At 47.1% G+C, this 142,661-nt stretch overlaps 6 protein-coding genes across 10 annotated transcripts in view; 4 read left to right on the forward strand and 2 right to left on the reverse strand.

Annotated features, from left to right (window-relative positions):
* The first annotated feature begins 426 nt into the window (after positions 1-426).
* ints14 (integrator complex subunit 14) lies at positions 427-18,053 on the forward strand. Of its 3 annotated transcripts, none has more exons than XM_068018286.1 (12): positions 427-510; positions 1,319-1,593; positions 3,161-3,268; positions 4,493-4,648; positions 5,125-5,243; positions 6,282-6,424; positions 7,908-8,000; positions 12,565-12,709; positions 13,962-14,095; positions 14,182-14,300; positions 14,814-14,879; positions 16,659-18,053. In XM_068018286.1, the coding sequence occupies exons 2-12, from the start codon at positions 1,372-1,374 to the stop codon at positions 16,665-16,667; spliced, it is 1,314 nt and encodes a 437-aa protein (XP_067874387.1). In that variant the 5' UTR covers positions 427-510; positions 1,319-1,371; the 3' UTR covers positions 16,668-18,053. The 3 variants fall into 3 exon arrangements, with proteins under 3 accessions (XP_067874387.1, XP_067874385.1, XP_067874386.1); XM_068018284.1 differs by having other exon boundaries at positions 16,155-18,031; XM_068018285.1 differs by lacking the exon at positions 427-510 and adding an exon at positions 714-1,102 and having other exon boundaries at positions 16,155-18,032.
* A 3,681-nt stretch (positions 18,054-21,734) lies between these two features.
* On the reverse strand, positions 21,735-58,155 carry hacd3 (3-hydroxyacyl-CoA dehydratase 3). Its single transcript, XM_068018288.1, has 11 exons — positions 57,898-58,155; positions 42,297-42,339; positions 39,953-40,026; positions 38,189-38,353; positions 28,508-28,562; positions 26,694-26,804; positions 25,045-25,172; positions 24,593-24,705; positions 23,218-23,324; positions 22,877-23,008; positions 21,735-21,952 (listed from the first exon to the last, which is right to left on the reverse strand). Exons 1-11 carry the CDS (start codon positions 57,994-57,996, stop codon positions 21,876-21,878), a joined length of 1,104 nt encoding a protein of 367 aa, XP_067874389.1. The 5' UTR covers positions 57,997-58,155; the 3' UTR covers positions 21,735-21,875.
* A 3,062-nt stretch (positions 58,156-61,217) lies between these two features.
* LOC137352591 (BTB/POZ domain-containing protein 1-like) lies at positions 61,218-76,583 on the forward strand. The gene is made up of 8 exons (XM_068018287.1): positions 61,218-61,768; positions 64,751-64,907; positions 65,374-65,479; positions 66,275-66,472; positions 67,482-67,674; positions 69,370-69,457; positions 72,371-72,517; positions 73,496-76,583. The coding sequence occupies exons 1-8, from the start codon at positions 61,233-61,235 to the stop codon at positions 73,655-73,657; spliced, it is 1,587 nt and encodes a 528-aa protein (XP_067874388.1). The 5' UTR covers positions 61,218-61,232; the 3' UTR covers positions 73,658-76,583.
* Positions 76,584-96,784: 20,201 nt separating this feature from the next.
* c38h15orf40 (chromosome 38 C15orf40 homolog) lies at positions 96,785-103,554 on the forward strand. Its single transcript, XM_068018289.1, has 4 exons — positions 96,785-97,069; positions 100,502-100,631; positions 101,248-101,375; positions 102,563-103,554. The coding sequence occupies exons 1-4, from the start codon at positions 96,989-96,991 to the stop codon at positions 102,656-102,658; spliced, it is 435 nt and encodes a 144-aa protein (XP_067874390.1). The 5' UTR covers positions 96,785-96,988; the 3' UTR covers positions 102,659-103,554.
* Positions 103,555-105,820: 2,266 nt separating this feature from the next.
* Positions 105,821-142,661, forward strand: part of homer2 (homer scaffold protein 2) — a 105,060-nt gene continuing 68,219 nt past the window's right edge. The window contains exon 1 of one of the 2 annotated variants that reach the window (XM_068018294.1): positions 105,821-105,902. In XM_068018294.1, coding sequence (XP_067874395.1) covers positions 105,883-105,902 — 20 coding nt within the window. In that variant the 5' untranslated portion in view covers positions 105,821-105,882. The remainder of the gene's footprint in view (positions 105,903-142,661) is intronic. The other variant, XM_068018292.1, reaches the window with a different exon arrangement.
* LOC137352595 (RNA guanine-N7 methyltransferase activating subunit-like) lies at positions 124,842-129,985 on the reverse strand. 2 transcript variants are annotated; one of them, XM_068018290.1, is made up of 3 exons: positions 129,907-129,985; positions 128,235-128,390; positions 124,842-127,436 (listed from the first exon to the last, which is right to left on the reverse strand). In XM_068018290.1, the coding sequence occupies exons 2-3, from the start codon at positions 128,387-128,389 to the stop codon at positions 127,259-127,261; spliced, it is 333 nt and encodes a 110-aa protein (XP_067874391.1). In that variant the 5' UTR covers position 128,390; positions 129,907-129,985; the 3' UTR covers positions 124,842-127,258. The 2 variants fall into 2 exon arrangements, with proteins under 2 accessions (XP_067874391.1, XP_067874392.1); XM_068018291.1 differs by lacking the exon at positions 129,907-129,985 and adding an exon at positions 129,171-129,192.

The following is a 142,661-nucleotide window of genomic DNA, read 5'->3' on the forward strand; positions in this document are numbered from 1 at the left end:
TATTTGACTAGGGCAGGCAGCATAATTCGCTCCCCATTTTAAAATCACACATTCAGTCCACATTTTTATATTTCCGTTATAATTTCTACCTCCACATTTGTAATGGAAACTGTCTATATAAACCTGACCTGTACCAGGGAAGCGAGAATGTGATGAGTTTACAGACTGTTTCCATTATAAATGTGGATCTAGGTCATTATAATTTTGAAATGTGCGCAGACCTATAAGAAATTATGTGACAGGTTTTATATATATTATACATATTAGTGACCTATTGTATATTATATACAATTATATATATAATCATCCAGTTAGATACATATGGATGTGATCCACCATTTTAAAGAGCTGGAGTTGGGGAATCTATGTGTCTGCTGACGGATGTTGTGGGGAGTGCGGGCAGCCCGGAGCCTGAGGCGGCGGACTCGGAGTGCGGGCAGCCCGGAGCGGGAGGCGGCGGCGGACTCGGAGGACTCAGGCCGGAAGTGGAGCTCGGCTCTTCGGGCTCGGGTAGGTGTTGTGGCGGCGTTATTTTCCATTGCTGATTCCCCGGCCTTAGTGATGGAGAATGGGGAGAAACTTCTAGCACAATAAATAATAAAAGTTAATTCTTGAACTCCTTCCCTGCATTTACCCCAGACTTCTGGTTTAGAAAGTGTGAGCTGAGCCGGGAGGAGGAGCTCCCTCCACATCCTGGACAATATCCCCATAAACAACATCAGCACAACAAATGAAGCAGGGATTTATCCCATTGCTTCCCAAAGAGCTGCAGCACCGGGACTTTTCTCACCGCATCTCCAGCTCTGTTGTAAACTCAAAAGAATAAATATTTGCAGGGCCATGGAGATTGGGACTAAGTGGACAACCAGCACAGGCACAATGGGCCGAATAGCCTCTTTCTCTATCATTCTGTGATTCTAATGGGTAGATTGCTGTGATTAGTCAACAACTCTATTATTTTATCGTGCGACTAGGAAGATTGTCAAAGCAAATTCGATGGATTTTGGTTCTTAACTCAGCAGGGAGTTTGGGGAATGTGGATATGAAGTAGGAACTGGTTTAACGGTTGTATTGTTTTATGGAACAGGACTTTTATGAAGGAGTAAGTTGGATGAACTAAATGTCTCATTTCCTACATTCTAGTCTGTGTAGGTCTAGGAACACAAATTATTGGTCCCTTAGCTGTGAGACACAGAAGTTGCGGCAAGTCATCCAGATGGTGTCGGTCAGCTGCTGGGTTTGAATAGATTGAGCAGATCAGATGTGGATGCTTCACACAGCAACATATTTCACAATAATGTTTTTTATTTAATTACAGCAAATCTGTTTACACTTGTTCAAGTGGAGAGGTGAGAGGTTGTGTCACCAGCCATGCCGACTGTGGTCCTGTTAGATGTTTCTCTCTCCATGACGCGCCCTGTCTCTCTGGAAGGCACAGAGGAATACCAGCGCAAGCACTTGGCTGCCCATGGGCTCAGCATGCTGTTTGAACATATGGCAACCAATTACAAACTGGAGTTCACGTGTCTCGTGGCTTTCTCCTCACTCTGGGAGCTCATGGTTCCCTTCACCAGGGACTACAACACTCTGCAGGTGGGGGCTGCTCTTTCTCATTCAGCTATTCTTTGACACAGAAGTTTGAGAAGGAAGATCAGCAAACTACAGACAGCCATGATAATGTATTTTAACAAAAATGCAATCATATAAACTTTAATCTGTTATTTCTAGAAGAATCACACTATGGTTGGAGTGATGATTTGTAATATCAGGTAATGTAACATCCTATGAGTGGGTAAAAGAACTGCCTGGTGTAATGCTAAACTGTACAGACTATATGGTATGTGCCAAGTTAGTTATCTCAGTCAGGCCAGCCCTGGGCTTTTAAAGTTAATCTAAGCAAGATTTTAAGCCAGGATTCCTGCACCAGATCACTGTCCAGTAGCCAGAGCGGGAAAGTGCTTGTGACTGAACCTCAAACGCAGATAGGATTGTGTCAAGCCTCTTAATGGAATGGCCATTGGACACTTGCTGCCAAGGCTCACACGTGAAGAACAGTCACTTGCTTGAGGCAGCAGCAGGAATCATAACAGTCAGCGCTTTCAGGAGAGACAGCTGGAGGTTAGGTGTGTATTTATGACATTATTCATCTTTATATTTATAATAGAAATGATTGTGTTCCCCACTACTTTATTATAAAGTGAACAGAAATAGAAGGGATTTGATATTCTAATGAGTAATGCAGGATTCCTGCTGTGGCCCTTTAAAATTCTGATCTTTGTTTTTAAATCCCTCCTTACCTCTGCCTATTTCTGTAATCTCCTCCAGCCCCACAACCCTCTGAGATATCTGCGCTTCTGCACTTTTGGCCTCTCGTGCACCCCTGATTTTAATTGCTGCACCATTAGCAGCTGTGCTTCAACTGCCGAAGCCCCGAGCTTTGGAATTGCCTCCCTAAACACCTCCTGCCTTTCTAACTCTCTCTCCACTTTAGGAAGGATGTGAAGGCTTTAGATAGGATGCAGAAAAGATTTACAAGAATGGTTCTGGAGCTAATAGACTTCAGTTACGTGGATAGATTAGAGAAGCTGAGGTTGTTCACCTTAGAGAAGAGGAAGTTGAGAAGAGATTTGATAGAAGTGATCAAAATCATGAGGGATCTAGACAGAGTAGATTGGAAGAAACTGTTCCCATTGGTGGAGGATCGAGAACCAGAGGACCCCAATTGAAGGTGATTGGCAAAAGAGCTAACAGTGACAGGAGGAAAAGCTTTTATACACAGCGAGTGGTTAGGATCTGGAATGTGTTGCCTGAAAGTGTGATGGAGGCAGATTCAATTGTGGCTTTCAGAAGGAAATTGGATAATTATCTGAGAGAAAAACGTTTGCAGGGTTATAGGGAAAGGGCGAGAGTGGGACTAAATTGCTCTTGTAGAGAACTGGCACAGACTTGACAGGCCGAATGGCCTCCTGTGCTGTGATCATCCCTAATATTTCCTTTTGTGGCTGTCAAATTTTGTTTTATAACCCTCTTGTAAAGTGTCTTGGATGTTTCACTATGTTAAAAGCTCTATATAAATACAAGTTGCTGCTGTTCTTTGAGGTATGAAACCTTCTGTGTGATTCTCACAGCCCCGCACTTGACCACATTGAATCTTTTCCAGGAGGCACTGAGCACAGTAGATGACTATGACAAGACTTGCCTCGAGTCTGCACTTACAGGGATCAGCAACATTGTGCAGGATGAGTGGGGTATCTGCATCCCCTGTCAGGTAACTGGATTTAAATAAACATGTATCTGCTGGCTTGGAGTTTAGATTTGACTATCCATCTCCTGGGTCTATGTCCCTGCAGTGTTGTTTTGGCTCTTGCTGTTCTGTTTGGGAATAATTCTTGATATTGGGTGTCTTTATCAATAGATTTAGGGATTGGTTAGGGTCCCTCACCCCCGGGTTATGGAGGGATGCGGAGAATGTGTAGCATTCGTACTGAAGTTTAGGGAAGTCCATATTTGGAACTTGTACATTTGTGGACAGCGGTGTCTTTGCCAAAAGTTTAATTTGTTCATTGGATCCCATTACATTTGACTGCTTCTGTATAGTATGGAACCTTTTAATATAATGACTGCTCACCCGGTTGTTTTCCCTTCAGGCTTTGTCATCATGAATTTATTGCCTTTGTGCTGTCTGGAATGTTGGTCATTACACATTAACCATGATCTTATGGCCTGAGAGAGGGTGAGTGTGATTGATGACCACTGACACTATCTTTAAACCATGACTCAGTTACTGGCACTCTCACCTCTGAGCCAGAAAGTTGTGGGTTCAAGTCCCACTCTGGGGACTTGAGCACAAAGTCCAAGCTGACACTCCCAGTGAGTGTTTCAGATGAGACATTAAACTGGGGACCCATCTGCCCTGTCACATGGATGTTAAATATCCCACGGCACTATTTTGAAGAAGAGCAGGGGAGTTCTCCCTGCTGTCCGGGCCAGTATTTATCCCACAACTCACAAACAAATTATCTGGTCATTATCACATTGCTGTTTGTGGGATCTTGCTGTGTGAAAATTGGCTGCTGCATTTACTACATTGCAACAGTGATTACACTTCAAAAAGTACTTCATTGTCTGTAAAGTGCTTTTGGACATCCTGGGGTTGTGAAAGGTGCTATATAAATGCAAGTTCCTTCCTTCAGGCCTGGCATAAAAGTGCAGCTTAGACTCCATCTGTTCTAGCTCCCCGTGGCAGAAATGGACTCTCAATTGGCTCTGGATTGGTACCATTTAAAACTGAGAGCCTGGGGATTTGGGTGGAAGCTGGATGAGCAGCAATTCAGCTGTAAAAATATGGAATATCTTCAAAGTGAACGAATGTTGTAATAAAAATGATTTCCCTCCTTGTAAAAAATGAAAACTCAACTCATTTGTAATTTATTGACACCAGCCTCTATCCTGTTGACATTGGCGTCTGATTGTAAGCTTTTCTTTTTCTCAGGTGATCCTTGTAACGGATGGGAGCCTGGGAATAGGCCGCGGATCACTCCGACACTCCCTCTCTGTCCTCAGTCAGCGCTCCGAGGACAGCAAGTTCCCACTTCCCTTCCCATTTCCTTCAAAGTTGTACGTTATGTGCATCGCTAACTTGGAAGAGGTACGACACATCTGCAAGACAATTAGACATTTACTTTCAGTAGCAGAGCCCCAGCTCTCTCCACGGGGCAGCTTGTCCCTGCGTTCTTGTGCGCTTACACTCTGTGTGTGTGTGTGTGTGTGTGTGTGTGTGTGTGTGTGTGTTTAGATACATATTTATTGTAAAATTAACTTGATACTGTCCTGAGCAAATTTCAGTTAGAATTGTAATTGTTGCCATGCGGAGATTTTTTCTCCAGTGTGAGCTTGATGGAAACATTTATCTGAAACGTGAAGCGGGTGTGTGAAACTACAATAAGAGGACAGGAGTCAGTGAATTGGAGATGGAGAGTGTGAGATATGAGGAATAGTATGTGCATTACTGCAACAAGAATGAAGGAGTATGTATATGTAAGAGGTTAATTTTGTGTGAACCAGTTGGGGTCCATGTTTTCCAAACTGGTCAACTGCTGACCAACGCTAACTTCTCTCTTCCAGCTACAGACCACAGACACACTAGACATTCTGGAACGTCTGATAGATTTAAACAATGGTGAGGGACAGATCTTCACTATTGATGGTCCTCTGTGCCTGAAAAATGTGCAGTCCATGTTTGGGTACGTGATTGCTGTGAATGTGATGCAGATCTGTTTGCGGTGAAGTGGGGTGACTGTATCGTCACTTTAAGGGGGTTATATTCTGATAGTGACTTCCATGAGCCAAGTCTGTGAGGGTGTCGTATGTTCCAGCTCCAGAATATGAGCTAATTACAGCAGGTATCATGCTCCGAATACACAGCAGGATGGTAGAGCTTGGCATTCTCTTTGACCCTCTCCCCACCAACCCCCCCCCCCGCCCCTTGCACCCCGGATTTCCTGGCAGTGCAGCAAGAAATAACACTTTCTATAATCTAGAAATTAATCATTTTGAATATTTGCATTCATTCTGTGTAATTAATTGGTTGGAACTATCCAACTGTGGACTCTCACAGGAAATCGACATTAAAAACAGTCTTTTCCAGAATTGATATCTTTCTCAGAAAACCAGTTGGTGAAAGATAGAACTGGAGCCAATCTTTATACACTTTTCTATTTTTATTTACAGAGTTGCACATTACAAGCATACACCTCCTAACCCAACAACCACAGTTTCAGTCTGTGTCCATTTAAAGGGGGCTCAAGTGAATCCCCGGTTAGTGTCCACCACCGGCATACAGTTAAATACAGTTAACATGGTGTATGTCAAAAATCAGGTTTCCAAACACACAAAAAGTTTATTGAAATGTTTGTGATGGTATTCACCGTGTACGAGAGCATGGAATCGGGATTGTAGTTTGGTGTACAGAGGCCTAGCGATATGAGTTTGTCTGCAGTTCCCTGCACAGGGAGTTCCTCTTGTCTAATAGACAGAGAGAGGAATCCAGACACTGTCACTCCGTACAATTATTATACAGGTGGGGATAGTACAAAGCATTAAATATCCAGGAATTGAGGCGGGGTGAGGGAGGGTTGGTGGTGCGGGAAGCTAGCAGACAATATTAAATATCCATGAGTAGACATTAGAGACCATTAAATATCCAGGGAGATTTTGGGAGAGTAGAATGTCTCCAGTGTGCAGCTTGGATCACACTGTTGTGTCTTTCTCTCGTGTTGCAGCAAACTGATTGATCAAGCCTACTCGCCTTTCCATGCTGTGCTGAAATGTGGGCACCTGGTGTCTGACATGCAGATGTTCCCGAGACCAGAACCTGTCATCATTGATGAAGAACTGGAGCCTGTTCCAAAAACTATCAACACAGGTGAGTGTGCTCAGGTAAATCTACCAGTTGACGGGCAGTCTCATTCCTTAGTTTAGCTTTTGATTCTTTGTGTGAATCTTTGTGTTTATCAATGTAAATAATCTTGGTGGGAGAGAATCAAACACTGCTACTTTTTGTATTGGTGTTAGTGCCAGGATTTTGAAGCTCAGACATGGTATAAGCAGAGCACAGCTCCCTTTACCCTGTCCCAGTAGTGCTTAGTCTCAGCTCTGGAAGAACATGTCTGATGTGGTAGCTATCTGGTGTTTGTGTGACACAGTTAGGTTAGTGCCAGTGAGGTTGTAACTATGGGCCATTTAATACTGTGGATTTATGCTGACCATTACTCAGTTGTATCTCATCTAGATTGGTAGAGCAGTGCAATGGTTATGTTACTGGGTAAGAGGACATGAGCTCAAATCTCACCAGGGTAATTTGAGAATTTAAATTCATTTTTTTTAAATCTGGAAATATAATTAAAAGTCCTTGAGGGAAGGAAATTGCTGTCCTCACCTAGTATGGACTGTACTTGAGACCAACTTTCAAAAGGAAATGGTTAAATACTTGAAGGGAGGAAATTTGCAGGGCTATGGAGAAAGAGCAGCAGAGTGGGACCAATTAGATAACTTTCAAAGAGGAATGATGGGCTGAATGGCCTCCTGTGAGTCTGTTGTTCTTAGGGAATGTGGAACACGAGGGTGTTTACATCTATCTAGTGTTACATCATTAGATCCCCACTCTCCTTGCATTCATTTGTTTTGGGAAGGCATTTCCCAGAGTTCTTCCTGAAAATGGCCATTGGTTATTTTTGTCTCCCTGGATTACTGGCAGTGGGGGAGGGGATACATGAGATTACATCACCCAATAGAATTACATAGGATTCTATAGCAAAGAAACAGGCCATTCGGCCCAACTAGTCTATAACGGTGTTTATGCCACACAGGAGCCTCCTTCCACCCTACTTCATCTCACCCCATCAATACAGCCTTCTATTCCTTTCTTCCCCATGTATTTATCTAGCTTCCCCTTAAATGCATCTATGCTATTCACCACAATTGCTCCCTGTGGTAGTGAATTCCATGTTCTTGCCATTTTCTGGGTGAAGATGTTTCTCCTGAATTCGCTATTGTATTTATAACAGGCAGATTGTCAAACTGCAGAACCCCAGAGTGGAGAAACTTTCTCACATTATTTGCTCCTTGTTGTAAACAGAAAATCCATCCCTACATTTGTCCTACACTCCAAACAGGGGAGTCTTGCTTGCATGTGGTGGTAGCTAGGGCATGTGGTCTGTGTATATCCCATGGTATACGGAGAGCTGTGTGTTTTCTGACCAGCCCAGATATAAGCTTCTATTGATTAAACATGTCTGAGCTTGGGATCAGTGACCTCTACGCACCAGGTTATATTCCAGGTTTGGGAGGAAGGGGGAGAGTCTGATATGGTTTTATCTTTTTGATTTGATTTTGTTTTACTTTCACAGAGCTGGACATAGTGGGATTTATAAAGATTGCTGATATAGCCAGCCCACCAGTCCTGTCGCGACACTTGGTTTTACCCATCGCCCTGAATAAAGGTGGGTCCTTGATCTTTTTGTGTATTGCTTAGTGTCTTGCAAGTGTCAGTCACACAGTACCAACCTGTCATTGAGCTTTGGGTGCTGTGAATGGGGGCTGTAAGGTTATCGTTGTGATATGGTGTGATGTTTCTGTTTCCACTAGTCTACCCTAAGTCCATTCTAAGTGTCAGTTGTGGCTTAGTGGGAGACCTCTCGTCTGAGTCAGATGGTTGTGAGTTCAAGTTTGACTCTAGAGACTTGAGCACAAAATCTAGGCTGACACCCCAGTGCAGTACTGAGGGAGTGCTGCACTGTTGCTGATGCCGTCTTTCAGATGGACGTAAAAGGTCCCATGGCACTGTTTGAGAAAGAGCGGGGAGGGGGGGGGGGGTTCTCCCCGGTGTCCTGGCCAATATTTATCTCTCAGTCACTAAAACAGATTCTCTGGTCATTATCACATTGATGTTTGTGGGATCTTGCTGTGGGCAAGTTGGCTGTAACAGTTCCTACATTACAACAGTAACTGCACTTCAAACAAAATGTAATTGGCTGTGAAACGTTTTGGGACGGCTCGACATGAAAGGTGCAATAAAATGCAAGTTTTTTTCTCTCCTGTGTGTTGATCATGACTTGTGTGAAGTGAACTTAGTCATTTATACGAAGGAGGCCATTCAGCCCATCAAGTCCATGCTGGCTCTCCATGGAGCAATGCAGTCAGTCCCACTCACCCACTGGAACAATCACACACACACGTGGCTACCACTGAAAGAGAGAGTACATTTTAGCACCAGTCTGTTGACACCTTGCAACAGTAGATTGAGAAATAGATTGTCCATCATAATTTCAAAAAGATTAATTCATTAGTATTATTGCGCAATATCAATTTTATTATGACTAAGGCATTTTAAAAAAAAAAAGCCCATTGGGTAATAGACCTGCGGAATACACGACCTTGGAACAAACTGAGGCAGATAAATGTGCTCATGACAGAATTCAGTTCTTAGCGAGAGAAGAAGGATATGTTGAGAAGCTGGTTGAGATGGAAATTTATCAATTAAAAAAAGGTTTAGGCTTGTTGGGCCCATGTACCTTCCAGCTCCGAGAAAAGCTCACGGCCATGTTCTGCCTCTCCATGACAATGATGTCCCATGTCTTTGGAAGGAGAATTAGTTTAGCTGAACTGTTCGTACTCTTAGCTGTAATTCAGCAGGTTATGGGTTCAAGTTCCACTGTAGGATTTGAGTACATAATCTAGGCTAAAATTTCAGTGCAGTACTCCAGGAATGCTACGTTGCTGGAGGTCTCATGCTTTAGATGAAATCTTAAACTATGATCCCATGCAGGGATAGGCACCGACATGTTGCACCATGGACATTTGACAAAATTATTGACTCCGCCACAGACATGGGGGCAGTTAAGCTGTGTATAAAGTGTATAGCCAATCTAATGCCATCAAAACACAATCCGATTTAAAACACATTTCTCACTATAAATAAAGTAGCTACACATACAAACATCAATGGAGAGCCGCACAACTGTATTAGCTAGCAAAATAGTATGCAATGCCAATGCGAATTACTTTTATTGACGGAATAGAGCTAGCTACATCATATCACGGGTGGTAGATGGACATTATCGAATGACCTCTGTGGATTTACACTGTGTCAGGAGTGAAAATTCATCCAGTAAACCATAAAACTCAAGGAGAGGATTGTTATTGTGGCTATTGAGGTGGGGCACTAGAAAAAATCAGCAATAGGCAGACGGACCATTTCTCACACTGCTGTTGTCACAAAACAATTTAACTTGTGATGGTCTCTGTTTGCAACTTTTTCACCTGCTTGTCATACGTAGCTGAAGACGGGGCAGCCAACAGAAGGGCAGTGATCTCCAAATCAGGAGAATTTTACAGGATGAAGCAGATAGTTCAGAAGAGTCATGTACAACAGAAAAGCAGAGTGGGATAGGAAGGGACAAAGAGATTAATGGGAGAGAGCCAAGACTCTCCTCTTTGTCCCCCCCCCCCCTCTCCCGCCCCCCTCCTTCCCCTCCGTCCATCTCTCTCTCGACCCTCCCCACTTTCTCTCTCTCTCTCTCTCTCTCTTCCCCCCCCCCCACTTTCTCCCTCTCTCTTTCCCCCCACGGACAGGTTCAGTCTTTTCGGCAAGCTTTAAAAAAAAAATTGAAACCCGCCAGAAAATTCCGAACTTGCCCGAATTGGAAGCGTTGTTCCTGCTCTAAGCACCTGTCAGTGAAAATAACAGCTGTGAGTTTTTTTTTTTTAAAACAAATCTTCTGAAAGAAGAAGCCAGTGGAAAATTTCTCATCCCTGAAATTACCAGTCACGGACCTCAAAATGTTTTATCACAGACATGTTGCCGTCCCCTGGTCCCAAGTCTTGCTTGCTTCTGGTGTTTCAGTTGGACATTAAACATCCCATGGCACAATTTCAAGAACCGTAATTTTTAATTCCTCTCTGGCCACAGGGGAGATGCTAGAGGACTGGAGAACAGCTAATGTGGCCCCACTATTTAAGAAAGGTTGTAGAGATAAGCCAGGGAACTACAGACCAGTGAGTCTCACATCAGTGGTAGGGAAACTATTGGAGAAAATTCTGAAGAAGAGAATCTGTCACCACTTGGAGAGGCAAAATTTGATTAGGAATAGTCAGCATGGCTTTGTCAGAGGGAGGTCATGTCTAACAAATTTGATTGAATTTTTTGAGCATGTGACCAGGTGTGTAGATGAGGGTAGTGCAGTTGATGTAGTTTACATGGATTTCAGTAAAGCCTTTGACAAGGTCCCACATGCGAGACTTATCAAGAAAGCAAATGCACATGGGATACAAGGTAACTTGATAAGGTGGATTCAAAATTGGCTTAGCTGTAGGAGACAGAGAGTGATGACAGACGGCTGTTGTAGTGACTGGAAGCCAGTGTCCAGTGGCGTACCACAGGGATCTGTGCTGGGTCCCCTATTGTTTGTCATTTATATAAACGACATAGATGACTATGTGGGGGGTAGGATCAGTAAGTTCAGAGATGACACAAAGATTGGCCGAGTGGTTAACAGTGAGGTGGAGTGTCTTGGGTTACAGGAAGATATAGACGGGATGGTCAAATGGGCAGAAAAGTGGCAGATGGAATTTAACCCTGAAAAGTGTGAGGTGATACACTTTGGAAGGAGTAATGTGACACGGAAGTATTCAATGAATGGCCTGACACTGGGAAGTTCCGAGGAACAAAGGGACCTTGGCGTGTTTGTCCATAGATCTCTGAAGGCAGAAGGGCAGGTTTATAGGATGGTGAAAAAGGCATAGGGGACCCTTGCCTTTATCAATCGAGGCATAGATTACAAAAGCAGGGAGGTCATGTTGGAGTTGTACAGAACTTTGGTAAGGCCACAGCTGGAGTACTGTGTGCAATTCTGGTCGCCACATTATAGGAAGGATGTGATTGCATTGGAGGGGGTGCAGAGGCAATTCACCAGGATGTTGCCTGGGATGGAACATTTAAGCCATGAAGAGAGGTTGGATAGGGTTGGGTTGTTTTCGCTGGAGCAGAGAAGACTGAGGGGTGACCTGATCGAGGTGTACAAGATTATGAGGGGCATGGACAGGGTGGATAGGGAGCAGCTGTTCCCCTTAGTTGAAGGGTCAGTTATGAGGAGTCACAAGTTTAAGGTGAGGGGCGGGAGGTTTAAGGATTTGAGGAAGAACTTTTTTACCCAGAGGGTGGTGACGGTCTGGAATGCCCTGCCTGGGAGGGTGGTAGAGGCGGGTTGCCTCACATCCTTTAAAAAGTACCTGGATGAGCACTTGGCACGTCATAACATTCAAGGCTATGGGCCAAGTGCTGGCAAATGGGATTAGGTAGACAGGTCAGGTGTTTTAATGCATCGGTGCACTCGATGGGCCGAAGGGCCTCTTCTGCACTGTATTATTCTGTGATTCTGTGACTTCAAAAACATCCAGAAGATAAAGAAAGATGCAGCTTTTTAAAAATTTATTTTATGTTGGCATCGCTGGCTAGACCAGCATTTATTGCCCATCGCTAATTGCCCTCGAGAAGATGATGATGAGGTGCCTTCTTGAACCAGGGTTTCTGTCCTTGGGTAAAATGCAGCCTTTCCTTGTGCTAATTGGAGGCTTTGGGTAGAAGTGGATCTACTCACGAGGGAGACACTGGAGAGCAGTACCCCACTTATCACAAGGCAGGTAATGTGGAGGGATCGCTTTGGCTAATTCATCTAGAAACAATTGTCCCCTCGTCAAACCAACCAACTCTTTCTAGAATTCCTGGGTTCTTGCCTCCATCGCTCTATGCAAACTTCACCTCACGCCGATCACTGAGTGAAGTTGAGCTTTCTGATATGAATTTGCCTTCTGTCAGTTTGTAAAGGTGGGAATGTAACAGGAGAGAGGTGTGTGTAGAAGTTGGTGTCCTGCGAAGTTGAAGTCTCCCTGGGGGAGGGTGAAGGTGGTGCTGTTACAATGGAGTCATTTTTTAGTATGGTGCTGCTATTGGAGAGCAGAGGGCTGAATGTACCGACACTAAGTGTTTCTTTTCCTTTGCTTTGGTAGAAGGTGATGACATGGGGAGTGGATTACCTGAAGAAACTGAAGATGAGACCTCTGCTTCTCAGATTGCTGGAAAATTGCCGTCATTTTGTGTCTTACTGCATGGCAGTCTCAAAGTAGAAGGGATGGTGGCTATAGTGCTGCTCGGGTGAGGAGCTGTACGCTAACATGCCCTGAAATTAGCCAAGCATCTTTTGTGTAACATCTAGTCTCTGTGTCTAATTCATACTGAGAGGGATCCACACTGGCTAAAACCCTAAGGACATTAATAACAAATGATTATTACTGACAAACCATAATGTATTTCCCTAACTGTTCATACCTTCCAGGGCTATGTTTTGGATTGAGGTTCTGGTCAGAGCCCTTGAGCTCTGCTGCTGCCTTGGTGCAGCAAAGCTCTGAAGCACCCAGATCTCAGCAGTGCCCTAGTGATTCACTCATGGCACAGGTCTAATGACCTCCCCCCTCCCCCCCCACAATGCCACAGAAGGATGTCACATAATTTCTCCCCTTTCCTGGATGCCCTGGCTGGACAACATCAGCCAGAAGCAGCGTGTACTAGAAGATGCTTAGTTAATCTCTGCCATTCCCTCTCCCCACACTTGCTCGATACACAGGGAGCTTGGCCTCTTTACAGTTTGCTTCAAGCAGTCAGTCCTTCATTCAGCAGCAGCCCGAGAATTCAGGGCGGCGCAGTGGTTAGCACCGCAGCCTCACAGCTCCAGGGACCTGGGTTCGATTCCGGGTACTGCCTGTGTGGAGTTTGCAAGTTCTCCCTGTGTCTGCGTGGGTTTTCTCCGGGTGCTCCGGTTTCCTCCCACAAGCCAAAATACTTGCAGGTTGATAGGTAAATTGGCCATTATAAATTGTCACTAGTATAGGTAGGTGGTAGGGAAATTTAGGGACAGGTGGGGATGTTTGGTAGGAATATGGGATTAGTGTAGGATTAGTATAAATGGGTGGTTGATGTTTGGCACAGACTCGGTGGGCCGAAGGGCCTGTTTCAGTGCTGTATCTCTAATTGTTTGTAGGCCACGTATCTGAGCAGCTTGCGAGGTCTGAGTGCAGAAGAAAACCGCTAGTAACAGCTGAATACTTAGGATACTAATGCTGGACCTATAAACATGGCCCCATTCAAGAAATTATACGGGGCTCAGGGTCACCTCACTACAAAGAGAGGGTAACACAGAGCATAAAATCTACCACTTTCTCTGGGAAGTAAATAGTGAGCAATTGACTGTAAATGGGAGGCTTTTCACTCTCCAAACCTTTTTTTTTTGCCTCAATCCCGCCACTCCTTCCCCATCCCTACAATCAGTTGTTGGATTCTGGGAAATGTGATTCATTAATCTGGTTTGACAATGTTGTACACTTACTTTTTGCTTCTTCGATTTGATCAGACCAGACTGGTATGGGATGCTGTACTCTCAGGCTGACAGCAAAAAGAAATCCAATCTGATGATGTCCTTGTTTGAGCCTGGTCCAGAGCCTCTTCCTTGGCTTGGAAAGATGTCGCAGTTGGGGCCCATTTTGGGTGAGCATGGTTCTATTTCCCTGTGTCCCGAACTAACATCTCCATGTTTGTTTCTAAATGTAAAATCCTATTTTGGTGAATTTCAGATGCTGAGGAAAATCCCTATGGCGAAGATGACAGCAAAAGCCCCTTCCCCCTACAACCTAGGACAAAGCGCAGTTATGCACAGAACGTGACTGTGTGGATTAAGCCCAGTGGACTGCAGGTATGGTTGGTACTGGGTCATTGTGATATTAGCCTATCTCTACTCGAGCTCCTTGCTCACTGCACTGATTGATAATTGGACATTTCAAAGAATGTACAGTTCACTTTAAGCATTTCATCCAATCCAGTCAACACCAGAACTTGCCCCTTCACTTTGACACCATTTGATTAATTTAATAGCACAATGCATCAAGTCTATGTTAGTTCCCTCTCCACATGTCTGAAGTATGCTGCTTAATACATGCATCAAAATATATACCAGTTAAAGAGCAATTGTTGCCTTGCCCTATGCAGCTCTCCATTCAATTGTGGCTGCGTGCTGAGCTTGTGGTTCTGTAGTTCACAGCATATCTGAAGGAGCAGCTGATGTTTATTGTATAGCCATCCTAGATAAACTTTAAACAATTAAGCAGCTTACTATTTCCATAAACTGAATGAGTTAACATATTCAGAGGGGAATGTAGCTATTAGATGGTCTCTTGCTTGCCCCTAATATTTTCTCTTTTGCCTTTAGACTGATGTTCAGAAGATCTTAAGAAATGCTCGGAAACTTCCAGAAAAAACACAGACATTCTACAAGGTAAATAGGTTGATTCTCAGTGAATTTGCATTATCAAATGAATAAAAAAACTATGCAGGCAATCAAATCTAAAATTAAAGAGTAACAATCTGAAACTGAAGGGTAGGATAGTGCCTGCCAGGGACTATATTCATTGTGCAATCCCTGTTAAGCCACGTCTACCAGGTGGGGAAAAGTTGATAGTTAATTTTCTCCCTGCTGATCTGGGATTTACCATTTTGGCATCTGATCCTTGATAATGTGCAGCATTAACGGAGAAGCTGTCTGAGTGCAAATATGATATAAAGGCAGTCTGCATCCTGGGAGGTGTCCCTGACTTTATATTTCAGTAATGGATGGAATAAGCAATTCAAAGCTTGGGGAAAATCTTGATTAAAATTCCAACAAAACCCTTTGAATCTTTGAGCAGTTGTAGAGACACTCCTTTGCTTGTCCTGAACTGAAAGTACTGTACTTCCTGTTAAAGAATTCATAGCTCTTACTATGTTGGGAATAGAAGCCATTGGAAATACACAGGAGGTTCATCAGCTTCTGACACAGAAATTGCACCTAAAACATTGACCTACTTCTCCTTTCATGTGCAGCCTAGCTGAATATTGCCAAGATTATCTTTCTATCTCTCTCCCTGTGCCATCCAGCAATTCTAATATTGCAAATAACTATCAGAATTTTTCCATCCCAAAAACATCCAGATTTTTTTTCTTTTAGAAGTTGAGCTCAGGTTTTCTTGTAAATATGTATGCCAGGGAATTGATTTCAAAGTCTTTGTCCTCATTTTCAGATCCCCTCACAGTCTCGCCTCAGTCTGACAGTGAATCCCCCTCCAGCCTCTGCCCTTGGTACATGCCATCCAGTCAGCAATTTGTGATGAAAACCAGGCACCCAGAAAAATACAACTTGGGACTGGGTGAAGTGACAAGCTTAGTTCAGTGCCCTTCCACTTCTGAGACCAGGATCCAAATCCAGCTTAATCTTAATTGGAATTAGCATCTCGTTCTAATGGCTGAAAGGGTCTTTGTGAAATGAGATTAGGAAAGTTTTAATAAAATTTCTATTAGCTGATGGGGAATGACCCCAAAAACGCCAATATATGGCACGAATTGTTAGGCTCTCAGTGAAGCTGCAACCTGGTACAGAAAGGTTTAGTCACATTGAGGCTGATAGGAGCTGGTTTCTGACTATCTATTCCTTGGCATTGGTACCTTCAACTTAACGAGCACATCTTTCACATTTTAAAAGCAAACTGTCCTTCAGCCTGTGTGTTTCCTTTTACAGGAACTGAATCGGTTGAGAAAGGCAGCCCTTGCATTTGGATTTTTGGACTTACTGAAAGGTGTGGCGGATATGCTGGACCGTGAATGCACTCTCCTCCCAGACACAGCCCATCCCGATGCTGCATTTCAGCTCTCCCACGCAGCCCAGCAGCTCAAGTTGGCCAGCACTGGGAACTCAGAGTATGCAGCTTACGAGCACAACATTACCCCTCTGCAGACAGATTTCTCTAGCAGCAGCACTGACAGAATATGATCGGAATGGAGACTGTATTTGGTTCACTTTTGAGGACCTTACTTTTAAAAAGCAATGTTCTACTGGAAGTGCTGTGCACAAGGATACAGCGAGGGACATGAGGCTGTGAAAAATTGTTATAAAAATCTACCTGGGATTTTGTAGCATGAAAAGAAAATCTTTCTACAAAATCTATTTTTAATAAGCTGTCTTTTTTGTTACTGTTAATGAAAATTAAAACCTCCATAATTTCTTTGCCTTTTCATCACACAGCCTAGGTAAAAGGATATCTGGTCCTGGACTTGTACTTTCTCGAATACCGCTACATGTACAATACCAACCAGCCAGAATGAAACAATTCGCTCACACTGTCTCATGTGCCTGGGTGTTGTACCTGATTGTAGGGGAGCCAATATTTGGGTCCAGGTGTAATGTTGTGGATGGGACTAACACTGTTTACCACTGCAAGTACTCAATCCACAATTCTTAGCTTAGACAGAATAAAGAGAAAGATGTGACAGTGATGCCTCAAACCCTAATGTGATTCGCTCAGCATTTGGTTTGCATGTTAACTTATTTGGGCACAGCTGTGTCACAATGTAACAACTATCTTTAGCTATGTGTGGACTGTTAAGAATCTTACAACATTCAGAGGCACAAGTGAGAGGATGTTTAGAAATGTGTAATGTGAGTGACAGAAAGAATAAAAGCCTCAAGTTTTTTAAAATAGCATTTACAAGAATCCAGGATTAAAATTCTGAATTAGTGTTGAACATTTCTGTGGTGGAGACTAGAGACAAAACAGGTATGATCCACAACTGTGTACTTAAAGTACTAACGTAGACTGTAAAGCAGGAAGCTAACTATTTACATCATACCCTAAGCTGCAACAGCAAAGATCAAGCAGTTTATCAACTTCATTGAAAGCACACAAGAAAGGTACATACTTGAAACTCAGGCCACTGATATTCCAGAGATGTTGGTTTCTTTAATTTCTATTGGTGTTGCTGACAATCCTGGTACCTCACACACCAGGGCTTAGTAATTGAAGTTATTTTTAATTTTTTTTATATTTAGAGATACAGCACTCAAACAGGCCCTTCGGCCCACCGCGTCTATGCCGACCATCAACCACCCATTTATACTAATCCTACACTAATTCCATATTCCTACCACCTACCTATACTAGGGGCAATTTATAATGGCCAATTTACCGATCAACCTGCAAGTCTTTGGCATGTGGGAGGAAACCCACGCAGACATAGGGAGAACTTGCAAACTCCACACAGGCAGTACCCAGAATTGAACCCGGGTCGCTGGAGCTGTGAGGCTGCGGTGCTAACCACTGTGCCGCCCAGTGGACTAATTTAGACTGCTTGTTTTTATACCAGCAAGGACCTGTTGGGGTAAAGGGTCTATTTTCTTGCTATAAATACTATGCAATACAGAAATCCAGAGTGTAAATCTAATCATTCAATAACATATACCTTCAGATCAGTTCTTCCTTTAACCCATTCACCTACCAAATGCAGTTTCCTCCAACCATCATGTTATAGTACATAAAACCAAAAGCAGGCACTATACACTTATTAAAGAGTAGCAAGCTGGAGGGAATGTAAAAAAGTTACTCAATTCAGGGTATCTAGCACTCCTTAATATGCAATGAAATTATAATTTTTAATGTATAAAACTGATTTATCAGTGCAGTTCAAATTATGTTATACAGTGGCAGTTCAGTTCATGTAATTCAATTAACGGAATCAAAGCACACATTTAAGTTTATATTATACACCATTAAAAGGCTGTTAACAAAATTGAGGCTCATGCAATGGGAGTGTCAGCTTAGATAAAAAATTGGCTTAAGGACAGAAAACAGCAAGCTGTGGTAAATGGCTGTTTTTCAGACTGGAGGATGGTAGACAGTGGTGTTTCCCAAGGGTCAGTGCTAGGACCACTGCTTTTTTTGATAGATGTAAATGACCTGAAGAGTGGAATACAGAGTAAAATTTCAAAATTTACTAATATCAATGACTGCAATAGGACATAGACAGGCTAGCAGAATGGGGTGAGATGAAGTAGGGTGGGAGAAGGCTCGTGTGCAGCATAAGCACCAGCATGGATCTGTTGGGTCAAAGGGTCTGTTTCTTTGCTGTAAATACTACGCAATACAGAAATCCATTGAGTGTAAATCTAATCATTCAATAACATATACCTTCAGATCTTTCTTGAACCCATTCATCACCTATCTTATGCAGTTTCCTCCAACCATCATGTTACAGTAAGTAAAACCAAAAGCAAACACCATCCACTTATTAAAGAGTAACTAGCTGAAGGGAATGTAAAGGAGTTAGTCAATCCAGGGTTTAAGACAAGTGGCAGATCGAATTTAATACAGAGAAGTGTGAGGTGATGCATTTTGGCAGAAGGGATAGGAAGAGACAATATATACTTAATGGCACAGTTCTAAAGTGTGTGCAGGGACAGAGGGACCTGGGGGTTCATGTGCATTTATCTTTGAAGATGGCAGGACATATTGACAGAGTAGTTGGCAAAGCATATGGGATCTTGGGCTTCATAAATAGAGGAATTGAGTACTGAAGCGGGGAAGTTATGCTGAACCTTTATCAAGCTCTACTTTGGCCAACTACAGTATTGTGTCTAGTTCTGGTCACCACACTTTAGGAGGGATGTGCAGTTCCTTGACAGGGTGCAGAGGAGAAATACCAAAATAAAAGCAAAATACTGCAGATGCTCGAACTCTGAAAAAAAAACAAGAAATGCTGGAAATACTCAGCAGGTCTGGCAGCATCTGTGGAGAGAGAAGCAGAGTTAACGTTTCAGGTCAGTGACCCTTCTTCAGAAGGGGTTCTGAAGAAGGGTCACTGACCTGAAACGTTAACTGCTTCTCCACAGATGCTGCCAGACCTGCTGAGTATTTCCAGCATTTCTTGTTTTTTTGAGGAGAAATGCCAAATGGTTCCAGGGATGAGGGAATTTAGCTGCAAGGTTAGGTTGGAGACACTGGGGTTGTTCTCCTTGCAGCAAAGGAGATTGAGGGAAGTTTTGATAGAGGTTTACAAGATTATGACAGATTTAAAGTAGCAAAGAAAAGCTGTTCCCATTAACTGATGGTGCGAGGATTGGGTAACACAGATTGAAGGTTTTGGGCAAGAGATGCAGGCAGAATGTGAGGAAGAACTTTTTTATGCAGCAAGTGGTAATGACCTGGAACTCGCCGTCTACAAGCGTGGTGGAAGCGATGACAATTCATGATTTCAAAAGGAAATTGAATGGAGAATTGAGGGGAATAAATTTGCAGGGCTACAGGGATAGAGTGGCGGAATGGGACTAACTGCATTGCTCTACAGACAGCCCGCATGGACTCGGGCTGAAAAGCCTCCTTCTGTGCTGCAATGACCCTATGACACCAACCAGACAGGTACCAGAGGCTGATTTCAAGGCTTTGCACTCATGTCAGAATTCAGATAACACGCCATTATCTGAACTCCTGTATCAAACAGCACCATGAAATCATCTCTGTAGTATCCATTATTCTATGTATATTTTATACATCAGTGTGTTATTTTCTAATAATCCACTGAAAATGTAATTCCAGTGATGTATCACAATGTCATCACATATTAACTCAATGCAGGCAACAAGCCAAATTCTGCAGTGACACCTGCCACTAAAAGCATTCCCTTCCCCAGACAGCACAACATAGTAATGTCAGGTCAAAGTGCATCTTGTCAGCACCACACGTAGAAATAATTAATGCACGAAGACAGAAATCTCACCTCGTGGACCAAGTGACAAAACTCTTGAAATTGATGAACAAGGCCACCGATTTTCCATTATCTTGGAGAAAGGGTTGGAATTGCTGTTTGTGATCCTTGAGGCACTGGCTAAAACCCTGGAATCCCATGTGATTACAGTACAGTTTGACTTATTCATTTGTCACAAACTACATCAGCAGTTTGTGATAATATTTGAGACTGTTTGAGCTAGTCTTGTCATTACTTCATTAGCCTATACAATCTTACATCAGAGAGCAACTCCCCCTGCCAAGGAACTCTTTTCATCAAGTTTCATCACATTTCAATTCACCTTAAGTGACACAGGATTCACAATATGTAAAAGTAGAACAATTAGAACTGTAAGTGGGGACACCAGAATACATGGGAGAAGATGTAGCAGCCAAGTCTCATTTAAACCTCATTATATGAGGGAAACTAAGGTATAATCATTGATTTTCACTAATGTTCACAGTTTATTCAAATCACAGTGAGTCCTTTCCAATGCTAACAGCAGTTCTCCATCTCTATCTGTCCCTCAGGAAGGCCTGCTCACCCCAACATACTTTAACCTCTTCACCAAAAGGGAATATTCTGGTCTAAGAAATTTGGTACTGCGTCTAAATGCATTGAAATTGTCTACATTAAAAAACACAAACTAACAAAAATGAAAATTCACCAGCTTGCATATGTGATCAGATATCTTAGTGTGAATGGCTGGCAATGATCCAACCTTGGGGGCTTAACTGAGACAGGACCCAGCCCAGCGTCACTCTTGTAGTTTTCGTGGCCATCTGCCTCTCACAATGGATTAATGCTTCATAATTTACCTTAAGATACCCCAACCTCACTACATTTAATTAGTAGTTTGTGACATTAATATTCATAAACATGACTGCAGCGTAACTTTGCACCAAGGAACGCACCTTAGATCTGTATTGCAATTCTCTATTGGAGGAGCGGTCTAATGGAAGTAATGGAATGGGCCACCCACCCCCACGGATCACCACCCATCCCCACCCCCAACAGACCTTGTGCTGGTTACAAGGAAGCAGCAGAGACCTGAAATATGGCTCCTGCTCTCACACAGAATAATAGTGGGGGAGAGGCGAAAAGAACAGAGATTAAAGTAGCCAATTTAAAATTAATTTTCCAAATTCCAGAAAGACTGTGAAACGGGAAAATCATTAATCTGTCTAACAATGCCCATTAATCATTCTGAAATGCCATTCATTGCTCAGTCACCTTGGATAAATCAAAGTTATATGGCAATATAAAACCTGTTTTAATTAATAAAATTATTCTGCTGTAATTGGAAAAATACACTTTTACCAAGGGTGCAAAATAACTTATCAATATTCCTCCCACAATAGTTTGCATTTCTTCAAATATGTACATTTATGAGGGAAAAAGTTAAATAGGCAAAGTGAATATTTCCATGAGTGCTAAAGAACGTGTTTGGTTATTGAAAAATCCTCCTCACAATGGCAGCAAGGCTGACTAGTGAGGCGCAAATGGTTATACTCGCGAAGATGGTATTACTGTACAAAAGAACGACAGGTCACTGAAGATTTATTGACACTTTTGCCATGGCTTTTCTCGCCTCCTGAAAAGTACAGTGTTTATATAAAGGCATCGAGTTTACATTTAATCAAAATATTTGAAGTGATTCTTCACCAACTCAGACACATCCTTTCTAGCGCAGCTTGCGTTTCTTTGGGCGGAGATGCTTGTTACTTTGTTTGTAGAGATGTCGGAAATTAATGAACAAACCTGGAAAAAAAGTCACATCATAACAGACTCAGGTACCTGATAAAACAAGGAGCTACAAGCTGAGCTCTTCCAATATTGTACATAAAACCACACAATCCTATGAAATTCCTTTCACTGCTAAGTTAACAGAGACACTGACCTGTTTGAAGTAAATGAGTTAACTGTCATTAAAATAGTGGTCAAAAGAATTTCACAGATTAGTATTTGAAGAGCCCAACTTTAAGGCAAAAGCGAGTTAACACTAACTCAAATGACCCAGAAGTAAGTGCAGCTTTCAGTGGCCACACACAGCAGGACAGTTCCAGGTTTGATCCATGGGCTGTGTTAGTGAATCTCAGCCAGGATAGTGATAAAAGGCATTATAGTTTGTGCAAGAGCATTATTTTCCAGTAGTTGCTGATAACACTGCAGTGATTACATTACCATAAGAGTGAATGGCACAGAGTAAATGTGGCTTGTGCTGTCTCTAATTTGTGCTTACAACAAAAGGCAAACACAATAATCCCCACACTATTACAAAAAATACCCATGGGAGTAATTTCAAGGTGTAATCTATTTTGGGATTACACTAAACCTTTCAATAACATTGCTGCCTTACAATCACTGTCAGCTATTTATTACTCCCTATAACACACGTGTATTTTGTTTCTACATGTTACTCTAAAAGCTTCCTCCCTTGAGCCCTGTGCTGCGAGTGTGGGTGCAGAGAGAACAGAGCTCCAGTGCAAGAAGACACTGCACCTAAACCCCATTACGCTGAAGTATCGGTCATGACTGGACCTCATTTAAGATTAGGCCCTGTACCTAACTAAAACACTTATCTTTTATGTCAGTGTATCAGCTATGTTGATAAAACAGAATATATTGAACAAAAATCAGAGCAATTAGACCCAAGTGCTCCAGAGACCAGAGGCTGGAACTTACCCAAGAACATAGCAATAAGGTAACCTCGCAGGAAGTAGGAGAAGCTGAATGAGATGTTGAGTGGGTTGGGCAGTAGGATACTAAATCTTCCTGTTTCATGGAAGTATGGAATAGACTGAACCACACACACCGCTGTGGAGAGGAGCGAGAGAACTGTAGTTAACACATGTGGAACTTTGTAGAGCGCAAACTGCTAGATATATAGAGAAATTCTGCAAGACAGAGCAACTTCACATTCCTCTCAAAAAAGCATGTTGTGCCTGCAAACTGTTATTCTGACAGCTCAACCGATGTCATAATTCGGCAATAGTGTAAAAGTATATACAAAGTTCACAACTAACCTTCTGCAATGACTCCAAGTGGATAAAGAGGAATCCAAATGGTATATCGAATCCACGTCAGTATTCTCCACTCTGTGCCTATACAGGACAGCATGTAGTATGGGTACCTATTTCAGAAACAGAACAATGCTTTATGTACGTTCTCTTAATGTAACAGCTACTATGAATACAGCGTAAAACACAATCCATGCATGTATAGAAGTATACCATTTCACAGCTAAATACTGTTCCCTCATTGAAACGTATCCTATTCTTAAATGCAGTAAGTGCTCCACCATTACCCAGAGATCTATGTGAATTACTGGTTCCCTGGCAATAGCCCAACAGAATGAGCTCAGTTATCCTCACTGTGCACTACACATGCAAAGTAAAAGATGATGGTGCTGCAGAATACCAGGCTGAGAGTTCTGTATAGATAAGAGTTGGCAGGAAAACCATTAGTACAGTGAATTAGCCTAGGCTGTGTGGTTGTGCTTGTGATTGCTAAAATGCAAATTAAACAAAGTGAGAGCCACCATCAGCACCTTGCAAAAAAGGGTCAAAATGGATTGAAATTTCTGCAAAATTACTTTGGTTTGTATTCAATGACCCTCTGTCGTAATACTCAGTGTAAGACTCATTCACTAACCAAGAAATTACATAGTTTAACTATCCTGGAGGTGGATAGGATGTACAGTGTGGTAAGTATCACTTTGACTCATAACAGTAATTGCATTTCAAAAAGTAATGGATTGGATGTGAACTATCTTGGGACGTGTTACATACAGTTTATCCACTGTTAAGAGTGTAGGATTTCACCTACAGTTGCTCACTCAAGTCACCAATCTTAACTAATATGGGGGAGGGACAGAAGAGAGAGGGAGGAAGGAGTGATACTGAATTATTGCAATGCACTTCAGCAGAGGGAGGTTAGTCTTACACACGTTTTAATAGCTGGTTAAAATACTGGGATGTTTTACCAGAAGTGGCCATTGAGGCTCTGACTATGAGACAATTGATAAAGCAAATGGCACATAAAAGGATCCAAGGGAGTGGGATTAGAGTACAAAGCTCCAGTGGAATAGCTGACAAGAGGTAAAATACGCTGAATGGCTTCTGTGCTGTAATGTCACTGGTTCTGTAACAGTCACTGCATTCCAAAAATAATTCAATGCATGGGATGTTATGACATTTTAATAAGGTGCTAAATGAAGCGCTTTGTTTCTTTGGGTCTTACTGATCCTATTGAATTAGTGGCCTGATGTTCTAACGTTTCTCAGAGTCACCTAGCATAGAGTTTTGTTTGTGTTAAGATGTCACTGGGAATGATCCCCAGGATCAGGTTCCTTAGACTGTTATCACACTGAAAACTGAGCACAAGAAAGGAGATACAAACCGGAACATTTCGATGATGCTCCACAGGTAAAAGACTGCAAAAACTGCTGCTTTATTCTGCATTTCCACCTGACTTCCAATCACCACAAACAGGACCATATTCCTCCCAATTACCTGTTAAAACAATTAAATCCACATCATAAAAGTAGCAGAGGAATGGAAGCTGATCTATTAAAAAAAAGTGACTCATGCCTTGAAGGGAGAAACAGCTTTGAAAATGGTAATTCTGTTGTAAATAAAACAGAATATATGCTTAAATCACAGATTCTGAAGCTTTCTTCATCTGAGGAGGAAAATACACACACAGACGAACTCAGGAAGGAGGAAAGGCTAGGACTGTACCTTTTCCCACAAAAATATTCTCCAGAAAAAAAGGAGTGTGATTTGATGTGTCTTTACCTTCCTTCCCCTCTACTCACTCATAGCTGTCCTGACCCGAGGGCCCTACTGTACCTGGATCACTGTAGGCACCAATCCGGTTTTCACCAAACCCAGCAATGGGTTTATAACCTCCAAAATTGCAAATATCTGGCAAAAATTCATCACATCACCAACTGCATGGAAAGTATCAAATAAAGAATCTGCAGATACAATAGAAATGAAATAAAATAATTAGCAATGCAAACAGTAAAGCCAGTACTGCTCACTGCCAATTAAACGCATGCCCAATCCAAATAAAAACAGATTGAGCCAAACCCATTCTGTATAATCACTGCACAAAATCCCCAGATGGATTTGATATGGTGAGATGGGATAGCACTGGAATGTGCAGTGATGTACTCCATCCTTGTGTAAGCAAAATGCAAAAATTTCCAAGTTGGTAGAAAGAGTCTAAATTTTATATATTTTCAGTGTTGTGAAGTCTCTTCATTTCAGCTGTTCCCCTATATAAGGAACATATTGTACCATCAACATCTGGGAATCATCAGTCAGAAGATGAACTTGACCAACTTTGTCTACACTGTGGCTAGAGGTGCAGGTCATGTGCTGGGTACTCTGCGACAAGCAGCTCACCTCTTGACCCCTCAATGTCTCTCCACCATCTACAAGACTCCAGTCAGGACTGTGATGCATTACGCACCACTCGCCTGGAAGAACGCAGTCGCGTCAAACTTCAGGAGCCGATCTATCAATGTTTTCAAATTATCTTGTTTTTAAACATTCAGCATGTTGATCAAGTTTCACAGGGGCACATTTCAAACCTCGTTACTTCTGGTTAAGTCTTTGTTATATTATTTTCTTTATCAAATTACTGAATGAACATCTAAATGTATGTGAACAAATAGTTGGGAATTGATTACTTTGTTCCTGTGCTGAGTTATATCTCATTTTGTATCAGGTGAAGAATATCATAGACTCGAGGGATAAATGAGATGTGGAAATACAGTTTGTTACAACAGACTGCCAAACAGCTTTTCAAATCTAATGTACAAGTTATCAATCAAAAAATCCACAGAATTTATAGTCCTAGTTCAACCAGCATCTACACACTGACTAATTCTCTGAATTAATTACACTTTGTCACTTGAGTTCATTTATAAGAATGGGACTCAGGACCTTTTTGCATAGTTTCAAGACACGAGGACTAGCAGCAGTTCAGAACACAGCAAGCTTAAGATCAGCAAGTTTAAAAACTGTTCCATGGATGGGTGGAATGCTCAGCAATAATGAAAGCCATTATTTCCAACCTCCAGCAGTTTATTGTGACACTGAATGTAAAAGCTCCTGTCTACAGAGAGGGGCCATTCTCACAGCAGCTCTAAGCTGGCAGTCCAGCCTGGTTTCGGACTCAGAGAAACTGTGGAGATTTTAATTTTGAAAATTGCATGTTTTGCCTTTTAAAAAAAGTCTAAATGTTCAATTCCACATCCAAGTACAGTTTATCTGTATCATCAGTCAGGGCGGAAAGCTTTGTGTAACTATGCAGTGGGAGAATGGAATCAGCTTCAGAATCACAATCTCAATTCCAAGAAACTAATCTAACAATTAACTGTCTCCTAACAGCAAGAGAAGATTCATTATAAAAGGATTTCACTGTAATAGAGGCAGGCTGCTAACTCAGAATTTCACACGATGTTATAGGCTGCTTAAGAGTCACTCACCTTGGCCCAACACAAAGAGTCGCACTGTCATATTGACAAAGATCCAGGAGAAGCCCAGAAACTGCACCAGATTGTACATAAATAAGTAACCTTTCCTCATGGTGACTAAAGCTGTTAAGAAATAAATAAAATAAAGATAATGCTGCTGGAAAGAAAATATTCCACAATGTAAATATTTTAATTACCTCAGTTAAGAACGTATAATATTAAACATGCAACAATATTAAAAACCCTTCCCAAACCTCCAGGTCTACAAATTACTATCAGAACAAACTAGTGAATATGAAACGCAAGTATAAAGAGGATTGATCTCTCTGGTCAGATTGCTTGGGTTCAGTCTGCAAGCTGGTCATGCTCTACTAGATATAGTTCTTAGGGCTAAAGGGATCAACGGATACGGGGAGAAAGCGGGAACAGGGTACTGAGTTTGGATGATCAGCCATGATCATATTGAATGCCGGTGCAGGCTTGAGGGGCCGAATGGCCTACTCCTGCTCCTAGTTTTCTATGTTTCTACTACAATAGGATGGAAAACCTGTTTCGGCCAAGAGTACAGCTTAACCACATTGGACAAACTGTGTTTTAAGATGTGGTGCGCTTGTGTACTGCAGAGCATTTTGAAATTTTAATCTAATACATTACTTTTGCCCCTTCCCACCCTCCTGTTTCCGAAGTTATTTTCTCACACGTTCCCTCTGTGCCTTGCACCATTCCCTAGCCAAGAGGGCAGACAGCTGCCCTGCACCCTGCTCCTTGCCCATGAAGCTCTGGCGTCATTCACTCTCAGATTCTCTCTCCTTGCAGTCACTCTGTTACATCATATCCAACATTGCAGATATCTGGGTCAGTGTGCAGGGAATCGTGGGCACAAAAGTGCATCATTGGTACAAAAACACATGATGACACTGGGCGTCAAAAGTAGGTTCTTTTACTTGTGCTCAAAATGTAATGGAGGCCAAATTGCTCTCACTTCAGAAATAATTCACTATAATTACCTGATCCCATTCAAACTGAAACTTAAAAGGACTGCAAAATAATTAATCTCTTTTTAGTTTGTTTTTACTTATTCATGGGACGTGGGCATCGCTGGCTAGGCCAGCATTTATTGCCCATCCCTAATTGCCCTTGAGGTGGTGCTAGTTAGCTGCCTTCTTGAACCACTGCAGTCCATGTTGGGTAGGTACACCTTAGCAACACTCTTTTAATCAAACCAATCCCATTTTCCACCATCCAACCCCAGATCAAGTAAAGTGATAGAAAATGAGCCTGTCACGTGCCACAGAGCCCTTCCCTGTCCAGGAAACAAGGTCAGGAATCTACTCAGTTATCAATCAGCTTAGAAAGACTAATTTGTTGAAAATATACAGAGCAACTTGGCACACTGTTACTGCTACAATTACAAGTACTGCTATCATTGCTTAGCATATGTGATCCTTGGCCTTATTAATAGGGTAATAGAATGCAAAGGTAAGTAAGTTACGCTAAACTTTTATGAAACACTGGTTAGGCCTCAGCTAGAGTACCCATAAAGGGAGCCATCCCATTTAAAATAGGTGGTATGCTAAAGATATTGTTACCAACAGAAAAACAAATGTACACAAATACAGAGGATGTTGAAAATTAAATGTTTGTGACTGTTTTTACATAACAGGGCCTGATGGTGAAGCTCTAGTGTCCACAGGCCATCCAAGTGCCTTGTTTATTGAGATTTGTTGTGATCTCTAGGTTTATTTGAATACTTAGTGTTACAGTATTAGACAATGCATATAGCAACACCTGAGCAAGTCACAACGTGGCCAACGTGCTATACTTACAATTCTTCCCAACTCTTGACTCCAAACTCATTCTATTAATTTCTTTCTCTTCTTCCTACCAATGAAGCACAGAAAGGGTATAAGTACAATCATAGCTTCTTTTTTTTTGGGCCTCCTTATCTCGAGAGACAATGGATACGCGCCTGGAGGTGGTCAGTGGTTTGTGAAGCAGTGCCTGGAGTGGCTATAAAGGCCAATTCTAGAGTGAAAGGCTCATAGCTATAGTACAGAAATATCATCCAGCTTATTAGAAAGTACAACTCCTGTTTGTTCAGTAAAATGGTTAAAAGGTACAGGCTGGACAGATGTCCAAGAAACAACCAGTGTGTAAAGAGGAGCGATATGCCAGAGACCTCACCATCAATTACTCTCAAACACCTTAACAGAATCTTTGCCAGGGCGATCAAGGAGGAAAAGTCATCTGCTTTTATAAATTTTTATAAAAATAAATACTTGTGTTCTTACACAATAGATGTAGTACTGAGCTACATGACCAGGTAGTTCCCAAGCTTGGTGCTTCACCTGTGCTGTCAGCCATAAAGTAATAGGGTGTTATGATTGATCTTACAATTGCTGAGCTAGGCAGAAAAATCAGCTGTTGGTGATTACAATCTGTGCTTAAACATCAGGTGCTGAAGGGATCAGGTTCACCCATGATGCACCCAAGAGTCAAATAGCCTACTGATATTCACAGTCCAGAGACACACTGAAATAATGGCCACCTCGACAAGATACCAAAGGCAGCCAGAGATCAAGGGTTTGTCTCGAGCACAAGTCACCACCAACAGGGAGGGGACATGCAAAAACTACAAAGAAGAATTGAAGACTGTCTATTAAAGCTCAGTACTGAGAGTTTCAGTGTTTATAATGGGGCAGCTGAATATATCTAACAATAACTAGGGAACTGCAGCCATTATATAATATAAATTATATGTTTAAATCTCTTCATATAGGAGTAGCTCCAAAACAAGTTACCCACTGAGGTTAGCAGTATTAGTCATTCAACAAGTCACTGAAAGCTAACATGCAGGTGCAGCAAGCAATAATGGTATGTTAGCCCTTATCACAAGAGGATTTGAGTACAGGAGTAGTGAAGTCTTGTTTCAATTGTACAGAACCTTGGTTAGACCGCACATGGAGTACTTTGGTCCCCTTACCTTAGGAAGGATATTATTACCATAGAGGGAGTGCAACGAAGGTTCACCAGACTTGTTCCCGGGATGGTGGGACTGTCCTATGAAGAGAGATTGGGGAAACTGGGCCTGTATTCTCTAGGAGTTTTGAAGAACGAGAGGTGATCTCATTGAAACATTGAAAATACTTAAAGGGATAGACAGGGTAGATGCAGGAAAGATGTTTCCCTGGTTACAGACCAAAAGTGCACACAGTATTCCAGATGCGGTCTAACCAAGGTTCTATACAATTGAAGCAAGACTTCACTATTCCTGTACTCAAATCCATTATTGCTTACTGCACCTGCATGGTAGCTTTCAGTGATTTCAAAATTTGAGCAACAGGTAAAGCTAGCTGTTTCACGGTTACTATGCAGTAGTAACACGTGTGGTGTTCGCCACGAACAGGATGCTACCGTCAAGCCAAAAAGACGTCCTGCCCATCTCACAAATGAGTAATGTGATATATGAATTTCAATTCCAGTGTGATGCTAGGTATATAAGCCATACTCCCAAAGATTGGCGGATCGTATCAAACAACATGTCCCTTCTGCTGTTCCCAACGGGCAAGGTATGGGCCGTACCCAACCAGCCCGTGCTTGCAATACTCAAAACACAGTGTCCGACATTAGATGTGATTCCACGATTGGACAACATTTGCTAAATAGTCCAGTGTGCTAAGAATTATGCTGACAACCAATTTAAGATTGTCAGCTGGGCTCGCAGTGTGGCACATTTGCACGTACTGGAAGCTAAATAGAATACACAGGGCCCTGTTCTTTGCAGACAGAAAGAATATGCACAAACATATTTCAGCTGAACAAAATAAGTGACAGCCATTTTCTGGTTCATTCCTCAGGGCAATGCCTCGACCAATCAGACTCAAGCTGCCTGATTTAAATTTCAAACAGTTTGGCAGCTAACTGTCAGTCACCATAAACTGGTGTATTCTCCATGGCAATGCCTCTACCAGAGTTCATTTGCCAACCAATCAACACTCTCTTCTCATGCAGTAGAAGTTGTTGTTTTCCCTTACATTGGTTATTCTTGCGATTGTCCTGATGAGTGCAAGATGAAAAGCTTCGACAAAATGTCTCTATTTTCAGCAATATTCAAAATAAGGGGGAAGCCACTTAGGGTGAGGAGAAATTTCTTTACTCAGAGGGTTGTGAATCTTTGGAATTCTGTACCCCAGAAGGCTGTGGAAGCTCAGTCATTGAGTATGTTTCAAGTAGAGATTGACAGATTTCTAAATACCAATGACATAAAAGAGATACAAGGATAGTGTGGGAAAAAGGCATTTAAGTGAATGATCAGCCATAATCGTATTGAATGGCGGAGCAGGCTCGAAGGGCTGAATGGCCTACTCCTGTTCCTATATTCCTAAGTTCCTAAAGCAAGATAAAACATGGAATAAATACATGGAAATAATATGGTGTTATTAATCACAATTAATTTGAAGTGAGCAGAAAGTGAAACTTCTTTGAGTATGGCATTAGCTCTACATCTCTGCTGGACAATGGGAAAAGGCCTAAAGCTCACTTTAATTCTGAATGAGACAGCAAAAAATGTAAAATCAATTGCTTCAGTCAGAAGCTGACACAAGCACACAGTTCATACGCTGCAATCTGATCTCCGTGTCTATTCCATGAAGTCATAGGGTAACTTCTTATTTTATCCTCTCTGCCTTGAAGCAAAAGAAAACATCATTCTGCCTTGACCATATGATCCAATCAGATTTTCACTGCATTTCACGACACTGCTGAGGAATTGAATGTTTTTCCAGGTGTTTTTTTTGACAGTCATTCCCAGTGTCAACATCGCCAACTCTGGGTGATGTACAATAGTTTTCCTTATTTTTGCCCCAAAATGTTGTACCCAACTGCACCAGACTATTGCCAGTTCCACATCAATTGTTCCTATGACCTGTCTTAACAGCAATGCCAATTTGTTGGTTATTTGGCAATAACTAATGTAACACCTCTATTCAAGAAAGGAGGAAGATAGAAAGCAGGAAACTATAGGCCAGCTAACCTAACATCTGTCATAGAGAAAATGCTAGAATCCATTATTAAGGAGGTTATAGCAGGACATTTAGAAAACCATAATGTGATCAGGCAGAGTCAACATGGTTTTGTGAAAGGGAAATCGTGTTTGACTAATTTATTAGAGTTCTTTGAGGAAGTAACATGGATAAAGGGGAACCTGTAAATGTGGTGTAATTGGATTTTCAAAAAACGTGTCACATCAAATGTTACTACACAAACTAAGAGTTCATGGTGTAGGGGGTAACATATTAGCATGGATAAAGGATTGATTAGTTAACAGGAAGCAGTGGGTAGGAATAAATAGGTCTTTTTTGGGTTGGCAGGATGTGACTAGTGGAATGCCACAGGGATCAGTGCTGGGGCCTCAACTATTTACAATCTACATCAATGACTTGGATGAAGGGACTGAATGCATGGTAGCTAAATTTGCAGATGACACAAAGATGGTCATAGAGTCATGTACAGCACAGGAGGCCATTCAGCCCATCAAGTCCATGCCAGCTCTCCATGGAGCTATTCTGTCAGTTCCACTCCTCTGCTCGATCCCCATAGCCCTGCAAGTCTATTTTCAAGAGTCCATCCAATTTCCTTTTGCTGGTTAAGCTGCATCATAGGTAGGAAGGTAAGTTGTCAACAGGACATAGTGATTGGGCGAACATTTGGCAGATGGAGTATGTGAGAAAATGTAAACTTGTTCACTTTGGCAAGAAGAATGAAAAAGCAGATTATTTAAATGGATAGACTGCAGAACTCTACGGTACAGAGGGATCTGGGTGTCCTAGCACATGAATCACAAAACGGTAGTGTGCAGGTACAGCATGCAATTAGGAAGGCAAATGGAAATGTTGTTGTTTATTGCAAGGGGAATAGAATATAAAAATAGGGAAGTTTTGCTACAGCTGTACAGGGCCTTAGTGACACCACATAGAGTCATACAGCATAGAAACAGGCCCTTCGGCCCACCGCGTCCATGCCGACCACAATGCCTATCTATACCACCACCTCCTCAGGCAGCTTATCCCAGATACCCATTATTCTTTGTGTGAAAAATTTACCCCTTTGATCCCCTTTAAACCTCCTCCCTCTCACCTTAAATCTATGCCCTCTAGTTTTAGTCACCCCTACCATGGGAAACAGACTCTGGCTATCTACCCTATCTATGCCTCTCATAATTTTACATACCTCTATCATGTCCCCTCTCAGCCTCCTTCGCTCCAGGGAAAACAGACCCATCCTATCCAATCTCTCTTTATAACTCAAGCTCTCCAAACCAGGCAACATCCTTGTGAATCTTTTCTGCACCCTCTCTAGCTTAATCACATCTTTCCTGTAGTGCGGCGACCAGAACTACACACAGCACTCCAAGTGCGGCTTAACCAACATTATGTACAACCGTAACATGACGTCCCAACTCTCGTACTCAATGCCTTGGCCGATGAAGGCAAGCATGCCATATGCCTTCTTCACAATCTGTCTACCTGTGTTGCCACTTTCAGGGAACTATGTACTTGCATGTTTCAGTTTCTGGAATCTGGTGGAGGGTGACTGTTACAATGGAATGATCAGGATGTTGTAAATATGCTTAATCTTGACTAAGTCCAATAAAAGTAAAGGGTGCAGACGGGTGCAGTTCTTACTGCAACACAGAAAATGTCGGATCAAATCCCAGTGTAGCAAGCTGGGAAATCGAATAACATCAGATCATTTTGGTGATCAAAATCGTCAAAGAGTAAATAAGGAGAATCTGTTTACACTGGTGGGCAGCTTGGTGACCAGAGGGACACAGATTGAGGAGAATTGGTAAAAAGAACCAGAGGGGGAGATGAGGAGAATTTTTTTTAACGCGAGTTGTTGTGATCTGGAACGCGCTGCCTGAAAGGGCGGTGGAAGCAGATTCAACAGTAACTTTCAAAAGGGAGTTGGATAAATACTTGATGGGGAAAAATGTGCAGGGATATGGGGGAAAGAGCAGGGGGTGAGGGGGGGGGGGGGGAGGAGAATGGGACTAATTGGATAGCTCTTTCAAAAAGCCAGCACAGGCATGATGGGCCGAATGTGCTCCTTCTGTGCTGTGTGATTCTATGATTCTAATTTTGGTATGGCAAGAAAGCAAAAAAAAAAGAGACAATGGAATCTGTCATATTGTTGTAAAACTCCAACAGGTTCACAATAATCCTTCAGGGAAGGGAATCTGCCAGCCCCTGGGCCATACGCCAACTTGTGACTCCAAGTCAGTGTTATGTAAAACAGCCTGACTGTGAAGGCTGGTTAGCGTGAATTACTAAAACTGCCTGCGTCACAGGTTCAATCTCAATCGTGGCCATTTGGTTGGTGTTTCGAAGAATGAGCACTCCTCGTTAAAATATATAAAATTCTTGAGGGCGTTGACAGAATAGATGCTGGGAGGATGTTTCCTTTGGCTGCAGAGCTGAGAAGCTGGGGTCACAGTCTGAGGACGTGGCAGCAGCCATGTCGGACTGAGATGAGAAACTTCTTCACTCAGAGGGTTGAGAGTCTTTGGAATTCTCTACCCCAGAGAGCTGTGGATGCTCAGTCGTTGAGTATATTCAAGACCGAGCTCGGTAGATATTTGGACACGAAGGGATATGGGGATAGGGTGGGAAAGTGGAGTTGATGTAGAAGATCAGCCGTTGAATGGCGGAGCAGGCTCGAAGGGCCACATCTGGAGTGCTGTGTCCAATTTTGGTCTCCTTACTTACGAAAGGATAAAATTGCATCAGCAGTTCAGAGAAGGTTTACTTGATTGATTCCTGGGATGAAGGGGTTATCTTATGAGGAAAGGTTGAACATTTTGGACCTATACCCATTGGAGTTTAGAAGAATGAGAAGTGATCTTATTGAAACATGCAAGATCCTGAGGGGACTTGACAGGGTGGATGCTGAAAGGTTGTTTCCACTAATGGGTGAGACTAGAACTCGGGGACACAGTTTAAAAATCAGGGGTCTCTCATTTAAGGCGGAGATGAGGACAATTTTTTTTCTCTCGGAGGGCAGTTAGCCTGTGGAATTCACTTCCTCAGACAGTAGAGGCTGGGTATATTTAAGGCTGAATTAGAATTAGAATATTACAGCGCAGTACAGGCCCTTCGGCCCTCGATGTTGCGCCGATCATCTGACCTACACTATTCCATTTACATCCATATGTCTATCCAATGACCACTTAAATGCCCTTAAAGTTGGCGAGTCTACTACTGTTGCAGGCAGGGCGTTCCACGCCCCTACTACTCTCTGCGTAAAGAAACTACCTCTGACATCTGTCCTATATCTTTCACCCCTCAACTTAAAGCTATGTCCCCTCGTGTTTGCCATCCTCATCCGAGGAAAAAGACTCTCACTATCCACCCTATCTAACCCTCTGATTATCTTGTATGTCTCTATTAAGTCACCTCTCCTCCTCCTTCTCTCTAACGAAAACAACCCCAAGTCCCTCAGCCTTTCCTCGTAAGACCTTCCTTCCATACCAGGCAACATCCTAGTAAATCTCCTCTGCACCCTTTCCAAAGCTTCCACATCCTTCCTATAATGCGGTGACCAGAACTGAACGCAATACTCAAGGTGCGGCCTCACCAGAGTTTTGTACAGCTGCATCATGACCTCGTGGCTCCGAAACTCGATCCCCCTACTAATAAAAGCTAACACACCATATGCCTTCTTAACAGCCCTATTAACCTGGGTAGCAACTTTCAGGGATTTATGTACCTGGATACCAAGATCTCTCTGCTCATCGACACTACCAAGAATCTTCCCATTAGCCCAGTACTCTGCATTGCTGTTACTCCTTCCAAAGTGAATCACCTCACACTTCTCCGCATTAAACTCCATTTGCCATCTCTCAGCCCAGCTCTACAGCCTATCTATGTCCCTCTGTACCCTACAACATCCTTCGGCACTATCCACAACTCCACCGACCTTAGTGTCATCCGCAAATTTACTAACCCACCCTTCTACACCCTCTTCCAGGTCATTTATAAAAATGACAAACAGCAGTGGCCCCAAAACAGATCCTTGCGGTACACCACTAGTAACTAAACTCCAGGATGAACATTTGCCATCAACCACCACCCTCTGTCTTCTTTCAGCTAGCCAATTTCTGATCCAAAGCTCTAAATCACCTTCAACCCCATACTTCCGTATTTTCTGCAATAGCCTACCGTGGGGAACCTTATCAAACGCCTTACTGAAATCCATATACACCACATCCACGGCTTTACCCTCATCCACCTGTTTGGTCACCTTCTCGAAAAACTCAATAAGGTTTGTGAGGCACGACCTACCTTTCACAAAACCGTGCTGACTATCGCAAATGAACTTATTCTTTTCAAGATGATTATAAATCCTGTCTCTTATAACCTTTTCCAACATTTTACCCACAACCGAAGTAAGGCTCACAGGTCTATAATTACCAGGGCTGTCTCTACTCCCCTTCTTGAACAAGGGGACAACATTTGCTATCCTCCAGTCCTCCGGCACTACTCCTGACGACAATGACGACATAAAGATCAACAACAACGGCTCTGCAATCTCCTCCCTGGCTTCCCAGAGAATCCTAGGATAAATCCCATCTGGCCCAGGGGACTTATCTATTTTCACTCTTTCCAAAATTGCTAACACCTCCTCCTTGTGAATCTCAATCCCATCTAGCCTAGTAGGCTGTATCTCAGTAATCTCCTCGGCAACATTTTCTTTTTCTACTGTAAATACTGACGAAAAATATTCATTTAACGCTTCCCCTATCTCCTGTGATTCCGCACACAACTTCCCACTGCTATCCTTGATTGGCCCTGTTCTAACTCTTATCATTCGTTTATTCCTGATATACCTATAGAAAGCCTTAGGGTTTTCTTTGATCCTATCCGCCAATGACCTCTCGTGTCCTCTCCTTGCTCTTCTTAGCCCTCCCTTTAGATCCTTCCTGGCTAGCTTGTAACTCTCAAGTGCCCTAACTGAGCCTTCACGTCTCATCCGAACATAAGCCGCCCTCTTCCTCTTGACAAGCGCTTCAACTTCTTGAGTAAACCACGGCTCCCTCGCTCGACAACTTCCTCCCTACCTGACAGGTACATACTTATCAAGGACACGCATTAGCTGCTCCTTGAATAAGCTCCACATTTCGTTTGTGCCCATCCCCTGCAGTTTCCTTCCCCATCCTACACATCCTAAATCTTGCCTAATCGCGTCATAATTTCCTTTCCCCCAGCTATAATTCTTGCCCTGCGGTATATACCTGTCCCTGCCCATCGCTAAGGTAAACCTAACCGAATTGTGATCACTATCGCCAAAGTGCTCACCTACATCTAAATCGAACACCTGGCCGGGTTCATTACCCAGTACCAAATCCAATGTGGCATCGCCCCTGGTTGGCCTGTCCACATACTGTGTCAGAAAACCCTCCTGCACACACTGGACAAAAACAGACCCATCTAAAGTACTCGAACTATAGTATTTCCAGTCAATATTTGGAAAGTTAAAGTCCCCCATAACCACTACCCTGTTACTCTCGCTCCTGTCGAGAATCATCTTCGCTATCCTTTCCTCTACATCTCTGGAACTATTCGGAGGTCTATAGAAAACTCCCAACAGGGTGACCTCTCCTCTCCTGTTTCTAACCTCGGCCCATACTACCTCAGTAGACGAGTCCTCAAACGTCCTTTCTGCCGCTGTAATACTTTCCTTGATTAACAATGCCACACCCCCCCTCTTTTACCCTCTTCTCTGTTCTTACTGAAACATCTAAATCCTGGAACCTGCAACATCCATTCCTGCCCCTGCTCTACCCATGTCTCTGAAATGGCCACAACATCAGGATCCCAGGTAACAACCCATGCAGCAAGCTCACCCACCTTATTCCGGATGCTCCTGGCGTTGAAGTAGACACACTATAAACCAAGTTCCTCCATGCCAGTGCCCTCTTGCGTCCCTGTAACCTTATCCCCTACCTCACTACTCTCAACAGCCCGTACACTGGAACTACAATTTAGGTTCCCATTCCCCTGCTGATTTAGTTTAAACCCCCCCGAAGAGCACTAACAAATCTCCCCCCCAGGATATTGGTACCCCTCTGGTTCAGGTGAAGACCATCCTGTTTGTAAAGGTCCCACCTACCCCAGAAAGAGCCCCAATAGAATTAGATGAATTCTTGATAGAAAAGGGAGTCAAGTGTTATGGGGGGGCAGACAGGAAAGTGGAGTTGAGGCCACATTCAGATCAACCATGATCTTATCAAATGGCGAGACAGGCTCGAGGTGCCGAATGACCTACTCCTGCTCCCAGTTCATATGTTCATAATGTAGTTGGGTTTCTGCTAAGGACATGTACCAGGTTTGATGGAGACTGTTCAACATAGATTCTCCAACACTGGTTCGTTTTGAAGCAAAAGTACAGAAACGCAAGGGCAATTCTTCAGCCCAATACCACACTTAGAGCCTCCTCACTGAGCTTACCTTTGCCTGAAGTTCCATTTCAGCATCTGACTCGTCCAGCCAGCGATCAAAATCAGGAGCCAGGAATATTGGTTTCTTTTCTTGTTTGGTCAGCCTGTCCCACCATCTGTTCTTCATTTTCTTCACTGTTATATTTACTTGTCTTTCAGTAGCCTTGAATAGTGGCTATCAACACAAAAATTTTGGGGTGTAAATTTCCTGCCAGCAAGGTTATTTGCTTCATCATTTGGGCTAAAACTACAAGATATACTTATTGCACAGCATACATTTATATTGAAGCAAAATAAATATATAAAATAGTAAAAGTGAACTTAACTGTCCCTGATATGATAAACTGTTTACAGAAACCAAAATGACAGAAGCATTTTCAGAATCTCAATAGAGCATCTTGTTTGTGGCACCATTTGAAGTGCAACGATTCACACATTGTTTGGTCAGTGATCACATATCCAGCATCATTCCTGGGATAGCAGGATTGACGCATGAGGATAGATTGGGTCGACTAGGCCTATATTCACTTGAGTTTAGAAGAATGAGAGGGGATCTCATAGATACCTACAGGACTAGACAGGTTAGATGCAGGGAGGACGTTCCCGATGGCTGGGGAGTCCAGAACCAGGGATCAGTCTCAGGATACGGGGTATGCCATTTAGAACCAAGATGAGGAGAAATTTCTTCACTCAGAGGGTGGTGAACCTGTGGAATTCTCTACTGCAGAAGGCAGTCGAGGCCAAATCATTAAATATATTCAAGAAGGAGATAGATATATTTCTTAATGCCAAAGGGATCAAGGGATTTGGGGATAAAGCTGGAACGGGGTACTGAATTAGACAATCAGCCATGATCTTTTTTGAATGGCGGAGCAGGCCCAAAGGGCGAATGGCCTACTCCTGCTCCTATTTTCTATGTTTCCATCTACTAATTCTTGAGCTTTCACAAGTGAGAATAGCCAAAACTTCTAAATTTTACAAAAAACAAACTGGTTTACAAATTTCCTTCAGGAATGGGAGTCTTCCACCTCTACATAACCCGGCAGTTATGTAACTCCATTCCATGGCATGACTCAGCAACCTCGGTAACCAGGATTGCGCAATAAAGCCAGCCTTGCTACCATTATCCATAGCCAATGAGCAAAAAAAGAAACACATGAAGAGATCAGGTCTCCAGATTATTAGTAATATTTTAACAGTCTCAAACACTGATCCTGATCTTTATATTGATTGATGGCTGCCTGCATTACAAATCCATATTAAAATTAGCTGTAACCATCAGAGGCATGCTGGATAATGACAACTGTGAATAAGGCTACAGTATCAGAAAGGTTGCCTATAAATCTCTCTGACTATATCATGTTGTTAGAGCAGCACCTCCACAGTCAATGTTTAGCAGTGAGGTTCCCTGGAGCCCCAGCTGATTACACTAGAATGGTAGCATGTGTTTCTGACTACGAGGAAATAATTATCAAAAGAATCCTAAATGTCTCCCTGCTGTAACAGTTAGATTAGATTAGATTAGATTAGAGATACAGCACTGAAACAGGCCCTTCAGCCCACCGAGTCTGTGCCGACCATCAACCACCCATTTATACTAATCCTACACTAATCCCATATTCCTACCAAACATCCCCACCTGTCCCTATATTTCCCGACCACCTACCTATACTAGTGACAATTAGGTCAACTGAAAACAATCAACTTTCATTTGGTATGTCGCTGAAATGCAATTGCTGTCAAAGTGTTATACTATCAGCAATTAGTGACATACCTCAGGATTCACTGGTTCCAAGAATGCAAGGTGGAATTCATATGCATTGTCTCCTTTTGCACCATGGCCGTGTGCTGAAGATAGATATGAAGTATATTAGAAAACATTATATAACACATTAGACATCACATTCAAACACCTTCCTCAGGGCTAAGAAATTATATATTGCTGTCTTAGGATCAGTAAAAATGACTGTACTGGGCATAGTATCTTATCAGCAACTCTAAAGATGTACATCTGTGGAGTTCTGTTAAGAACTTACAGTTTTACAGTGCTCATCATGATTAGATTAGATTAGAGATACAGCACTGAAACAGGCCCTTTGGCCCACCGAGTCTGTGCCGAACATCAACCACCCATTTTATACTAATCCTACACTAATCCCATATTCCCAACAAACATTCCCACCTGTCCCTATATTTCCCTACCACCTACCTATACTAGTGACAATTTATAATGGCCAATTTACCTATCAACCTGCAAGTCTTTTGGCTTGTGGGAGGAAACCGGAGCACCCGGAGAAAACCCACGCAGACACAGGGAGAACTTGCAAACTCCACACAGGCAGTACCCGGAATCGAACCCGGGTCCCTGGAGCTGTGAGGCTGCGGTGCTAACCACTGCGCCACTGTGCCGCCCTAATCATATAAAGAGATATCTCAGAATATTTTGCAGGGCAGGAGCTAGCATATTTCTTCTCATCCCCTACTACAGTGACGATGAAAACAGACTGCTGTTACTATGGAAATACAGCTAGTGCTACTTTATTTGGTGCCGTTTAAAAGTAACATTAATGTACTTTTACCCTTCTCTTTTTATAACCCACCTGGTTAAGAACACCAGTGTAGATTTAACTGTAGCAAGACAAACCAAGAGAATGCTATTTGGAAGAAAGACTGCCCAGATTCCAAATCTACATGCTTGTTGTGGATTGGTAGGATGTTGCGATTCTAATTCAATTGGGTTGATGTGTTCTACATTACTGTGCTATTTTATTCCTTTAAAAATTCTGGTAATAGACTACTTGGTACATTGAATTCAAACATTTTCCTTTCACCACTCAGAAACAGGTCTGAATTTGATTCAGGTTACAGGCTTTATATATTGAGTGCAAGAGTCTGAAATGAAATGAGAGGTGGCCCACAGGAGCAGTTTCTTCAGGCACATTTGTAGTGCCACTGCATGTGGCAACTAGAGGAGCTCCTATCCCAGGAAGAGGATTGGTAATGGCAAGTATACATTGAGACAATCATAAACCTCACAGAACCCATAACAAGGCTATTTGGGTGGCAGAGCAGGGGAACTGCCAATTGGAAGGCAGTGACTAAAACTGGGGATAAATTTCAGAATACCAATCCAAACATTCTTCTCAAATTACCTTTGGGAATCAGAGAAAATTTATGTAAAAATTTCCCTTGGGAAGATAGGATCAATGTCAGTAAGTTTTTCTTCACACCAAGCGATGAACATCCAGGTAGGCTCGAGTTGAAGTTCTTTTAATCATTTACAACACATTTGGAAGCAGTGATGGGGAGAGGAAGTCAACTATAAGTTTGTCCAGTTGGATGACCCAAGGTCAACTCAAAGGCTTTCTACATTCCTAGGACTCAAGAGCACTAAAAGGCCCATAATTTGGCAAGAATTGTAAGCTTTAACAAACCACAACTTCACAAAAGATGATTATATTGGACTTTTTCACAAACCGTTGAAATGTTCTAGCTAGAAAGGTAACAAGACTGTACTTCTTTATAATCTATAACATTAAAAATCTTACTATTACATGCAGGTCCCATCTATAAATCCTGATGACTTCTTGTCACACTGTATAATTTTACCATTATAAATTCCTACATCAACATTTATAATGGAAATTGCCTATGTAAACTTGTCACGCTGTAATTACACCCTTTTGCCAGTTGTGGCTTGTAGTGACTCAGTTTTGCATATGTTTCCCAAATTGCAGTAAGTTTTGCCATTTAACTATAACTATCAAAAAACAATACATTACATAAAAAAGGAAAGAATGTACAGCCTAAAAACTGAATTACATCTGTGCTATGTTCATCCCCATTCTCCAACCCCGCTTCACCATTCTAACTCGATTCCCCTTGTGCAATTTTTAATTTTTTTTCAAATCTTCGTGGGGTAGTTTTTTTCTAATTCAACTATTTATGCATAATCTCAATTTATCAGAGCAGTTTGTTTACAACAAGGTCGCCACGATTAGAAGTACAAAAAAAAAGTGCCATTGTTTTTTAGTCAGGTAAAATGTATTTATAATTCCAGGCATTTTAGTTTTGACTCCTATTTACACAACAGAAAAGGATGAACATTACAATCCCACCTTTGAACGAGAGAGTGTTTTCAGTAATCTTGATATCAGGTTTCTGTTGACAGAGCGCAAACGTTACCAGTTAGACAGACAGGATTTTCTAAGGTTTGCTGCTGCTTACATTTCTACTGAAGTTCTTTAAAAAAAAATCAAATATATTATAAATTTCTCTTTTTTTAAAATAAATTATTCAAGGTTTTCTGCAAGCAAACAAAAAATATTTAAAGCAAAGCTTATATAAATCAGGACAGGACCAGCAACACGCCAATGCTTCACAATAAGGTTTATCAATGCCATTATAAGGTGCCTGCATTCCCGTTTCACCGCTGAAGGGACGAGAGGGCGCAGGGCCCACAGCAGTAAGACAGCAAGAAATTAGAACATAAACAAGAGCAGAAGTAGACTTTTCAGCCCTTCGAGCCTGCTCCGACATTCAATACGATCATAGCTGATCTTTTATGTCAACTCCACTTGCCTGCCTGCTCCCCATATCCCTCGATTCCGAAAGATCAAAAATCTATCGATCTCATTCTTGAATATACTCAACATACTCAATATACTCAACCCACAACACTCGGGTGGACAATATGACAATATTTTTTAAAAATAGAATCAGTCCACAAGGAGTTAAAATATCCTTTTCCAAAAGGTATTTCATATGCAGTCAGTTTCAGACCAAAATTTTGGGTAAAACAACTGTAAACCTTGAGACCACAATGACTCCTCATCAAATGAGCAGAATCCAGACAAAAATTCAGAACAGAACTAAAGTTGAGCAGTTAGGGCAGTGGCTTATGCCAAAAAGAAATCTTTCATGTCATAAATGTTAATGTTGAGTCTCAAGTGCCTTCTCGGAATTCCCCGCCCCCCAATTCATTATTCAACCATCATAGATAATGAATTAGTTTGCTTATCCTCCCCTCCCACAATTCATGCATTGGCATCTTAAAGGATAGTTACCCACATATCAACCATTTGAGTGAATTAATTTCTGAATACACCGACATCATCTGAGTTAGATGTTGGGGGACCCAGTTAGTTACGGTATTCAACACAGAGACAAAACGATTCCTTTAAAGAATCAGCTGAACCCAACTTTAAACTGGATTTATCTGAAGTTATATGAAATATAATAGAAAAATCTCCCTACTGTGCAGCAATGCAAGTGTGGGCCTGGACAAGATTCTATAAGTATATTAAGAATAAAAGGGTAGCTAGGGAGAGAGTAGGTCCCCTTAAGGATCAGTGTGGCAATCTATGTGTGGAGCCACAGGAAATGGGCACGGTCTTAAATGAATATTTACCGTGGAGAAGGCCATGGAAGCTAGTGAGTTCAAGGGAGGGAACACCGATATCCTGGAGCATATCAACATTACAAAGGAGGAGGTGTTGGAGGTTTTGAAATGCATCAAGGTGGATAAATCCCCAGAGCCTGACCAGGTGTATCCTAGGATGCTATGGGAAGCAAGGGAGGAGATTGCTGGGGCCCTGGCAGAGATTTCTGTATCATCGTTAGCCATGGGTGAGGTACTGGAAGACTGGAGGATAGCTAATGTTGCGCCTTTATTTAAGAAGGGCAGCAGGGATAAGCCAGGGAACTACAGGCTGGTGAGCCTTACATCAGTGGTGGGAAAGTTATTGGAAGGGATTCTGAGAGACAGGATTTATATGCATCTGGAAAGGCATGGTCTGATTAGGGATAGTCAGCATGGCTTTGTGTGTGGGAAATCATGTCTCACAAATTTAATTGAGTTTTTCGAGGAGGTGTCCAAGAGGATTGACGAGGGCAGGGCGATGGACGTTGTCTACATGGACTTTAGCAAGGCCTTTGACAAGGTCCCGCATGGTAGGCTGGTCCAGAAGGTTCAAACACATGGGATCCAGGGTGAGCTCGCAAATTGGATACAAAATTGGCTTGGTGATAGGAGGCAGAGGGTGGTAGTGCAGGGTTGTTTTTCAGGTTGGAGGCCGGTGATCAGTGGTGTGCCGCAGGGATCGCTGCTGGGCCCTCTGTTGTTTGTCATATATATTAATGACTTGGATGTGAATGTAGGGGGCATGATTAGTAAGTTTGCAGATGACACCAAAATTGGTGGTATAGTGGACAGTGAAGAAGGTTGTCTAAGGTTACAACAGGATATAGATCAACTGGGAAAGTGGGCAAGGGAGTGGCAAATGGAATTTAACGCAGACAAGTGTAAAGTGATGCATTTTGGGAAGTTAAACCAGGGCAGGACATATACAGTGAATGGCAGGGCCCTGGGGAGTGTTCTTGAGCAGAGACACCTTGGGGTGCAAGTACATAGTTCCCTGAAAGTGGCAACACAGGTAGACAGGGTGGTGAAGAAGGCATATGTCATGCTTGCCTTCATCAGCCGAGGCACTGAGTACAAGAGTTGGGACGTCACATTACAGTTGTACATAACCTTGGTTAGGCCGCATTTGGAGTACTGTGTGCAGTTCTGGTCGCCGCACTACAGGAAAGATGTGATTAAGCTAGAGAGGGTGCAGAAAAGATTCACAAGGATGTTGCCTGGTTTGGAGGGCTTGAGTTATAAAGAGAGATTGGATAGGCTGGGTCTGTTTTCCCTGGAGCGAAGGAGGCCGAGAGGGGACATGATAGAGGTATATAAAATTATGAGAGGCATGGATAGGGTAGATAGCCAGAGTCTGTTTCCCATGGTAGGAGTGACTGAAACTAGAGGGGCATAGATTTGAGGTGAGAGGGAGGAGGTTTAAAGGGGATCAAAGGGGTAAATTTTTCATACAAAGAATAGTGGATATCTGGAATGAGCTGCCTGAGGAGGTGATGGAGGCAGGAACAGTAGCGACATTTAAGAGGCATCTGGACAGGTATTTGAATGAGCAAGGCATAGAGGGATATGGAATTAATGCAGGCAGGTGGGATTAGTATAGATAGGCATTGTGGTCGGCATGGACGCGGTGGGCCGAAGGGCCTGTTTCTATACTGTACAACTTTATGACTCTATAACATGCCTTGCTTATTCCTCCTTTTCTGATGGGAAGCATCTGGCTTTCCTCATTGTCAAGACTCTCAGTGTTGGGAACACCCCTATTCTTACTTAGTGCACTGAAGTTCTGACCAACAAAACTGTCCCCCTGCCAGCCCTGAATATACGTATTTCCTGTGATTCGTTGCATTATTTTAAGAACAGTAGCCTGGAGTTTCCGCTAGGATGTGCTAATATTTCCAGAGTAATTTACCCAAAATCAGCCAAACCAGTGCGAAAGATTACGGAATTTCAAGTGCCAGTTACGTCCAGCACAAATCCTGTCTCCGCGATCTTTCACACTGTAAAAAGCATTGCAATGGAAGCTGTCCCCACCAACAAAACTGGCCACAACCCCAGGTCAGATTAATCGCCATGGTGAGTTTCTGCTAACTGCACCAATTTGCAGGCCTTCAAGGAGGCTCTTAATATTGTCTTTTTTTTTTAAAAGGTGTAAGGACACTAATAGGCACATTTTAAAAAGCTTTTAAATATTATTCTTTTTAATTTATTACTGACCACAGTACACCAATGTACCTAAGTAAATAGTTCTGTCTAGTTTTCTGAAGTAATTTTCAGTTATTTAAAATCAGGTTACTCACAGTTGGTGGACTAAACACTAATAAACCCACTTTCAGCTGTAGCAAACTGCATCAAGTTACCACACTTAAATATATCAAGGAATATTTAATACATTTTTTTTTTAATGACATCCTAAAACACTGCTCAATTACGCTGGTACATGGAAGATTTTACTTTCAGTGGTATGCAAATGAGCTTGAGCAGAAACTTTCGAAAACTAACCCAGTTTTGAGTGCAGTTGGCGACTGGATCGTCAATTGCGCCCAAAGCTGATGCTCTTAGCTAGTGTTCATACAGTCTCCTATTAAAATAATCTTTGCATATTTTACCTCTCCTATAACTGTAGGCTCAGTCTGTGATAATCAAATGAAAAAGCACATAATACCTGTCCTGTCTGCAAGTGTTACTGGGCAGTCAAATTTACATAACTTGCAAACCTCGTCTCCAATTTCACGAGTAAAATCATTTTTACACCTCATGCTCCTTTTGAATTAACTGAACACCAAGTACAAAACAGCTTGATAACTGTTGATATCCACACCTCGACTAACAATTTCTGATGTATTTCCTGTTAAGTGAGGGATTTTTAGAGTTGCAGAAAGCATTATTTCCACTTATTCCACCCAGAGATAGGTTTTCAAAATATATGGGTCAGTTTCAAGTTTGCTAACTAAGTTAATGCAAAGGAAACAGCATTGAGGAAGTTTAGAAACTGGTGCATTAAACAAGTGCTCTGCTTCTGCTCTGTGAAGTTGTGGGCTTGAGCATTAAGAGCCTTGGTTGCCAACTTCCTTTGTCCCAAAACCATCACCCACTAATATCAAGTAAAATATTGAGCAAAAAGACAATTTACACAGCACACTATCAAATATCGAAAGTTACCAGCATTTTTTTATTTTTAAAGTGGAACATTACTTTGCTCTCTCTCTGCCCTTTCAGTGGCCAGATTCCTGTACCAAGTGGCTGCTGCAATTTCAGCTGTGGCTTACTAAGAGTGTAACCTGTGGGCAGGCTTGGGAATAATACCATCTATGCAGTCACAGTCGCAATTCTCATGTTGATCTATGGAAGGTAGGCATAGGGCAACGCTTCTCCGAGCATGTGCAATGAGAACAACCTGCAAGGGGAAGATGGAAAACGTGCTATTAACTCAATTAATTAATTTTTTTTAATTCATTCATGGGATGTGGGCGTCACTGGCTAGGCCAGCATTTATTGCCCATCCCTAGTTGCCCTTGAGAAGGTGGTGGTGAGCTGCCTTCTTGAACCGCTGTAGTCAATGTGAGGTAGGTACACCCACAGTGCTGTTAGGAAGGGAGTTCCAGGATTTTGACCCAGCGACAGTGAAGGAACGGCGATATACTCCAGGTCAGGATGGTGTGTAACTTGCAGGTGGTGGTGTTCCCATGCATTTGCTGCCCTTGTCCTTCTAAGTTGTAGAGGTCGCAGGTTTGGAAGATGCTGCATTGCATCTTGTAGATGGTGTACACTGCTGCCACTGTGCGTCGGTGGTGCAGGGAGTGAACTGTTTGTGGATGGGGTGCCAATCAAGTGGGCTGCTTTGTTCTGGATGGTGTCAAGCTTCTTGAGTGTTGTTGGAGCTGCACCCATCCAGGCAAGTGGGGAGTATTCCATCACACTCCTAACTTGTGCCTTGTCGATAGCGGACAGGCTTTGGGGAGTTAGAAGTGAGTTACTCACCGCAGGATTCCTAGCCTCTGACCTGCTCTTGTAGCCATGGTATTTATATGGCTACTCCAGTTGAGTTTCTGGTCAATGGCAGCTCCTAGGATGTTGACAATGGGGGATTCAGCGATGGCAATGTCATTGAATATCAAGGAGAGATGGTTAGATTCTCTCTTGTTGGAGATGGTCACTGTCTGGCACCTGTGTGGCGCAAATGTTACTTGCCACTTATCAGCCCAAGCCTGGATATTGTCCAGGTCTTGCTGCATTTCTACAAAGACTGCTTCAGTATTTGAGGAGACACGAATGGTTCTGAACACTGTGCAATCATCAGCGAACATCCCCACTTCTGACCTTATGACTGAAGGAAGGTCATTGATGAAGCAGCTGAAGATGGTTGGGCCTAGGACACTACCCTGAGGAACTCCTGCAGTGGTGTCCTTGAGCTGAGATGATTGACCTCCAACAACCACAACCATCTTCCTTTGCGCTAGGTATGACTCCAATCAGTGGAGAGATGTCCCCGATTCCCATTGACTCCAGTTTTGCTAGGGTTCCTTGATGCCATACTCGGTCAAATGCTGCCTTGATGTCAAGGGCAGTCACTCTCACCTCATCTCGAGTTCAGCTCTTTTGTCCATGTTTGAACCAAGGTTGTAATGAGGTCAGGAGCTGAGTGGCCCTGGCAGAACCCAAATGGAGCGTCACTGAGCAGGTTATTGCTAAGCAAGTGCCACTTCATGGCACTGTTGATGACACCTTCCATCACTTTACTGATGATCGAGAGTAGACTGATGGGGCGGTAATTGGTCGGGTTGGACTTGTCCTGCTTTTTGTGTACAGGACATACCTGAGCAATTTTCCACATTGCCCGGTAGATGCCAGTGTTGTAGCTGTACTGGAACAGCTTGGCTAGGGGCGCGGCAAGTTCTGGAGCACAGGTCCTCAGTACTATTGCCAGACTGTTGTCAGGGCACATAGCCTTTGCAGTATCCAGTGCCTTCTGTCGTTTCTTGATATCACGCGGAGTGAATCGAATTGGCTGAAGTCTGGCATCTGTGATGCTGGGGACTTCAGGATGAGGCCCAGATGGATCATCCACTCAGCACTTCTGGCTGAAGATTGTTGCAAAATGCTTCACCCTTATCTTCTGCACTGATGTGCTGGGCTCCCCCATCATTGAGGATGGGGATATTTGTGGAGTCACCTCCTCCAGGTAGTTGTTTAATTGTCCACCACCATTCACGGCTGGATGTGGCAGGACTGCAAAGCTTAGATCTGATCCATTGATTATGGGATTGCTTAGCTCGGTCTATCACATGCTGCTTACGCAGTTTGTCACGCAAGTAGTCCTGTGTTGTAGCTTCACCAGGTTGACACCTCATTTTGAGGTATGCCTGGTGCTGCTCCTGGACTCTTCATTGAACCAGGGTTGGTCTCCTGGCTTGATGGTAATAGTAGAGTGGGGGATATGCTGGGCCATGACGTTACAGATTGTGGTTGAGTACAGTTCTGCTGCTGCTGATGGCCCACAGCACCTCATGAATGCCCAGTTTTGCAATGCTAGATCTGTTTAAAATCTATCCAATTTAGCATGGTGGTAGTGCCACACAACACAATGGGAGGTATCCTCAATGTGAAGGCAGGACTTCGTCTCCACTAGGACTGTGCGGTGGTCACTCCTACCAATACTGTCATGGACAGATGCATCTGCGGCAGACAGATTGGTGAGGACGAGGTCAAGTATGTTTTTCCCTCACCACCTGCCGCATACTCAGACTAGCAGCTATGTCCTTTAGAACTCGGCCAGCTCAGTCAGTAGTGGTGCTACCAAACCACTCTTGGTGATGGACATTGAAGTCTCTCATCCAGATTACATTCTGTGCCCTTGCCACCCTCAGTGCTTCCTCCAAGTGGTGTTCAACATGGAGGAGTACTGATTCATCAGCTGAAGGAGGGCGGTAAGTGGTAATCAGCAGGAGATTTCCTTGCTCATGTTTGACCTGATGCCATGTGACTTCATGGACTCCGGAGTCGATGTTGAGGACTCCCAAGGCAACTCCCTCCCGACTGTATACCACTGTGCCGCCACCTCTGCTAGGTCTATCCTGCCAGTGGGACAGAACATACCTGGGGATAGCAGTGTCTGGGACATTGCCTGTAAGGTATGATTCCGTGAATATGACTTTGGCACAAGCCCCCAGATGTTAGTAAGGAGGACTTTGCAGCGTCGACAGGGCTGGGTTTGCCATTGGCGTTTCCAGTGCCTAGGTCAATGCCAGGTGGTCCGTCCGGTTTCATTCTTTTTTATTGGCTTTGTAGCGGTTAGATACAACTGAGTGGCTTGCTAGGCCATTTCAGAGGACATGTAAGAGTCAACCACACTGTTGTGGGTCTGGAGTCACATGTAGGCCAGACCAGGTAAGGACAGTAGATTTCCTTCCCTAAAGGACATTATGAAGAGGTATGTGCTGAAAGGGCCGTGGAAGCAGATTCAATAGTAACTTTCAAAGGGAACTGGATAAATAATTGAAAAGAAAACATTTGCAGGGCTATGGGGAAAGAGTAGGAGAGTGGGATTAATCAGATAATTCCTTCAAAAAACAGCACAGGCATAATGGGCCGAATGGCCTCCTTCTGTGCTATATGATTCTACATATTTGGAACAGTACTTTCAACGTATATAGGATCTTCTTGGTGAAAGATCTCCCCTATTGTTGGGAAAATTCTTGCATTTAATTCCTTGTCCGAGGTCCACTGAAAGTTTTAAAAGAGCCAGTTATTTAACCTCAGTAGCAGGTCCATCAGCAAAATATTATAATTCATCTGATCAGTCCGATATATCAATCAGCCAACATTTACCCTTTCAAAATTCAGTGTCCCTCAGGTGCCACATACTCAAGTAACAATCAACTGTCTAGCAATCAATGTTCAGTACGAAAGCGAAACCCCAATCTTCACTAAAACTACCATACGAGCCACTCCTAGTCATCAGATAAATGCAGGAGACATCTTTGTGATTGACTGATTTTGTTTGCTAAAGATTATGGTATTATATCAAACTAGAGCTGTGGATGTTTGGAAATGTCATGCTAAGGAAGGCAGCTGGTCCAGGGTGCCAGGTAGATACGATCTAACTTTGGAAGTGGATTGAAAGAGAAAGGGTAAGGATACAGGAGGAAATTGATGAACCTTCATCAAGACATGGGATGATGTTACAGTTTTGGGTTCTCTTCCACTTAAACAGTGTACAGCACAGAAACAGGCTAACTGGTCTACGCCATCTTTATGTTCCACACAAGCCTCCTTCCACTGTACTTCATCTAACCCTATCAGCATACCCTTCTATTCCTTTTCTCATTCAACAGTCTGTTTAAAGTTTTGAGAAGCAGACAGCTCCCTGCAATTGGAACCCTACTTCCCTTCACTCTGCTCTTGCAGAGTGCATGGATCTAGGAAGTAACAGCTATTGCACAAAGTGATATGGCTACTGGGCTAAGTGTAATTTTCTGTTTTCACCTGACATTGGGGTTGAATAACATGACACACGGACCAGCTACTGGACATACTAAACAACTAATCTAGTTAAAATTCAAATCTGTTCAGACTAATATTAAAGGTACAACAAAGAACTCACATTTATATAGCACCGTTCATGTCAAGACATCTCAAACGCTTCATAAACACTGAATTACATTTGAAGTGTAGCTACTTTTCATGGGATGACACAGGAGGCAGCCATTCGGCCCTTTGACAAGATCATCGCTGATCAGATTGCAGCCTCAACTCTACTTTCCTGTCTGCTTGTTATAACATTTGACTCCCTTGTCAATCAAGAATCTATTAAACTCAGCCTTGAAAATATCCAGTTACCCAGTCTCCACTGCTCTCTAGGGAAGAGAATTCCACAGACTAAAATATTTCTCCTCTTCTTTGTCAGAAAAAGGGAGACCCCCTAACTTTTAAACTGTGTCCCCTAGTTCTAGTCTCTCACATAAGGGGAACAGAGGGTGACTTGACAATGAAGAGAATGTGCAGAGCAATCGCCAACATCATCACTGCGCCTGAATATTTGCCAGCATGAATCCACGCATGCACATGGCAATGCACCACATAATGATGTCCAAATGTTGCCCTTCCCTCCATGGCCACGATCGTCACCTCCATCCCCTCTAACAGTAGTACACTCCCTCCCGCAATCGCCGCTTCTTTTGCCTGCTCCATCCCGCCACTCCCAACTGCTCGCTGCTCCCTCCCACACCCGCCTGCTCGCTGCTCCATCCCACCGTTCTCTCTCACTCCTGACTTCTTGCCGCTCACTTCCCACCTTGTCGCTTCACCGGGCGGCGTGGCACAAGGCGGAAGGGAACGGTGAAGAAAAGCGGCGATCACGGGAGGGAGCAAGGTACTGTTGTTGGGGGTGATGGAAGTGGCAATCGCAACCATTGAGGGGTGGGGGGGGGGGTGGGGGTGGGTGTCAGGGTTCAATTCGTTCTTTTGTGTCAAATTGAGCAGAGCCATCTTTATTACTAGCAGCTGCCAGAAACATTGCTGACGTTTCAGTCAATGAGGCTGCATTTGCGCATGTGCCAGTACTTCGCCACCTATTGGTCACATTGTCAGCAAACGCAGCATAAGGGGAAACATCCTCTCGGCATCCTCTGTCAAGTCCCCTCACAATCTTATATGTTTCAAAAATGTCACCTCTCATTCTTCTAAACTCCAATGTATACAGGCCCAAGCTGTCCAACTTTCCCACATAAGAATACCCCTTCATCTCAAGAATCAGTTGAGTCAACCTTCTCTGAACTACTTCTAATGCAAATATATCCTTAAGTAAGGAGCACAAGCACAGAAAAGTTCCACAAACAGCAATGAGATAAATGGCTAGATAATCTATTTTACTGATGTTATTCAAGGGACAAAAGTTGGCCAGGGGTCACTCCTACTCTTCTTCAAGAAGTGCTGTAGGATTCTTTGCATCCACCCAAGAGGACAGATAGGGCCTTGATTCACCTGAAAGACAGCACCTCTGACAGGGTTTCAATCTGTCAGTACTGTGTCAGCATAAACCATGTACTCAAACCTCTGGAATGGGACTTGATACTGTGACTTTCCACATCCTCGCCATCTCAAAGACCATCTACTCCCACCTCCCTAATATTGTCCAGCTCCACTCCTGCCAAAAATATTCCATTGCTGTTGCCATCTCCAGACTCAACTATTCCTGGCTGGCTTCCCATGCTCCATAAACTTTAACTCATCTAAAACTCTACTGCTTGCATCCTATCCCACACCAGGACCCACTCACCCATCACCCCTATCCTTCCTGAACTATGTTGGCTCCCAACACCTCAAATTTAAAATTTCATCCTTGTGTTTAACTCCCTTCATGGCTGCACCCCTCCCCCTCTCTGTAATCTCAAGCCCTATAATCACCTACCCCCAGAATGCTCATTCCTCCAACTCTGCCTTTATGTGCATCAGCCCTCCTGCCACTCACTATCAGGGACGTGAGGTCAGCTGGGTCCCATGCCTGGAATTCCTTCCCTAAACCCTTCCACATATCCACCTCCCTATCCACTTTTAAGATCCTCCTTAAAACCTCCCTGTTTTTGACCCCACTTACAATTTCTTTCTTTGGAATGATATCCATTTATGTCTGATTACACCTCTGTTACGCACCTTGGAGCATTTTTCCACATTAAAAAGTGCTGTATAAATACATATTGTTGTCATTCTAGTGATGAAACAATCTGCAGCAGCACAATGGGTTGTATCCCTGACATCTTGCAGCTCGCTTGGCCAGACAGAACTCTCAAAACCATCAGGGAATTCAATCAAATGCAACACAATATAAAATGCTGTATGTTATGAACCTGCCTCCTCTTAAAAGTACAGAAACACTGTTAAAACCATTGATCTGCAACATATTCCCAGCCACTTTGACACACTTATGCCTGGTATTACTAAATGACAAAATTCATTAAATCGATTTCTGCTTCTCAATTGGCAGAGCCCAATTTACAGTCGCTTTACACTAACACTTGCAAGACACAGAACCTGTTATTTGTTCTTTGCATTTTAAATGAACAAGATATTCCAGTTCTGAACAAACAAAAAGTAACTGAACTAAACACAAGAGCAGTCGTTATTTTAACCAGAGGATATTGCTGGTAATTTTTAAACACACTAAAAATAAAAACTGTATTTCATAATTTGTGACAAATGGATAGGGAAAAATCCAAGGAAGAGTAGGAAGGAATAGCTCAATTGGCTTGCTTATCTTACATAAATGTTATAACATGGAAACAGGCCTTTCGGCCCAACTTGAGCACTACCTAGAACTGTACTCCAGGGAGAATGCTGTCACTGAGACTGCCCTCAATGCAGCCCAGCCTCTACCAGTCATGGATGAGCTGGACATACAGCCAACCAAATCGGAACTCAGTGATGCCATTGATTCCCTAGCCAGCGGAAAAGCCCCTGGGAAGGACAGCATTACCCCTGAAATAATCAAGAGTGCCAAACCTGCTATACTCTCAGCACTACATGAACTGCTATGCCTGTGCTGGGACGAGGGAGCAGTACCCCAGGACATGCGCGATGCCAACATCATCACCCTCTATAAAAACAAAGGTGACCGCGGTGACTGCAACAACTACCGTGGAATCTCCCTGCTCAGCATAGTGGGGAAAGTCTTTGCTCGAGTCGCTCTGAACAGGCTCCAGAAGCTGGCCGAGCGCGTCTACCCTGAGGCACAGTGTGGCTTTCGTGCAGAGAGATCGACTATTGACATGCTGTTCTCCCTTCGTCAGATACAGGAGAAATGCCGTGAACAACAGATGCCCCTCTACATTGCTTTCATTGATCTCACCAAAGCCTTTGACCTCGTCAGCAGACGTGGTCTCTTCAGACTACTAGAAAAGATCGGATGTCCACCAAAGCTACTAAGTATCATCACCTCATTCTATGACAATATGAAAGGCACAATTCAACATGGTGGCTCCTCATCAGAGCCCTTTCCGATCCTGAGTGGTGTGAAACAGGGCTGTGTTCTCGCACCCACACTTTTTGGGATTTTCTTCTCCCTGCTGCTTTCACATGCGTTCAAATCCTCTGAAGAAGGAATTTTCCTCCACACAAGATCAGGGGGCAGGTTGTTCAACCTTGCCCGTCTAAGAGCGAAGTCCAAAGTACGGAAAGTCCTCATCAGAGAACTCCTCTTTGCTGACGATGCTGCTTTAACATCTCACACTGAAGAATGCCTGCAGAGTCTCATCGACAGGTTTGCGTCTGCCTGCAATGAATTTGGCCTAACCATCAGCCTCAAGAAAACGAACATCATGGGGCAGGATGTCAGAAATGCTCCATCCATCAATATTGGCGACCACGCTCTGGAAGTGGTTCAAGAGTTCACCTACCTAGGCTCAACTATCACCAGTAACCTGTCTCTAGATGCAGAAATCAACAAGCGCATGGGTAAGGCTTCCACTGCTATGTTCAGACTGGCCAAGAGAGTGTGGGAAAATGGCGCACTGACACGGAACACAAAAGTCCGAGTGTATCAGGCCTGTGTCCTCAGTACCTTGCTCTACGGCAGCGAGGCCTGGACAACGTATGCCAGCCAAGAGCGACGTCTCAATTCATTCCATCTTCGCTGCCTTCGGAGAATACTTGGCATCAGGTGGCAGGACTATATCTCCAACACAGAAGTCCTTGAAGCGGCCAACATCCCCAGCTTATACACACTACTGAGTCAGCGGCGCTTGAGATGGCTTGGCCATGTGAGCCGCATGGAAGATGGCAGGATCCCCAAAGACACATTGTACAGCGAGCTCGCCACTGGTATCAGACCCACCGGCCGTCCATGTCTCCGTTATAAAGACGTCTGCAAACTCGACATGAAATCGTGTGACATTGATCACAAGTCGTGGGAGTCAGTTGCCAGCATTCGCCAGAGCTGGCGGGCAGCCATAAAGACAGGGCTAAATTGTGGCGAGTCGAAGAGACTTAGTAGTTGGCAGGAAAAAAGACAGAGGCGCAAGGGGAGAGCCAACTGTGCAACAGCCCCAACAAACAAATTTCTCTGCAGCACCTGTGGAAGAGCCTGTCACTCCAGAATTGGCCTTTATAGCCACTCCAGGCGCTGCTTCACAAACCACTGACCACCTCCAGGCGCGTATCCATTGTCTCTCGAGATAAGGAGGCCCAAAAGAAAGAAAGAAAGTCCATGTTGGTGTTTATCTCCACATGAGCAATAGTTCCAATCCTGTGTGCCTACCTACTCTCACATCCCTGCATTCCCCTTTTCTTCAAGTACCTTTCCAACCCATTCTTAAATGCTGACCTGGTCTCTGCTTCAATCACCAACTCTCAGTCGTGCATCCCATCGCATTCCAACCCGAGTAAAAAGTTTCTCCTGTTTATTAGTTTGATGCTTATGTTTAATCATCCTCGTGACTATTCTCTGAACCCTCTACAATGCATCATCATTTTGAGGGTACGCAATTGGACATAATAATGAAGAAAGACCACACAATGATATACAAGGTCACAAATTAGATACAACCACACAGATAAACATGGGACCAGAACACACTGTGTGAACTTGTAGTCCGCTGTCCTTGTGATACAGCCCAGTGTGATTAGCCTTGTCGACAATGCTTTCACACTGATTGGAAACTTTCAGTGAATATTCAATAATATCACTCTTCTTTTCCCACATTCACTAAAGGAAGCCACTCACTGTATATATCCCATATTTCATATTCCAAAGTGCACTACATTACCCTTAGATTAAAATTAATCTCCCACTCTTTAGCTCACCAATTGAACTGGGACAAATCCCATTTAATGCCATCAATCTTCCTTACATTCATCATCTGCCACATTATTTGGTGCCATCAGCAAATTCTGTATTATAAGTATCAGCCACCTCCACGCCATTATCTAAATTATATGCACAGTGCCAATTTGCAAACTTATCTTACTCTGTGCATCACCAGAGATACCACATAATATATTATCAACTTTTGGGAATCACTTTGCAGTTGAAACTGCAATTCTACCTAACACCACAAGCATAAACATGTCCTGCACTTTACCAGTAACATAGGCTGGCGGGCAGCCATAAAGACGGGGCTAAAGTGTGGCAAGTCGATGAGACTTAGTAGTTTGCAGGAAAAAAGACAGAGGCGCAAGGGGAGAGCCAACTGTGTAACAGCCCCGACAAACAAATTTCTCTGCAGCACCTGTGGAAGAGCCTGTCACTCTAGAATTGGCCTTTATAGCCACTCCAGGCACTGCTTCACAAACCACTGACCACCTCCAGGCGCTTATCCATTGTCTCTCGAGATAAGGAGGCTAAAGAAAAAAAAATAGCCTACCTCACCTCAGGGCTTGTCATTACGCTGCCCCCTCCTTTAATCCAATTCACTGGCTCTCACACAGCCATTTGATTCCATTAGCACCTGTCAAACCATCTACTCCCTCTCCCAAGCAGCTCTCACTTGCATTCCGATTCCCAGAAATGCCCTCACTCCTGGTCAGTTGCATCCCATTTCCACGTTCAGACTGCTCCCACTCCTTAACAGACCCCATCTTATTCACACTCCCATTCCCAATACCTAACACTTCCCATTTTAATCCCAGCCCTTGGCCACTCATAGCCCCAACAGATACCAGCTCTTTACAAATCTATCATTTGACTTCTCCCATATCATTCCCAATCCATTCTTTGCAGCTCACTCATTCCCAATCCGAGCTCCTATTCCCAGAACTCCAATTCCCAATCTGAGCCCCCATTCCCAATCAGCCCCCACTCCCAATCCCAGTCAGCCCCATTCCCAATCAGCCCCCATTCCCAATCCATGTCAGTTCCCAATCCCAGTCAGCCCCCATTCCCAATCCGTCAGTTCCCAATCCCAGTCAGCCCCCATTCCCAATCAGCCCCCATTCCCAATCCGTCAGTTCCCAATCCCAGTCAGCCCCCATTCCCAATCAGCCCCCATTCCCAATCCATGTCAGTTCCCATTCCCAATCAGCTCCCATTCCCAATCCATGTCAGTTCCCATTCCCAATCAGCTCCCATTCCCAATCCATGTCAGTTCCCATTCCCAATCAGCTCCCATTCCCAATCCCAGTCAGCCCCCATTCCCAATCAGCTCCCATTCCCAATCCATGTCAGTTCCCATTCCCAATCCCAGTCAGCCCCCATTCCCAATCCCAGTCAGCCCCCATTCCCAATCCCAGTCAGCCCCCATTCCCAATCCCAGTCAGCTCCCATTCCCAATCCATGTCAGTTCCCAATCCCAGTCAGCCCCCATTCCCACCTGTACGCCGCTCAGGTCCACCCTCAGTAACAACTCCTGGTGCCTCTGCGCCCAGTAAACATGTGGGGTCAGGGTCTGGGCCTGGTGCTGGTCCCGCATCTCCCCGTCCGGCTATCGCTGTCACCGGGCTTCGGGCTGGGCTGGGCTGGGCTGGGCTGGGCTAGGCCGCCAAACACCGTCTCTCTGGTGAACGAACAGCTTCAACTGCAACTCGGAGCTGCCGCTTTTGCTCGAACAATCTGCACGGCGGACGTGCGCGCCATCGGCCGTCACGCAACCCGGGCACGCGCGCGCACAACTGGCGGCAAGGCCAGCCGGAGGAGGAGTTGCCAACCCTCCAGGATTGCCCTGGAGCCTCCCACAGTTAAAGATAAATCTCCGGGACACTGCTGCAGAAAAACTCAGTCCAACATCATAGGGAAATTAAACTAAATGTTGTGTTTTTTCATTGTCTTTGAACAGTTTTGTTCATTATAAAGATATTGGAGAAGGGAAAAAGGGTTTGTGAGTGGGTGGTGCAGTGAAAGTTCATCTGATTAAAACCTCATTCTACCAGAGTTGGCAACCCTATCTTCCCTCCATGGTCTCAACCTGCTAAAATTTTATTAACATTTCTATTCCTTCACTTGCTCACTGCTGAAAATACTCCTCCCTCATACCGAAACATGTAGACAATCAGGGAGCAGCCTTTTCTCATCTCCTAGGCCTAACTGCTTACAAACATCTCAAACCCAAATGTCAATTCCAATCACCTTTGCCCAGTGCAAACCAGAAGACGGTGCAGGTTTTACTGCAAATGGAGCAAAGCAGCCGTGGCATCGATTTGGCTGGTGAATGGCAATCTTTATCTCAAAAGGGCTGGAATAGAAATTGTGGAAGTTATGCTGCAATTCTATAAAGTCAGATCCCATTTGGAGTAACTATGTTCAGATCTGGGCACTGCACCTCAGAAAGGATCGATTAGCCTTGGAGGGGGTGCAGCACAGATTCACCAGAATGTCAGGGCTTAAAAGAGTTAAATTATGAGGACAGATTGAATAGAATAGACTTGTATTCCCTCAAACATAGAAGACTAAAGCATGATCAAATTGAGGTGCTTAAGATGATTAGTGAATTTGAAAGAGTCATAGAATCATTGGTGGCATAGAAGGAGGCCATTCAGCCCAGAGTCCATGCCAGCTCTCCATGAACCAATCCAGTCAATCCTACTTGATCCCTGTCGCCGTGCAAATTTATTTCCTTCAAGTGCCCATCCAATTTCCTTTTCAAATCTTTGTCTTCACTTCCACCACCCTCATGGTCAGTGAGTTCCAGGTCATTGCCACTCGCTGTGTAAAAATGTTCTTCCTCACGCTCCCCCTGCATCTGTTGCCCAAAACCTTATACCATCAGTTAATTGGAAGTTTTTCCTTGTCTAACTTATCTAAGCCTGTCATAATTGTGTTCACCTCTATCAAACATCCCCTCAATCTATTTTGCTCCAGGGAGAACAAACCCAGCTTTTCCAACCTAAACTTGCAACTAAAATCCCTCATCTCTGGAACCATTCTGGTAAATCTCCTCTGCACCCTCTCTAGGACCCTCACATCCTTCTTAAAGTGTGGTGATCAGAACTGGAAGTAATACTCTACTTGGCACCTAACCAGAGTTTTAGAAAGGTTCGGTATAACTTCCCTGCTTTTGAACTCTATGCCTCTATTTATGAAGCCCAAGATTCCATATGCTTTACTAACCTTCTTTTGGGCCTCCTTATCTCGAGAGACAATGGATACGCGCCTGGAGGTGGTCAGTGGTTTGTGAAGCAGCGCCTGGAGTGGCTATAAAGGCCAATTCTGGAGTGACAGGCTCTTCCACAGGTGCTGCAGAGAAATTTGTTTGTTGGGGCTGTTGCACAGTTGGCTCTCCCCTTGCGCCTCTGTCTTTTTTCCTGCCAACTACTAAGTCTCTTCGACTCGCCACAATTTAGCCCTGTCTTTATGGCTGCCCGCCAGCTCTGGCGAATGCTGGCAACTGACTCCCACGACTTGTGATCAATGTCACACGATTTCATGTCGCGTTTGCAGACGTCTTTATAACGGAGACATGGACGGCCGGTGGGTCTGATACCAGTGGCGAGCTCGCTGTACAATGTGTCTTTGGGGATCCTGCCATCTTCCATGCGGCTCACATGGCCAAGCCATCTCAAGCGCCGCTGACTCAGTAGTGTGTATAAGCTGGGGATGTTGGCCGCTTCAAGGACTTCTGTGTTGGAGATATAGTCCTGCCACCTGATGCCAAGTATTCTCCGAAGGCAGCGAAGATGGAATGAATTGAGACGTCGCTCTTGGCTGGCATACGTTGTCCAGGCCTCGCTGCCGTAGAGCAGTCTCACTTGATATGTCCTCTCTTGATATGTCCTGCCATCTTCAAAGATCAATTTACATGTACCTGCAGCCCCAGGTCTCTCTGTTGCTGCACACTCTTTAGAACTGCGCCATTAAATCTATATTGCTTCACCCTATCCCTTCTGTCAAAATGTGCCATCTCACACTTGTCTGTATTAAATACCATCTGTCACATGTCTGCCCATTCCACTAGGTATGGGTAGGTAGAGAAAAACAATTAAATCTGGTGCGGGGGTCCAGAACAGGGGTCCATAAAATTAGAACTAGGCCATTCAAGGGTGATGTCAGCAGGCACATCTTCACACAAAGGTTAGTGGAAATCTGAAAAACTCTTCCCCAAAAATCTGTTGAAAATTAATTGAAAATTTCAAAACTCAGATTGATAAATTTCTGTTGGGTAAGGGGATTAAGAGTTACAGAACCAGGTGGGTAGACGGAGTAAAAATACAGATCAGCCACTGTTTAATTGAATGACCTCCTCCTGTTCTTATGAATGTGCCGCAAGGAAATTAGCCAAGGAAAGCAAGAGAGTGAGATAGAGGGGAAACAAGCAAAAGGACTGCTGAATGGAGGCAGCATGGATTAAACAGCAAGCAGCCTCTGCTAACAAGAACTCTGGACAAACTGAACATGAAGTTGTATAATGTAGAATAAATACAATAAATTAAAAAAAAAACTCCCAACGAATGAGTGAAATTTCTGCACTTTGGAAGGTTGGGGTTAAGGGAAGGCAATGAAAGGAGTGGGGTTGCCAACTCTGGTTGGACAGATTCCTGAAGGTTTTAATCAATCTCACTGTCCCGTGCAGTGAAACAGGATCTTTCTTGACTCCAAAATTTTTATGTTCAATAAACAAAAGTGTTGGAAGAAAAAGAAAACAAACAAGAATCTGTATCATTCCTGATCATTTTATCCCAGGTTTGCTGACAGTGTCGGGGAAATTCATCATTAATGCCTGGAGACTCCAGGGCAATCCTGGAGGAGTTGGCAAGCCCTGTCCCTACCCACCCCGGGGAGTGGGAGCTGGGCCGGGAGGAGGGAGAGGCCGGGCCGGTGCCTCCGCCCCCGGGCAGCGCTGTTAAGATGGCTGAGGAGGCGGCGGCCGGAGCGGCGGCGGGGAGCGAGCCGGGTGCCGGGCCGGAGCCGGGAGAGAGCCGGGGTCTGGCGGCCGCGGGCCGAGGCCTAGTGCCGGGTCCAGGCGCCGGGCCCCGGGTCTCGGCGCCCCCGCCGCCGCCGCTCTATAACTGGCAGGCGGCCCAGCGCTCGGTGCGGGAGCGCTTCTCCTTCATGTTCAACAACGAGCTGCTGAGCGACGTCCATTTCGCGGTGGGGAAAGGCCGCGGCGCCCGCCGCCTCCCCGCTCACCGCTTCGTCCTGGCCGTCGGCAGCGCCGTCTTCGACGCCATGTTCAACGGCGGCATGGCCACCAGCTCGGCCGAGATCGAGCTGCCCGACGTGGAGCCCGCCGCCTTCCTGGCGCTGCTGAGGTGAGAGGCCAAACGCGAGCCCTAGGCTGGGCCCAGGATGGGAAATGTCAATCATCCGGTGCACCGGGACCGGATCCCGGGGCCGCTCTGTTTCACAATGAAATCCATGTCTTATTAATAATAAAAGGTGGAACTTTCACCAATGCAATGAGATTGTTTTGGTGCAAAGAAGAATTTCACCGCCAGCAGCTTCCTCACTATTGCAACTTCGCATTGCTAGGCCGCTGCTTGTGCTTCATTTGTTAATTAATATAATTTTATAATAATTAAATAAAAGGTGGAAATTTCACTAATGCAGCGAGTCTGTTTAGATGCAAAGAGCAATCGCACCTTTAACAGCTTCTTCAGCATTGCAACCTCACCCTGCCAGGCCGCTGCTTATTAATAGAATCAATGACTAATAATAAATGGTGGAATGGTCTCTAATGAACCAGCTTGTTTCGGTGTAAGTAACATTTGCAAAGCGAGGAATTCCCTTCCTATTATAACACAGCATCGGCTGCCGCTGGTGTTGATTAATTGTTGGAATTTATTATTAAATGGTGGAAATGTCAAAGATGCATTGAGACTAAGTGGCTGCACAGATGAGAGGACAAGGCGAGCAGCTGCTTTCCCATCGCACTGTCACTCAGCATTGCTCAAGCTCTGCTTTATTTCATGTCAGAGCTGCACCGATTGTGTGTCTGGTTGGTTTGCTTTTCTCAACTCTTAGTAAATAAAAACTCAGCGATGCAGGCAGTGTATCGATATTGCTGCAGTACTGCTAACTAGCGATGTCCCGTTACTTACTAATAATCAGTGAATATTAATCAAAGAAATGTTATTTAATGCAGCGAATCAATGTCGGTGCAAATCAAATGCAACCGGAAAAGCCTCTTTAAAGCTGTGGTTTGGCCCAGCATTGGTCAGTGTTATATTTAATCGCTGAATCTAGTCTGTTTATTAATGCAAGTGAAATGTCTGGGGTAGTGTGTTTCCGGGCTGTTTGCACAATAAAGGATTCGTTTAATGAGTATATTTTTGTTAACAGTAAAATGCAGCAGATTCCGGTGCTAAACTTAGTGAGCCTTTCCATAAGAACTTGTGTTTTGAAAACAGCAAAAAGTTCCACAGTTGCATATGGAACTGAGTAAAAGTGTAGAGAAAGGACAGAACTGAAGGTCAAAACAACAGGTTTAGACAGGGTCGCTAACTCTCCCTGGAGTCTCTGAGGAATTAAAGATTAATCTGTAGGACACTGCTTCCAGCAAACTCGGAAGAAAAGTCATTGAGGCATTAACAAAGATGTGTTTATAATTAACTTTGAGCACTTTAGTTTGTTATTAAAAAAATCAGAGGCGGGGAAATAGCTAAATTGGATCAATATTTGAAGGGAAAGAATTTGCAGGGCTATGGGGAAAGAGCAGGGGAGTGGGACTAATTGGATAGTTCTTTCACAGAGCCAGTACAGGCATGATGGGCTGAATGGCCTCCTGCACTCTGTCAGTCATGAAATTGGAGAATGATAATCAAGAAACATCCAATCGGGTAAGAAGAGTGTTTTGATTTGCAATTGGCTGGGTTGGTAGCGCATCACCAGGGTGGATGTGTTGGACAACCAATAGCAGGAGCATGGCGGCAGACTGGATTATGTACGGTGGAGTTGACAACTCCCATGTTTAGAAGATGCTTTTGAATATGGGAATAGGTGGAGCAATGTGTTAGGTGACATTTTTAAACCCGATGTTGAGGCTTGCCTCTTTTTAAAAAAAAAAGTCTATAGCTTCATGCATTCAGATAAATATCAGTTTATCATCTTTGGAGATCATGAATTGTATTAACAATTGACTGTCCAGCGAAAGTGAGTCAGACTGAATGGGACTTTTTGTCCTCTCACCAATTCAGACAAGCTTTGGTCAACCATAGTATGTAGTTGCTGGCGGGCAGCCATAAAGACAGGGCTAAATTGTGGCGAGTCGAAGAGACTTAGTAGTTGGCAGGAAAAAAGACAGAGGCGCAAGGGGAGAGCCAACTGTGCAACAGCCCCAACAAACAAATTTCTCTGCAGCACCTGTGGAAGAGCCTGTCACTCCAGAATTGGTCTTTATAGCCACTCCAGGCGCTGCTTCACAAACCACTGACCACCTCCAGGCGCGTATCCATTGTCTCTCGAGATAAGGAGGCCCAAAAGAAGTATGTAGTTTGTTCAGAACACTGCTGCACTCTACCAGTGGTTCAGTACAGGACACCTGTGAAAAACAGGCAATGGCAGCCAGGTGAGAGAGTAAGATTGGGGCAAAGGTGTGAAACACTTACAGGGAAGAGAGCGGCTTCCTGGTGTTGGCAGATGAAGGGGTGTTAACGTGAGTGGTTAGAGGAGAATGTGGTGTCTGTTCAAATCTCACTCCAGAGGTTCGAGCACATAATCCAGGCTGATGCTGCAGTGCAGTACTGAGGAAGTGCTGCACTGTTGGAGATGCTGTCTTTCAGATAAGACATTCAGCTGAGCCCCTGTCTGCCCTCGCAGAAGGATGTGAACCATCCCATGGTTTTATTTGATGAAGAGCAGTGGAATTCTTCCTGGTGTTCTCGCCAATATTTATCCCAACCAACAATTAAAACATTAGTAACTTACACCAACAAGTTTTTGGGAGCTTGCTGTGTGCTATTTGGCTACTGCGTTTCCTACATTACAACAGTGACTGAACTTCAAAAGTAGTTCAGTGGCTGTGAAGCACTTTGGGACATGCCAAAGTTATGAAAGACTCTATAGAAATGCAAGTTATTTCTATGCATGTGTACCTGTGTTGTGGTACGGATTCTATAGGATATGTGTTGTAGTATGGATTAAGGGGTTGAGAAATGGGTTTTGTATTTTAGGATAGCTGAGGATTTGTTGATGAGGTTAATCTTGGGTTATTCTTCACTTTCTATTTTAAGAACAAGGACCAATTAAATTTCAGTGCTCCTTTTCTCTGACTCTGTATTGTCCTTATTTTGCAGATTTCTGTATTCTGATGAGGTGCAAATTGGTCCTGAGACGGTGATGACGACCCTGTACACGGCCAAGAAATACGCGGTGCCTGCCTTGGAGGCACATTGTGTGGAGTTTCTCACCAAACATCTGCGAGCTGACAATGCCTTCATGTTGCTTACACAGGTGATTATTTACACTGATGACTGTGAGCAGCATGTGTAGATCTGTACATACAAGACAGATAGAATGTTCCTCTAGTTTTCAGAACCCTGCACCAAGGGAGAGGAAAACAAAGCCAGCTTTCCTGCTCTCCATCAGATGCTGGAGATCTGTGTGTCTGGACAGTGGGTGAGAATAGAACCAGCCTTGCTAAGGTCCAGCAGCCTACTACTGGTCATGCTGGAGGCTTAACTGAGCTGAATAATTGTCACTTGGTGAGGTACTGAAAGGTCCCGTAGTGTCCGGGGTCTTGTTCCCCTTCTGCCAGTAGTGAGTGAGCCTTGAGTTTCTAGCGGTTAGGATACTTTTATAATTAGCATTGGTCGCTGAGTTTCCTTTCAGTCTATTTTTATGATGTGTGGTTTCAGATATTGTTTTGATAAATCTGTTTTCTTTCTCCTTGTTTTACACATTATTAAAATACTTTTAGGCGCGTTTGTTTGACGAGCCTCAGCTTGCCAGCCTCTGCTTGGACACAATCGACAAAAACACCATGGATGCGATCAGTGCTGAGGGCTTCACTGATGTGGATCTCGGTGAGTGTCTTAAGTTGTTGTGATATTTTGTTCAGAGGTTTTGTTTGGGGCTGTTGTTCTGTTTTCAGGGATGGTGTTGCAATCCAAACGATAATTTAGTTCTGACGGTATAGAGTGCGGGACAGGCTGGGCATGGGATATAAGGGCAGCTGTTCTGGCAAACAGCTGGATGCTTCTTTCAAAGTTATCGGGGTGGGGGGGGCATCACAGAGGGACCGCTGCCCTGTCGGGGTGGGGGGGTGTCGGGGCGGGGTGGGGGGGGCATCACAGAGGGACCGCTGCCCTGTCGGGGTGGGGGGGGGCAGCACAGAGGGACCGCTGCCCTGTCGGGGGGGGGGGGGGGTCGGGGCGGGGGCAGCACAGAGGGACCGCTGCCCTGTCGGAGGGGGCAGCACAGAGGGACCGCTGCCCTGTCGGAGGGGGCAGCACAGAGGGACCGCTGCCCTGTCGGAGGGGCCATCTTTCAGACGAGACGTTAAATCGAGGCCCTGTCTTCCCCCTCCGGCTGATGTAAAAGATCCCATGGCACTATTCAAAGAGGAGCAGGGGAGTTCTCCCCATTGTCCTGGCCGATATTTATTCCTCGACCAGTGTTGCTAAAGACAGATTATCTGGCAAGTTTGTGGAACATTTCCTATATTACAACAGTAACCACACTTCACTATAAGGTTCCTGTAAAGAGCTTTGGGATGTCCTGTGATCATGAAAGGTGCTATACAAATGCAAGTCTTTCTTTGATACATCACTTGCTCAATGCTAGCGAGCCTTTACTTGACGTCCTACCCCTCCATACAGATACGCTGTGTGCGGTGCTGGAACGAGACACCCTGAGCATCCGGGAGATTCGGCTGTTTACTGGAGTTGTCCGCTGGGCAGAGGTAGAATGCCAGAGGCAGCAGCTGCCAGTCACTCCTGGGAGCAAACAGAAGGTGTTGGGAAAAGCCATCACACTCATCCGGTTCCCGCTAATGACCATCGAGGAGTTTGCTGCGGGTCAGTGAATTTAATCAAGCTACTATCGATTTGAGAGAGTTTACCCAAGTCATTTAATAAGTTAAACGTTGAAGAAATGTGGAGAATTGTGGTGTTTGCACCAATAGTGTGATCTAATCAGCGATAATGTACTGAATAATGAGTAACTGAGAGTGACTGTGGGCCATTGGCATGTTGGACAGGGGCTGTCGGGATAATCTGTCTATCTCATTGATCCCTGGATGATCTCCATTAGTAAGATTTGTTTACTGGGTGGATACCTAGAGTGGAGTCGTGAGGTGTAACTGAACTTCCACCTCTTCATATAAGAACAAAACCACATGCAATGGTTGAGGTGGAATAGCACAGATAATGTAAGGGGAAGCTAGATAAAGACATGAGGGAGAAAAGAATGGGAGGATAGGGTGAGCTGAAGAGGAGGTGGGAGGAGGCTCGTGTGGAGCATAAATACCACATGGACCAATTATGCTGAAATGGCCTGTTTCTGTGTTGTAAATACTTTTTAAAGCATATTATTATATTTAATGAAGTAAGGAAATAGAAATGCATTTGTTTAATGCCTAAAAACCACCTGATGTGAATTGTTGTAATTTCTGAGGGTGTCTGGGTTTAAGGTGTGGGGTTTGGGCTGCTGCTCCCAGTACACTAGGTTAACGAGCTAGTGTGGGAGAGCAGTCAGGTTTGACCCCTTTAACTAGTGAGTGAGAAAGCTAAAGGAGTGAAATAAAATCCCAGCAGCAACAAAGACATTAATTCAATAGTAACTTTTAAAAGGGAATTGGATAAAACTCTTGAAAGGGAAAATATTTACTGGGCTATAGGGAAAGAGCAGGGCTGTGGGATTAATTGGATCGCTCTTACAAAGAGCTGGCACAGGGAAGATGGGCTGAATGGCCTCTTTGCTGTAAGATTCTTTGTATATATTTCCTTTGGGATGCAGGTGGCTTATTGTCCAAAGATAAAATTCTTAAGGCACAAACCGATCTATGTTTTTTTCCTCCCTGTTCAGGACCTGCTCAATCTGGGATACTCTCCGACCGAGAGATTGTTAATCTGTTTTTACACTTTACTTTGAATCCCAAGCCACGGGTGGAATATATTGACCGGCCGCGCTGCTGCCTGAGAGGGAAGGAATGCAGCATCACCCGCTTTCAGCAGGTGGAGAGTCGCTGGGGGTACAGCGGGACCAGTGACAGAATCAGGTTGGCATGTGTCTTGCCATTCACACCTCTGTAAATGTTCACTCCTCTCTGGATGCTGTTTATTAGCCATTGAACCATGCCTTGCTCCAATGACAATTATTTATCTTCAATAACATGTAGGCAGGCTATTCAACCATGGGAAGCGGGTTATTGCAGCCAAGGCCTGACCCTGTCCTCACCGTGTGTCCACTCTGGCTTCCAACCTGGTCACTGGGATTCCATCAGGAGCAGAACCCTGGCTGATGCAAGCTTGCTGAGACTGATTGTAACATCTCCATCACTGCATAGGCTCTAACCAACTAACTCCAAGCAGGGTTGGGATTGAACCTGAGACTCCCCTGGTTTGAACAGCTTGGGTGCAATGAATCTCCTCTCAATAAATTATGCTGCAAGCTGTTGCACTGATGTCCGTCCTGAGAAGGCCATTGGCCTGTTGAGGTGTTGCAACAGAGCCTGGCGAGGCACAGAGAAATCTCACCATGATTGTGCATCGTGCTGTAAACTGTTGGCGATGTTCCATTGTTTCCTGTTTTTTCCTAACATTTAAGCCCCGTCATCAAGGGGAGGGTGGTTGGAAATAAACTTGATATCCTTGCTGCCTTTTGTGAACGAGTGTGGTGCTCTTGTTCAGAAAAGCATCACTCACTTCTTGTCCTCAACTACCTTTACCCAACCCTCTGCTGTCCGTGTTCCTCTCTATCCGTTGTTCGACTGCTCTGTCCTGATAATGTCTGGGGGTCAGTCTGGTTTGTTAGTGAGATATTTAATCAGATTACTGCTCAATTCTAAATTGTTCCAACAGTGAGGTTCACCGGAGGAGGATGCTGCAGTCTGTTAGTATCCCAGGAGTCTTGTCTCAGTTGACAATCTCCTGGTTTGCCAGGGAATGCTTCTTGCAGTATTCCTGTTTGCTGATGGACTGCGCTAGACTGAGACCCGAAGTAGCTTAAAAAGACTGGATTTAATATGGTGACAGGTGTGGTGGATCTGGGGAGGCTCCTGAACACGTGCTGTGGCTATGACTGATGCTTAAGGGGAACAGATACGAGCTGTTGTGAACTCCAGGAGGAAGTGTGCGTGTGACAGGGAGTGAGTAGATAGTCTTTACCTCTACTGCACGGAATTCTTAACAAATCCTCTTAAGTAATAGGAGTCCAAGCCTTTGTACAACAGACTCATTCTCTGAAAGATTCCTGTCACTGAATACATAAAGCAGGAACAGGCTGACCCTGTTTGTGATGAAAAAAAGTGCTCGGGGGGGGGGGGGGGGGGGAGGGGAAATAAGCAAAGAACATTCGGTTACTGTGGCAACCCTTTGTTAACATTCCCCATATCGAGTTTTATAAGCCTGTGAAAGTCAGAGTAATTTGAGTCTGTTTTAGAGGCTTTTTTCCTGAAGTGTGTCCCACACACTAATACCTCATAGTTAGTGAATATATGGAGAGTCTCACGTCCCTCCCACCTGTGAGTTAATGAACCTGGCCTCTGTCATTATTTGACCAGCACGGAATATCCTGGGTCATGATGAGGGAGGCTGATTCTCAAATACTGCAAAAGTATGAGGACCATGTATATTTAAGTAAAATGTTTTGTAATGTGAATTTTATCATGGCACATTTAATAGCTTTTAAATGGGGAAAGATTAAATTCGGAAGGCATCAGGAGGCTAACTGTTCCTTTTCCTCCTGTGTGAAGGTTTTCAGTGACCAGGAGAGTGTCTGTCGTGGGTTTCGGGCTCTATGGATCTATACATGGCCCAACAGATTACCAGGTCAACATACAGGTGAGTGAATGTTCCTCCTCAGCTAGTCAGTCTCTTACTAAGCAGTGTACTAAGCAGTGCAACAACAACTGTTTACCCTGCAAAAGACCCCTTATTTCCAAAGAGTGAAACTTGTACAACTGTCTAATATTCTCTGTTTACAAAATGAGAGTTTGTCATTTTTTTTGACATAGTGAGATGAGTCCCTCATAGTAAACAGAAGGACTTGCAACTACACAGCCCCTGATCATTTGCTCGGGCTGTCCTAAAGCACTTTGCAGTCATAGTCGTACAGCACAGAAACAGGCCCTTCGGACCACCGCGTCCATGTCGACCATAATGCCTATCTATACTAATCCCACCTGCCTGCATTAATTCCATATCCCTCTCTGCCTTACTCATTCAAGTACCAGTCCAGATGCCTCTTAAATGTCGCTACTGTTCCTGCCTCCACCACCTCCTCAGGCAGCTCATTCCAGATACCCACTATTCTTTGTGTGAAAAATTTACCCCTTTGATCCCCTTTAAACCTCCTCCCTCTCACCTTAAATCTATGCCCTCTAGTTTTAGTCACCCCTACCATGGGAAACAGACTCTGGCTATCTACCCTATCCATGCCTCTCATAATTTTATGTACCTCTATCATGTCCCCTCTCGGCCTCCTTCACCAGGGAAAACAGACCCATCCTATCCAATCTCTCTTTATAACTCAGGCCCTCCAAACCAGGCAACATCCTTGTGAATCTTTTCTGCACCCTCTCTAGCTTAATCTTTCCTGTAGTGCGGCGACCAGAACTGCAGTACTCCAAATGCGGCCTAACCAACGTTATGTACAACTGTAACATGACGTCCCAACTCATGTACTCAATGCCTCGGCCGATGAAGGCAAGCATGCCACATGCCTTCTTCACCACCCTGTCTACCTGTGTTGCCACTTTCAGGGAACTATGTACTTGCACCCCAAGGTCTCTCTGCTCAACAACACTCCCCAGGGCCCTGCCATTCACTGTATATGTCCTGCCCTGGTTTAACTTCCCAAAATGCATCACTTCACACTTGTCTGCGTTAAATTCCATTTGCCAATCCCTTGCCCACTTTCCCAGTTGATCTATATCCTGTTGTAACCTTAGACAACCTTCTTCACTGTCCACAATACCACCAATTTTGGTATCATCTGCAAACTTACTAATCATGCCCCTTACATTCACATCCAAGTCATTAATATATATGACAAACAACAGAGGGCCCAGCACCGATCCCTGTGGCACACCACTGGTCACCGGCCTCCAACCTGAAAAACAACCCTCTACTACCACCCTCTGACTCCTATCACCAAGCCAATTTTGTATCCAATTTGCTAGCTCACCCTGGATCCCATGTGTTCGAACCTTCTGGACCAGCCTACCATGCGGGACCTTGTCAAAGGCCTTCGTTATTTATTCAAGTGCAGTCACTCTCCCTATGTAGGGAAATACAACAGCCAGTTTGCACACAGGACGTTCTCACAAACAGCATGTGAATGAATGAGCAGTCGGTGTGTTTTTCGAGGTTGAAAGCAGGAAATGAGTGAGCACTGGTCAAACCACTGCCTGTCTCTCTCTTCATATCTTCAAATGCCGTTTGTAATTGTTGGAATAATCTGCTGATGGAAACGGCCTGTGTCAGTAACAGTCACTGCTCCTAATTCAACTTCTTCACACTCTTGGACTTGCTGAAATCTTTTTGAACAACCAGATGTAAAAAATGTTAAATTTGAGTCTTGAAGTGTGGCTGAGTGAGCTGCTTGGTCCTTGATGCAAGATGAGAAGAAATTTATTGACACCCTCGCAGCTCTCCCACCTGCTGCCAGACGAAGTATAAATTCTCTTTTTAAAGCTTCTAGCTCCGGAAAGATTCCTGTTGGCAGTGTCTTTTCCTGCTCTCTCAAAGCTGCACTATTGCTGCTGTCAGGCCCCCACCTGCCAAGACTAAGGCATATTCATTTTGTCACATGGACATTAAATTTCAAATTGTTACTGGGAAGAGAAGGCCTAATACAGTGGGTTGCCAGGCCCCTGGCTAGAAAGACAGTTTTGCATATTAACACAGTATTTGTAGACAAAGGACTCTTCCCATGATCCATCCAATACACAAAGCCAGAAGTGGTTAGACCAGTCACGTGACTACCCTGCTGGCCAACTTGGGGAGTTTTAAATTGTAGAGACAGTGTTTGAACTGGCAGAAAGCTCTTTGCTCCTGGACTGAAGAAGACCTCCCGTCTGTCTGTCTATCTGCTCCCGTCTTTCTCACAGAACTGAAACCCCCTGAAGACACATGAACCCCAAGAGAGAAAGGTCTCCTACAGTGAAGAAGGTTTAAGAAGAATACTGGGTCCCAACGAAAAGAAAGATCTGCCTACAATCAAGGACTTAGCGAGCTCGAAGTAACAAAAAACCCTCTTCAGAGATTGCCTCAAACTTTACCACTTTATTTTTCTTCTCTTTCTGTCCCTATTTGCATGGGTGTATCATGTATGCGTGCTAGCATCGTGATCCGTAGGCGTTAACCGAATTAGAGTTTAAGTTTAATAAAATCTCACCTTTCTTCTTTAAACCTAAGCCTGTTTGTGGCTCATTTCTTTGCCTTATAATTGGAAAGTGGTGTACAAGGATTCACCAAGTGAGAGCTCAAAACACTGTGTTTAAAAACAAAACCCTGTTACAGTAAGACCAGGTGAAGGCTGAAAGGGAACCTGACACCTCTTTCTCACCTGGTTGTAACACTGGATATGATTTGCTAGTATAGTTCCTTGCTGTCCAATGTCCCTCTTCAGTGTGATGTCACGGCGGCATGTTACACAGGGCTTTACATTACCCTGGAGGCAGTACTGAGCTCCAAGGGAGCTGGTGATTGTGCTCATTAGAAAGAATTGATGATTTATCCTTTTCTTTCCAGATCATTGAAAATGACAAGAACATAACGCTTGGACAAAACGACACTGGGTTTTGTTGTGATGGGTCAGCAAATACATTTAGGGTCATGTTCAAGGAGCCCGTGGAGATTTTGCCAAACGTTGGCTACACCGCCTGTGCGACCCTCAAGGTACTGTTCCTTTTCCTCAAGACCCTCTCTAGTTCCAAAACAGCCCCAAACTCAGCCATTCTCATTGGAACCTTTTCTTCCATCACTCCTCCAAGCCAGCTCCACGAGCAAGGAGCTTTTTCCTTTCTCCTGCTGCTCTCCCATCCTCTCCTGAAGTTGTTGTTCCTCACTGGGTACAGGTACCCTGGGCCCAGGTCATTCTCCCTTTCTGAGCCTAGCCTGAGAGTGTTCACAATGTGCTTAACCACAGTGGGGCATCGCCACCATTGTTACCTTGTTCTTGCATAGTGGTGACACATGAGCTCTTCCAGCAGGCGTTACCATTCAGAGCTGACTTCCTACATCAGGGTAGAGGTCAGCAAACCTGCACAGACCTGTGGTGAAATCTGAGCTCTTTCTGATCCGTGGCTCGTGACTTGTACCATCTGACCTATCAGGGGAAGTGCACAAAAATGTTCAACTAAATTATAGTCGTTATTTTGTGATTTAAAAATGCTACTAAATAATTTAAATTTTATTTAGTTTATTCCCATATTGTTACAGACGGGAGTTTGGAACAAGTGTAGAGGATGAGGGATAATTAGACCAAAGTGCACAGAATTAATTCAGTCACATTTTAAAGTCCTCAGTTCTGAACTTAGTTTTGTATTTCTATTATAAATTCCTGTGTTCACATTTATAATGAGAACTGTGTATGTAAATGTCACGCTGCAATTATGTGGTGCTGTACAATGCTGTGCAAAGTTTACATAGGCTGATCCCATTATAAATGTGGCTTTAGGAATTTATATTGGGGAAAAGTTGACAGGAAGTGGTTAAGATGTTTAATATATAGATTACTCTGTCAGCATTCCCACACACACTTCAAAGTTTCAATCTTTCTGAGATTAGTGATTACTGCCCTCAGATCCCTGTCGCTATTCTCACTCTAGCTGCTTTCGATACATTGTCAACTTTTCCTTTTCTGCCTTCTGTTAGGGGCCTGATTCTCATTACGGCACCAAGGGATTGCGGAAGGTCATTCACGAGTCCCCCACAACTGGGATTAACACTTACTTCGTCTTCTTCAATGTGCCAGGAAACAATAACGGAACGTCTGTAGAAGATGGGCAGATTCCAGAGATCATCTTCTACACATAGCCCAACTCGGGACTGGAGTTCATCTCAGCTGACAGGGAAACAGCCGTTTCAGACTGTGCTTGGTGCTTTCTGTTTCACTGGTTTTTTTGCCTGCACAGGTGAAGAGCAGTGGGATTAAAGCCAGAGATAATTTGATGTGAGTTGAGCCTCCTGAGATTTTCAGAATACGCTGGGAAGAGTGTGCACTTGTCCGGTTTAGCAGAGAGCATTTAGTGGGAAGACCACAATGGCGAGGTAACCAGTACCAGTTCCAAACTAAGGATAACTAATCTAACCATACAAGTAACTAGTAAAGTCACCACCAGGACATAACTTATTTAGGAGAACTTTTGAATGGGTGCCACATCCTGCAGGAGTTGTACTTTCTGTGTTGGGTTACAGGGCTTCTGTTTTTCATTGTAGAATTGGCGCTGTTGGGTTCATAAATATTTAGTACAGTGATTGAAATATTTTTTGATTCCCATCACCCTTGCAACACTTCCATTGGGAACTGATCATCTCCCATTTTAAGCCACCTCTTGAGGAGGTGCTGGGAAATGACCAAGATGCTTCATTATTTGTGCTCACTCAAGGGCCATGCTCTTCTCAACACTGAACCCTAGGCCAAGCTAGGAATCACTGCCTGGAGAATCTCCGTTGTGAATCTGTCTTCCACCACTGCCAGCCTGCTGCTATAGACCTTCCTGGGCAGTGCCAGTGTGCATTGACTTGCCCCATTTTATCTTTTTTTTTTTTTTCCCCTCCCCACAGTGGAAGTGCCTTATTCACCCTTTATTAACTTGCATTAGGGCTTTGCTGTGTACCAGGAGTTAGTGACAATAAGCCAAGTCCTGATGCTAGTTGTGGCTGGGCCTGTCAGTGCAGCCATGAGCAGCCCACCCAGGTACAACCAGGCAGCATAAAGCTTACTTTTAACAGTTACTGGAGAGCTGGGAAATTGAAGGGTCACCTGAGAGATCCTCTCATTTATAATTATGCCAACCATCAAAGGCAGCTTTTGGGTGGTGGTGGGGGGTGGGTGGGGGGGTGCGGGGGGAAATAATCTGCTCCATTCAGTTATTCCCACTGGTGGGGGAGTTCAGAACAAAGGGGCAGAACCTTAGTGAGTCAGGCCTTTGATGGATGTTAGGAAACACTTTTCACACAACGGATAATGGAAATCTGGAACACTCTTCCCCAAAAAGCTGTTGAGACGGAGAGGAGGTGGGGTGGGGTGGGGTGGGGGGGGGGGAGCGGTGGTTAAATAAAGCTTTCAAGAATAAGATTGATAGATTTTAGGTAAGAGTATTGAGGGATATGCAGCAAAGGCAAGCCAGTGGAGCTGAGATAGAGATCAGCCATGATTTTAATTGAATGGTGGAGCAGGCTGAGGGACTGAATGACCTCCTGTTTTGTACTGTCTGCATTTATTTCCCGCTGACTTGTATTTTATTTTTTGATTGGACACCTTTCTGTTCAGACCTGATCAGCTTTGTGATCGATGTGAAACTGTGCTCCTCTGTGAAGACTGTGTGAATAATATGATTAACTAGCACGGACCTTATGCAGTTGGAAACCAGTGGCAAGAGCTTAGCGTTTTGTTTGAGCTTCCTCTCTGCCAGTTTTGCAAGTTCACCCCGGCCACTGTGCAGTTTGCTGAATCCAGGCAGTAAAGGATCTACAACTGACTTCGATCAGGGAGGAGAGAAACTGGACAGTGATCTTGCTCAAGATCGATTATCTTGTGAGCTGGGGCTCTAAGGGACAGGGGAGAAACTCCCCTTACCCGCCACACAAAGAAGGTTTAATGTAAAATAAATCTCTCTGCCTCACTGTGTCTCTGAATCCCAGGAGCCCAGAAATTATGGGACAATCTTTTAATCCACTTGCAGCATTGAAATTCCCTCCTGGCCACCCTATAAAGAGGTCCTAATGTTGAGGTTACTGCTCCCAGACCTCAGATTTACAATCCTGGGCACTGCCACTATTCCAAGAGGTGAGTTTTCTGTTGTGAACGTTGTCTGCTTTTGTATTTTTAACCAAGAACCCAGTGATGTCCACATGTTCACTTGCTGCCGCAACATGGAGTGTGAAGCTTCCATCATTGTCCAGTGTTTATATCCACATCCGACACCAGCATCCTACATCAACCGATAGGCTCAGTACGGAGTGTAAAAGTGTACTGGAGTAACTAACGGTGCCACAAGCAGTGACTTCTGATTCTTGAGATTCCTTTACGCTAATGCTGACCTGCCTGGAATTCATTTTTAGCTCTCGGCTGTCAGAATCTTAGTTGGGCGATTTATTTAGTTGTTCATTTGTCTGCCTGTGTTTCATTAGAAGAAATGCCAAGTGATGGAAACAATTCTCCATGTGATGTTTCCGGAGTGCAGACAGACATCAATCTCACTCCAGGAATAAACGCAGCCTCGCTAGTGACGGATCAGCTGCTTTCATGAGTATCAAGAGGGGGATGGAGGGGACACCTAAATAATGAGTGCTTTCATCAGTGATGCATCCTGACTTCTTGCCTCACAGTACATGAAGTTAAAAACTGGCTTCATTCACAGGAAGTATCCCAGGTCGTTTTGAAATGCATTCACCCCAGAGCAGAGGTCGAGCCATTCAATTCAACTACAAACATCCTATGGATGTTGTTTAAATATGTCTGGCAGCAATGAGTACCTTTTTTAAAATGTTCTTTGCCCCAGTGAACTGGTGAATATTACACTCAGCCTGACTTGTTAAGCTCACAGCAGCCAACTGCACATAGTTAGGGAACCTGAGGTAGTTGCGGCTCAGATTGAAGTTTGCCTCAGCAAGCACAGTGGTCTGTTCATCTTTATTGCAGGGGTATATTTCAGCTTGTAATTACTGTAAATTTACAATGATATTGTTCCTCCTTGTTTATCTATTTACTGTTTAATAAATCTGTTTGGCAAGTGTAGCTCAAACCTCCATGGAGGGGAATGTTTATTCCATGATCTTCGGAAGTCCAAGGCACTTGAGATAACTAGAGCCCTCGACTTGGCCACAGATGACCCAGCTGTTTAGTTTTAGTTTAGTTTAGAGATACAGCACTGAAACAGGCCCTTCGGCCCAGTGAGTCTGTGCCGACCATCAACCACCCATTTATACTAATCCCATATCCCCACCTTTCCCTATATTTCCCTACCACTTTGCTATACTAGGGGCAATTTATAATGGCCAATTAACCTATCAACCTGCAAGTCTTTGGCATGTGGGAGGAAACCAGAGCACCCGGAGGAAACCCACGCAGACACAGGGAGAACTTGCAAACTCCACACAGGCAGTACCTAGAATTGAACCCAGGTTGCTGGAGCTGTGAGGCTGCGGTGCTAACCACTGCGCCACTGTGCCGCCCTATTGGGCAGGCAAACATACACTCCAGGCCACAGGTGTAAACTCATCTGCAGGGTGAACCAAACACACCTGTTCGTGATTCTGCTTCTGCAGACAGTACAATCCTGATTATTCAATTCAAGGCAGAGCCAAAGCCCAGAGTTGGAGACCGGAGACAGAACAAGAGAGAGAGGAGCACGGCGGGAGCAGAGAGAGAGAGGAGCGCGGCGGGAGCAGAGAGAGAGAGAGAGGAGCGCGGCGGGAGCAGAGAAAGAGAGGGGAGCGCGGCAGGAGCAGAGAGAGAGAGAGGAGCGCGGCGTGAGCAGAGAGAGAGAGAGAGAGGAGCGCGGCGTGAGCAGAGAGAGAGAGAGAGAGGAGCGCGGCGTGAGCAGAGAGAGAGAGAGAGAGGAGCGCGGCGTGAGCAGAGAGAGAGAGAGAGAGGAGCGCGGCGTGAGCAGAGAGAGAGAGAGAGAGGAGCGCGGCGTGAGCAGAGAGAGAGAGAGAGAGGAGCGCGGCGTGAGCAGAGAGAGAGAGAGAGAGGAGCGCGGCGTGAGCAGAGAGAGAGAGAGAGAGGAGCGCGGCGTGAGCAGAGAGAGAGAGAGAGAGGAGCGCGGCGTGAGCAGAGAGAGAGAGAGAGAGGAGCGCGGCGTGAGCAGAGAGAGAGAGAGAGAGAGGAGCGCGGCGTGAGCAGAGAGAGAGAGAGAGAGGAGCGCGGCGTGAGCAGAGAGAGAGAGAGAGAGGAGCGCGGCGTGAGCAGAGAGAGAGAGAGAGAGGAGCGCGGCGTGAGCAGAGAGAGAGAGAGAGAGGAGCGCGGCGTGAGCAGAGAGAGAGAGAGAGAGAGGAGCGCGGCGTGAGCAGAGAGAGAGAGAGAGAGAGGAGCGCGGCGTGAGCAGAGAGAGAGAGAGAGAGGAGCGCGGCGTGAGCAGAGAGAGAGAGAGAGAGGAGCGCGGCGTGAGCAGAAAGAGAGAGAGAGAGGAGCGCGGCGTGAGCAGAGAGAGAGAGAGAGGAGCGCGGCGTGAGCAGAGAGAGAGAGGAGCGCGGCGTGAGCAGAGAGAGAGGAGCGCGGCGTGAGCAGAGAGAGAGAGGAGCGCGGCGTGAGCAGAGAGAGAGAGAGAGAGAGAGAGGAGCGCGGCGTGAGCAGAGAGAGAGAGAGAGGAGCGCGGCGTGAGCAGAGAGAGAGAGAGAGAGAGGAGCGCGGCGTGAGCAGAGAGAGAGAGAGAGAGAGGAGCGCGGCGTGAGCAGAGAGAGAGAGGAGCGCGGCGTGAGCAGAGAGAGAGAGAGAGAGAGGAGCGCGGCGTGAGCAGAGAGAGAGAGGAGCGCGGCGTGAGCAGAGAGAGAGAGAGGAGCGCGGCGTGAGCAGAGAGAGAGAGAGGAGCGCGGCGTGAGCAGAGAGAGAGAGAGAGGAGCGCGGCGTGAGCAGAGAGAGAGAGAGAGGAGCGCGGCGTGAGCAGAGAGAGAGAGAGAGAGGAGCGCGGCGTGAGCAGAGAGAGAGAGAGAGAGGAGCGCGGCGTGAGCAGAGAGAGAGAGAGAGAGGAGCGCGGCGTGAGCAGAGAGAGAGAGAGAGAGGAGCGCGGCGTGAGCAGAGAGAGAGAGAGAGAGGAGCGCGGCGTGAGCAGAGAGAGAGAGAGAGAGAGAGGAGCGCGGCATGAGCAGAGAGAGAGAGAGAGAGGAGCGCGGCGTGAGCAGAGAGAGAGAGAGAGAGAGAGAGGAGCGCGGCGTGAGCAGAGAGAGAGAGAGAGAGGAGCGCGGCGTGAGCAGAGAGAGAGAGAGAGAGAGGAGCGCGGCGTGAGCAGAGAGAGAGAGAGAGAGGAGCGCGGCGTGAGCAGAGAGAGAGAGAGAGAGGAGCGCGGCGTGAGCAGAGAGAGAGAGGAGCGCGGCGTGAACAGAGAGAGAGAGAGGAGCGCGGCGGGAGCAGAGAGAGAGAGAGAGAGGAGCGCGGCGGGAGCAGAGAGAGAGAGGAGCGCGGCGGGAGCAGAGAGAGAGAGAGAGAGAGAGAGGAGCGCGGCGGGAGCAGAGAGAGAGAGGAGCGCGGCGGGAGCAGAGAGAGAGAGAGAGGAGCGCGGCGGGAGCAGAGAGAGAGAGAGAGGAGCGCGGCGGGAGCAGAGAGAGAGAGAGAGAGAGAGGAGCGCGGCGGGAGCAGAGAGAGAGAGAGAGAGAGGAGCGCGGCGGGAGCAGAGAGAGAGAGAGAGAGAGGAGCGCGGCGGGAGCAGAGAGAGAGAGAGAGGAGCGCGGCGGGAGCAGAGAGAGAGAGAGAGAGAGGAGCGCGGCGGGAGCAGAGAGAGAGAGAGAGGAGCGCGGCGAGAGCAGAGAGAGAGAGAGAGAGAGGAGCGCGGCGGGAGCAGAGAGAGAGAGAGAGGAGCGCGGCGGGAGCAGAGAGAGAGGAGCGCGGCGGGAGCAGAGAGAGAGAGAGAGAGAGGAGCGCGGCGGGAGCAGAGAGAGAGAGAGAGAGAGGAGCGCGGCGGGAGCAGAGAGAGAGAGAGAGGAGCGCGGCGGGAGCAGAGAGAGAGAGAGAGAGAGGAGCGCGGCGGGAGCAGAGAGAGAGAGAGAGAGAGAGAGGAGCGCGGCGGGAGCAGAGAGAGAGAGAGAGGAGCGCGGCGGGAGCAGAGAGAGAGAGAGAGAGAGAGGAGCGCGGCGGGAGCAGAGAGAGAGAGAGAGAGAGAGGAGCGCGGCGGGAGCAGAGAGAGAGAGAGAGAGAGAGGAGCGCGGCGGGAGCAGAGAGAGAGAGAGAGAGAGAGGAGCGCGGCGGGAGCAGAGAGAGAGAGAGAGAGAGAGGAGCGCGGCGGGAGCAGAGAGAGAGAGAGAGGAGCGCGGCGGGAGCAGAGAGAGAGAGAGAGGAGCGCGGCGGGAGCAGAGAGAGAGAGAGAGAGGAGCGCGGCGGGAGCAGAGAGAGAGAGAGAGAGAGAGGAGCGCGGCGGGAGCAGAGAGAGAGAGAGAGAGAGAGGAGCGCGGCGGGAGCAGAGAGAGAGAGAGAGAGAGGAGCGCGGCGGGAGCAGAGAGAGAGAGAGAGAGGAGCGCGGCGGGAGCAGAGAGACAGAGAGAGAGGAGCGCGGCGGGAGCAGAGAGAGAGAGAGGAGCGCGGCGGGAGCAGAGAGAGAGAGAGAGAGAGGAGCGCGGCGGGAGCAGAGCGAGAGAGAGAGAGGAGCGCGGCGGGAGCAGAGAGAGAGAGAGAGAGAGAGAGAGGCGCGGCGGGAGCAGAGAGAGAGAGAGAGGCGCGGCGGGAGCAGAGAGAGAGAGAGAGGAGCGCGGCGGGAGCAGAGAGAGAGAGAGAGGAGCGCGGCGGGAGCAGAGAGAGAGAGAGAGAGAGAGAGAGGAGCGCGGCGGGAGCAGAGAGAGAGAGAGAGGAGCGCGGCGGGAGCAGAGAGAGAGAGAGAGAGAGAGAGAGGAGCGCGGCGGGAGCAGAGAGAGAGAGAGAGAGGAGCGCGGCGGGAGCAGAGAGAGAGAGAGAGGAGCGCGGCGGGAGCAGAGAGAGAGAGAGAGAGAGGAGCGCAGCGGGAGCAGAGAGAGAGAGAGAGAGAGAGGAGCGCAGCGGGAGCAGAGAGAGAGAGAGAGAGAGGAGCGCGGCGGGAGCAGAGAGAGAGAGAGAGAGAGGAGCGCGGCGGGAGCAGAGAGAGAGAGAGAGAGAGGAGCGCGGCGGGAGCAGAGAGAGAGAGAGAGGAGCGCGGCGGGAGCAGAGAGAGAGAGAGAGAGAGGAGCGCGGCGGGAGCAGAGAGAGAGAGAGAGAGAGGAGCGCGGCGGGAGCAGAGAGAGAGAGAGAGAGAGGAGCGCGGCGGGAGCAGAGAGAGAGAGAGAGAGGAGCGCGGCGGGAGCAGAGAGAGAGAGAGAGGAGCGCGGCGGGAGCAGAGAGAGAGAGAGAGGAGCGCGGCGGGAGCAGAGAGAGAGAGAGAGAGAGAGAGGAGCGCGGCGGGAGCAGAGAGAGAGAGAGAGAGAGGAGCGCGGCGGGAGCAGAGAGAGAGAGAGGAGCGCGGCGGGAGCAGAGAGAGAGAGAGAGAGAAAGAGGCGCGGCGGGAGCAGAGAGAGAGAGAGAGGCGCGGCGGGAGCAGAGAGAGAGAGAGAGAGGCGCGGCGGGAGCAGAGAGAGAGAGAGAGAGAGAGGAGCGCGGCGGGAGCAGAGAGAGAGAGAGAGGAGCGCGGCGGGAGCAGAGAGAGAGAGAGAGAGAGGAGCGCGGCGGGAGCAGAGAGAGAGAGAGAGGAGCGCGGCGGGAGCAGAGAGAGAGAGAGAGGAGCGTGGCGGGAGCAGAGAGAGAGAGAGAGAGGAGCGCGGCGGGAGCAGAGAGAGAGAGAGAGAGAGAGAGAGGCGCGGCGGGAGCAGAGAGAGAGAGAGAGAGAGGCGCGGCGGGAGCAGAGAGAGAGAGAGAGAGAGAGGCGCGGCGGGAGCAGAGAGAGAGAGAGAGAGAGGAGCGCAGCGGGAGCAGAGAGAGAGAGAGAGAGGGGCGCGGCGGGAGCAGAGAGAGAGAGAGAGAGGAGCGCGGCGGGAGCAGAGAGAGAGAGAGAGAGGAGCGCGGCGGGAGCAGAGAGAGAGAGAGAGAGAGGAGCGCGGCGGGAGCAGAGAGAGAGAGAGAGAGAGGAGCGCGGCGGGAGCAGAGAGAGAGAGAGAGAGGAGCGCGGCGGGAGCAGAGAGAGAGAGAGAGAGGAGCGCGGCGGGAGCAGAGAGAGAGAGAGAGAGGAGCGCGGCGGGAGCAGAGAGAGAGAGAGAGAGGAGCGCGGCGGGAGCAGAGAGAGAGAGAGAGAGGAGCGCGGCGGGAGCAGAGAGAGAGAGAGAGAGGAGCGCGGCGGGAGCAGAGAGAGAGAGAGGAGCGCGGCGGGAGCAGAGAGAGAGAGAGAGAGGAGCGCGGCGGGAGCAGAGAGAGAGAGAGGAGCGCGGCGGGAGCAGAGAGAGAGAGAGAGAGAGAGGAGCGTGGCGGGAGCAGAGAGAGAGAGAGAGAGAGGAGCGCGGCGGGAGCAGAGAGAGAGAGGAGCGCGGCGGGAGCAGAGAGAGAGAGGAGCGCGGCGGGAGCAGAGAGAGAGAGGAGCGCGGCGGGAGCAGAGAGAGAGAGAGAGAGAGGAGCGCGGCGGGAGCAGAGAGAGAGAGAGAGAGGAGCGCGGCGGGAGCAGAGAGAGAGAGAGAGGAGCGCGGCGGGAGCAGAGAGAGAGAGAGAGGAGCGCGGCGGGAGCAGAGAGAGAGAGAGAGAGGAGCGCGGCGGGAGCAGAGAGAGAGGGAGAGGAGCGCGGCGGGAGCAGAGAGAGAGAGAGAGAGGAGCGCGGCGGGAGCAGAGAGAGAGAGAGAGAGAGAGAGGAGCGCGGCGGGAGCAGAGAGAGAGAGAGAGAGAGGAGCGCGGCGGGAGCAGAGAGAGAGAGAGAGAGAGGAGCGCGGTGGGAGCAGAGAGAGAGAGAGAGGAGCGCGGCGGGAGCAGAGAGAGAGAGAGAGGAGCGCGGCGGGAGCAGAGAGAGAGAGAGAGGAGCGCGGCGGGAGCAGAGAGAGAGAGAGGAGCGCGGCGGGAGCAGAGAGAGAGAGAGAGAGAGGAGCGCGGCGGGAGCAGAGAGAGAGAGAGAGAGGAGCGCGGCGGGAGCAGAGAGCGACAGAGAGAGGAGCGCGGCGGGAGCAGAGAGCGAGAGAGAGAGGAGCGCGGCGGGAGCAGAGAGCGAGAGAGAGAGGAGCGCGGCGGGAGCAGAGAGCGAGAGAGAGAGGTGCGCGGCGGGAGCAGAGAGCGAGAGAGAGAGGTGCGCGGCGGGAGCAGAGAGAGAGAGAGAGGAGCGCGGCGGGAGCAGAGAGAGAGAGAGAGAGGAGCGCGACGGGAGCAGAGAGAGAGAGAGAGGAGCGCGGCGGGAGCAGAGAGAGAGAGAGAGGAGCGCGGCGGGAGCAGAGAGAGAGAGAGAGAGGAGCGCGGCGGGAGCAGAGAGAGAGACAGAGAGAGAGGAGCGCGGCGGGAGCAGAGAGAGAGAGAGAGGAGCGCGGCGGGAGCAGAGAGAGAGGGGAGCAGAGAGAGAGAGAGGAGCGTGGCGGGAGCAGAGAGAGAGAGAGGAGCGCGGCGGGAGCAGAGAGCGAGAGAGAGAGGAGCGCGACGGGAGCAGAGAGCGAGAGAGAGAGGTGCACGGCGGGAGCAGAGAGCAAGAGAAAGAGAGGTGCACGGCGGGAGCAGAGAGCGAGAGAGAGAGAGAGAGGTGCACGGCGGGAGCGGAGAGAGAGAGAGAGGAGCACGGCGGGAGCAGAGAGGGAGATGCACGGCGGGAGCAGAGAGGGAGAGAGAGAGGAGCACGGCGGGAGCGGGCCGGGAGCCGAGAGGGAGGAGCACGGCGGGAGCAGAGAGAGAGAGAGAGGAGCACGGCGGGAGCGGAGAGCGAGAGAGAGAGGAGCACGGCGGGAGCGGAGAGCGAGAGAGAGAGGAGCGCGGCGGGAGCAGAGAGAGAGAGAGGAGCGCGGCGGGAGCAGAGAGAGAGAGAGGAGCGCGGCGGGAGCAGAGAGAGAGAGAGGAGCGCGGCGGGAGCAGAGAGAGAGAGAGAGAGAGGAGCGCGGCGGGAGCAGAGAGAGAGAGAGAGAGAGAGGAGCGCGGCGGGAGCAGAGAGAGAGAGAGAGAGAGAGGAGCGCGGCGGGAGCAGAGAGAGAGAGAGAGGAGCGCGGCGGGAGCAGAGAGAGAGAGAGAGAGAGAGGAGCGCGGCGGGAGCAGAGAGAGAGAGAGAGGAGCGCGCGGGAGCAGAGAGAGAGAGAGAGGAGCGCGGCGGGAGCAGAGAGAGAGAGAGAGAGAGAGAGAGGAGCGCGGCGGGAGCAGAGAGAGAGAGGAGCGCGGCGGGAGCAGAGAGAGAGGGGAGCAGAGAGAGAGAGAGAGGAGCGCGGCGGGAGCAGAGAGAGAGAGAGGAGCGCGGCGGGAGCAGAGAGCGAGAGAGAGAGGAGCGCGGCGGGAGCAGAGAGCGAGAGAGAGAGGAGCGCGGCGGGAGCAGAGAGCGAGAGAGAGAGGAGCGCGGCGGGAGCAGAGAGCGAGAGAGAGAGGTGCACGGCGGGAGCAGAGAGCGAGAGAGAGGTGCACGGCGGGAGCAGAGAGAGAGAGAGAGGAGCGCGGCGGGAGCAGAGAGAGAGAGAGAGGAGCGCGGCGGAAGCAGAGAGAGAGAGAGAGGAGCGCGGCGGGAGCAGAGAGAGAGAGAGAGGAGCGCGGCGGGAGCAGAGAGAGAGAGAGGAGCGCGGCGGGAGCAGAGAGAGAGAGAGAGAGGAGCGCGGCGGGAGCAGAGAGAGAGAGAGAGAGGAGCGCGGCGGGAGCAGAGAGAGAGAGAGAGAGAGAGGAGCGCGGCGGGAGCAGAGAGAGAGGGGAGCAGAGAGAGAGAGAGAGGAGCGCGGCGGGAGCAGAGAGAGAGAGGAGCGTGGCGGGAGCAGAGAGAGAGAGAGGAGCGCGGCGGGAGCAGAGAGCGAGAGAGAGAGGAGCGCGACGGGAGCAGAGAGCGAGAGAGAGAGGAGCACGGCGGGAGCAGAGAGCGAGAGAGAGAGGTGCACGGCGGGAGCAGAGAGCGAGAGAAAGAGAGGTGCACGGCGGGAGCGGAGAGGGAGAGAGAGAGAGAGGTGCACGGCGGGAGCGGAGAGAGAGAGAGAGGAGCACGGCGGGAGCAGAGAGGGAGATGCACGGCGGGAGCAGAGAGGGAGAGAGAGAGGAGCACGGCGGGAGCGGGCCGGGAGCCGAGAGGGAGGAGCACGGCGGGAGCCGAGAGGGAGGAGCACGGCGGGAGCAGAGAGAGAGAGAGAGGAGCACGGCGGGAGCAGAGAGAGAGAGAGAGGAGCACGGCGGGAGCGGAGAGAGAGAGAGGAGCACGGCGGGAGCGGAGAGAGAGAGAGAGGAGCACGGCGGGAGCGGAGAGAGAGAGAGGAGCACGGCGGGAGCAGAGAGAGAGAGGAGCACGGCGGGAGCGGAGAGAGAGAGAGGAGCACGGCGGGAGCGGAGAGAGAGAGAGGAGCACGGCGGGAGCAGAGAGAGAGAGAGAGGAGCACGGCGGGAGCAGAGAGAGAGGGAGGAGCACGGCGGGAGCAGAGAGAGAGAGAGGAGCACGGCGGGAGCAGAGAGAGAGAGAGAGAGAGGAGCACGGCGGGAGCAGAGAGAGAGAGAGAGAGAGAGAGGAGCATGGCGGGAGCGGAGAGGGAGAGGAGCATGGCGGGTGCAGAGAGAGAGAGAGAGAGAGAGGAGCACGGCGGGAGCAGAGAGAGAGAGAGGGAGGAGCACGGCGGGAGCAGAGAGAGCGAGAGAGAGAGAGGAGCACGGCAGGAGCAGAGAGAGAGGGGAGCACGGCGGGAGCAGAGAGAGAGGGGAGCACGGCGGGAGCAGAGAGGAGGGAGCACGGCGGGAGCCGAGAGGGAGAGAGAGAGGAGCACGGCGGGAGCAGAGAGAGCGAGGGAGAGAGAGAGGAGCACGGCGGGAGCAGAGAGAGCGAGAGAGAGAGAGGAGCACGGCGGGAGCAGAGAGAGCGAGAGAGAGAGAGGAGCACGGCAGGAGCAGAGAGAGCGAGAGAGAGAGAGGAGCACGGCGGGAGCAGAGAGAGCGAGAGAGAGGGAGGAGCACGGCGGGAGCAGAGAGAGCGAGAGAGAGAGAGGAGCACGGCGGGAGAAGAGAGAGAGAGGAGCACGGCGGGAGCAGAGAGAGCGAGAGAGAGAGAGGAGCACGGCGGGAGAAGAGAGAGAGAGAGGAGCACGGCGGGAGCGAAGAGAGAGAGGAGCACGGTGGGAGCGGAGAGAGAGAGAGAGAGGAGCACGGCGTGAGCGGAGAGAGAGTGAGAGAGGAGCACGGCGGGAGCAGAGAGAGAGAGAGAGAGGAGCACGGCGGGAGCAGAGAGAGCGAGAGAGAGAGAGGAGCACGGCGGGAGCGAAGAGAGAGAGGAGCACGGTGGGAGCGGAGAGAGAGAGAGAGAGAGGAGCACGGCGTGAGCGGAGAGAGAGAGAGAGAGGAGCACGGCGTGAGCGGAGAGAGAGTGAGAGAGGAGCACGGCGGGAGCAGAGAGAGCGAGAGAGAGAGAGGAGCACGGCGGGAGCAGCAGGAGCGGAGCAGGGAATAATCAAAGTGACATCATCGTGACATCACAATCGACAGTGAGAGCAGGGAAGCAGGGAGCTGCCGGGATGAATATACAAGTCAGCTTTTTAGTTTAATTTATATCAAACATAGCATCAAACATCACAGGCAAGCAGGTAGCTGATTGGTTTGGGAAGAAGCTACCTGTTTGGTGAGTATCTGGCAAGTGATTAAGGTCCATTCTAATCCTAACATTTAACATCATGGTAAGCTTAATAAAATATATTTAAAAAAGGAAAATACATTAAATAATTGAATAAAATAATTAAATAGTTAATTAAAACACATTAAGGATGTTAGAACAGGTGATGAGTCACAGCTGCAGCATGCGGGAGCTCCTGGATGCCAGTGTGACCCAGGGCAAACACGTCTGCAGTAAGTGGTGGCGGGTCAAAGAAACATAGAAAATTGGAGCAGGAGTAGGCCATTCGGCCCTTCGAGCCTGCTCCGCCATTCATTATGATCATGGCTGAGCATCCAACTCCGTAACCTGTTCCCGCTTTCGCCCCATATCTTTTGATCCCTTTAGACCCAAGAGCTATATCTAACTCCTTCAAAACATACAATGTTTTTGCCTCAACTGCTTTCTGTGGTAGTGAATTCCACAGGCTCACCACTCTCTGGGTGAAGAAATTTCTCCTCAGTCCTGAAAAGTCTACCCCGTATCCTTAGACTATGACCCCTGTTTCTGGATTCTTCTGGCTCAAAGAGATTCGGCTCAGAGTCATTGAACTGGAGTCCGAGCTGCAGACACTGCAACACGTCAGGGAGGGGGAATGTTACCTGGACATTTTGCACTCGGAGGCGGTCACACCCATTTAGCTTAGGGTTTTCTGATTTGGTCAGTGGTCAGGGACAGGAGAGTGTGGCTGCAGCTGAGGCAGGTAAGGGGACCCAGAGGGTAGGAGTGCAGGAGCCTCAGCCTTTGCGATTGTCCAATAGGTTTGAGGTTCTTTCAGATAGTTTGGATGAGAGTGGGGGCTGCAGGGTGGATGAGCAACCTGACCATGGTACAGGAAGCCATTCAAGTGGAAGGAGAAAAAAGGAATGTAGTGGCAGTAGGGGACAGTATATTTTATTTTTATTTAGAGATACAGCACTGAAACAGGCCCTTTGGCCCACCGAGTCTGTGCCGACCAACAACCACCCATTTATACTCACCCTGCAGTAATCCCATTCTCCTACCACCTACCTACACTAGGGGTAATTTACAATGGCCAATTTACCTGTCAACCTGCAAGTCTTTGGCTGTGGGAGGAAACCGGAGCACCCGGCGAAAACCCACGCGGTCACAGGGAGAACTTGCAAACTCCGCACAGGCATTACCCAGAATCGAACCCGGGTCCCTGGAGCTGTGAGGCTGCGGTGCTAACCACTGCGCCACTGTGCCGGGGTGGTGGTGGGGGGGGGGGGGGGTGGGGATTCACAGAATAATACAGTGCAGAAGAGGCCCTTCAGCCCATCAAGTCTGCACCGATACATTAAAACACCTGACCTGTCTACCTAATCCCATTTGCCAGCACTTGGCCCATAGCCTTGAATGTTATGACGTGCCAAGTGCTCATCCAGGTACTTTTTAAAGGATGTGAAGCAACCTGCCTCTACCACCCTCCCAGGCAGGGCATTCCAGACCGTCACCACCCTCTGGGTAAAAAAGTTCTTCCTCAAATCCCCCTTAAACTTCCCACCCCTTAAACTTGTGACCCCTCGTAACTGACCCTTCAACTAAGGGGAACAGCTGCTCCCTATCCACCCTGTCCATGCCCCTCATAATCTTGTACACCTCGATCAGATCACCCCTCAGTCTTCTCTGCTCCAGTGAAAACAACCCAAGCCTATCCAACCTCTCTTCATAGCTTAAATGTTCCATCCCAGGCAATATCCTGGTGAATCGTCTCTGCACCCCCTCCAGTGCAATCACTTCCTTCCTATAATGTGGCGATCAGAATTGCACACAATACTCCAGCTGTGGCCTTACCAAAGTTCTATACAATTCCAACATGACCTCCCTGCTTTTGTAATCTATGCCTCGATTGATAAAGGCAAATGTCCCATATGCCTTTTTCACCACCCTGTTAACCTGCCCTTATGCCTTCAGAGATCTATGGACAAACATGCCAAGATCCCTTTGTTCCTCGGAACTTCCCAGTGTCAGGCCATTCATTGAATACTTCCGTGTCACATTACTCCTTCCCAAGTGTATCACCTCACACTTTTCAGCGTTAAATTCCATCTGCCACTTTTCTGCCCATTTGACCATCCCGTCTATATCTTCCTATCACCTAAGACACTCCACCTCACTGTTAACCACTCGGCCAATCTTTGTGTCATCCACGAACTTACTGATCCTACCCCCCACATAGTCATCTATGTCGTTTATATAAATGACAAACAATAGGGGACCCAGCACAGATCCCTGTGGTACGCCACTGGACACTGGCTTCCAGTCACTAAAACAGCTGTCTGTCATCACTCCCTGTCTCCTACAGAGAAGCCAATTTTGAATCCACCTTATCAAGTTACCTTGTATCCCATGTGCATTTGCTTTCTTGATAAGTCTCCCATGTGGGACCTTGTCAAAGGCTTTTCTGAAATCCATGTAAACTACATCAACTGCACTACCCTCATCTACACACCTGGTCACATGCTCATAAAATTCAATCAAGTTTGTTAGGCATGACCTCCCTCTGACAAAGCCATGCTGACTATTCCTAATCAAATTTTGCCTCTCGAAGTGGAGATAGATCCTCTCCTTCAGAATTTTCTCCAATAGTTTCCCTACCACTGACGTGAGACTCACTGCTCTGTAGTTCCCTGGCTTATCTCTACAACCTTTCTTAAATAGTGGGACCACATTAGCTGTTCTCCAGTCCTCCGGCACCTCCCCCATGGCCAGAGAGGAATTAAAAATTAGGGTCAGAGCCCCTGCAATCGCCACCCTCGCCTCCCACAGCATCCTGGGACACAAATCATCCAGACCTGGAGATTTGTTTACTTTTAAGCCTGCCAAAACTTCCAATAGCTTGTCACTCCATATGACAATTTGCTCAAGAACCTCACAGTCTCTCTCTCTGAATTCCATATCTACATCCTCATTCTCTTGGGTGAAGACAGATGTGAATATTCATTCAACACCCTACCAATGTCCTCTGGCTCCACCCACAGATTTCCCCCTTGGTCCCTAATGGGTCCTTATCTTTCCCTGGTTATCCTCTTCCCATTGATATACTTAGAGAATATCTTGGGATTTTCCCTACTTTTACCAGCCAGAGCTTTCTCATATCCCCTCTTTGCTCTCCTAATTGCTTTCTTAAGCTCCATCCTACACTTTCTGTACTCCACTAATGCTTCCATTGATTTGCTCTCCTTGTACTTGCTAAAAGCCTCTCTTTTCCTTCTCATCGTACCCTGAATGTTTCTGGTCATCCATGGTTCTCTGGGCTTGTTGCTCCTACCTATTACCCTAGAGGGAACATGTTGGCCCTGTACCCTCCCCATTTCCTTTTTGAATGCCCCCCACTGCTCTTCTGTAGATTTCCAGTCTACCTTGGCCAGATCCTGCCTTATTTTACTAAAATTCGCTCTCCCCCAATCCAAAACCTTTTTTTGCGACTTGTCTATTTCTTTCTCCATAACAAGCTTAAATTATACCATGTTGTGGTCGCTATCACCAAAATGCTCCCCCACCAACACATCAACCACCTGTCCGGCTTCATTCCCCAGAATTAGGTCCAGCACTGCACCCTTCCTTGTTGGATCCTCTACATATTGAGCTAAAAGGTTCTCCGATATACATTTTAAGAACTCCACTCCATCTAAGCCCTTAACACGATGACTATCCCAATTCATGTTGGGAAAATGAAATCACCTAATATAATTACCCTATTATTTTTACACACCTCTGCAAATTGCGCACATATTTGCTCCTCAATTTCCCGCTGACTATCTGGGGGTCTATAATAAACACCTAGCAATGTGGCTGTCCCTTTTTTATTCCTAAACACTACCCATAAAGCTTCATTTGATGCCCCCTCCAAGATATCATCTCTCCTTACTGCAGTAACTGACTCCTTAACTAATATTGCAATGCCCCCTCCTCTTTTACCCCCTCCTCTGTCTCGCCTGAAGATTCTATATCCCGGGATATTGAGCTACCAATCCTGCCCCTCCCTCAACCATGTCTCCGTGATGGCTACTATATCACAATTCCACATGTCAATCCTTGCCCTTAACTCATCCGTTTTACCTGCAATACTCCTGGCATTAAAGTAGAGGCCTTCCATCCTGCTCTTACTCCCTTGAAACTTACTTCCGCTGTATTTCCTCTGACTTGTTTGCTTTCCTGTGTTTAGCTGTGTCCCTATTCTGCTAGGAGTCTGCGTCCCCTCCCCCTGCCAAATTAGTTTAAACTCCTCCCAACAGCACTAGCAAACCCGCCAGCAAGGATGTTAGTCCCCCTCTGGTTCAGATGTAGACCGTCCCGCTTGTACAGGTCCCACCTTCCCCAGAAACGGTCTCAGTGGTCCAGGAATCTAAAACCCTCCCTCCTGTACCAACTCTTAAGCCACGCATTCATCTGTGCTATTCTCCTATTTAAACAACGCTGCTTCACAAACCACTGACCACCTCCAGGCGCGTATCCATTGTCTCTCGAGATAAGGAGGCCCAAAAGAAGAAAAGAAAGAAGAATACTTGCTAGCATGTGGCACTGGGAGTATTCCAGAGATTACAACCCGAGAGATCCTGCTTTTTAGTCTGCTGCCTAACTCACTGAATTCTTGATACAAGACCTCATCCCTCTTTCTACCTATGTCATTGGTACCAACATGTACCATGACCTCTGCCTTATCATCCTCCCCATTCAGGATGCCCTGCAGCCGTTCAGTGACATCCCGGATCCTGGCACCAGGGAGGCAACACACCATCCTGGAGTCACGGTGATGGTCACAGTAGAGCCTATCTGTTCCCCTGACTATAGAATCCCCTATTACTATTGCTCTTCCTCTCTTTCCCCCTTCCTGTGCAGACAGGCTGTTTGCAGTGCCAGAAGCTTGGCTCTGTCCGCACTCCCTGGAGGAACCAGCCTCATCAGCCTCCAAAATGGAATACCGATTTGCAAGCGGGACTCCAGGGGACTCCTGAACTACCTGCCTGATTCTCTTGGACTGCCTGGTGGTCACCCATTCCCTTCCTTCCTCAAGTCCCTTCAGCTGCGGTGTGACCACCTCTCTATACGTGCTATCCACAATGCTCTCAGACTCGCGGATGCTCCACAGTGTTTCCAGCCGCCGTTCCAGCTCTGAAATCCGAGCTTCCAGGAGCTGCAGTTGGACACATTTCCTGCACGCATGCTGGTCCCGGGGACTGGAAATGTTCCCGGATTCCCACATGCAGCAAGAGGAGCAAACCACAGCTTCAAGCTCTCCTGCCATGACTAAACCCTTTAAATTTAAAACGATGGAAGATTATAATTTAAAAAAACAATTAAGTCTTGCTAAAACAATGACTTACAATTCAATCCAATTTTGAAAAATACCCACCAGGACTTCCTCACCAGTCAGCTGTGCTGTTTGGAAGCTCTCAGCTCCCCTCACTCTGAGGACAGGGAGGAAATGAAAGGAGCTCCTCGCTCCCTCCTCACCGAACTTCCTCAGTTACCAAACTTCCTCAGTTACCAAACTTCCACTATAGCATTCAAGTTCAAACAAAGTCAGCACTGTAAGATGATCCACTTTTATACTGAGTGACTCTAGCCCCTGAAAACTGGTTTAAGCCAATTCTCTAATTAACAAGGTGCAACTGCAAGCAGAGCCTGAGTGAACCCTGTTTAAAGCTGGTCTAAAACTCACCTTCTCCAACCCAAACAGCAACTGTTAAATTAATCTGCTAAATAAAAGACAGATTAGACTTAAGATAAAATTAACCCTTAATTATCCTCAGTTACCAAACTTCCACTATAGCACTCAAATGCAACCCAAGTCAGCACTCCAGTGTTGACACTGTTCTCTGCAGCAAAGAGCGAGAGTCCAGAAGGCTGTGTTGCCTGCCCGGTGCCAGGGTTCGGGAAATCTGCTCAGGGCTGGAGAGAAACTTACAGTGGGAGGGGGAGGATCCAGTCGTTGTGGTTCATGTAGGTACCAACGACATAGGCAGAACAAGGAAAGAGGTTCTGCATAGTCAGTATGAGGAACTAGACACCAAATTAAGAAGCAGAACTTCAAAGGTAATAATCTCTGGATTATTACCTGAGCCACATGCAAATTAGCATAGGGCAAATAAGATTGGAGAAATTAATGCATGGCTCAAAGACTGGTGGGGTAGAAGTGGGTTCTGGTTCGCGGGCCATTGGTACCAGTACTGGGGAAAATGGTGGCTGTACCATTGGGACGGTCTACACCTGAACCGTGCTGGGGCCGGTGTTCTAGTGAGCCGTATAACAAGGGAAGTAGAGAGGGTTTTAAACTGAATAGTGGGGGCAAGGGATCAAATTTGGGAAGATATGGTAAATCAAGGAGTAGAGACAAGGCAAGAGAGAAAGGTATTAATATGGGAAATGTTAAACAGACCGTGACAGGAAGGGACAGAACGTACAAATCTAAGAGTAAATCAGCAGATAAGGCTAGAGGTAACAAAAATAATAAAAGGACAAAAACAAAGGCTCTGTATCTGAATGCATATAGCATTTGAAACAAAACAGATGAATTGAGAGCGCAAATAGAAACAAATAAGTACGGTCTGATAGCCATTACAGAGACATGGCTGCAGGATGACATTGATTGGGACCTGAATATTGAAGGGTACATGGCATTTAGGAAGGACAAGAAGCTAGGAAAAGGTGGAGGGGTAGCTCTGTTAATTAATGATGGTATTAGCACAATAGAGAGGGATGACCTAAGTTCAGGAGACCAAGATGTAGAAGTCGTTTGGGTAGAGATGAGAAATCCTAAAAGGCAAGAAGTCACTTGTGGGAGTGGTGTACAGGCCACCTAATAACCACACTGTAGTACAGGATATAAAGCAAGAAATAATGGCAGCTTGTCAGAAAGGTACAGCAATAATTATGGGGGATTTTAACCTACATACAGACTGGAAAAATCAGATGAGCAGAGGTAGCCTAGATGAAGAATACATAGAATGTTTTCGGGATAATTTCTTGGAACAATATGTTCTGGAGCCAACCAGAGAACAGGCTGTACTAGACCTGGTATTGTTCAACAAGATGGGATTAATTAATGACCTCATAGTTAAGGCATCCCTAGGTAGCAGCGATCATAATATGATTGAATTTTACATTCAGTTTGAGGGAGAGAAGAGTGGGTCCAAGACAAGTATTTTAAACTAAAATAAGGGCAATTATGAGGGCATGAAAGCAGAGCTAGCTAAAGTGAACTGGCAAATCAGGTTAAGGGATAGGTCAATAGAGATGCAGTGGCACACATTTAAGGGGATATTTCAGAATACACAGAATATTTCAATGAGAAAGAAAAATTCCAAGGGTGGGACTAGCTACCCGTGGTTAACTAAAACAGTTAAAGGTAGTATCAAACTTGAAGAAAAAGCCTATAATTGCACAAAGATGGGAGGCAGGTCAGAAGGTTGGACAGAATATAAAAACCAGCAAAGATTGATAAGGAAGGTAAAATTAGAGTACAAGAGAAAGGTTAACTAGAAATATAAAGGCAGTAAGAGTTTCTATAGATATTTTTAAAAGAATGTAGTTAACAAATTGAGCATTGGCCCTATAGAAAGTGAGTCTGGGGAATTAATAATGGATAATAAGGAGATGGCAGATGAATTGAACAGATATTTTGCATCGGTCTTCACTATTGAGGATAGAAATAACATCCCTGTATTAGCTGTAAGTCAGGAAATGGAAGGGAGGGAGGAACTCAAGAATATTACAATCACCAGGGAAGTGGTACTGAACCAATAGTTGGAGCTGCGGGCTGACAAGTCCCCGAGTCCTGATGGACTTCATCCTACGGTGTTAAAAGAAGTGTCCAGTGAGATAGTTGATGCGTTAGTTTTAATTTTCCAAAATTGCCTAGATTCGGGGAAGGTTCCGTTAGATTGGAAAATAGCGAATGTAACTCCTTTATTCAAAAAGGGAGGGAGACAGAGAGCAGGAAACTACAGGTCAGTTAGCTTAACATCTGTCTTAGGGAAAATGTTAGAAGCTATTAATAGACGTTATAGCAGGGCATTTAGAAAAATTCAAGGCAGAGTCAACATGGTTTTGTGAAAGGGAAATCATGTTTAACCAATTTATTGGAGTTCCTTGAGGGAGTTGGATGTGCTGTGGATAAAGGGGAACCAGTGGATGGATTGTACTTAGATTTCCAGAAAGCATTTGATAAGGTGCCACATCAAAGGTTATTGCACAAAATAAAAGCTCATGGTGTAGGGGATAACATATTGGCATGGATAGAAGATTGGCTAGCTAACAGGAAACAGAGAGTAGGCATAAATGGGTAATTTCCTGGTTGGCAAGATGTAACAAGCGGTGTGCCACAGGGATCAGTGTTGGGGCCTCAGATTTTTACAATTTATGCCAATGACTTAGACGAAGGGACCAAAGGTATGGTTGCTAATTTGCGGATGACACAAAGGTAGGAAAGTAGCTTGTGAAGAGGACAGAAGAGGGCTACAAAGGGAGATAGATATGTTGTGAGTGGGCAAAGACCTGGTAAATGGATTATAATGTGGGAAAGAGTGAAATTGTTCACTTTGGCAGGAAGAATTAAAAAAAGGAGCATATTATCTAAATGGTGAGAGATTGCAGAGCTCTGAGATGCAGAAGAATCTGGGTGTCCTAGTGCATGAATCGCAAAAGATTAGTATGCAGGTACAGCACGTAATTAGAAAAACTAATAGGTTATAATTTATCATGAGGGGAATTGAATACAAAAGTAGGGCTGTTATGCTTCAGCTATACAGGGCATTTGTGACACCACATCTGGAGTACTGTGTACAGTATTGGTCTCCTTATTTAAGGAAGTATGTAAATGCATTGGCAGCAGTTCAGAGAAGGTTTACTAGACTAATATCTGGAATGGGTGGGCTGTCGTATGAGGAAAGATTGGACAGGCTAGGCTTGTATCCAGTGGAATTTAGAAGAGTAAGAGGTGACTTGATTGAAAAATATAAGATCCTGAGGGGTCTTGACAGGGTAGATATGGAAAGGATGTTTCCTCTTGTGGGAGAATCTAGAACTAGGGGTCACTGTTTAAAAATATGGGGTCGTCCATTTAAGACAGAGATGAGGAGAAACTTTTTTCTCTCAGAGGGTCGTGAGTCTTTGGAACTCTCTTCCTCTAAAGGTGGTGGAAGCAGAGTCTTTGAATATTTTTAAGGCAGAGGTAGATAGATTCTTGATAAGCAAGGGGGTTAAAGGTTATCGGGAGTAGGTGGAAATGTGGAGTAATCCGTTCTACCCTGAACTTATTGAATGGCGGAGCAGGCTCGAAGGGTCGAGTGGGCTACTCCTCCTCCTAATTTGTATGTATGTTCACTAAATTTAAAGGATGTCATTCCTTCGTCTCTGTCTTGCTCATGTGTTTCCTACCAGCTCATTTCAGACTGCAGTGACTTAAGCTCAGGACTCACTCCCCAGCTCTGCCTCCTTTCTCAGTAATTTCCAAATTCTGTTTCCATATTTTATGAATAATCCCTTTGTACTTTCCTCATTCCAGTTCATATGAACCTGTATCCAAGTTTCTGCTGATAGTCCTGCATCATCTCCCATAACTTGTTACCTGCCCTTGGCACTGTATCCTTTCTTGTAGCCCTGTCCTGTGTTCCCTGTCTGCTTACTGTGCTTTTTGCTCAGTGAATGAATGGAGTCCCTCTCTCCTTCAGCCAAAAGATGGCATCTTTGACCGTGCAGCACTCCCTCAGCTTACATTATGTGCTTAAATCTCTGGAGTTAAACCAACAAATTTCTGACTCGGGCACGAGTAGTACCAACTAAACCACTGCTGCCGTCTTAGAAACTGATTTAGAAATAACCAAAGACGGATAAGGTGTTTCCTTTTATTAACTCCTAGGACTAAGCTAACACTAGGATATCAGCACTCTACATTAATCACACACACGTTGAAATAAATAAGTTTAAAAGAAAAACTTAAACTGGAACAAGCAAGTGCCAAACAAACACTCAATTATAAAGTCCACGGTACTCCAATTAGGATTTATAAATGTTTATAGATAAGAGAATTTATCAAGTGCAGGGATGATTAAACATTAATTTATTTTTCATGTTTGGCAGAAATAAAACATTGAAGTTAGAACTAAAGACATTAACCTGTATTAGGATAAACTGCTTCTGCAATTTCAACCAAGTCTCAAACTCCACTGACAGAGGTGGCAGTGGAGTCAAAGTAATTCCCTGTTATAGAAAAAGGAAATCTTTCGAGACACCTCGGTTGTAAATCTACACTCAACGTGGCTTTTTAATATTAAAAATAGAAATTGTTGGAAATGTTCAGCATCTGTGGAGAGAGAAACTGAGTTAATTTTTCAGCTCTGTGACCTTTCATTAGAAAAGTTAGAGATCTAACAGTTTTTGAACAATAGCAGAGCCAGGGGCACAGGGGGAGTAAAGACCTTTGGTTTAATTGATGAACTGACCAGCTTGAATTAATGGAAACTCATTAAACACACATTCAATGATTGGGTTTAATATTGTTCCCAAGCTCCACATTGTAACAGCGGTGATTGACAGCCGGGGGCGGGGCCTGGGCTTGGGCAGTGCGCATGCGTGACCGGGCTGTGAATTCTGGGAGTTTGGGCCTGGTTCCGTTGCCTGGCGACTGGATCGCCCGGTCACTTGAGCCGGGTTTGGAGACTCACAGAGTGGCTTCGTCTTTGAGAAGGACTCGGCTTCGGTTCATTTGCTCAAGCTAACGGCTCCTGGTTCCACTGCAGGCCCAGGCTTCCAGGGCTTTTTCCTGCGCCCCGCTGGGGCCTAGGGGATGTGGGCTGTCCGCGGGCGAGCGCAGACAGGAGGCATCAGGGAGAGAAACCTGTCGAAAAGCTCAGGAGAATCCTCAATGGTAACGGCCGGGGGGCAGTGGGGGATCAGTGGGTTTGAGGGGCTGAGTTTCCACAGGTAGATGGGCAGAACATTGTAACACAATCTAAAACCATCAATCTTTCATCTATGAGCAATCTGTTCAGGTCAACTAGTGACCCCATTTATAACAGGAATCTCTTATGTAAACATGTCACACTGTCATTACACCCTTTCAGCAGTGGTGGTGCTGTAGTGCGACTGTTCACATATCTATTAGAACTGAATATAGGAATTATTCAGGGACAAATTGCATTAAGGACAGAATGTTTGAGATCGGGGACTAAATTGCAAATGGTGTATTCAGTCTTACTCATCCGTCACCCTTGTGCTCATGGACCTACATCGCTCCCAATCCAGCAATGTCTTAAAGTTAAAATTTTCCTCCTCGTGTTCAATGCCCTCATTGCCTCCCCTTCCTATTTCTGTAACCTCCAACCTGCCAAGATCTCTGCACTCCTCTAATTCTGGCATCTTGAGCATCCCCATTTTCCTTTGCTCCACCATTCACGGGCATGCCTTCAGCTGTCTGGGCCCTAAGTTCTGAATTCCTGACCTACATCTCTCTACCTCTGCTGACTCCTTAAAACCTACCTCTTTGACAAAACTTTTGGTCACCTGTCCTATTATCTCCTATTGCAGCTCAGTGTCGGTTTTGTTTATCGTTCCTGTGATGTACATTGGGATATTTTTCTATGTTAAAGGCACTATATTAATGCAAGTTATCATTTTTAAGTTTGCCTTTGTCCAATTATCCTTAGCTCTCTAACTCTGCTTCACCTTGGTCTTGATTTTCAGTTTTTGGCTACAGGAGAGTGACTAGTAATATAAAATCAGAATTTGATATTCCATAAAACAGTCAGCTTAATTATAAATAAAATTCTGGAATAATGATTCCTCTAACACCAGTAAATATCCCATGTAAAGCAATCCAATTTACCTTCAGTTACTGTCAGGTGCTGATTATGAGCATCCTGGTGTTGCATGTTGGTAATTGTAAAATAATATGATACCTTTAAGTTTGAATCTAGAAGTGATGATGCTTGTAATCTGAGTGTGTGGCTTTAGAAAAACATGTAGTTGTGCTGGTCATGCCACCATAGTACCTGGAGCAGCACAAGTTATTGTTGTAGCATCAAAACCAGAAGTTGGCAAATGGGCTGGAGCCAGGAAATTTCTAACACAGAGAGAGAAAGGGAAGTGCCTCCTGCACTCGAGGTTGAAATAATTTGCACATCAAGAATTAAGAGGGCTAAAAGGGGTCATGAAATATCTTTAGCAAACAGGGTTAAAGAAAATCCCACAGCCTTTTATTCATATATAAGGAGAAAGAGGGTAACTAGAGAAAGGATTGGCCCACTAAAGGACAAAGGAGGAATGTTATGCTTGGACTCAGAGAAAATGGGTGAGATTCTAAACGAGTACTTTGCATCGGTATTCACCGAGGAGAGGGACATGACGGATGTTGAGGTTAGGAACAGATGTTTGATTACACTAGGTCAAGTCGGCATAAGGAGGGAGGAAGTGTTGGGTATTCTAAAGGGCATTAAGGTGGACAAGTCCCCAGGTCCGGATGGGATCTATCCCAGGTTACTGAGGGAAGCGAGAGAGGAAATAGCTGGGGCCTTAACAGATATCTTTGCAGCATCCTTAAACACGGGTGAGGTCCCGGAGGACTGGAGAATTGCTAATGTTGTCCCCTTGTTTAAGAAGGGTAGCAGGGATAATCCAGGTAATTATAGACCGGTGAGCCTGACTTCAGTGGTAGGGAAGCTGCTGGAGAAGATACTGAGGGATAGGATCTATTCCCATTTGGAAGAAAATGGGCTTATCAGTGATAGGCAACATGGTTTTGTGCAGAGAAGGTCATGTCTTACCAACTTAATAGAATTCTTTGAGGAAGTGACAAAGTTGATTGATGAGGGAAGGGCTGTCGATGTCATATACATGGACTTCAGTAAGGCGTTTGATAAGGTTCCCCATGGTAGGCTGATGGAGAAAGTGAAGGCGCATGGGGTCCAAGGTGTACTAGCTAGATGGATAAAGAACTGGCTGGGCAACAGGAGACAGAGTAGCAGTGGAAGGGAGTTTCTCAAAATGGAGACGTGTGACCAGTGGTGTTCCACAGGGATCCGTGCTGGGACCACTGTTGTTTGTGATATACATAAATGATTTGGAGGGAAGTATAGGTGGTCTGATTAGCAAGTTTGCAGACGACACTAAGATTGGTGGAGTAGCAGATAGCGAAGGGGACTGTCAGAGAATACAGCAGAATATAGATAGATTGGAGAGTTGGGCAGAGAAATGGCAGATGGAGTTCAATCAGGGCAAATGCGAGGTGATGCATTTTGGAAGATCCAATTCAAGAGTGAACTATACAGTAAATGGAAAAGTCCTGGGGAAAATTGATGTACAGAGAGATTTGGGTGTTCAGGTCCACTGTTCCCTGAAGGTGGAAACGCAGGTAAATAGAGTGGTCAAGAAGGCATACGGCATGCTTTCCTTCATCGGACGGGGTATTGAGTACAAGAGTTGGCAGGTCATGTTACAGTTGTATAGGACTTTGGTTCGGCCACATTTGGAATACTGCATACAGTTCTGGTCGCCACATTACCAAAAGGATGTGGATGCTTTGGAGAGGGTGCAGAGGAGGTTCACCAGGATGTTGCCTGGTATGGAGGGCGCTAGCTATGAAGAGAGGTTGAGTAGATTAGGATTATTTTCATTAGAAAGACTGAGGTTGAGGGGAGACCTGATTGAGGTGTACAAAATCATGAGAGGTATAGACAGGGTGGATAGCAAGAGGCTTTTTCCCAGAGTGGGGGATTCAATTACTAGAGGACACGAGTTCAAAGTGAAAGGGGAAAAGTTTAGGGGGGATATGCGTGGAAAGTTCTTTACGCAGAGGGTGGTGGGTGCCTGGAACGCGTTGCCAGCGGAGGTGGTAGATGCGGGCACGATAGCGTCTTTTAAGATGTATCTAGACAGATACATGAATGGGCAGGAAGAAAAGAGATACAGAACCTTAGAAAATAGGCGACATGTTTAGAGAGAGGATCTGGATCGGCGCAGGCTTGGAGGGCCGAAGGGCCTGTTCCTGTGCTGTAATTATCTTTGTTTTTGTTCTTTATCATAAGTTTACACATGTTTTTTCCTAGTGCCATGCCCTTGGTAGAAGACTTGGCATTAGATGGCAAACCTGGTCATACTTTACTGTAGATTGTTTGTCCACTTACAGCAGCCACTATTTCAAAACCTAATACATCTAATTTCAGTTCGAACCTGTATAATTTGCAGAAAGGAGTCTTATCCCAGTAATTTGTGTGTCCCAAATTGAAAGGACCGTGATTCCACCACCAGATGGAATCTCATTTTGTAACAGCTGTAATGACAATTAAATGTTATTTTGTCTCAGAATAAGATGAAAGTTAAGGACTCTGCAAAACTAGCACCGTCATCTCGGGGACCTGTGAAGCTTGATAAGAGTGGTGCTATTTTGGTTGCCATTCACGCTAAACCTGGAGCCAAGCAAAATGCCGTAACAGGTAAGGAATATAGAATAAATCACTCGCTTCCAATATTCACATTACACATCTGCATCACAGCTGCAAAAAAGATCCTGTTAACAATGGCCTTTATTTAGAATTAGAATTAGAATATTACAGCGCAGTACAGGCCCTTCGGCCCTCGATGTTGCGCCGATCATCTGACCTACACTATTCCATTTACATCCATATGTCTATCCAATGACCACTTAAATGCCCTTAAAGTTGGCGAGTCTACGGGTCACGGGCAGGATGTATCGGAGGGATTTCCTCTGCGCTGTACCTTTTATACTGTCAACCAGCTAGCACCTGAGAGTTAATTTTACAGCACACTAATCACTTGCACTGCAAAGCTAACCTCATTTTGGATCATAAGAAGTAAAAAAATCAGCTGGAGTAGCTGCTAAACACTGCTCTTTACATTTTATACCGTGTAACACAATCTTGAGCTCAGTTGATCTTTTGGAGTTTGTTTGAGTTCTGTTGTTGTGGTTTGTGACCTTGTCAGAACCTATCAATATAGTAAAACCATGCAGTGTTTCCCTGGTCCTTGTCTACTGACAAACAATGGGTGAGTACCAGTGATGGTGACACTTATGTATCTTTTATTCTGTAGATGTGTCAGAAGAAGCAGTGGCTGTGGCCATTGCAGCCCCTCCATCTGATGGGGAGGCCAATGCAGAACTGATTCGCTACCTGGCCAAGGTGCTAGAATTAAAAAAAAGTGAAGTTGTTCTGGACAAGGTATGTTGTCAGCTCAGTTTGTATCCAGGCTTTGCCAAGGAAGCTTCAATAACTCACTGCTAGAAGGTTTCTTGTGATGATTTAACCAGCGTTCAGCCCCCTCCACTTGTGGTGAAGCACCAGCTCCATTTGCCACCTTTCTCAGATTGTGAGATTGGGGGACTCTCTGTGTGGTGCATGATGGACAGAAGGTCATGTTGTTAAACTGTGTGGCCCATTGTATTGTCTCTCACACATTAGCTTTAATTGGGTATATTGTAATAGATTCATTGCATGGTTCTTTTTAAAAAAAAATCTGTGTGTATTTCTGCACCATCGCACACTTTTGTTCCCTTGTCTGTGGTCTTCCTGTGTCACAGTGAACAGGAGGCTAGGTAGGTGACCTAGTCCCAATCACCACTCAGTAAAAACAGAAACTTGAAACTATGCAGCAGATTCTTTAACTCTGAAAGGAGAGAAAACTGGGTGATGCCAACAACTAGAGGCACTTTGTTCCTTTTTGCATAAAAATCCCTGACCTTCACTTGACCTCCACATTCCTCTAATGCTACAGGCCAACTTTGGGTACTTAGAATTATGGAATCTTACAGTGCAGGAGGCCATTCAGCCCATCATGCCTGTGCCAGCTCTTTGAAAGAGGTATCCAATTAGTCCTGCTGTTCCCCCATAGCCCTGCAGATTTCTCCCCTTCAAGTCAGTTCCCTTTTGAAAGTTACTATTGAATCTGCTTCCAACATCCTTTCAGGCAGCGCGTTCCAGATCCTCCACTTGTGAAAGGAAGGCTGAGTCAGAGCTGATGTTCTTGAACTGTGGCACATTCCACCTTTAACATGCAGTCCCTCTGATGATAAGTGACTGCCCGGGCTGATTACCTGTGTTTCCAGACACTGATAGATGCATTGTATATTTCCAGCATTCACATGTTTTCGCAGTCTCCACTCAATTGAAAGATAATGGGTGAGAAATGGCCTAATTTGACCTTACGTTTGATTGATTTAATTTTTCTTTGGATATTGAGGTCGACACTTGCTGCTATTTCTTGTTATATTTTCAATATTATTTGATTAAGTAGCTGGTTTTTTAGTGTTTAGTTAAGTAGGGACTTGATGTTTAATGTTCCCTGTTGACGGTGGATTCTCTGCTTTTCTCCTGCATAATGCTATTCCCAAACACCTGACCTTTTGAAGGGTTGTAGATCACGTGAGAAGGTGGTGAAGATTCTGGCCTCACTGACCGCAGGAGAGGTGCAAGAAAAACTCAAAACCGCAGCTGCCATGAGCTAGGAGCAACCTCGACAATGACCTTGGTACCAGAATAGTAAATGAAAACTTCAGTGTTTCAGACTACAGGAGATTGCTGTGAACAATGTGTCTCATCAGTCGTTGCATTCAAAGAACCTTGGATAGCTGTCACATTTTGCATCAAATCCAAGTGCAAAACTGTCCAGGTGCAGCTGATTTGTCAGTTTATATATTTGGAACTACAGGGATTGAGAACTGCTCCTGTCTGTACATTAATTCTTGTGTTGCTAAGGGTTAAATTGCGTGAAAACTCATTTACACAGACCTCAATTATGTCAGCATTACATTATTTTTAGTAAGGTCAACATTCGGTTTGGATAATGCATCCCTGGGGTGCGTTGTGAGCCTGTGTCCTGTCTTCCTGATCCAATGGTTCAGCTGCATGTTAAAGAGCCCATGCCAGTATAAGAAGAGCAGGGAGTTCTCTGCTGGCCAATATTCCATCCTCAACTAATTCTCCCAAAAAATATTAACAGTGCGATGATCTTGCTGTTTGTGAGAAATTGTTGCTGCAGAATGACTGTGGTTTCTGCCTCCAAAGCAAGTTATTGCACTTTAAGTCATCTGTTCTGGCATTTAAATATGATAAGGCATCATATAAGTACAAGTATTTTCTTCAATGAGCATTGATTTGTTGGGGAATTAAGAGTAGGCCAGCTGATTCAAGGACACAGCTGTAGGAATCATTGAGCCAGTGCTCAGCCCCAGGCAGTTAGGCGAGTGGAATCAAGATTTGATTCAATTAGAAATGGGTTGAAATTCCAGGATTATCGTGGGGCTGTTGAAATTCACCTAATATCATAATCTGGTGAATATGATTAACCTTTTACTCCGTAAAATAGGAATTGGCAGATTTCATTAAATATTTCATATAACAACTTTAGTCTGTCTGAGAGTCTCCATCATTAGAGTGTTGCTTTGTTAAATGCTACAGGATGTACATTCAGCTCACAGACTCTGGGAGACAAAGCATTTGGGATCTTGGGCTTCATAAATAGAGGCATTGAGTATAAAAGCAGGGAAATTATGCTGAACCTTTATAAAGATCTGGTTAGGCCACAACTAGATTATTGCATCCAGTTCTGGTCACCACAGGGATGGAAGTGAGGGTCTTTGAGAGGGTGCAGAGGAGATTTACCAGAATGGGTCCAGGGATGGGGGATTTTAGCTACAAGGTTAGGCTGGAAAAGCTGGCATTATTCTCGGAGCAAAGGAGGTTGAGGGGAGATTTGATAGAAGTGTACAAGATTATGACAGATGTAGATAAGGTAGACAAAGAAAATCCGTTCCTATTAGCTGAACGGACTCAGATTTAAGGTTTTGGCCAAGAGATGTGGGGAAGAACATTTGTGCAGCGAGTGGTAATGACCTGGAACTAGAGGCTGGCTACCCGACCCGAACCAACTGGATCTGACAACGTGTGTCAGGTTTGGGTCGGGTTGCACTTCCGGATCCGGCATTTGGGCTCTGGTCGGGCCAGTTCAGGGACACTCTATCACCACTTCCGGTAAGTGGCTCCACTGTTAATGTACGTTTTGGACTTGAAAGGTGGTTTTGTTAGTTATTTTAAGCTTGTGCAGATAAGCAACAAAGTGAAAAACGGAGGGTAGGTTAGGTTAACAGATGGTCAAGTTGGGCGCGGGAAAAGAAAGAATTCGGGTCGGGCTCGGGGTCAGATGTGGTTCTGTCGGGCTCGGGTCAAGTTTCATTTGCAGACCCGAGCCAGCCTTTACCTGGAACCCGCTGCCCACAAGGGTGGTGGAAGCAGAGTCGATCAGTGACTTCAAAATGCAATTGGATGGGCACTTGAAGGAATTGGACCTACAGGGCTGTGGCGATAGAGCCAGGGAATGGGACTGACCAGATTGCTGTACAGAACCAGCATGGATTCAGGCCTCCCTCTGTGTCATAATGACTCTTCAGCCTGCAATCAGGTGGAATCAATCAGAGGTTTGAGTGTTGGTTGGTCATTGGTGCAAGCTTCAACTTTATGAGCAAGACTCCAAAAATATATAAAAGCAAAATACTGTGGATGCTGGAAATCTGAAATAAAAACAAGAAACACTGGAAATACTCAGCAGGTCTGGCAGCATCTGTGGAGAGAGAAGCAGAATTAATGTTTCAGGTCAGTGACCCTTCTTCAGAGCTGGCAAATATTAGAAATGTAAAAGATTTTAAGCAAGTAAAGTGGGGGATGGGCAAGAGATAACAAAAGAGAAGGTATTGATGGGACAAGGTCACAGAATAGCTGACCAGAAGGTCATGGAGCAAAAGCAAACAATATGTTAATAGTGTGTTGAAAGACAAAGCATTAGTACAGATAGGGTGTTAATGGACTGAAACTGAACAGCCACAAACATGAAAAAAAAACAGTGGGTAGGCACAATAGAAACAAACTAAAATAAAATAAATACAAAAAAAAACAATAATAAAAAAATAACTTTAAAAAAAAAGTAAAGTGGTGGGCCTGTCATGCCCTGAAATTATTGAACTCAATGTTCAGTCTGGCAGGCTGTAGTGTGCCTAATCGGTAAATGAGATACTGTTCCTGGAGCTTGCGTTGATGTTCACTGGAACGCTGCAGCAATCCCAGGACAGAGATGAGAGCAGGGGATGTGTTGAAATGATAAGCAACCGGAAGCTCAGGGTCCTGCTTTTGGACTGAGCGGAGATGTTCCGCAAAGCGGTCACCCAGTCTGTGTTTGGTCTCCCCAATGTAATGGAGACCACATTGTGCGCAGCGAATACAGTATACTACATTGAAAGAAGTACAAGTAAATCGCTGCTTCACCTGAAAGTGTTTGGGGCCTTGGATAGTGAGGAGAGAGGAGGTAAATGGGCAGGTGTTACACCTCCTGCGATTACTTCAAAAATATATGGCTGTTGTTTTAGTCACTTCACGTTCTTTCCTGTGAGAATATTGTGAAGCAGTGAAAGGATTTGGAGGCTGATCAGCTGTCTGACAGACCGTGACGTCGCCAGTCCCTCCATGGCCATGACCATCGTTACATCAGCCGATGTGTTTTTATGGGCTGTCCATCAGATGAATCAATATCAGCAACTAAAGATATAACTAGGGCTGTTTTTTGCTGCATTTCCTGGCAGCAGCTGCAGAGGGGGCCAGAGTCACACTGAAGAACTTGGAGCCGAGTCCAGGAGAGGGATTGAAGAGCAGCGACTGTACGAAGCAACTCAAGAGGCTCTTCATGTCTTGGAACAGCTGCAGGTAAAGATCACCCTTGGGGGGTTAGTGACAGAGGCAGCAATTGAGCTGGTTAATCTTACTGTAATGTGTGACAAAATGGAAATAAATTACTTTTGTTTGAACTGTATTCTGAAAGGAAAGAAGTCTGCCCAGTGTTTGCCCAGCTGGAACCTGCGCTGCTGTGCGGGGTTTGTGTTTCCTGGGCATCTCGATCTCCCTTTACCTTTCCAAGCCGGACAGACATGCTGGGCTCTGCTGTTAATGGCAGAGATGCATTTAAGAGGAAGCTAGATAAGCACATGTGGGAGAAAGGAATGGAAGGTCATGTTGATATGGTGAGATTGTAGGGTGGGAGGAGGCACATGTGGAGCATGAACAATGGCACAGACCAGTTGGGCTGAATGGCCTGTGTAATCCAATTGCTTATTTGTGCCTGTGTTTATAGTCTGCAGCTCAGTTCCACGTCAGAGATCCTGTGAGGAGGAACAGCCAAACACGCAGATTAACTGATCTCATTGCAAAGTGAAAATTGGCTGTGGTGTTTGCAATTCTAAAGTACTTCATTGGCTGTAAAGCATATGGAACATCCTGAAGTTGTGAAAGGTGCTATCCAAATGCAAATCCTCAGCAACTGGTGGCTTTAACCTGACAATAGATTTGTGGACTCTCATTTCTCTGGTCCTGTAATGTTGCAGGTCCTGATAAACCTGTCTCTCTGAATTCTCTCTGACTTATACACTTCTACAATATAGAAGGATCAATGGCACCTAGCACTCCTTGGAAAAATAGTCAACAAGGAATGCCTTTAAGTGAATCAAGGAGTTAATCATTTTTCCACCATTCCTTTGTGATTTTACATGTTTCCGTTAATTCCCATTTTTAAAAATTAACCTCTAAGGATGCGATTACAGATGGTGGGAGGAGTGGTTAGCAGCCCAGAGTTAGTAAAACATGAACACTGCTCACCAGCATGTGTCTCCAATGTGTGAGTTTGGCCATGTCCTGTGTGCGATTATAATCATCTCTGTCATAAACTGACCTGGAAAAAGTGACATCTGTAGTGAGCATTGTGACCGCAAGTTCAGGACAAATTCCACTCATGCTTTCTGATTTTCTGTTCTGTGCCTTGTGCTGAGAAACACTCTGTGTGGCTTCTTCTGACCTGAGACCAGGTCATTAATGCAGAGGACAGTAATTATGATCACAGCAGTGTCAAGTTTGGAAAATGATTAAGTGCCAGAATTCTATTCCCTGATTTCTATGGTGATGCTTCAAAACCTCACATTCACTGGCCTGGACTCTCTCACTGACCAACACTGGCTTGAGCTGGACTCTCTCGAGGACCAACACTGGCCTGGACACTCTCTGACCAACACTGGCTCGAGCTGGACTCTCTCACTGACCAACACTGGCCTGGACACTCTCTGACCAACACTGGCTCGAGCTGGACTCTCTCACTGACCAACACTGGCCTGGACACTCTCTGACCAACACTGGCTTGAGCTGGACTCTCTCGAGGACCAACACTGGCCTGGACACTCTCTGACCAACACTGGCTCGAGCTGGACTCTCTCTCTGACCAACACTGGTCTGGACTCTCTCTGACCAACACTGGTCTGGCCTGGAGCCGCTGCACCCCTTAGTTTTGTATTCAATATCTACCCATCTACAAAGGTCTTTCTCCAGAATGCCAATCACAGCTCATTTTATTAAATCCATTGTAAATGTAATAATGTAAGACATGCATTGTTATCATGAAAAACTCTGAAGGTAGTTTTGTGAAACATTGTACTATACATTATAAGGGAATTACAAAGCAATTTTAGCAAATTGAAAGTTCGATCTTTGCCACCCTGCTGTGTTACCGAGTGGGCTCTAATGGGTCGGGATGAAGAGCCTCCATAAGGAAGGCAGGCAATCAGCGCATCACGCATCAATCTTTATTGCAGCTGGGGAAAGTGGCTGCTTTTACTGATCCCTCAGAACTCAAGGAGAAACTAATAAACACAACACGTTGGGTTAATCATTGGTGAATCTTTTGGTATAAACACATTGTTGCACAATCTTTGTTTGAAGGCTGACCTAGAAATTGCAATATCTAACTTTGCTAAAGGACAAAGAGGCCTTGGGTAGACAAGAAAAGAGGCATTACATGATTAATGCTTCCTGGAATCGGGCTGCAGATGAAAGATTTCATTCCCAGAGAGCTGTGAGCCAAAGTAACATTGGTGTTTCAGTATTCACTGTCACAGATTGGCCCTCAGGTCTCCGCTGTTGCCCTGGCGATCACAACTTGTCAATAGTTGAGATGTTGCCAAGTTGGAACATTTAACTTTCGAGAAATGTGAAGGTCAGATGTAAATCACACTCTTAACTCAAGGCTCGTATTAGCCATGATCTAATTGAATGGCAGAACAGACTCGAGGGGCTGAATGGCCTCCTTCTGTTGCTGTGTTCCTCTTCTGATCTTACTTCATGGATGGTGCTGACGTCTCCTGATAGAAGTTTAGTGGGTGAGAAGGTTTAAGTGTTTAGATTTGATAAAGAGATTCGATAGGGTAGATACCGGGAAACTATATGCTCTGGTGGAGGAATCCAGAACAAGGGGGCACAACCTTAAAGTTAGAGCTGGGCTGTTCAGGAGTGAGATCAGGAAGGACTATTTCACAGGGGAGTGGAAATCTGGAACTTTTTCCCCAAAAGGCTGTGGATCCTGGGAATCAATTGAAAATTTCAAGAATGTGTTCAACAGGTTTTTATTATGAACATACGAATTAGGAGCAGGAGTAGGCCACTCGGCCCTTCGAGCCTGCTCTACCATTCTATAAGTTCATGGCTGAACTGATTACTCCACATTTCCACCCTACCCTGATAACCTTTTACCCTCTTACTTATTAGGTAAGGGCATCAAGGGAATGAATTAAAGGTGGGTAAATGGGTTAGAGGTAGAGATCAACCATGATCTAATTAAATGGCAGAACAGACATGAGGGGCTGAATGGCCTCCTCCTGTTTCTATGTAATTTGTGGCTGATTGTACACCAGATATGGAAAGAAAGTGCTCCACAGATCTAATGGTGAGAGATGGCAGCCGATAGTGAGTAAAATTGATCCTTTCCGTAACAAACGTACAATTGGATTACTTCAGAGGAAGCTTTACAGACTGAAGAGCTTCTGAACGTAGACTATCATGACAAATATGTGCTGTTTGCACTCTGAGCTTTAACTCCTCGAGAGTCTGTGGTGTGTAACACTTGAAATCGACCCCATCTTCCTGAGAAAGTTCCCTGTTGTAATTAACTGGCAAAAATGTTTCACACATGGGACTTGCATTCTGATTGCAATTGTTTATAATGTGAAGACTCAACCAGGTGCCAGTGGTGTGAGGTGCAACTAAAATGTGCTGGGGATTTAATGGCTGCTTTTACTTCTCTTAGGTTCACTTTTAGATGGTCGCAATTACCCCACTTATTCTGTAGATGTTTCCTGATCATCTTCGAAATAGTGCTAGGGGATCTTGGAGCCTTGGTTTAATACCTCATCTGAAAGACAGCACCTCTGACAAGTTCACTCAACTGATACCTGGGATGGCAGGGTGGGGGGGGTTGAAGAAAGGTTGGACAGGTTGGGTCTGTATCTCTTGGAGTTTAGAAGAATAAGCATTGATCTTATTGAAACATATAAGATCTTGAGGGGTCTTGACAGGGTTGATGCTGAGAGGATGTTTCCCCTTGTGGGAGAGACTAGAACTAGGGGACACAGTTTAAAAATAAGGGATCTCCCAGTTAAGACCGAGATCAGGAGAAATTTTTTCTCAGAAGGTTATGAATCTTTGGAACTCTATTCCCCAGAGAGCAGTGGAGACAGGGTCACTGAATATTTTTAAGGCAGAGGTAGATAAATTCTTGATTAACAAGGGAGTCAGAGGGTATCGGGGGTCAGCGGGAGAATGGAGTTGAGGCCACAATCAGATCAGCCGTGATCTTATTATATGGCAGAGCAGACTCGAAGGGGCTGAATGGGCAACTCCTGCTCCTAATTCATATGTTTGTATGTACCGCCCTCCCTCAGTACAGCACTAGAGGCTGGCCTAGATTTTGTGCTTAAGTCTCTGGATTAAGATTTGAATCCATGACCTTTTGCAATTCTGACACCTGAAGTGGTACAATATTTTTTGTAAAAAGTTCATAGGTTTTATTGATCTGAGGTGTTCACCCCAGTTTTCTTCCCCTCTTTCCCTTGTCCTGAAAGTATTGACTCCTTGCCAGTGTCTTGTTCCAAACTGCTGGGTCCTTCACTTGAGTAACTGCTACTCACGCATGACTCTTTTTGAGTGTTGGGTCTGATTTAATCTTGGAGAAGTATCACAGCCAAGTCTAATCCTGTCCAAACTCCATGCCCTTTCCCCTATTTCCACCCGTTGGTTAAGGTACTTTTTAGCCTCACTGAGCTATTCCATTGGCATTGAGCTACATATCCTACTTCTCTTCCATCACTAAGACTGCACACTTTCACCTCTGCAACATTTCCTGCCCTTTCTCCTCTCCATCCTTGCTGCTGTATCCATTAATCATATTGCCTCATCACTCGACCTTTTATATGGTCTCCTTATTAACTTGCTGAGTTCTTCCTTACATCAACTCAAAGTTCTCCAAGATCCCACCACCCAAACCTTGTCTCAGATTTGGATCTCACTCGCCCAACACCTCTTTCCTCTGGTTATTCCTCACTTGGTGGTGAGCTATTTTGTCCCACACTCTGGACCTTCCTCCTTAAACCTCTTTGCCTGTACTTCCTCCTAAAAATCTATCCCTTCAACTAGTCAGGTGATCTGATTTTTCCATTACCACTCATTCTCTCATACATGAAGTATCTTGGGTTGTTATGTTAAAGGTGCGTACAAATTCAGGCTGTACCTATTGCTGTGTGTTGGACAAACTCAGTGAGGTGTTAAGGAGCTTTGTCTCCTGATACTGTGCTTTCCATTTGCTGTGGAGGATATTCTAGGGACATAGTAGTGACAAATCACTCGCTTAATGTTCTGTTCCATTGTTTTGTTCCACTCAATTCCTTTGACTTTGCATCTGGGAGGATATAGATGGAATTCTCAACAAAGTGTGTGAGGGAAGGTTGGACAGTGAATCACCTCAAAACAATCAAAGAGAACAAAACAGTTACATAACAGACTAGAGTAACAAAGGATGACTGAACAACAGTGACAGAAAGCACATTTAATACTCTGGTGCATTCCCATTCTTGGCCTTGTTGCTGTGCAGAAGCCTTTCAAAGATCAGGAAATGTGTGAGTAAAATCACATGATGCAAATAATTAAATCAAAGTCTCCAATAATTCAGTGTAGATTTTTTCTTTTCCAAAATATACTTTATTCATAAAAATCTGTAAAAATTACATTCCCAAACAGTTTAAAACAGCATCAAATCAAAAAATACAAACAGTGCAAAGGTGATCAGTTTCCTTCTATACAATCATGAGTTGCCTCACAACCCTTCCATTTCATTCTCATGCCATATACATTTTTACATTTACAGCACACAAAATTTTCCCAATACAGTTCGAGGGGTTTCCCATGAATCCAGCCCCTCAGTTCAGCTTGGTGGGGGAACCTCACACTGTGGTCTTTCCTCATTGAGCCTTTGCTGCGGCTGCCCCAAGTATTAGTGCGTCCCTCAGCACGTAGTCCTGGACCTTGGAATGTGCCAGTCTGCAACATTCGGTGGTGGACAACTCTTTGCGCTGGAAGACCAGCAGGTTTCGGGCAGACCAAAGGGCGTCTTTCACCGAATTGATAGTCCTCCAGCAGCAGTTGATGTTTGTCTCGGTGTGCGTCCCTGGGAACAGCCCGTAGAGCACAGACTCCTGTGTTACAGAGCTGCTTGGGATGAACCTTGACAAAAACCACTGCATCTCTTTCCACACCTACTTTGCGAAGACACATTCCAGGAGGAGGTGGGCGACCGTCTCTTCCTCACCACAGCCACCGCGGGGGCACTGTGTGGAGGGGGCGAGACTTCGGGTGTGCATGAAGGATCTGACGGGGAGGGCCCTTCTCACCACCAGCCAAGCTATGTCTTGGTGCTTGTTTGAAAGTTCTGGTGATGAGGCATTCCGCCAAATGACTGACGGTCTGCTCGGGGAACCATCCGACAGGATCCCCCGTCTCCTTTTCCCGTAGTGCCTTGAGGACGTTCCGTGCAGACCACTGCCTGATGGATCGGTGGTCGAAGGTGTTTTCCCTCAGAAACTGCTCCACGAAGGATAGGTGGTACGGCACGGTCCAACTGCATGGTGCGTTCCGCGGCAATGTGACCAGACCCATCCTTCGCAACACCGGGGACAGATAGAACCTCAGCACATAGTGACACTTGGAGTTTGCGTACTGGAGGTCTACACACAGCTTGATGCAGCTGCACATGAAGGTGGTCATCAGGATGAGGGCCACGTTGGGTACATTTTTCCCTCCCTTGTCCAGAGATTTGAACATCGTGTCCCTCCGGACCCAGTCCATTTTAGATCCCCAGATGAAGCGGAAAATGGCTCGGGTGACCGCCACAGCACAGGAGTGGGGTATGGGCCAGACCTGCGCCACGTACAGCAACAACGTGAGCGCCTCGCACCTGATGACCAGGTTCTTACCCACAATGGAGAGAGATCGCTGCCCCCACAACTTTTGTCGTAACTTGGCTACTCGCTCCTCCCAGGTTTTGGTGCACGTCCTGTCCCTTCCGAACCATATCCCCAGCACCTTCAGGTAATCTGACCTGACGGTGAAGGGGACAAAGGATCGGTCAGCCCAGTTCCCAAAGAACATGGCCTCGCTCTTGCTGTGGTTAACTTTGGCTCCTGAGGCCAGTTCGAACTGTTTGCAGATGCTCATCAGTTTGCGCACGGACAGCGGATCCGAGCAGAAGACGGCGACGTCATCCATGTACAGGGAGGTTTTAACCTGAGTGCCTCTGCTGCCTGGGATTGTCACCCCTCTTATGCTCGCATCCTTCCTAATAGACTCAGCAAAGGGTTCAATACAGCAGATTTTTTTTTTATATCCAAAATATACTTTATTCATAAAAATCTGTAAAAATTACATTGCCAGTTTCAAACAGCACCAAAAAATACAAACATTGCAAGGGAGATTAGTTTCCTTCAATACTATCATGAGTTTCTTCCCAACCCTTCCATTTCACTATTGTCATGTCAATTACAGTTTTACATTTACAGCAAATGAAAATATCAACGATACAGGTCGAGTGGTTTCCCATGGATCCAGCCCCTCAGTTCAGCTTGGTGGGGGGACCTTACACTGTGGTCTTTCCCCATTGAGCCTTTGCTGCGGCTGCCCCAAGCTTTAGTGCGTCCCTCAGCACGTAGTCCTGGACCTTGGAATGTGCCAGTCTGCAACATTCGGTGGTGGACAACTCTTTGCGCTGGAAGACCAGCAAGTTTCGGGCAGACCAAAGGGCGTCTTTCACCGAATTGATAGTCCTCCAGCAGCAGTTGATGTTTGTCTCGGTGTGCGTCCCTGGGAACAGCCCGTAGAGCACAGACTCCTATGTTACAGAGCTGCTTGGGATGAACCTCGACAAAAACCACTGCATCTCTTTCCACACCTGCTTTGCAAAGGCACATTCCAGGAGGAGGTGGGCGACCGTCTCTTCCCCACCACAGCCAACGCGGGGGCACTGTGCGGAGGGGGCGAGACTTCGGGTGTGCATGAAGGATCTGACGGGAAGGGCCCTTCTCACCACCAGCCAAGCTACGTCTTGGTGCTTGTTTGAAAGTTCTGGTGATGAGGCATTCCGCCAAATGACTTTGACGGTCTGCTCGGGGAACCATCCGACAGGATCCACCGTCTCCTTTTCCCGTAGGGCCTTGAGGACATTCCGTGCAGACCACTGCCTGATGGACCGGTGGTCAAAGGTGTTTAATACAGCAGATGTGGGAGCTGTTTTGTAACATTGCTTATGACAGGGTGTCATGGTGGAGCCATTGCACAAGACTAGGTTTCCAACCCACATTCAACATGTGGTTAATTTGTGTTCTCACTGCTATAATAAATTCCAGAGCAGTTTGCAGTCACCGATTATTTAGCTTGATTTAATTAGTAACACGTTCATTTCATCAGGTTATGGGTTCAAGCCTCACTCCAGGACTGGAGGAAATAATCTCAGCTGGTATTTCAGTACAATACCGAGGGAGTGCTACACTGTTGGAGGAAACTTTAAACCCTCAGGTGGATGTGTAAATCCAATATCACCTCTTTACTTTTTTATTCTGTGCCTCTCCGAGGTATGGTTTGCTTATTTGTGGCATTATCTACTTATGTTGCCACCTTTTATCACCTGTGTATCTGCAATTCAGCTTCCCTTCTACATTCAAAATTTTGTCACAAGATAAATTCCTTCTAAAATCACATTATTTCACATTTTGCTGCATTGAACTGCCCCCCATTCAATCTCTACCCTGCAACCCATCTACCCCAATACCCGTTCCCCCCACAACTGCCACCCCCACCTGGGCTACTGGATCTCACCATGCTTCGCAACACAGGATGGGGAGGGACAGTGAAACCTGACCCAGAACTCCTCAGAAATCTAATCACGTTTGCATGAAACATTTGAAAGGTTTTCTATTTATCCTTGAGTTGACTATCTGAGTGAGTGACTAAGTGAGTTGGCAATTGGTTATTTTTATCTGCACTTTATAGAAACAATGATTCAAGTGTAACATTTGGTGACAAGCTGGTGATGTGGGTAGATTCAACAGTGCAATCTGGAGTCCCACACCTTTTTTTGTTGTGAGAAATTATACATATATTTTGGAAAACTAGATTACAAAAGGCCCAAAGAGAGGTTAATAATCAAATGGCAAAATTAGACCTTTCACATAATTAAAAGTTGAGTTTTTTTTGCTCTTTATTGAGGGGTGGATTAGATTCTGTCTGATCTTTCAGCCCCTTTCTCTGTCATAATACTCATTGTAGCATTAATTATATAGTACAACTCAGCACCGTCACAGCAGTCATTGGGGATGTGGCGTCACACACTCAGTGTGGCTCCAAGTGTAACAATCTGACCTCAGTATCACAGGTTCATGAGTCATTAAACTGAGGTTTAATTCCATTAAAAGTTTCATTTCTTCCAGAAGAATATTGCACGATGACATTTTGCAGAGTACAGTAATTAAAATAAGAAGCTGCCATTTATACAATCTGGAACCTGCTGCACCATCTGATACTGGATTCCTTAAACCCTAGACAGCCCAATCATTGCACATTTAAAAATATTACATTGCTCCCTAATGTACTGCCTCATTGAAACAGGTTTGAATAAAATTCATGCTAGGCTGTGCTAATAGCTGAATTGGTAAATGCATATTCTGTGAGACTGAGCTATTATGGAACAGCAAGATCCCAGCTGCAATCCTTGGTCTGTGCTGAGCTGGATGTGTTTTGGGAATTCTATAATTCTGGACCAGTGAGAGGGAATTCAGCCAGGTTCCCATTCACTATCTGATGAATTACAGCCTTAGTCCAAACATGGATGAAAGAGCTGAACTCCAGAGGTAAGGTGAGAGTGACTGCCCTTGAGATCAAGGCAGCATTTGACCGAGTATGCCATCAAGGAGCCCTAGCAAAACTGAAGTCAAGGGGATTCATGGGTGAAGCTCTCCACTGGTTGGAGTCATATCTAGCACAAAGGAAGATGGTTGTGGTTGTTGGAGGTCAATCATCTCAGCTGCAGGACATCACTGCAGGAGTTCCACAGGGTAGTGTCCTAGGCCCAACCATCTTCAGCTGCTTCATCAATGACCTTCCCTCCATCATAAAGTCAGAAGTGGGGATGTTCGCTGATGATTGCACAATGCTCAGCAGCATTCGCGACTCCTCAGATACTGAAGCGTGCGTGTAGAAATGCAGCAAGGCCTGGACAATATTCAGGCTTGGGCTGATAAGTGGCAAGTAACACTGGCGCCACACAAGTGCCAGGCAATGACCATCTCCAACAAGAGAGAATCTAACCATCTCCCCCGTGACATTCAACAGCATTACCATCACTGAATCCCCTATCAACATCCTGGGGGGTTACCATTGACCAGAAACTGAACTGGAGTAGGCATATAAATAAATGCTGTGACCACAAGAGGCTAGGAATCCTGCAGCGAGTAACTCACCTCCTGACTCCCCAAAGCTTGTCCACCATCAACAAGGCACAAGTCTTTTTCTTTCTGCATTTTCATTGTCGTTACCCTCAAACTTATTTTTCAAAAAATATCCTATTGTGCGTTATACAGAAGAAGCAATGAATTGCAATTTGAATAACAAACTGAGACTTTATTCATCCTTTCAAATTCCAACAGTGATGGGATGCCCACTGGGACTGCTTTACTTCCAGAAATAACTTTCAGTTCCCGTCTCATCTGTTTATCTCAAACTGTTAATTTGTTTTAGTTTGAGCATCATCAGAAACATTAAAAAAGTCCTGCATTTATATAGCACTTTTCACGACACTGGATGTCTCAAAACGTTTTACAGCCAATGAATTACTTTTGAAGTGTAGTCACTATTGTGAAGTCATTCTAATTTTAATCTGGTGACAAAATGCAGAATTTTTAACAGACTTCTGTTTTCTTCATCTAAAAGCATCCTGGTGTGCAAGGGGAAGATCAATTTCAGAAATGAAGTAAAACACAGGGAGATAGAATCATAAAAGCAAAATACTGCGGATGCTGGAAATCTGAAATAAAAACAAGAAATGCTGGAACCACTCAGCAGGTCTGGCAGCATCTGTGAATCATAGCGGTAGAATCATAGAATGGTCAGAGTACACGTTGCAAATAAACTCCACCTTTTTTAAAAAATTCATTCATGGGATGTGGGCATCACTGGCCAGGCCAGCATTTATTGCCCATCCCTAATTGCCCTTGAGAAGGTGGTGGTGAGCTGCCTTCTTGAACCGCTGCAGTCCATTTGGGGTAGGTATACCTTACAGTGCTGTTAGGAAGGGAGTTCCAGGATTTTGACCCAGCGACAGTGAAGGAACGGCGATATAGTTCCAAGTCAGGATGGTGTGTGACTTGGGGGGGAATTTGCAGATGGTGATGTTCCCATGCATCTGCTGCCCTTGTCCTTCGAGGTGGTAGAGGTTGCGGGTTTGGAAGGTGCTGTCTAAGGAGCCTTGGTGCGTTGCTGCAGTGCATCTTGTAGATGGTACACACTGCTGCCACTGTGCGTCGGTGGTGGAGGGAGTGAATGTTTGTGGATGGTGTGCCAATCAAGCGGGCTGCTTTGTCCTGAATGGTGTCGAGCTTCTCGAGTTTAGTTGGAGCTGCACCCATCCAGGCAAGTGGAGAGTATTCCATCACACTCCTGACTTGTGCCTTGTAGGTGGTGGACAGGCTTTGGGGAGTCAGGAGGTGAGTTACTTGCCGCAGGATTCCTAGCCTCGGACCTGCTCTTGTCGCCATGGTATTTATATGATTACACCAGTTCAGTTTCTGGTCAATGGTAGCCCCCAGGATGTTGATAGGGGATTCAGCGATGGTAATGCCATTGAATGTCAAGGGGAGATGGTTAGATTCTCTCTTGTTGGAGATGGTCATTGCCTGGCACTTATGTGGCGCAAATGTTACTTGCCACTTATCAGCCCAAGCCTAGATATTGTCCAGGTCTTGCTGCATTTCCAGATGGACTGCTTCAGTATTTGAGGAGTCGCAAATGGTGCTGAACATTGCGCAATCATCAACGAACATCCCCACTTCTGACCTTATGATTGAAGGAAGGTCATTGATGAAGCAGCTGAAGATGGTTGGGCCTAGGACACTACCCTGAGGAACTCCTGCAGTGGTGTCCTGGAGCTCAGATGATTGACCTCCAACAACCACGACCATCTTACTTTGTGCTAGATATGACTCTAACCAGCAGAGAGTTTTCCCCTGATTCCCATTGACTTCAGTTTTGCTCGGGCTCCTTGATGCCATACTCGGTCAGATGCTGCCTTGATGTCAAGGGCAGTCACTCTCACCTCACCTCTTGAGTCCATGTTTGAAATAAGGCTGTAATGAGGTCAGGAGCTGAGTGGCCCTGGCGGAACCCAAACTGAGCATCACTGAGCAGGTTATTGCTTAGCAAGTGCTGCTTGATGGCACTGTTGATGACACCTTCCATCACGTTGCTGATGATTGAGAGTAGACTGATGGGGCGGTAATTGGCCGGGTTGGACTTGTCCTACTTTGTGTGTACAGGACATACCTGGGCAATTTTCCACATTGCCAGTTAGATGCCAGTGTTGTAGCTGTACTGGAACCGTTTGGCTAGGGATGCAGCAAGTTCAGGAGCACAGGTCTTCAGTACTATTGCCGGAATATTGTCAGGGCCCATAGCTTTTGCAGTATCCGGTGCCTTCAGTCGTTTCTTGATATCACGTGGAGTGAATCGAATTGGCTGAAGTCTGGCATCTGTAATGCTGGGGACTTCAGGAGGAGGCCGAGATGGATCATCAACTCAGCACTTCTGGCTGAAGATTGTTGCAAATGCTTCAGCCTTATCTTTCGCACTGATGTGCTGGGCTCCCCCATCATTGAGGATGGGGATATTTGTGGAGCCACCTCCTCCAGTTAGTTGTTTAATTGTCCACCACCATTCACAGCTGGATGTGGCAGGACTGCAGAGCTTAGATCTGATCTGTTGGTTATGGGATCGCTTAGCTCTGTCTATTGCATGCTGCTTATGCAGTTTGGCATGCAAGTAGTCCTGGGTTGTAGCTTCACCAGGTTGACACCTCATTTTGAGGTATGCCTGGTGCTGCTCCTGGCATGCCCTCCTGTACTCTTCATTGAACCAGGGTTGGTCTCCTGGCTTGATGATAATGGTAGAGTGGGGGATATGCCGGGCCATGAGGTTACAGATTGTGGTTGAGCACAATTCTGCTGCTGCTGATGGCCCACAGCGCCTCATGGATGCCCAGTTTTGCATTGCTGGATCTGTTCGAAATCTATCCCATTTAGCACAGTGATAGTGCCACACAACACGATGAACAGTATCCTCAATGTGAAGGCGGGACTTCGTCTGCACAAGGACTGTGCGGTGGTCATTCCTATCAATACTGTCATGGACAGAAGCATCTGCGGCAGGCAGATTGGTGAGAACAAGGTCAAGTATGTTTTTCCCTCGTGTTGGTTCTCTCACCAGCTGCCGCAGACCCAGTCTAGCAGCTATGTCCTTTAGAACTCGGCCAGCTCGGTCAGTAGTGGTGCTACCTAGCCACTCTTGGTGATGGACATTGAAGTCCCCCACCCAGAGTACGTTTCGTGCCCTTGCCACCCTCAGTGCTTCCTCCAAATGGTGTTCAACATGGAGGAGTACTGAAGCATCAGCTGAGGGAGGGCGGTAGGTGGTAATCAGTTGGAGGTTACCTTGCCCATGTTTGACCTGATGCCATGAGACTTCATGGGGTCCAGAGTCGATGTTGAGGACTCCCAGAGCAAACTGCCTCCCTACTGTAGACCACTGTCCCCGCCACCTCTGCTGGGTCTGTCCTGGTGGGACAGGACATACCCAGGGATAGTGATTGCAGTGTCACGGACATTGTCTGTAAGGTATGATTCTGTGAGTATGACTATGTCAGGCTGTTGCTTGACTCGTCTGTGGGACAGCTCTCCCAACTTTGGCACAAGCCCCCAGATGTTAGTGAGGACTTTGCAGGGTCGACAGGGCTGGGTTTGCATTTGTCGTTTCTGGTGCCTAGGTCGATGCTGGGTGGTCCGTCCAGTTTCATTCCTTTCTATTGACTTAGTAGTGGTTAGGTACAACTGAGTGGCTTGCTAGGCCATTTGAGGGGATGTAAGAGTTAACCACATTGCTGTGGGTCTGGAGTCACATGTAGGCCAGACCAGGTAAGGACAGCAGATTTCCTTCCCTCAAGGACCTGATTGTTTTTAGTTAATTTTCTCCTTACGCCGGGACCCAAATCCCTCAACAAAAAGCTAGAGGAGCTGTGGGAACACTGGGAAGCTCTCCCAGGTTTAACCATGAGGGAGAATTGGATGTTGTTGATAGCGAACTGATTGCCAGAATCCAGCCCCTTACTCAGTGAGGTGGAAGAATCAGAATCTAAAAGCCTTCTGAGAGACCCTGAGTAATGATGTCTCTATTATCGTGCACAACTCTGTCATATAATTCTTACAGATTAAATGAACTGTAAAACTGTAAAAGACAAGTCAATCAATAACACTCATTTTAGTCTCTGGAAAATACAAAAGCACCTTCACCTCTGTATAAAAATATTTTTTTTCTGCACAAATGTCTGGGTCAGTTGAATACTAATGCTTTCTGAGCACTACAGGACTCCCTTGCGTGCAGTTTATCCCTTCAAGTGGCTGTGTTAAATCAGTACTCAATTGTACAGTAATTGGCATCTAAAGATTGGCAATAGCTTCCTGCCAATTTAAAAGGGGACTGTGCCTTGGCAAGTGTTAAGCAGGCAGCTCATACATTGAAAGGACATTGAGTGACAAAATTACTGATTGTTTAACTGCTGTTAATATACTCGTGATGTTTAAACACTGTTTTAATCATTTGCCAAGGTTAAACAAAGCCACACAGAAATCCTCTTCATAGCGGTTATTTAAAATTTGGTAGACTTTAGTTCTTACATTACTTATTTCTCCAATATCCTCTCTTCTCCGTAATGGGATCCTGTTCCACAACCACTGACATCCCAGGTCAAGTGTGAGAATAGGTCATGAATGTCCTCAAACTTCAACCCAATCTTGGCCTTATCCCACATCTCCCTGCATGCGAGGCCAGAAACAGTCGCTCAGTAACCATCGGATACATCAACCCTGACTGACCCACCTTTCCCCTCTCCTGGGCTATTATTGCATGTGACTGAGAGCAGCTAACTCAACACAGACCAGGGATCAAACTGAGGCTTGTCTGTTGCAGTTGTTCTTGTCCCAGACTGGGAATGAAGTTTCCATTGGGGAAAAATGCCAGTACTTTTAGCAGCATATCTGAGTAATTGTCTTTATTAAATCAACACAACAGCCCTTGATAGAGTGTCCTATAGAGCCAAACTAAGAATCTGATTAAACAGCAGCTTCCTTTTTAGTTAAACTTTTAGATTCCCACACAGGATTACTCAGGTAGTCCTGTTCCGGTCCTGTTGCTACAGTTCTTTACACAGTGTCTTCCTGGTCTCAGTTCAGTTAAATGTAGGTTCCAGATACAGACACCAGGAGGACAATCAGCCAGCGAGACAGTGATCCAATCATCTTCTCAGGCCACTGACAGAGCCTGAGATTAGGCCATTGAAACACCTGCATTTCTGACAAGGACAGTTTTAAAGAGGAGCCTTGCCATTCTCCCTTTTGTCCTTCCCCCTCCCCAATATTTACCTCCTTTCCGGTGATGATGTGCCATAGCACAGCCTGCGTGTGAGCGACAGTTGAACTCAGCTGTGATGCCCCCATTGGTTGATTAGCGCCACCTAAGTTCACATATGAAGGATGACCACTTGGTTAAGAGCTGAGTGATATCTGAAGGGATTTGCAAAAACCAGAGAAAACTGGAGAGGAGGGGGAAAGGAAAGGGTTGTTTTAATAGCAGGGCTTCTGATGCTGAATAGTCCCAGAAAGGATGCAAATTCTGTTCATGAAATCATCATGAATGAGAGTTAACAGCTGGGCTGCATATTTATAAACTCTGACTGGTACTAATGAACTGTTTTATACGTCAATCCCACCTCTTCCTCTACATTTCTCTCAGTTGATTACACACGGGCTGAATCAGAGGAAGTGGCTTAAAAGCAGCTCAGTGTTAACCCATTCCTGCTCCCAGCAATGCCTGAGATCAGGGCCACAGCCAAAGACTACAATAGCCATCAAATTACAGCTCGAGTCAGTCGTGTTGTGTTCACTTTCACTCCTTGTCGTTTGCACAGTATCAAGAAAAGTTAATTTTGCATAGAATGATAAGCACAGGCCATTCAGTCCATCATGCCTATGCTAGCTCTTTGTAAGGACTGCCCAATTAGTTCCACTCCCTGACTCTATCCCGTTAGTCCTGCAAATGTCCTTTTCAAGTATTTATCCAATTCCCTTCTGAAAGTTACTATTGAATCTATTTCCGCCTCCCTTCAGGCAGCACATTCCAGATCACAGCAACTTGCGGGGTAAAAAAAACTTCTCATCTCCCCTCTGGTTCTTTTGCTAATGATCTTAAATCTGTGTCCTGTGGTCATCGACCCTCCGGCCTCTAGAAATAGTTCCCCATTATTTACTCTAACAAAACCTTCCTGATTTTGAACACTGCTATCAAATCTGCCCTTAACCTTCTCTGCTTCAAGAACATGCATTTTGTGCTGATCAAAATAATCAGTTAGTGTTTGAAGTTATAACACTTTTCCCATCAATGCCAGGCAATGACCATCGTGCCCCCCAATGGTCAGTGGCACCAGTGTCTCCAAGCACCCTCTCCCCCATCCTGAGGGGTCACCATTGACCAGCAGCTGAAGTGGACCAGCCATATTAACAGCATGGCTATGAGTGCAGGTCAGAGACTGGGTATTCTGCAGTGAGTGGCTCATCTCCAGACTCCTCAAATCCTCTTCACCTAGAAGGCTCAGGCCAGGAATGTGCTGGATAGTTGGTCACAATAACACTGAAAAAGCTCAACACCATCCAGGACTCAGCACTCCCTCCTGAACCAGTTTTACATTTCCCACATCAACCTCTGAGATGGTCAGCTTTTTACCACATTAGGAGCAGTTTGTCTTGTGGACCTGTGCTCACTAGGAATTGGACTGAAACTGTCCAACTCACTCCACATAGGTAGGGTTTAAATTGCACTGCTAGCTTCCAGCATTTTGTGGTTTTATTTCAGATTTGCAGGATCTGAGGAATTCTGCTTTTTCCTTTACAATTCATTCTTAACACTAATTGAATGCTTCCTCCAGTCCCCACACTTTCATCCCTGATCCCTCTAATGATTCTTGACTCTATCCATCCTATGCTATCTTTCGCTCATCCTTTCTGTATTTTAGATTTCTTAGATTCCTTTTTAACCATTATCTTGTTACCTGGTTCTATCTGTGTCTAGTCCTCTCCGTCAAGATGCTTACAGCCTGACCTCACCCACTCTGGGGGTTTGCACAATAAAGATCCTGCCCTAATATAAAATAAAAACAAGAAATGCTGGAACCACTCAGCAGGTCTGGCAGCCTCTGTGGAAAGAGAAGCAGAGTTAACGTTTCGGGTCAGTGACCCTTCTTCGGAACTGCCCTGTTTGTTTTCAATCCTGATGTTTTGCTGTAAGGGATTTGTGAAGCTGTAGTTTGTTGATTCCTTCCTCTAATTCAGATGGATTATCTGTACTGGGATGTTAAAGCAGCTCTCTCAGCCTGCTGTGGAATATAACACACCACCTTTAGCAAAGTGCCTGGTCTATTTCGTGTCCATTCCCTCAAAGGAACCTTGGAGAAACTAAACTAAAAAGTGTGTGTGCAGAGATTAAAATATTTTCTGCAGTCAGTTTAGCTCAGTTGCTGGCAATCTCACCTCCAAATCAGTTCAAACCCCTTTACAGACACGAGCTTATGATGTGGTCAGTACGGAGGGAGTGCGGCACCGCTGGAGTGCGACACCACCGGAGGGGGTGGTTCTGAGGGAGTGCTGCACTGTCAGAGGGTCAGTACTGAGGGAGTGCTGCACTGTTGGAGGGGGCGGTTCTGAGGGAGTGCTGCATTCAGAAGCACTATCCTTTGGACCCATCTCCCTGCTCAGGTGGGTGTTAAAGATCCCACGGCATTTCATGGAAGAGGAAAAGGAGTTCTCCCAGTATCTTGACCAATATTCATCCCTTAACCAATGCTGTCAAAATAATTTCATTGCTGTTTGTGGGATCTTGCTGTGTGACATTAGCAGCCTCATTTCCTACATTACAACAGTGACTACACTTCAAAAGCATTCCATTAGATGGAAGGTGCTTTGGGACACCCTGAGGCTGTGAAATGCGCGATGCAAATACAAGACTTCACTCGATCAGATAATCTTTACAGAAGCTGGGGAGAATGCCAGGAAATTACAATATCAGAACTAGTAGACCATACAGCTCCCCCCCACCCCCAACCAAACCTGCTCCGCCATTTCATAAAATAATGGTGATACTTGAATTCAACTCCACTTTCCCAAGCAATCCCCGTATCTCAATTCCCTTAGTGTCCAAAAATCTATTGGTTTCAGCCTTGAATATACTCAACGACTGACCATCCACAACCTTCTGGAGTCAAGGATTCCAAAGATTCACAATTCTCAGTGAAGAAATTTTTCCTCAACTCGAAATGCCCATCCGTTGAGATTACGCTCTCTCATTCTAGACTCTCCAGCCTCTCAGCATCTACCCTCAGAATCTTAAACATTTCAATGAGATCACCTCTCATTTTTCTAAACTGCAGAGAGTATAGGCCCATTCTCCTCATAGGACAACCCTCTCATCCCAGGAATTAATCTAGTGAACCTTTGTTGTACCCCCTCTAAGTCAAGTACATCCTTAGTTACGTAAGGAGACCAAAACTACACACAGTACTCAGGGTGTGGTCTTACCAAAGCCCTGTATAATCACAGCAAGATTTCCTTACTCTTCTACTCAAACCCCCTTGCAATAAAGTCGAACATACAATTTGCCTTCCTAATTACTTGCTGTACCTGCATGTTAACTTTGTATGTTGTGTACAATGACACCCCTCTCAACACTAAAATTTAATAGTTTCAGGCTCTGAAAACAGATGGTATCACTTAGCACTAATTACTGATTTATCTCAACTCTTTCTAACCTTGGCACTATTGAACTGAGTGGACCTCATGTTATCCTGAAGCCAGTTTTGTTATCAACATTTGACTGATTCTGAACTTTTACAACTGTGTACATTAAATAGAATCAGACTTTAGATGCAGACTCAGGATGTTTATTTGTATTATGTTCATATTTCAAAGATTGAAGTGTATAAAAATAGACATAAACCTGGAAATTAGCTCAATAGGGAATACTCAGTGTAAACTTCATCTTTCAGTGTCTCTGTCAGGTCTCGGAGGGTCAGTGCACCAGCTGCATGGACTGAGGCATTCAGCCAGCACAGGGCGAGTATACGCCCCAGACTGTGCTGGTAGCTGCTCTCAGTCATGGATGTAGCTGGGGCATAATTGGGAATCAGTAGCCAAGCTTTCCACAGCTGGTCATTATCCTGGCTGGAAATGCAGACAGGTGGAGATCAGTAGGGTTTGTGTCTCACAGTGATACCTACCGCCTGGTCAAACTGCCTGAACCGATATCTTAAAATGGAGACTTTTAAGATGTATCAGTGTCACAGCATGATGGGATGGTCTGGTAACCCTGAAGGAACAGTGAGGTTAATTAATAATTGTTAAAAGTCCACAATTATTAGCACAGAGTTCCAGTGATGGTGAGTGACTGCTGCCCTGTGAACCCATCGCAGTCTCGTGACATTTCTAACTAAGTGACACTAACTGTGACATTTCAGTGGATTACAGAGCTATGTTTCCAGGTAACAGACAAAGAAAATGTAAACACAAACTGAACTTAAAGATAATTTAAAAAAAGACACTTAAAAAGAAACAAACTTTCAGCTCCTGTTACTGGGAGTTTCACAATAACAGCCTTCAATCACACACTGCTTTGAGCAAATATCAACATGGTCAGTCCATCCAACTAGAAATTATCCTGGATTTAAACACCAGCTTCAAAGCAACAGGCGAGGCCAGAGGGAGAGATCCTGGACTATAAGAGCTCCAGGATTCCAATGTCCCAACAGTTGAAATCTACCATATTGCTGCCCATTAGACAGTGAGAATGCTGAACACTTGCTCCATTTTAAACTGTCTGCTAATATTCAGGTGGGACGCAAAGAGTTGCCTTATCATCCTGAGTGCATCCCATCGAGATTTCCATTCTCTCAACAGAGATCAATTTCAGTGAGTCATTCTGTATATTCGCACTCGCTGACCCACTCCTGCCAATCACAGCCCCCTACACAGACAGCAGAGCTCAGCATTGCAAACACACACCACACACTGCTAAAATCAACCGTGCTCCAAACAACTGAACATCAAAACTGTCTACAACAGGTAGAAACTGTCTCAAAATAAATTAGACACCCTCGCATCACCTACAAGTAAGGAAACTGTAATTGCAGGGAGGGAGCTAGAAGCCATGGTTTGAAGTGGTAACAGACGTCTCATTATATCAGGGTGACGATGGATTTAGAGACAAGACTTCACACACAGGTCACCCCCTCACTCCATGGAACCTATGGAGAATGTGCAGAGGCTCCTGGTGCAGTTTGCTCCTGGAAACTTTTGTAATTTGTAACAACTGAATATCCAGAAATCAGATCACCACAGCAGAGTTCCAAACTATTTAAGCATTTCTGTCAAACACCAAAGCAAACTAATATTAAACTTTCAACACAAGTAACACAAGACAAAGTTGAATTGAAGAGGGGTTTTCGCCACCGGAGGCTTTGAAATAACTAGGAATCTTCCTCTCACCTCACAGAGTTATCTCCATATTGCATTTAGAGAAATATAAGAATCAAGAACAATTAATTCTTGCACACATTTGATTCTCTTTGCCTGTGTTTCTCCTCATACTGTGCCATATAACTGGATTACGAGCTGTCTGAAGTGCACAGGGAGCTGGCAGTCTTTTTTTGGAATAACTAGCCCCAGTGGAGATCGACTCAGGAAGAATGCAGCAATTTTGTTTAATTGCAGCATCCTACCCGAGGAGATCTCCACTGATTTTTATTCAAAATTGGGTTCAGTCGAGCCAATTCCACAGCACTGAGGTCTTAAACACACCAAGAGAAAGTAAAATGGATTTTGAAGTTAATTCTTGTCGACATTTGATTCTCTTTGCCTCGAGTTGTCTTCGGACCATTCTCCAAACAAGCAACTTGCTGCTCAGCCTCTCCCAGTGTTTCCCCGCAGACAGGGCATCAGCAGATCCCTCTCACTTTAACTCTGGGAGCAAGAGGGGGTCTAGCCTGTGATCAGTGTCTCCCTGTCAATGGCACTGCACGTTCCAACACCATTCCATGACAGCACATTTTCAAATATATAAGGATTAGTTAACTGAGAGCCACAATCCACAAGTTCCCTTGACAGCACTAGGTGAGATTCACCCTCTGCTGCCACATGCTGATTATAACCCACCTAAACCACCAACCTAACTAATGGCAAGAAGACTGATGACGAGAAGCCCCTCTTTAAAATTAGAATCCGTTTCCCTGTCTGACGTTAATTACAGTGGTGTTTCACACAGCTGAGTCATCCAATCATGGCTCAGAATCAGTAGCGGTGGTGGTTGGACTGCCAGTGTGAATTAGAGCCTTGACTATATGACCCGTACGGCCCCTGGAGCTGAACTGGAGACTGATTGTAGCCACGAGCTCTCCCATGCCACTGGCGGTTATTTGACCAGTTGCGATTGTTATCCCGTCCTCTGTATGGTCGGCAGTCTTGCGACCTAAAAATAAAATGACAAAAATCTTAAACTGATGTTGAATCTGACTTTACTGACTTGGAGGTTTACACCACGGAATTAGTTAAAGCTGTGACTGTAAATGAAGAGCATTTCTAAATGCTGTACTTGCTGCTGTTTTAACTTTTCCAAACATACATTAGAATCACTACCTCCCAAGTTGCATGCTCACATTTTTCTCACCTTATGAACTATCTCCTTACTCATGACCAGATTTAGCAGCACCTCTTTCTTCAGGTACATGAATAGGCTGTTTGAGGATGGAAAGCCTGCACACATTTCAGGAATTTTTTTTCATTCACTCCCTCCCCATCCCAATCACAATGAGGCTGATAAAAATCTCTGGGAACAATAACTCTGTTATTCCTTTTCATCTCTCTGATCTGCCTCAAGATTTCCTCTTCCATTTCCCTCCCGGGGTCTGTAGTGTGTCTCCACAAATGAAACAATCCCTTGTTCATCTCTAACCATATTGTTACTGTCTGAACCTTTTTTGTATCCAAGTCCATCACTTCACTAGCTATTTCCTCCGTCACCAATATTGCCACACAATCTCCTTCTTTCTTACCTATTCTGCACCTTCTATAAAATATTTTAATCTGAGATATTTGGCCTGCCCATTTTGATGAGATGTTTGTGCTGTTAAATCTGTATCTTCCTCTGAAATAATAGTTTCTAACTCCCCAACTATTTCCCACACTCCAGTTCTGTAATAGTAATAATTTTGCTTTGTTGATTTCTGGTATAAAGTCTGGCAAGGGTGTGCAGCTGCTGTTTACATACCTGCGGTTACCACCAGCTTGGACCCTCCAATCCTCGACAATCGGTGGCGGATCAGCCGGACACTTCACCATCTCCTGATACTCCTCATCGGCTGCTGTGAACCGATGAGCAAACATTTCCTGGTAGTTTGGAGCAGTTTCTGCTTCGCTGGACATTCTGGGCAATGAGAGACCAGATAAACTTTACAAGAGAGACAGATTCCATCAGCTTTAACACAAGACCTAGCTCACGTGAAGGCTGTGGATGAAGGGTTCCTCTCATGTAACACTCAGCCACAAAAACCAGAAGGTCCCAACTTCTGCATTCAATCATATCTCAGGCAGCTGGGAGCATGGCAATTAGTTCCAGAACTAGTGGGTTGGGGGTAACCAGGAAGGGCCCCAGACCTGATCCTGGGCCAGTGACTGCCATGAAAAGTCACACAGATGTCCCCTGGCTGGTGAGTCTAGAACTAGGGGACACAGTCTCAGTATAAGGGCAGGCCATTTAAGACAGAGATGAGGAGGAATTTCTTTATTCAGAGGGTGGTGAATCTTTGGAATTCTCTACCCCAGAGGCCTGTGGAAGCTCAATCATTGAGCATGTTCAAGACAGGAATCGATAGATATCCGGATACTAATGCTTCAAGGAATATGGGGATAGCACGGGAAAGTGGAGTTGAAGTAGATGATCAGCTATGATCTAATTGAATAGCGGAGCAGGCTTGACGGGCTGAATGGCCTACTCCTGCTATGTTTCTAGATCTGAAACTCTATCTCTGTTTTCCTCTCCTGCCTGAGCTGAGTATTTACAGCATTCACAGTATCTTGCTTTTGTAATAAACATACATCGCAACCTCAAAGGCGGAGGGTTGGCATTGTGGGAGGAACAGAATAACTGGGCTGAATGGCCTTCACATTCAAATAAAACTGGACAGACCATAAAACAACAGTTTACCAACAGACACGGCTCAAATGGGAGAATTCGCATTCATGAATCTGAAGTTCACTCCCGCAAATCCCACTCCAGACACTTGTGTATGAAATCTAGACTGTGCAGGGGGGAGGGGGAGAGGACCCGGTAACGGGGGGGGGGGGGGGGGAGAGGACCCGGTAACAGGGGGGGGGGGGGGGGGAGAGGACCCGGTAACAGGGGGGGGGGGGGGGGGAGAGGACCCGGTAACGGGGGGGGGGGGGGGGGAGGGGGAGAGGACCCGGTAACGGGGGGGGGGAGGGGGAGAGGACCCGGTAACCGGGGGGGGGGAGGGGGAGAGGACCCGGTAACGGGGGGGGGGGGGGGAGGGGGAGAGGACCCGGTAACGGGGGGAGGGGGAGAGGACCCGGTAACGGGGGGGGGGGGGGGGGAGGGGGAGAGGACCCAGTAACGGGGGGGGGGGAGGGGGAGAGGACCCGGTAACGGGGGGGGGGGGGAGGGGGAGAGGACCCGGTAACGGGGGGGGGGGGGGAGGGGGAGAGGACCCGGTAACGGGGGGGGGGGGGGAGGGGGAGAGGACCCGGTAACGGGGGGGGGGGGGGAGGGGGAGAGGACCCGGTAACGGGGGGGGGGGGGGGGAGGGGGAGGGGGAGAGGACCCGGTAACGGGGGGGGGGGGAGGGGGAGAGGACCCGGTAACGGGGGGGGGGGGGGGAGGGGGAGAGGACCCGGTAACCGGGGGGGGGGGGGGGGTGACTCACCTCCTCTTCGGGCGGCCAATATACAACTTCTTCCGGGTGCAGCAGCTAACATCGTCCCTGGGCACTTCCGGTCCCTCAAGAATTCCGGCGGAAATAACCGTTCCGGTTAAAAAAGGAACAATATTAAAGCCGTGCTCCCATTGGTTGGAAAATAAAAACACAACATGAAGCGAGGGAGAGGAATCCGCAAAACACTCAGTACTGACCCTCCGACAGTGCAGCACTCCCTCAGTACTGACCCTCCGACAGTGCGGCACTCCCTCAGTACTGACCCTCTGACAGTGCAGCACTCCCTCAGTACTGACCCTCCGACAGTGCGGCACTCCCTCAGTACTGACCCTCCGACAGTGCGGCACTCCCTCAGTACTGACCCTCTGACAGTGCAGCACTCCCTCAGTACTGACCCTCCGACAGTGCGGCACTCCCTCAGTACTGACCCTCCGACAGTGCAGCACTCCCTCAGTACTGACCCTCCGACAGTGCGGCACTCCCTCAGTACTGACCCTCCGACAGTGCGGCACTCCCTCAGTACTGACCCTCTGACAGTGCAGCACTCCCTCAGTACTGACCCTCCGACAGTGCGGCACTCCCTCAGTACTGACCCTCCGACAGTGCAGCACTCCGTCAGTACTGACCCTCCGACACTGCAGCACTCCCTCAGTACTGACCCTCTGACAGTGCAGCACTCCCTCATTACTGACCCTCCGACAGTGCAGCACTCCCTCAGTACTGACCCTCTGACAGTGCAGCACTCCCTCACTACCGTCCCTCCGACAGTGCAGCACTCCGTCAGCACTGACCCTCCGACAGTGCAGCACTCCGTCAGTACTGACCCTCTGACAGTGCAGCACTCCCTCAGTACTGACCCTCTGACAGTGCAGCACTCCCTCAGTACTGACCCTCCGACAGTGCAGCACTCCCTCAGTACTGACCCTCCGACAGTGCGGCACTCCCTCAGTACTGACCCTCCGACAGTGCGGCACTCCCTCAGTACTGACCCTCTGACAGTGCAGCACTCCCTCAGTACTGACCCTCCGACAGTGCGGCACTCCCTCAGTACTGACCCTCCGACAGTGCGGCACTCCCTCAGTACTGACCCTCTGACAGTGCAGCACTCAGTCAGTACTGACCCTCCGACACTGCAGCACTCCCTCAGTACTGACCCTCTGACAGTGCAGCACTCCCTCATTACTGACCCTCCGACAGTGCAGCACTCCCTCAGTACTGACCCTCTGACAGTGCAGCACTCCCTCACTACCGTCCCTCCGACAGTGCAGCATTCCGTCAGCACTGACCCTCCGACAGTGCAGCACTCCGTCAGTACTGACCCTCTGACAGTGCAGCACTCCCTCAGTACTGACCCTCTGACAGTGCAGCACTCCCTCAGTACTGACCCTCCGACAGTGCAGCACTCCCTCAGTACTGACCCTCTGACAGTGCAGCACTCCCTCAGTACTGACCCTCGGACAGTGCAGCACTCCCTCAGTACTGACCCTCGGACAGTGCAGCACTCCCTCAGTACTGACCCTCCGACAGTGCAGCACTCCCTCAGTACTGACCCTCGGACAGTGCAGCACTCCCTCAGTACTGACCCTCCGACAGTGCAGCACTCCCTCAGTACTGACCCTCGGACAGTGCAGCACTCCCTCAGTACTGACCCTCCGACAGTGCAGCACTCCCTCAGTGCTGACCCTCGGACAGTGCAGCACTCCCTCAGTACTGACCCTCCGACAGTGCAGCACTCCCTCAGTGCTGACCCTCCGACAGTGCAGCACTCCCTCAGTGCTGACCCTCGGACAGTGCAGCACTCCCTCAGTACTGACCCTCCGACAGTGCAGCACTCCCTCAGTGCTGACCCTCCGACAGTGCAGCACTCCCTCAATACTGACCCTTCGACAGTGCAGCACTCCCTCAGCACTGACCCTCCGACAGTGCAGCACTCCCTCAGTACTGACCCTCCGACAGTGCAGCACTCCCTCAGTACTGACCCTCCGACAGTGCGGCACTCCCTCAGTACTGACCCTCCGACAGTGCGGCACTCCCTCAGTACTGACCCTCTGACAGTGCAGCACTCCCTCAGTACTGACCCTCTGACAGTGCAGCACTCCCTCAGTACTGACCCTCCGACAGTGCGGCACTCCCTCAGTACTGACCCTCCGACAGTGCGGCACTCCCTCAGTACTGACCCTCTGACAGTGCAGCACTCCCTCAGTACTGACCCTCCGACAGTGCGGCACTCCCTCAGTACTGACCCTCCGACAGTGCAGCACTCCCTCAGTACTGACCCTCCGACAGTGCGGCACTCCCTCAGTACTGACCCTCCGACAGTGCGGCACTCCCTCAGTACTGACCCTCTGACAGTGCAGCACTCCCTCAGTACTGACCCTCCGACAGTGCGGCACTCCCTCAGTACTGACCCTCCGACAGTGCGGCACTCCCTCAGTACTGACCCTCTGACAGTGCAGCACTCCGTCAGTACTGACCCTCCGACACTGCAGCACTCCCTCAGTACTGACCCTCTGACAGTGCAGCACTCCCTCATTACTGACCCTCCGACAGTGCAGCACTCCCTCAGTACTGACCCTCTGACAGTGCAGCACTCCCTCACTACCGTCCCTCCGACAGTGCAGCACTCCGTCAGCACTGACCCTCCGACAGTGCAGCACTCCGTCAGTACTGACCCTCTGACAGTGCAGCACTCCCTCAGTACTGACCCTCTGACAGTGCAGCACTCCCTCAGTACTGACCCTCCGACAGTGCAGCACTCCCTCAGTACTGACCCTCCGACAGTGCGGCACTCCCTCAGTACTGACCCTCCGACAGTGCGGCACTCCCTCAGTACTGACCCTCTGACAGTGCAGCACTCCCTCAGTACTGACCCTCCGACAGTGCGGCACTCCCTCAGTACTGACCCTCCGACAGTGCGGCACTCCCTCAGTACTGACCCTCTGACAGTGCAGCACTCAGTCAGTACTGACCCTCCGACACTGCAGCACTCCCTCAGTACTGACCCTCTGACAGTGCAGCACTCCCTCATTACTGACCCTCCGACAGTGCAGCACTCCCTCAGTACTGACCCTCTGACAGTGCAGCACTCCCTCACTACCGTCCCTCCGACAGTGCAGCATTCCGTCAGCACTGACCCTCCGACAGTGCAGCACTCCGTCAGTACTGACCCTCTGACAGTGCAGCACTCCCTCAGTACTGACCCTCTGACAGTGCAGCACTCCCTCAGTACTGACCCTCCGACAGTGCAGCACTCCCTCAGTACTGACCCTCTGACAGTGCAGCACTCCCTCAGTACTGACCCTCGGACAGTGCAGCACTCCCTCAGTACTGACCCTCGGACAGTGCAGCACTCCCTCAGTACTGACCCTCCGACAGTGCAGCACTCCCTCAGTACTGACCCTCGGACAGTGCAGCACTCCCTCAGTACTGACCCTCCGACAGTGCAGCACTCCCTCAGTACTGACCCTCGGACAGTGCAGCACTCCCTCAGTACTGACCCTCCGACAGTGCAGCACTCCCTCAGTGCTGACCCTCGGACAGTGCAGCACTCCCTCAGTACTGACCCTCCGACAGTGCAGCACTCCCTCAGTGCTGACCCTCCGACAGTGCAGCACTCCCTCAGTGCTGACCCTCGGACAGTGCAGCACTCCCTCAGTACTGACCCTCCGACAGTGCAGCACTCCCTCAGTGCTGACCCTCCAACAGTGCAGCACTCCCTCAATACTGACCCTTCGACAGTGCAGCACTCCCTCAGCACTGACCCTCCGACAGTGCAGCACTCCCTCAGTACTGACCCTCCGACAGTGCAGCACTCCCTCAGTACTGACCCTCCGACAGTGCAGCACTCCCTCAGTACTGACCCTCCGACAGTGCAGCACTCCCTCAGTACTGACCCTCCGACAGTGCAGCACTCCCTCAGTACTGACCCTCCGACAGTGCGGCACTCCCTCAGTACTGACCCTCCGACAGTGCGGCACTCCCTCAGTACTGACCCTCTGACAGTGCAGCACTCCCTCAGTACTGACCCTCCGACAGTGCGGCACTCCCTCAGTACTGACCCTCCGACAGTGCAGCACTCCCTCAGTACTGACCCTCCGACAGTGCGGCACTCCCTCAGTACTGACCCTCTGACAGTGCAGCACTCCCTCAGGACTGACCCTCGGACAGTGCAGCACTCCCTCAGTACTGACCCTCGGACAGTGCAGCACTCCCTCAGTACTGACCCTCCGACAGTGCAGCACTCCCTCAGTACTGACCCTCCGACAGTGCAGCACTCCCTCAGTGCTGACCCTCCGACAGTGCAGCACTCCCTCAGTACTGACCCTCGGACAGTGCAGCACTCCCTCAGTACTGACCCTCCGACAGTGCAGCACTCCCTCAGTGCTGACCATCCGACAGTGCAGCACTCCCTCAGTGCTGACCCTCCGACAGTGCAGCACTCCCTCAGTACTGACCCTCGGACAGTGCAGCACTCCCTCAGTACTGACCCTCCGACAGTGCAGCACTCCCTCAGTGCTGACCCTCCGACAGTGCAGCACTCCCTCAATACTGACCCTTCGACAGTGCAGCACTCCCTCAGCACTGACCCTCCGACAGTGCAGCACTCCCTCAGTACTGACCCTCCGACAGTGCAGCACTCCCTCAGTACTGACCCTCCGACAGTGCAGCACTCCCTCAGTACTGACCCTCCGACAGTGCAGCACTCCCTCAGTACTGACCCTCCGACAGTGCAGCACTCCCTCAGTACTGACCCTCCGACAGTGCGGCACTCCCTCAGTACTGACCCTCCGACAGTGCGGCACTCCCTCAGTACTGACCCTCTGACAGTGCAGCACTCCCTCTGTACTGACCCTCCGACAGTGCGGCACTCCCTCAGTACTGACCCTCCGACAGTGCAGCACTCCCTCAGTACTGACCCTCCGACAGTGCGGCACTCCCTCAGTACTGACCCTCCGACAGTGCGGCACTCCCTCAGTACTGACCCTCTGACAGTGCAGCACTCCCTCAGTACTGACCCTCCGACAGTGCGGCACTCCCTCAGTACTGACCCTCCGACAGTGCGGCACTCCCTCAGTACTGACCCTCTGACAGTGCAGCACTCCGTCAGTACTGACCCTCCGACACTGCAGCACTCCCTCAGTACTGACCCTCTGACAGTGCAGCACTCCCTCATTACTGACCCTCCGACAGTGCAGCACTCCCTCAGTACTGACCCTCTGACAGTGCAGCACTCCCTCACTACCGTCCCTCCGACAGTGCAGCACTCCGTCAGCACTGACCCTCCGACAGTGCAGCACTCCGTCAGTACTGACCCTCTGACAGTGCAGCACTCCCTCAGTACTGACCCTCTGACAGTGCAGCACTCCCTCAGTACTGACCCTCCGACAGTGCAGCACTCCCTCAGTACTGACCCTCCGACAGTGCGGCACTCCCTCAGTACTGACCCTCCGACAGTGCGGCACTCCCTCAGTACTGACCCTCTGACAGTGCAGCACTCCCTCAGTACTGACCCTCCGACAGTGCGGCACTCCCTCAGTACTGACCGTCCGACAGTGCGGCACTCCCTCAGTACTGACCCTCTGACAGTGCAGCACTCAGTCAGTACTGACCCTCCGACACTGCAGCACTCCCTCAGTACTGACCCTCTGACAGTGCAGCACTCCCTCATTACTGACCCTCCGACAGTGCAGCACTCCCTCAGTACTGACCCTCTGACAGTGCAGCACTCCCTCACTACCGTCCCTCCGACAGTGCAGCACTCCGTCAGCACTGACCCTCCGACAGTGCAGCACTCCGTCAGTACTGACCCTCTGACAGTGCAGCACTCCCTCAGTACTGACCCTCTGACAGTGCAGCACTCCCTCAGTACTGACCCTCCGACAGTGCAGCACTCCCTCAGTACTGACCCTCTGACAGTGCAGCACTCCCTCAGTACTGACCCTCGGACAGTGCAGCACTCCCTCAGTACTGACCCTCGGACAGTGCAGCACTCCCTCAGTACTGACCCTCCGACAGTGCAGCACTCCCTCAGTACTGACCCTCGGACAGTGCAGCACTCCCTCAGTACTGACCCTCCGACAGTGCAGCACTCCCTCAGTACTGACCCTCGGACAGTGCAGCACTCCCTCAGTACTGACCCTCCGACAGTGCAGCACTCCCTCAGTGCTGACCCTCGGACAGTGCAGCACTCCCTCAGTACTGACCCTCCGACAGTGCAGCACTCCCTCAGTGCTGACCCTCCGACAGTGCAGCACTCCCTCAGTGCTGACCCTCGGACAGTGCAGCACTCCCTCAGTACTGACCCTCCGACAGTGCAGCACTCCCTCAGTGCTGACCCTCCGACAGTGCAGCACTCCCTCAATACTGACCCTTCGACAGTGCAGCACTCCCTCAGCACTGACCCTCCGACAGTGCAGCACTCCCTCAGTACTGACCCTCCGACAGTGCAGCACTCTCTCAGTACTGACCCGCCGACAGTGCAGCACTCCCTCAGTACTGACCCTCCGACAGTGCAGCACTCCCTCAGTACTGACCCTCCGACAGTGCAGCACTCCCTCAGTACTGACCCTCCGACAGTGCGGCACTCCCTCAGTACTGACCCTCCGACAGTGCGGCACTCCCTCAGTACTGACCCTCTGACAGTGCAGCACTCCCTCAGTACTGACCCTCCGACAGTGCGGCACTCCCTCAGTACTGACCCTCCGACAGTGCAGCACTCCCTCAGTACTGACCCTCCGACAGTGCGGCACTCCCTCAGTACTGACCCTCCGACAGTGCGGCACTCCCTCAGTACTGACCCTCTGACAGTGCAGCACTCCCTCAGTACTGACCCTCCGACAGTGCGGCACTCCCTCAGTACTGACCCTCCGACAGTGCGGCACTCCCTCAGTACTGACCCTCTGACAGTGCAGCACTCCGTCAGTACTGACCCTCCGACACTGCAGCACTCCCTCAGTACTGACCCTCTGACAGTGCAGCACTCCCTCATTACTGACCCTCCGACAGTGCAGCACTCCCTCAGTACTGACCCTCTGACAGTGCAGCACTCCCTCACTACCGTCCCTCCGACAGTGCAGCACTCCGTCAGCACTGACCCTCCGACAGTGCAGCACTCCGTCAGTACTGACCCTCTGACAGTGCAGCACTCCCTCAGTACTGACCCTCTGACAGTGCAGCACTCCCTCAGTACTGACCCTCCGACAGTGCAGCACTCCCTCAGTACTGACCCTCCGACAGTGCGGCACTCCCTCAGTACTGACCCTCCGACAGTGCGGCACTCCCTCAGTACTGACCCTCTGACAGTGCAGCACTCCCTCAGTACTGACCCTCCGACAGTGCGGCACTCCCTCAGTACTGACCCTCCGACAGTGCGGCACTCCCTCAGTACTGACCCTCTGACAGTGCAGCACTCAGTCAGTACTGACCCTCCGACACTGCAGCACTCCCTCAGTACTGACCCTCTGACAGTGCAGCACTCCCTCATTACTGACCCTCCGACAGTGCAGCACTCCCTCAGTACTGACCCTCTGACAGTGCAGCACTCCCTCACTACCGTCCCTCCGACAGTGCAGCACTCCGTCAGCACTGACCCTCCGACAGTGCAGCACTCCGTCAGTACTGACCCTCTGACAGTGCAGCACTCCCTCAGTACTGACCCTCTGACAGTGCAGCACTCCCTCAGTACTGACCCTCCGACAGTGCAGCACTCCCTCAGCACTGACCCTCCGACAGTGCAGCACTCCCTCAGTACTGACCCTCTGACAGTGCGGCACTCCCTCAGTACTGACCCTCCGACAGTGCAGCACTCCCTCAGTACTGACCCTCTGACAGTGCAGCACTCCCTCAGCACTGACCCTCCGACAGTGCAGCACTCCCTCAGTACTGACCCTCTGACAGTGCAGCACTCCCTCAGCACTGACCCTCCGACAGTGCAGCACTCCCTCAGTACTGACCCTCTGACAGTGCAGCATTCCCTCAGTACTGACCCTCCGACAGTGCAGCATTCCCTCAGTACTGACCCTCCGACAGTGCAGCACTCCCTCAGCACTGACCCTCCGACAGTGCAGCACTCCCTCAGTACTGACCCTCTGACAGTGCAGCACTCCCTCAGTACTGACCCTCTGACAGTGCAGCACTCCCTCAGCACTGACCCTCCGACAGTGCAGCACTCCCTCAGTACTGACCCTCTGACAGTGCAGCACTCCCTCAGCACTGACCCTCCGACAGTGCAGCACTCCCTCAGTACTGACCCTCTGACAGTGCGGCACTCCCTCAGCACTGACCCTCCGACAGTGCAGCACTCCCTCAGTACTGACCCTCTGACAGTGCGGCACTCCCTCAGCACTGACCCTCCGACAGTGCAGCACTCCCTCAGTACTGACCCTCCGACAGTGCAGCACTCCGTCAGCACTGACCCTCCGACACTGCAGCACTCCCTCAGTACTGACCCTCTGACAGTGCGGCACTCCCTCAGTACTGACCCTCCGACACTGCAGCACTCCCTCAGCACTGACCCTCCGACAGTGCAGCACTCCCTCAGTACTGACCCTCTGACAGTGCAGCACTCCCTCACTACCGTCCCTCCGACAGTGCAGCACTCCGTCAGCACTGACCCTCCGACAGTGCAGCACTCCGTCAGTACTGACCCTCTGACAGTGCAGCACTCCCTCAGTACTGACCCTCTGACAGTGCAGCACTCCCTCAGTACTGACCCTCCGACAGTGCAGCACTCCCTCAGTACTGACCCTCCGACAGTGCAACACTCCCTCAGCACTGACCCTCCGACAGTGCAGCACTCCCTCAGTACTGACCCTCTGACAGTGCGGCACTCCCTCAGTACTGACCCTCCGACAGTGCAGCACTCCCTCAGTACTGACCCTCTGACAGTGCAGCACTCCCTCAGCACTGACCCTCCGACAGTGCAGCACTCCCTCAGTACTGACCCTCTGACAGTGCAGCACTCCCTCAGCACTGACCCTCCGACAGTGCAGCACTCCCTCAGTACTGACCCTCTGACAGTGCGGCACTCCCTCAGTACTGACCCTCCGACACTGCAGCACTCCCTCAGTACTGACCCTCCGACAGTGCAGCACTCCGTCAGCACTGACCCTCCGACACTGCAGCACTCCCTCAGTACTGACCCTCTGACAGTGCGGCACTCCCTCAGTACTGACCCTCCGACACTGCAGCACTCCCTCAGCACTGACCCTCCGACAGTGCAGCACTCCCTCAGTACTGACCCTCTGACAGTGCGGCACTCCCTCAGTACTGACCCTCCGACAGTGCAGCACTCCCTCAGTACTGACCCTCTGACAGTGCAGCAGTCCCTCAGCACTGACCCTCCGACAGTGCAGCACTCCCTCAGTACTGACCCTCTGACAGTGCAGCACTCCCTCAGCACTGACCCTCCGACAGTGCAGCACTCCCTCAGTTCTGACCCTCTGACAGTGCGGCACTCCCTCAGTACTGACCCTCCGACACTGCAGCACTCCCTCAGTACTGACCCTCCGACAGTGCAGCACTCCGTCAGCACTGACCCTCCGACACTGCAGCACTCCCTCAGTACTGACCCTCCGACAGTGTAGCACTCCCTCAGTACTGACCCTCCGACAGTGCAGCACTCCCTCAGTACTGACCCTCTGACAGTGCGGCATTCCCTCAGTACCGTCCCTCCGACACTGCAGCACTCCCTCAGTACTGACCCTCTGACAGTGCGGCACTCCCTCAGTACTGACCCTCCGACATTGCAGCACTCCCTCAGCACTGACCCTCCGACAGTGCAGCACTCCCTCAGTACTGACCCTCTGACAGTGCGGCACTCCCTCAGTACTGACCCTCCGACAGTGCAGCACTCCCTCAGTACTGACCCTCTGACAGTGCAGCACTCCCTCAGCACTGACCCTCCGACAGTGCAGCACTCCCTCAGTACTGACCCTCTGACAGTGCAGCACTCCCTCAGCACTGACCCTCCGACAGTGCAGCACTCCCTCAGTACTGACCCTCTGACAGTGCGGCACTCCCTCAGTACTGACCCTCCGACACTGCAGCACTCCCTCAGTACTGACCCTCCGACAGTGCAGCACTCCGTCAGCACTGACCCTCCGACACTGCAGCACTCCCTCAGTACTGACCCTCTGACAGTGCGGCACTCCCTCAGTACTGACCCTCCGACACTGCAGCACTCCCTCAGCACTGACCCTCCGACAGTGCAGCACTCCCTCAGTACTGACCCTCTGACAGTGCAGCACTCCCTCACTACCGTCCCTCCGACAGTGCAGCACTCCGTCAGCACTGACCCTCCGACAGTGCAGCACTCCCTCAGTACTGACCCTCCGACAGTGCAGCACTCCCTCAGTACTGACCCTCCGACAGTGCAGCACTCCCTCAGCACTGACCCTCCGACAGTGCAGCACTCCCTCAGTACTGACCCTCTGACAGTGCGGCACTCCCTCAGTACTGACCCTCCGACAGTGCAGCACTCCCTCAGTACTGACCCTCTGACAGTGCAGCACTCCCTCAGCACTGACCCTCCGACAGTGCAGCACTCCCTCAGTACTGACCCTCTGACAGTGCGGCACTCCCTCAGCACTGACCCTCCGACAGTGCAGCACTCCCTCAGTACTGACCCTCTGACAGTGCGGCACTCCCTCAGTACTGACCCTCCGACACTGCAGCACTCCCTCAGTACTGACCCTCCGACAGTGCAGCACTCCGTCAGCACTGACCCTCCGACACTGCAGCACTCCCTCAGTACTGACCCTCTGACAGTGCGGCACTCCCTCAGTACTGACCCTCCGACACTGCAGCACTCCCTCAGCACTGACCCTCCGACAGTGCAGCACTCCCTCAGTACTGACCCTCTGACAGTGCGGCACTCCCTCAGTACTGACCCTCCGACAGTGCAGCACTCCCTCAGTACTGACCCTCTGACAGTGCAGCACTCCCTCAGCACTGACCCTCCGACAGTGCAGCACTCCCTCAGTACTGACCCTCTGACAGTGCAGCACTCCCTCAGCAGCACTCCCTCAGCACTGACCCTCCGACAGTGCAGCACTCCCTCAGTACTGACCCTCTGACAGTGCGGCACTCCCTCAGTACTGACCCTCCGACATTGCAGCACTCCCTCAGTACTGACCCTCCGACAGTGCAGCACTCCGTCAGCACTGACCCTCCGACACTGCAGCACTCCCTCAGTACTGACCCTCTGACAGTGCGGCACTCCCTCAGTACTGACCCTCCGACACTGCAGCACTCCCTCAGCACTGACCCTCTGACAGTGCAGCACTCCCTCACTACCGTCCCTCCGACAGTGCAGCACTCCGTCAGCACTGACCCTCCGACAGTGCAGCACTCCGTCAGTACTGACCCTCTGACAGTGCAGCACTCCCTCAGTACTGACCCTCCGACAGTGCAGCACTCCCTCAGTACTGACCCTCTGACAGTGCGGCACTCCCTCAGTACTGACCCTCCGACACTGCAGCACTCCCTCAGTACTGACCCTCCGACAGTGCAGCACTCCGTCAGCACTGACCCTCCGACACTGCAGCACTCCCTCAGTACTGACCCTCCGACAGTGCAGCACTCCCTCAGTACTGACCCTCCGACAGTGCAGCACTCCCTCAGTACTGACCCTCTGACAGTGCGGCATTCCCTCAGTACCGTCCCTCCGACACTGCAGCACTCCCTCAGTACTGACCCTCTGACAGTGCAGCACTCCCTCAGTACTGACCCTCTGACAGTGCGGCATTCCCTCAGTACCGTCCCTCCGACACTGCAGCACTCCCTCAGTACTGACCCTCTGACAGTGCAGCACTCCCTCAGTACTGACCCTCTGACAGTGCAGCACTCCCTCAGCACTGACCCTCCGACAGTGCAGCACTCCCTCAGTACTGACCCTCTGACAGTGCGGCACTCCCTCAGTACTGACCCTCCGACACTGCAGCACTCCCTCAGTACTGACCCTCCGACAGTGCAGCACTCCGTCAGCACTGACCCTCCGACACTGCAGCACTCCCTCAGTACTGACCCTCCGACAGTGCAGCACTCCCTCAGTACTGACCCTCCGACAGTGCAGCACTCCCTCAGTACTGACCCTCTGACAGTGCGGCATTCCCTCAGTACCGTCCCTCCGACACTGCAGCACTCCCTCACTACCGTCCCTCCGACAGTGCAGCACTCCCTCAGTACTGACCCTCCGACAGTGCAGCACTCCGTCAGTACTGACCCTCTGACAGTGCAGCACTCCGTCAGTACTGACCCTCCGACAGTGCGGCACTCCCTCAGTACTGACCCTCTGACAGTGCAGCACTCCCTCAGTACTGACCCTCCGACAGTGCAGCACTCCCTCAGTACTGACCCTCCGACAGTGCAGCACTCCGTCAGTACTGACCCTCCGACAGTGCAGCACTCCGTCAGTACTGACCCTCCGACAGTGCAGCACTCCCTCAGTACTGACCCTCTGACTGCAGCACTCCGTCAGTACTGACCCTCCGACAGTGCAGCACTCCCTCAGTACTGACCCTCCGACAGTGCAGCACTCCCTCAGTACTGACCCTCTGACAGTGCAGCACTCCGTCAGTACTGACCCTCCGACAGTGCAGCACTCCGTCAGTACTGACCCTCCGACAGTGCAGCACTCCCTCAGTACTGACCCTCCGACAGTGCAGCACTCCCTCAGTACTGACCCTCTGACAGTGCAGCACTCCGTCAGTACTGACCCTCCGACAGTGCAGCACTCCGTCAGTACT

Source organism: Heterodontus francisci, chromosome 38, assembly GCF_036365525.1.
Source record: "Heterodontus francisci isolate sHetFra1 chromosome 38, sHetFra1.hap1, whole genome shotgun sequence".
Lineage (NCBI taxonomy): Eukaryota > Metazoa > Chordata > Chondrichthyes > Heterodontiformes > Heterodontidae > Heterodontus > Heterodontus francisci.

Excerpts from the sequence above, each read along its gene's own strand:
- ints14 (XM_068018284.1), top strand. The coding sequence starts at position 1,372 with ATGCCGACTGTGGTCCTGTTAGATGTTTCTCTCTCCATGACGCGCCCT. Across the intron at positions 8,001-12,564 it reads ACCCATCGCCCTGAATAAAG|AAGGTGATGACATGGGGAGT; the intron begins GTGGGTCCTTGA and ends TTGCTTTGGTAG. Across the intron at positions 14,880-16,154 it reads AAACACAGACATTCTACAAG|GAACTGAATCGGTTGAGAAA; the intron begins GTAAATAGGTTG and ends TTCCTTTTACAG.
- hacd3 (XM_068018288.1), bottom strand. The coding sequence starts at position 57,996 with ATGCGGGACCAGCACCAGGCCCAGACCCTGACCCCACATGTTTACTGG. Across the intron at positions 38,354-39,952 it reads TGGAACCAGTGAATCCTGAG|CCACTATTCAAGGCTACTGA; the intron begins GTATGTCACTAA and ends TTGTGTTGATAG. Across the intron at positions 25,173-26,693 it reads ACTCTTTGTGTTGGGCCAAG|ATTCTTTATTTGATACTTTC; the intron begins GTGAGTGACTCT and ends TTGTATCTGCAG.
- LOC137352591 (XM_068018287.1), top strand. The coding sequence starts at position 61,233 with ATGCCTGGAGACTCCAGGGCAATCCTGGAGGAGTTGGCAAGCCCTGTC. Across the intron at positions 61,769-64,750 it reads GCCTTCCTGGCGCTGCTGAG|ATTTCTGTATTCTGATGAGG; the intron begins GTGAGAGGCCAA and ends CTTATTTTGCAG. Across the intron at positions 65,480-66,274 it reads CTTCACTGATGTGGATCTCG|ATACGCTGTGTGCGGTGCTG; the intron begins GTGAGTGTCTTA and ends CCCTCCATACAG.
- c38h15orf40 (XM_068018289.1), top strand. The coding sequence starts at position 96,989 with ATGTGGGCTGTCCGCGGGCGAGCGCAGACAGGAGGCATCAGGGAGAGA. Across the intron at positions 97,070-100,501 it reads GCTCAGGAGAATCCTCAATG|AATAAGATGAAAGTTAAGGA; the intron begins GTAACGGCCGGG and ends ATTTTGTCTCAG. Across the intron at positions 101,376-102,562 it reads GTGAAGTTGTTCTGGACAAG|GGTTGTAGATCACGTGAGAA; the intron begins GTATGTTGTCAG and ends GACCTTTTGAAG.
- LOC137352595 (XM_068018290.1), bottom strand. The coding sequence starts at position 128,389 with ATGTCCAGCGAAGCAGAAACTGCTCCAAACTACCAGGAAATGTTTGCT. Across the intron at positions 127,437-128,234 it reads CAAGCTGGTGGTAACCGCAG|GTCGCAAGACTGCCGACCAT; the intron begins GTATGTAAACAG and ends TTTTATTTTTAG.